Source organism: Nesoenas mayeri (assembly GCF_963082525.1).
Source record: "Nesoenas mayeri genome assembly, chromosome: 1".
Lineage (NCBI taxonomy): Eukaryota > Metazoa > Chordata > Aves > Columbiformes > Columbidae > Nesoenas > Nesoenas mayeri.
Window position 1 is genome coordinate 118,646,547 of NC_137541.1, and position 116,384 is coordinate 118,762,930.

At 43.8% G+C, this 116,384-nt stretch overlaps 3 protein-coding genes across 7 annotated transcripts; 1 reads left to right on the forward strand and 2 right to left on the reverse strand.

The window, feature by feature from the left end:
• Positions 1–11,175: 11,175 nt before the first annotated feature.
• NDUFV3 (NADH:ubiquinone oxidoreductase subunit V3) lies at positions 11,176–20,230 on the reverse strand. 2 transcript variants are annotated; one of them, XM_080340975.1, is made up of 4 exons: positions 20,079–20,230; positions 19,695–19,791; positions 15,389–16,351; positions 11,176–11,441 (listed from the first exon to the last, which is right to left on the reverse strand). In XM_080340975.1, exons 1-4 carry the CDS (start codon positions 20,124–20,126, stop codon positions 11,275–11,277), a joined length of 1,275 nt encoding a protein of 424 aa, XP_080197101.1. In that variant the 5' UTR covers positions 20,127–20,230; the 3' UTR covers positions 11,176–11,274. The 2 variants fall into 2 exon arrangements, with proteins under 2 accessions (XP_080197101.1, XP_080197102.1); XM_080340976.1 differs by lacking the exons at positions 19,695–19,791; positions 20,079–20,230 and adding an exon at positions 16,964–17,142.
• WDR4 (WDR4 tRNA N7-guanosine methyltransferase non-catalytic subunit) lies at positions 20,107–39,738 on the forward strand. Of its 4 annotated transcripts, none has more exons than XM_080341002.1 (11): positions 20,107–20,236; positions 22,185–22,247; positions 22,887–23,033; positions 24,640–24,796; positions 25,374–25,486; positions 25,832–25,892; positions 27,232–27,330; positions 34,107–34,171; positions 35,524–35,707; positions 36,569–36,638; positions 39,202–39,738. In XM_080341002.1, the coding sequence occupies exons 1-11, from the start codon at positions 20,160–20,162 to the stop codon at positions 39,378–39,380; spliced, it is 1,215 nt and encodes a 404-aa protein (XP_080197128.1). In that variant the 5' UTR covers positions 20,107–20,159; the 3' UTR covers positions 39,381–39,738. The 4 variants fall into 4 exon arrangements, with proteins under 4 accessions (XP_080197128.1, XP_080197127.1, XP_080197129.1 ...); XM_080341001.1 differs by lacking the exon at positions 20,107–20,236 and adding an exon at positions 21,400–21,540; XM_080341003.1 differs by lacking the exons at positions 20,107–20,236; positions 34,107–34,171 and adding an exon at positions 21,400–21,540 and having other exon boundaries at positions 35,549–35,707.
• Positions 39,739–60,215: 20,477 nt separating this feature from the next.
• Positions 60,216–109,326, reverse strand: PDE9A (phosphodiesterase 9A; the record flags this gene model as incomplete). Its single annotated transcript, XM_080350194.1, has 18 exons — positions 60,216–60,266; positions 61,777–61,872; positions 62,062–62,190; positions 62,589–62,693; positions 63,364–63,477; positions 64,616–64,772; positions 65,822–65,904; positions 66,982–67,086; positions 70,229–70,315; positions 73,393–73,467; positions 75,837–75,918; positions 79,901–79,985; positions 84,645–84,715; positions 85,550–85,604; positions 92,954–92,997; positions 93,935–94,012; positions 95,837–95,907; positions 109,258–109,326. 18 exons carry the CDS (start codon positions 109,324–109,326, stop codon positions 60,216–60,218), a joined length of 1,557 nt encoding a protein of 518 aa, XP_080206320.1.
• Positions 109,327–116,384: the final 7,058 nt, after the last annotated feature.

Sequence of the window (116,384 nt, forward strand, 5' to 3'; positions counted from 1 at the left end):
AAAGCTCCATACTTCACATCGTGCTCTTAGGAAGGATTTGAAACACAGCCCGAGGCAGGGTGAAGTGCGTAGTGTGCCCAACAGCCCACTGCTGTCACACACTGCTTGACACTGATGGGACCTTGAGAAAAAACTTGTTCTCAGTAAGGGTGACAGAGCACTGGAACCGGCTGCCCAGGGAGGTTGTGGAGTCTCCTTCTCTGGAGACATTCAAAACCCACCTGGACATGTTCCTGTGCGACCTCACCTGGGCGTTCCTGCTCCAGCAGGGGGATTGGACCAGATGATCTTTTGAGGTCCCTTCCAATCCCAAATATACTGTGATACTGTGAAAGTCCTCCAGCAGACTGCTGACTAAGATATGTCCAGACTAAAAGAGCAACCATGGTCTAGTGAGCAGCACACTTACCAGGGAGAGGGGAGACCTAGGTCCCAGCTCACAGGCTCAACCACCAGCCAATACAATCATTCTGGCTGGCTTTTTTCTCTTATCCATGGAATTTTGAGCCTCGGAGAAGGGAGCTATTAGCAACTCCTTCTCTTTTACTCATGTAAGGCATAAGGCACATCAGTAAGAGTTGGAATTTTTGTTTCTTAAATCTGATAAATGAAGTTCATATAGATTGCATCTCTTTTCTAATAATCAGTATATTTTGCTAGCTTTACTTTTATAAATATGGCATTGAACAGGGTCAGAGAGAACAGACTGGAATCACCAGAGGCTTTTCAAAAAGTGCCAGAAACAATAATGCTTATGGCTTGGTAACCGTTCATAGAAAGCAAGAGTCAGTGTAGCAGTCCATTTCATAACTAACTCATACACTCCATAAATAGTTTAAAGCATCAGAAAAGGCAGCAACAAAATCTGCTCTTCATTGAGAGGTGACTCTTAAAATGATCCTTCACCATTTCAGATATTTACAGTTCCGCTGTCTCCAGGGTTTGCTTCCCTCAGTCCTACTTTCTCTTACCACTGAACCTTGTCAAAATTGTACTATTGTTTTGCACTGCCTTCTCCAATTTTGCTCTAAAAATGATCATGCTTCTTCATTTCCAGTCACACAGGAATCAGAAAGTTGTATAAAACCCAGCATGTTTATCTTGGTATGACATCCCACATATAAAATATGTGCCTATTTCGGATGTCAATCTTCATTATTTTCTTCACTTTAATCAGACCTAGGAAAACAATCACAAAATGTGCAGGGGATTTTTTTTTTTAATTCCTTGGTACCGTTTCAGTGTACTGTATGCATCCATAGGGTGATGGCATTCCTTTGGCTGCTAAGCATGCATATCCCCTGCCTGCACAGTCTCCATAGGCAGCAAGTAGCTGAGCTCTCATGCTGCACAGTTTTTGCGACAGACTGCATTTGCACAGTGAGATTCAGTTCTATCTGCTTGTAGGGACTGTAGTTTGCTTTTTCTTTCTAGAAGCTGGGAGCAGAGTTTTACATTATCAAAGGTTTGGTGTTTCGTGTTTTTTCCCCAATTAGTATAACATAAGCTGCATGTAGCCAGAATCTGTGGTAACTCTAAATTCCAGCTGCTCTCCTGGTAGATCACGTAGTGATAGGACGCTATTGATATAGTTAAACATGAAAAAAGGAAAGCTTTCAGAACCCCCATTTCCCTGCCATACCTAGACCCAGCCTTGCCCCTTTCTCATACTCCAGTTCAGTTTTGTATCACCACCTCCACTGCTGACAAGACTTTTTTCAATGGGAATATCACAGCCGTAGCCACTGCCAGAATCTCTTGGCAAACGAGCTCCTTTCTGAGTCAGAGCCTAATGCCATTACAAGGTCTGCAACAGCTGCAGCAGTCATACATCTGCAAGTCATTTGAACATTTTATGATGAATAAAAACTATCCATTACATAGACCTATACATTATATATTAACCCTAATACTTATTCAGTTACACCAACAATAACCTTTTCCCTCTGCATGCTGTAAACTTCTTTGGCTATGGCATGTGTTAACAGAGATACTGAGAGCTCCAGTCCATGGTGGAGCAGTCCCTGTGTACATATTACCTAACCTATTCTACCTATTTAAACACAAAATGGGATGATGGAAAAAAAGAAAGAAAGTGAATGTAAAGCTATAAAAATTCATACCATGCATAAGGAAACAATTTTTATATAATTGCAAAAGACTGTGTATGCTCATACAAATAGGGTACAAAACAAAGAGAAATAAATGCAGAGGAAGAATGAAAACATGGATTCAAAACAGATAGTTAAGAGATTTGATCCTGATATGCACAGATCTCAAACTCATCCAGATGCCCCCAGCTGGCAAACTGATCCTCAATACCATAACTCAGATTTGAAATCTAAAAAGTCAGAATACCGAAGATGGGGTAGCAGGGCTTATGGAAAAAGAAACGGGAGTTGTGAGTAGTTAAAAACCTTTAAAATAATAATGAAAATAAAGAAACATAAATGTGGTTTCATGAAGGAAATATATACACAGCCACAAATTATGAAGTCAGCCCTTCAGGACATTATATTCCTCATGCAAGTTGCTGAGCCCGCTCAACGTAAATAGGTGTAAAATACACTCACCAGCTTAGTGACTTCAAGGGTAGAGTCCCATATGTGATTCCCTACCAATGAGTATTTTACATATGTATACTTTTACAACAGTAAATGAGAACTAGGCAAGACATACCTCCCTATGAGTTTCACCATAAGAGTTTTAAAGAGACAAGGCGAAAGTCTGGCATGACAAAAATCCATCATAATTTTTCTGTGAGAATCACCCACAGCCAGAATTTTACTAGCAACCCTATGCGCATGTGAATACTATTTCATGTTTGTTCATTATCTATAATTTGCAATCTCTTTTTAGATTTTCAGAAATACATCTCTGTTGCTTCCCATTCGCTTTTAATCTGTATTTCATGTATCAGCTTAGTGCCCGTCATAATATCAGTATTGCTTCGGAAGCAAAATGTCAATTAACTAGCACTTCCACACTCGGTGGATTAGTAAACTATGAAATAGTGTAGGTTTCAAATAAGAAGCATCTATCAGAATAGTCCTACAGTTAGAGAAGTGACTTTTAGGAAATGTTTTCTTGACTTGATCTGCTTCCTCTGTGCAGTCAGAGGCCAAACTGTTTATTTTACTGGCAATCCATCTTTATTGCTTGCGCTGGCTTTAATATTTCCATTCAAACAGTCTACATATTAAAAATGAAAAAGAAAATCCTGTTAAGGTTACAAACAGTTAATTTAAAGCGGATTCAAAAGGCGTCCAGCAGAGATCTTTCTTTTAAGGGTCAGAAAAACAGCACATTCTAGGGCTGAAAACCACCTTGCCACTGACGAATGGGATGTTTTACTCGACACGGCGGAATCCCCGCGGTCAATTTGTGAAGCACCTACCTCCAGCTTTAAAAAAAAAAGAAGAAAAAAAAAAACAGGAAGGGGGGAAATGCTGCTTCTTGTGATGGCAAAGATAACTTACCAAGCGTGACGTGACGCAATGATGTCTTCCAAAGTCAGCAGCCAGCCAGCTGCATCTTTGCTGCTGCTCCCGCTGTTCCCATGCTCCGGCGGAGCGGGGCTGAGCAGCCAGGCCAGTCGCACAGCCGCTCTCGAGTCAAAGGGCAGGAGCAAAGCTTGGAATAAACACGTTGTTTTCTCTCACTTGCTTGAAGTGCTGCCAAATCTCTTAACGTTAGCACATATAAATCGGTGAGGATCACGAAGCCCGAGGCCCGAGCAGCTGGAATCGTGTAGTTGTTACCTGAAATCTTAACATCCAAAAAAATAGCTTCCCCATTCCTCGAGGCTATGTGGAAAATCTCAAAAAACACAATCATAAAAGTACAACCAACATCAAAGAAAAGAACTCCCAATTATTTCTTTCTTTGGTTTTCTTTTTTTATAGTCATCTCAAATTTGCGGGGGTGGAGGGAGGGAATGGGGTGTCTTTCTCGACATTCTCAAACACGCCGGTTTCCCAAGACTGTGCAGAAGAAGGCGCTCACTGATTCTAGAGGTAAATCCTAAAGTTATTCAGAGAGAAAGAGGACTATGAAGACAAACAGCTCATGGCCCAGCAGTAAACAAAGGTAGAGCAGGAGCTAAGTAGCTGGAGGAAGGGTAGACGGGTCGATTTTTGTCTGACAACGGTGACCTTCAGGAGGCAGAAGTGGGCAGAGTTGTGATGTTCCTCTCCTGGACAACAGATTTGAAGTTGTTCTTCAGTAAGGACTTGAGAGAAAAAGCTCCTTTTCCATATCCAGCCGCCACAAGAAAAGGAGTTGAAAAACACTGAATCCTTATGGCTAATGGGAGGGTGATATAAAAGATGGAGTCCATTGACTGGTGTCCAGAGACAACAACCTGGTATGAATTCCAGCACCATTCCACTTCCCAGCAGCTGGATTTCTCACCAGGGTGGATTGCTGGTTTTGGACACCTCCCCATTTTTTCTCGTCTGTTAACAGTCTTCCACTAGTAAGTATTTGGAACAGTTGTAAAGCTTTTTTTGTATCTCAACAGCCTTGCCATTGCTGAATGCAATTTCAAAATTGCTGGCATTTCTGCGCAGACTATCTGAAGTGTATTTTTGTCATGCTGTTAATAAGCATTTAGTCCCTTGGGAGAACCTCAGCTAGCTCAAGAGTTTCTAAACTCTTTCCCATTTTTCACTATTTTTTATTCTGAATTGCTTGCTAAATAGATGTGATGTACAAAGAGAAAGTTGGGACCATTAACTCCTCATCTATAAAGTGAGGATGAGAATCCAAGAAATTATGCAACTTGCCAGTGGTTACGCAGGCAGCCAGGGGTCTCACAAATGATCCAGAGCCAGTCTAACACCCGAGTCATAGGGACCATCCTTGCTCTCAGTTTCTACATTATCCCTCTGTTTTCTATATTCTGAATTTCTTTCCAGCTCCCCTCACATTTCTCCCAGTCCTCAAACAATAGAATATAGCTCACTTGTAGGGATACCCCAGGAGAGTTTGGGAAACATCAATACAATTTACAGTGACCTAATCTGGCACGATTTTAAACTAAATTAAGCATAGGAGGTGCTTTTTTTTTTATATATAAAAAAAGGAGTGAATGAAAATGAGAAATGAAAGCGTGAAGGGGTGGTTCTTTCACATCCAAGCCTCCAGGGAAAAGTAACTATTGTCCCTTTCTTTGATACAAGACACTAGCACACAACACAAGGTGTGTTGTGTCTCTCGCATGTTTCTTCTCCAGTGCTAGACAGATGCTGTCACAGATTTTAGAAACCATATGTGTATCTCCACTGTGAAAACAGCCAAACGGGATACCAAGAACATCTCATAACCAGGAGGAGAGGTAAGATAGAAACAGAAAAAGAATCAAAAGCTGTCCTGATTTTGTTAAAAACAAGTTTCTCTTTCAGTGAATTTCGCCTGTCAGCTAAAGCCTTCATATTAGCTGCATTTTCCTGGAGAACCAGACACATGTTTTGGTAAACCTAGCAATGGAATGCAAACTTATTGATAAGCATGGATGGACATCTCGTGAGAGGGGCAAGGAGAAACCAGTGACCAAGAAACTGACCAACTGTGTATAACATTCCATTCATGTGAATACTTCATATAAAAGTGGGAGATCATGAGGATCTTGTCCCTTTTTCCCTTTTGCCTTTGCTTTTTTTTTCCCTTTCCTTATGGCCGACATTAGGAGAGGACCTTGCTGGTTGTCTCTGCGAACTGAGGCCTAGTGACAGACTGAATCCAGCTCCGGTTGGCTGCAGAGTCCAATCCAGGACTTTGGGTGCTGGCTCTGCAGTTGCTGAGACTTTCAAGATTGGTTTTGTATATTTTGTATTATTTTCTCTATTCTTATTAGTAGCATTAGTAAAACATTGTTAATTTTTCCAACTCTCTTCTCTCTGTCCTTCTTTTCTTCCCGATCGCCTGTCCTCAGTGGGAAGGGGGGACAGGGAGGGGCTGAAAGGGGGAAGTGGGGGGGAGAGGAGGTTAACAATACATCTGCCAGGGTTTTATTGTCACCCCACAATCTTAACCCTTGACAAAAGCTCAATCAACAACAACAAGGAAATAACAAGTAATCTTAATTAGCTCAATTTTTACATTACTGGATATTAACTACATTAAGAACTATCTATCCAGACTTGATAAAACACTCAGATTTGGAAAGAAGTACTGCCATTTGAACCACATGTCAGATTGGAGTAACAAAGATGACTACTGCCAAGAATTTTAGGCATTAATTTTAACTAAGACACATGACATGGGTTCTGTGAATACTAGAAATTAACATGCATATAGGCTGTATTCTCTGATGATACTACAGATTTACAGAACCATGTTCCTGTTGATATATTTTGCATTTAAAAGTTTGTTGAGAGTGCAGAGGAGACCAAAATAAAGTTTGAGAGCCGACCTACTGGCTCCATACACTGACTTAAAGTTTGTGGGTTACTTTAGTATCATAAATACACATGCTTAAACTTACGTCCCTAACTATGAATGAACACAGTCCTTTCTATCCCAAAGCTGCCACAGTTCATAAGACTTTCAGAGTTGGGTATGAATTTCCAAATGTAACTGAATGTGTATATGCCAAAAAAAAAAGTGAGCTCAAAAATATGTGCAGATGATACTGGGCATGGTATCATCCTGAGATGAACACTAAGGATAATATGTAAGCACCAAAAGCACAGAAAAGTTAAATAAGTATTTATACTTCCATGAAATAGAACCACATGAGAGGATAAGGATGATCTGGAAACTTGACAGAATATTTTAGAGTCCTACAAGTTTAATTAAAATCATCCCGAGTTTAGAGGAGTTTTTCTCAAATTAAAAGAAATAAACAAACAAAGCCACAATACAAGAACACCATGCTTGTAAAGTCAATCACTCAGACGTTCAAAGGACCTGTACTAAAGTGCCTATATTACCCTTATTGTGTTGGCTCTTTTGTATAAGTCACCACGCAAACAACAGCATATAATACAGAATAGCATAGGATGGCTGTAAATCATAGGCAGATATAGCAAGTACTTCGGCAAGAACAATGTCAAGATTTTTTTTGTTTTTGCAGCAGGATGCAATAGGGACCTGAACCTGCCCGGCACTACTGTCACTGTGTAGCATCTAGAGGAACAGGAGTCTCCCAGGTCCCTTCCTATTCACTATGCAAGAGCCCACACTAAATATCAGGCAAATTAACATTAAGCCCCTTCTAGCATGTTATACCTTGAAGCATAAGCTATGGGGAGGAGGACAGTCAGGGACCACTTAGGCAACATGGGTCGCTACAGAGCAGAGTAGGATGTGCCCACATGGGCCTACTGTGACCACATGAAGAGGCAAATGGTCCTGGAGTGTGTTGCACAAGGTGAACCTGAAGGAAAAGAGATTATCTGGTCTGAAGAGGAAAAAAAAGGAGACCTTATTACTACCTTCAACGGCCTCTTTAGGGTATAGAAAAGCCAAGCTTGTCAGAGGCACATAGTAAGGATCAGTGTCAGAAACCCAAAAATTCCAATTAGATATCTAACAGGTAAAGGTTTTGCTTGCTGGGTTGTTTGTTTTATAAATCATTAGGGTGTTCAAATGCTGGAGAAGGTGACCAGAAAGATTGTAGGATCTCCATCCTTGAAGATATTCAAAACTCAACTGGACAAGGTCTAGGATCCTGATCTCTTTACACCTGCTACAGAGCAGAAGACTCATCACCTCAGGACTTCCTTTCCAACCTCAATTTGCGTAATTTTAATCTTACGCTGATACAGGATACTGTGAGCATGCTTTCTACTTGCTCACTCGCTGCACAGTAGTCATCGATTGGATCCACCAGGAATGAAAACTCTCTCGAACAGAGAAGCAGCTGCTCTCACCAGCTTCTTCTGCTCTTCCTCCCAGATGCCACAGTCGCAAAATCTCACCAAAGCACATTATGAGCTGTGGGATTCTGATCAGCATGAAGCTGACAAGTCCTACTCTTCTATGGATCTTTAGCAGACTTGGACAGCCTGGTGTCTGTTCTCACCTCATGTTCTCATTACTGCGAGCAGCTGAAGGAAAAACAGCACATCACCTCAAGACAGTCTTAAAACTTATAATTTCTTCATCATGTTAAGAGCAGACTCTGCATAATTGTACAAGTAGCTTAGGTGGTGGCATTTCTTGTGGTGGGAGAAAAGATGAAGGGCAGATTTTTATGGCTTATGAGTTTACAGGAAACCAAAGTGAGATGCATTGAATGTGTTTTGATTGTTGGACGAAGGGGATATACTGTGGAAGATCTGTAAGTTCACCCAGTTAAAAGTCCCATTTCCCAAATTTAAAATAAATCTTGAAGACAGCTGTATAGATTGCAGTGCTTGTCAGGACTGGATGCCAGAGGAAGCACCAGGAGGACCAAAAGAAAACTTGACATTGTAATAACTAATGTGATCACCAGAAGCTCTGCTTGCATTACTACTGCTGGACCTTGGATAAGTGAGTTTTCAACTGCTGTCCAGAACATTCTGGGCTAGTAAGTCCCTTCTGAAGGATCTAAGTGGAAGGAAATTATGAAAAGTGATTTTACTGGCAGTTTGCTACACCAAGAAAAAAAAAATCTAAGGACCTGAAGTTTGAAAACCACTCCCTTTGAAAGTAGTTGCTTCATCTTTTTAATGAGAATTAATGAATTCCACTTTCCAGATTTTCATGCACTCCCACAGTAACACCCTATTTACACATTGAAAACTTCACTTCTGAAGTGCTGGTTCTGAAGAGCTGGTTTTCACAGAAACTAAGCTGAGACTTAATTTCCTTCCCATTTGAGGTTTTCCAGGAATTATGTTAATATCTTCTTTAAAACAAGGTCCCTGAGTGTATCTGACGAGTGCCTAGCACAGCAAGACAAAGATATTAACATTACAAAATTTGAGCATATTGTATCACATCCTGCTTGAAATTTAAATGTTAGCGTATGACTCAAACACAATAACATCTGATAATAGCCAAGTACAAAAAAAAATGAATCCTTTTTCACTGAAGTCCAGGAAAACCCAACAGTGGGAAAAAGTCTTGGTGCCCTTCCTCGCATTATCCGCCCTTCCCGGAGCAGGCTGGTTCACTGCACAGAACAAATGTGAGACATGTACCATATGTACCAGAAGAATTACAAAGTTATTTCACTTCCAGCTTGATTTTAGAGGTGCAAAGATCACCGGAAGACACCGAGACAGGATTATACAGATCAGAAGGGCATTCACCATTAATTTTTTGCTGTAATAGTGAAACAAGGGTAGCAAAACACCTAGCCCAAACATAGATTAGGATCTCCTTCGCTTGAAATGCAGCCAAGGAGAGTGTAGGAGTAGACTGATAGCAAGACACACTTCTGTTTCAACCCACTCCTCCTTCCCTGATTAACTCAGTGTTTACAACACCAACCCTCCTTAGAAATAAAAAGGGCACTACGTTAACAAGTCTTAACTCCAAACAGCTAACAGCCACAGCTACTGTGGGCAGATTTAGAGCATACATAAACATATGAATGGACTACCTCTAACTTTTACTGTTTAGATTCTATCCGACAATTTGCAGCCTCCTTCCGTAACCAAAAGACAAATGGTGACAAACACAGTTCAGCATCAATGCAGATTTATGCTACAGGGTTCAGATTACTACAAGGAGTCTCAGTTAATAACAAAATGCAGCAGCTTTACTGGGGCCCTCCAGTGGGCTCTTAATAAAGGAAGACCCTTTTCCTCATTCTTTCATGTTTTTAATGTTAACAGCAAATTTATTTCCCTTTTACAAGTCCAGCGTACATGGTACCACTGGTGTCTCAAAGTGACTTTCTGTTTTTTATTCCTAAGCATGTGGATTTATACATTTGCTGATTTTTAAATTTCATAGTTAGAGTCAGTAATATGCTTTTTAGTTTTTACAGGATAATAAAATTGCTTGCCAGAGGTCTCTGACTTAAAATTCTACACAGCAGATTGATGTAGGCCTCTTGATCCTTCCTACCACATTTTTGCCAAGTTAGAGTATAAAATATCTGTTCTGCTAATTGCACCCAGGGATTTGCGTCCAATACCCAGATAGACTCCTAAAGCCAACTCTGTTTTCCCTTTGATCTTGCATATTCTGTTGCTTGAAAGAATACAGACAGGTGATGGAAAATGCTGGAGCTATTGCAAGTACAACTGCTCAAAGACCAATTAACTCCAAAAACCCCAAAATGAACAAGAAGCCAAAATGGAACTAAACCCACAACAGCTGGTGATCATCAAGGCAGTTTTCCCAGAGGGCAGAAGACTGTTACTAATAGGATGGAAATACAGAATTTACTGAGACCAACTGTGACTGCTGATAACATATATTGAGAAATGCCTCATTTCTCACATTTTTTGAAGAGCAAGACTGAAGCTGGACAGCAATCTTTACTTTTACTGTGGAGGGGGAAAAAAAAAAAAAGTGGGAACTGAAACATAGTCCCACTGAACAATTAGTACCAGGAGCTGATTTTACCATAATGCTATTTTCATCACGTTTAAAAATTACATGCAAGTGATTCTACCCATAGAAATACATTCTTTCTCAGAGTTAAATCAATGTACGATAGTTCATTAGGAACTGCCCACTGAGATTCTCTTACATTTAAAGTTATTTCAATTACTGCAGAACCTGGACGCTAGAACCCCCAACAGAAAATCAAATAGTTATATGTTCTCCCTTTACAACAGCAGAGATTTTGAGATGTTTCAAACACATTAACATAAACTTACATTCCTCTACTAACACAAAACTCTTTCCACAGGAGACAAATACTTCTTAGGCTGTTTCCAGCCAATGATTTTAGCTTCAAATCCAGAGTATATGTAACCTCTTCAGAGCTGGGAACATGTTTGTGTGCAAGGAGAACAGTCTGCTGCACTGCAATGATAACAATACCTATTAAAATCATGCCACACATGAACAGGCACATGCACAAGGGCCATTATATTCTTTGACATGGTTCTGAAAGAATGCTCAGTTTCAAATTTTGGAGACACTTTTTTACACTATCACCAAATAATATACACTGAGAAGCAGAAAAGCTATTTTTACTCAATGCTGATTATTTTGCATCTCCTTCATAAAGGTCAAGAAGTAAGGGACTCTAAGAATAAGAAGTGTTCAAAAGCACAAACATAAGTTACCATGCATTTATTTATTATCTGATTTATAATACACTGCTAAAATAGAACAATTTATCTTTATGCCTGAGCATTTCTTTTAAATGTGGTTCTTTCAGTGCCTTGGTGACGGTCTTCCAGAGGATGGCTGAGGCTGCCTGAATTTTGAAAGACCCACAACAGAATCAGCAAAGGTATAAATGTTATATTCGTGATGCTGAAGGTTCTTGTAGGTAGAATTATCGAATTCTTCTGGAGCAGGCTCAGCAGCTGCTGGGGTCTCTGTGAAAACAAACAGTAACTGGTGACTATAAGGATGCCACACCAGAGGGCAATATTCTTAATTACTGAGTCAGCCTTCATATACTGCTAGATCCCTCATCCAGCCAACATTAATTAAAAAAAAAAAAAAAGCAGCTATAATACAAGGTTAGGTTTACTAAGTTCTGCTGGTACCTTGTCTGGTCCTAAAGCAGCACATTAGTATGCAGTAGGGGAACAGGAATCAGTACAAGTCATCTAATGTATCACAGGTTTTAAAATCCAAACTACCACCTAATTCTGGGGGTGGATAGGGCAGAACATTTCATTTGTATTTTGAAGACATATTCCTGTCTTTTTCACAGTTGCCTTGGTATTCACTGCAGCCAGAACAGTAGGTGACATTCTTAGCAAGCCAGGAGAGACAAAGAAGCTGTACAGATGATATATCTTCATGTCAGACCATGATATACAGCTATTAGAACTACTTTACAAATTGATATTTTTTTTTTCCATGGGGAGAACTGATGGAATTATTGAGTTGTCCACAGTTTAATTTCAAATGTGGTTATACTCAACAGTAATATATCAAGAGCCTTGATGTAAATTTCCTTTCTTCTAAATGTATAGTCTAAACTTTGTATCAGCTCTTCTTACTAAAAGAATAACCTTATAAAATTATTCAGAACTCCCTACTCCACATTAAAGCCAACATTAATTTGTACACTTTTAGAATATTATGCAAATTCAGGCAGTACCATTTACATAAAAGGCTCCTGCTACAGGCTGATTTTACAACCAAGGAAATTGCAAGAAATAAAAACTTTACTCCCGATATTAATTTATTATCATATACCCGGAGTTTTAATAATAAGACAGACATAAGCATAATCTAGTGAAAAGCTTCATCATATAAATGCATATGTAGTGTTTTAGGTTAGATTGTATTAAGCTTCTTTTTGTAATACAACCGTCTACAATAAAAATACAAGAACTCAAGCAACTGAACACCAGAATTTCCCTTTATTATGACATAATTATTGCAATGTAATGTTATCAGTTCAAGAGCATGTATCCATAACGTTTAGCAAGACTTGCTTATAAAGCACAATGCATTAAGCCGTGGTTTCAGCAAAACAACACACACAGCCTATGAAAGGAAATATCCCTGTGCCTACTGCTCAGTTCCCACTGAGACAGTGCATAGGAGATAACACTACAGATAGGAAAGCCAGATGATGCGGTCTTTGCTACAAATAGCCTGAAGAACAGGCAAGCGTAGGCAAGTGTACATTCAACCTGCAAGAGACAGTTGTTCTGAATTAAAATACAGATGCTCAGGAAGAAAAGCAGATGGAATCTCATTTTTCCTGCCTAAATACACTGTACTTGGCTTCTCAAAGGAAAAAAATTATCCCCAAGTTCATCCTCCCCATATTTCAGTCTTCACCTTTCTCTCTTAAAGAACAAGCATTTCACAGGATGTTCTTCCAAAATGAATCAGAGGTATATTTCTGAGTTACCGCATTACTATTTTGCTATTTACTTAGCAGTTATAGCAGTTTTTGCTGACTGCTTAGCATGCCTTCTCCACAAAGCGGATGACTTCACCTTAACATCCAGGTTTGTAACGGGAAAAATTGCTTTTACATCTTCAGAGCACCTGCTGCAGTTTGCAGATGAGCAACAGAACACAGGAACAAGACAGAATTACAGGTTACAGAAGGTATCATTAACTGTGAACATTAAACATGGAAAAGTAGTATCTGCTCTCAAACAAGGCCTCAAAAGAAAGAGAGAACAAAATGCACGTGGACATACCAGTGATGCCCTTGAACATGGTGCAGCCAGGCTTGACTCTGCTACCCCCTGGCACACAAAGACATTACACCAGCAGTAAAAAGGTATGAACTTGCCTGTACTAACCCCCACCTTTCCTACAGCCACTGCAGCAGAGTCCTCTAGCACATACCCAACAGCAACTTTCCCACTGTCATAGCCTTAACCACCTTCCCAGAATCAGAGAAGCTCAACAGCAGAAGTGTCATTTTTAGCTAAGCCAGGTCCTACCCACAAGGGGTTTGCTGGTGTGGTTATGATGGTGACGGGTCTGAGGCACAGTGGTATTATCGCCCCCATCAATACAGATCTGCAGGAAAAGTTTGTGTTGTGAGCTTAACTTTATCCTGAGTAGAGGCTACTTCATAGATCTTCAGTGTGTCATAATCCTTACCTTGAATCAGCACATTTTAAGACCAACTCATCCCTCTCATACTTGAAGTTAACTGAACTCATTTTTTGAGTCTTCCTATCATCTTCAATGTGGAAAAAAAATAATACTTAGGCATCTAGAGCTCCACTGTGGGTGAATGGAGAGAAAAGCATCATCTATCAATAAATACAGATAGCCTTTTTTTTTTTTTCTTTTTTTTTCCCTAAAGCAAGCTTCTGCTGATGACTATTAAGGAGGAACAAGCAAATGAAAATGTCACTTACAAACAGTGCTGCATTTTAGCATTTCAGTTGCAGTCAGGTAAGAAGGTAACCTTAGCCGCCAACTCTTAAAGCAGATCAAATTATGATCCAACTGACCCCTTAAAACAGAAGGCAGTACTGTATACTGGAAACCAATGTACAAAAGCAATTATGTGTCACTCAACTTGGTCAGACACTTCATAGAATCACAGAATGGTTGAGGTTAGAAGACACCTCTGGAGGTCATCTGGTTGAACCCCAAATACTCAAGCAGTGTCAACTACAGGACGCTTCCCACGATCGCGTCCACACAGCTTCTGAGTGTTTCCATGGATGGAGACTCCACCATCCCTCCAGGCAACCTGTGTCAAACCTCCATCACTCTCACAGTGAAGTGTTTCTCGATGTTCAGGAAAAACCCTGCGTTTCAGTTTGTACCCACTGCCTCTTGTCCTGTCACTGAGTACCACTGGAAAGAGTCTTATCTCTGTTGTTTTGGAACTCTCCCTTCAGGTATTTACATACATTGATGATATTCCCCGAAGCCTTCTCTTCTCTGGACTGAAAAGTCCCAGCTCTCTTAGACTTTCCTCACAGGAAAGACACTCCAGTCCCTTCATCATCTTTGTGGCCCTTTACTCAACCCTCTCCAGTAGCTCCATGTCTCTCTTGTACTGGGGAGCCCAGAACTGAAGACAGCACTCCAGATGCATCTCATCAGGGAAGGAACATCTCCCTCAGCCTGCTCTCAAACACTCCTAGTGCAGCCCAGGATACCACTGGTGGTCTTTGCCACAAGGGCACATTGCTGGTTCACGTTCAACTTGCTGTTCACCTGGACCCCCAGGGCCTTTCCTGCAAGGATATTGCCTGAAGGATGATATCCAAGCAGCTTTACAATTATACTGCTTTTACTTCCAAACAGGCAAGTTCTTGAATTCAAAGCAGCAACCAGAAGTGGGGCCTTAAGGATGGTATGCTGCCTAAGTTGAAAGGCAAGAATGGTAAGCCACCACAGATGAGGACAGAGGGGCATTTGCTACTGAAAGATACAGAATGAGATCAGTAGGGAAGTTAACAGGACTGGCAGTAAATAAGAGTATATTAGATATGGAAGTGTAGCTAGAGAGATGATTATATGAAGCACAATGCGATTTTCCTAAAACATATCACTGTTTCCTCCTCAACTCAGTATAAAAACTGAGTTATAAGATCAACTCTGTGCTACTTCAACATGACTCACAGCCTACCAATCTCAGAATCAATACCTGTTTCTGATTCCTTTCACAGCATAACTGGAAACTGAGTGTTACCGAGCGCTTATAACAATTAAGTAAGGAACAAGAATTTATGTTCCAGAAAGTGACTGCTACGCAGTCAGCTTCAGTATAAACATCAGAGAATCATGAACAGAAAAGATTTCAAAACCCTTTAAAAAAAGTTAAACCCTAGCCCAGATGAATCAATACAGTTCAAACAATTTAAAGTTGTACCCTCTATTGTGCTTCTTTCTCCAGTCTGGACTCCTGGTTCCTGAATGGTCTCCTCCTTTGCTGTTGTGCCCATCACCAATGTCGTGCTTGGAGAAGTCTCTTCTTCTAGTTTATGAGCAGTTACTTCTTCTGATTCCTGTGCCGCCTTCACCTTTTTTTCTCCTCCTCTGGATACGAGTTTTTGTTTTTTGTCTTTCTGAATCACTGATGAAGCTTTCAGCTGAATAGCTGCTACTTGGGTTCCAATGGACGTTTTATCCAAATAATCAGATTTATGAGTGACACTGCTCAGGTCTCGGCTTTCAACCACGTCTGGTTCTAAGACCAGCTTCTGCTGACTTGCCTTTTTTGGTGTCGATTTTACTTTGGGGTCTCTTGCTTCTGATTTTGACGTTTCATGGCTGACTGCTGTTTTAGAAAATGTGACCTGCTTGGTAGGAGACACATCAGTTTCTGTTTTACGCGGCTTCTTCTTAGTTATATATTCTTTGTGGGATTTCTGGGACAAGTTCTCTTTTGCTACCATAGATGCCTTTACTGCTATGTTTTCAGAAAAGATGGAATCTCGCCTAGGAAACTCAACTTTGGTTTTAATGGCAACTTCTGAACCATCATTTTCTTCCTCAGAATCTGAGCTAGAATCTGAACCTGAGCTAGAAGAAGATGAAGTTTCTTCCTCAACTAACTCTTTCCTCAGGCCTCCTTCTGTTGCAGCTGTAGTGAGATTTTCCTCCTCGACAGAAGAAACAACTACTCGCTGAGGAAATGCAACCACAGTTTTTCTTGACATGAACATCCTCATGTCTTCAGCAGAAGGTTTTGAAGCTTCCTTGAGGTTAGGACTAGATATGCTTTCACCTTTGTTTGCAGATACTAAGACAGAGCTAGAGGACAACATTTTAGGAAATTCAGCTGGTGCCTTGATGGCTAGCAGCTTGGTGCTTCCCTGTCGTTCCACTACATCTAGGAAATGGCATAAAGAGGATTATCATCATTATATCCAACACTGCTGTTAGTTAGTGATCTTAGTCATAAAATCTAACTTTCTGAGATAATATGGTACAAAAAGCAAACTGAAAGAAGTTATTATAGTAAATACAGGCATTGTGAAACAGAAAGTTTTAGGACATTTTAAGAAACTGGAGTTCTAGTTAGCACTTAACAGTTTTTGCTGCTGCGATCCTGAAACTCATGAGATAATGCTTTTTGCTCCTTGCTTGGCCAGACTCCTTGCAAAAGTTGTTTTTCTCTGCGCTTGAATTCTGCATCACTGAAAATGGTTTACAGACATTTTCCTATCTCAGATGAACATTAAGATAGCTTGTTAGCCGAGCTCTTCAAATATGCTGCAACAAAGACAATATTTGTCTATGAACAAGCCAGCGAAGCAGAAGACACAGTAAACAGACATAGCAATAGCCAGCCTCTTGCATTAGCTATCTCTAAAGCAGCAGAGAGGGAGGACTCCTAAGAGACAAAGTAGCAGAGTAAGAGATAGCTCAGGCCATACATGAAAAGTATGTGTCCATGTGACCTACCAACTGAACTGTCTAACACAGTTTAGCATTATCTTACCTCCTCCAGCATTCACTGTCTCCACTTCCTATTTTTGGTTTGAGACTTCTTTGCAAAAAAAAGTGTTAGAAGATCTCCTAATGCTTCATGTTAGCCTGCCTTTATTTCTTCTCCCCCCATGGATACTTTCATTAAGCTAAATTCTTCAGCAAGAAACGAAGAGAAAGCCGTAATCTTCAGGTTCTTTCAGAAAGCACCAAATACCCCTTGGATGCTTGTGCCAATGATATCTTCAAGAAGCTGATCAACAGTGAATGCTGTTGTGGTTAAAGAAAACAGGAGGACAAGGAGGACTGGAAGCACATTAAGAAGATACATTCTCAGTGAAATTTGCTACAGCAAAGCCAACTCCATTATGAGTTGCACTACTTCCAACCAGCAGTGTAATTCAACAGATTTCCACTCTACTGTGCAGATTTATCTGCACAGTTTGGAAACCCAGATCTACTTTACAAGAACATAAATTAGATGCAGTTTTCCCCCTTGATAATATTTTATGGTAATACTTTGTATGATCCAAGGAGTTACTATAATTAGTTATGAATAGAAGTAAGTCTTTAGCAATGTCCAAATGAAAACATCACAGAAGAGGTAGATACATAAAAAGCAAGGTATTTAAGAAAAAGATTCAGAATTTTTAACGTAAATACAAATGAAAAAAATATCATTTCAGTATACAGATAATACTTTTGAATAATTTCTGACACATACTTCTCTCTGCCAGAAGGTGCAGCATGGGGAGGGAGAGCAGGGGGAAGCAGAAGGATGAGCAGCCACCTCTGAAAGAAGCCTGACTCTCTGTACAGACTGACACAGCCAAACAGCAGCCTGTAGAAAGTAACCTGTGAGGAAACCTCACTCAGGGTTGAAAAGTTCTTCAAAGAAGTGTACAGGAAGGTCAAATTAACACAAGAATGACCAAAGGGATTACAGACAAGTGAAAGCTGAGCTACTGTTGAAGAAGTATTAATGCCAGGACATCATAAGAAACCAAGAAGGCAGGTAACATCCAACTTGACCATTTACAGTAGGTGTTACTGGAAAAATACTTTAAACAGTAATATTTGAATATATGAAAAGGTATGTGTTTCAGCTTTTAATCATAAAGCCTAATACAAGTAGTACAAACCCTTTAATTACGGTACTTCAAACTTTGTAACACTTAATCTGTATTTGCATCATTTTGCCAAAAAGAACACATCCAAATCAGTAACAAGAATATTATTGCCAGATGCATTCTTACTGATGCTTGTAACATCAGTACCATTATTGGAACATGTTTAAAACACGTCTGTGCTCCAAAAGGTAGCATGCAGAAATTACATGTCTATTCCCCATCATTGACTTCATAGGTAAAATGACCTTTTTATCAAAGCAAAGAAAATTGGCGCACCCTGTTCCAGCTAAAATCTGAAAAAGACAGAGCTGCATCCTATATACCTTACCTAACCATAACCATTTACAGGGGAAGCAGCTGGCTGAAAGAGGTGGCCTAATAAGTCTCCTGACACCTTCTGAAATCAGAGCTGCAGGACAATGAATCCAGAAAATGATGCTGAAGTACATCTCAAACACACTTAAAATAATGTGTAAAAAAATAATTAAAAGTGATTTGTTGTTCAATCAAGCTTGCAGAAAAGGCTTTCTTAAAGGAACAACAAGCTTTTAATTCTCTTGGCATTTAAGAAGCTAACATTAGAAGCCAGAACTACTCTTTCAGTGATCTTTTCCACAGCCGTCAACAAGTCTGATCGCTCCTACACATGGTCCCATGGAGCTTTGCTGCTTAACCATCTGTATCTCTAATCTGGGATGGGAATCCTACTCAGTGAATGAGTAAGGCCCCTTTTACAAACAGCATTTTGCACAAAATATCCCCTGTATTAATATTTTGACTTTGGTCAGCGCCAGAATCGGTTCAAATACTTCCAACTGTCAAATGCACTGCAGCATCTAAACCCAGGTCCATGTACCGCCTTGTTTGCAAACCTACAGGGCATTATAACTAAATTTAACACAGCAGGGCTGTGGTAATTTTTTTTGCAGCTTCTCAACACTGTTGTGTGGAGTAGATATTTGGATCTTGCAAGTCTGTCTTTCTACAAAATGGGATGCTTTTTGACCCTCATAATACAAACATTTCAAAAGGTAAGGTGGAACATCTGAAGTTCAAAACCAGATTTTGCACCTCATTAAAAAAGTAACTTGCTACATTAATATACACCAAATTTTGGGCAACTTGCAAAGCTGCTTTATATTGAGACAAATGTAATGATAGCTCTCCTTAAGCCTGGTCAAGCATCACACCAGCTAATACTCAGGTGAAGGTAAAAAGGAAAGAAGCATCAACCCTAGAGCATGGCCTATGAATATAAACTACCCATTTTAAAAAAATATAAAAAAATATAAAAGACCCATTCCTACCAGATTTTAGGGTTTTTTTCTTACTACACAGTAGGTTTGGACAGAAATCTCTGTCTACATGATGACCTTCAACTTTCTTGGCTTGCATACCAGCTGTTCAGAGATGTGGCCTTGAGCATTGCTAAGGTTTTCTTGCCTAAAGACAACGGGAGAGACCTTAAGTGCAGATGGGCACTCCCTAGTCCAATGGGCAGATAAACTTTCATGGTCTGGGCATTACCACGGGGCACAGAAACCTCTAGAGGCTGTAGAGTCTGAAACACCCGTTAATGTTTATTTACACCCCACGACGAAACAAACGTCTTACTCGTTGCCGGCGGCGCCGTCCCGGAGCCCACGGGTCTGGTGCAGAGCGCGGCCGACGGAGCCGCCCCTCGCAGCCCACGGGCCTCCAGCCGCAACACCTGCAAGGCACCGTGTAATAAAAAGTGAACGGAACGGGACAAAAGTGACGCAGGGAAGCCCGAGGGGAATCTATGCCCGCCTCCCATCCCCTTGCGGAGCACAAGACGCATGCGCACTTCCACCCCCGGGCCCGTTGCGCAGGTGCCCGCCGCCTCGCCTAAGGCGAGGCGGCGGGCACCTGCGCAACGGGCCCGGGGGAAAAGGAGGTGACCGGTGCCCCCGAGAGGAACCGAGCAACCGCGCGGGGGAAACGTGCACCCCAGAGGAGCTCCTGCCAGCCCCTTACCTTGCGGGTGGCCGCCCGGCCGCAGCCGAGCACCGTGGAAGCCGCCATCTTGACGTGAGCCCGAGGCGGTGCCGCGCGGAGATGGGGGCGGTGCCGGGACCTCCCGGTGGGTGGGGCCTAAGCCGCAAGGCTCCGCCCCTTTCAGGAAGCCGGGGCAGGTGTGTGTGTGTGTGTTTCGGGCACTCCTGGGAGCCAGCAGTGTGCCCAGGTGGCCGAGGAGGCCAACAGCATCCTGGCTTGTGTCAGCTATAGTGTGGCCAGCAGGACATGGGCAGTGATCGTCACCCTGTACTCAGCACTGGTGAGGCTGCACCTAGAATTCTGTGTTCAGTTTTGAGCCCCTCACTATAGGAAAGACATTGAGGTGCTGGGGAGAGTTCAGAGGAGGCAACGAAGCTGGTGAGGGGTCTGGAGCACAACTCTGATGAAGAGCAGCTGAAGGAACTGGGGCTGTTTGGCCTGGAGAAAAGGAGGCTGAGAGGAGGGAGACCTTATCACTCTCTACAACTACCTGAAAGGAGGTTGTAGCATGGAGGGTGTTGGTCTCTTCTCCCAGGTAACAAGTGGTAGGACAAGAGGAAATGGCCTCAAGTTGTACCAGAGAAGGTTTAGATTGGACACTACAGAATCACAGAATGTTGGGGATTAGAAGGGTCCTCAAAAGATTGTCTAGTCCAATCCCCCTGCTGGAGCAGGAACACCAAGATGAGGTTACACAGGAATGTGTTCAGGTGGGTTTTGAATGTCTCCAGAGAAGGAGACTCCACAACCTCCCTGGACAGCCTGTTCCAGTGCTCTGGCACCCTCACTGTGAAGAAGTTTCCTCTCTCATTCAAGTGGAAACTCGTGTGTTCCAGCTTGTACCCGTTACCCCTTGTCCTATCATTGGTTGTCACCGAGAAGAGCCTGGCTGCATCCTCCTGAAACTCACCCTTTATATATTTGTAAACATTAATGAGGTCACCCCTCAGTCTCCTCCAAGCTAAAGAGACCCAGCTCCCTCAGCCTTTCCTCATAAGGGAGAAATTTCTTCATGGGAAGGCTTGTTAGGCACTGGAACAGGCTGCCCAGGGAAGTGGTGGAGTCACCATCCCTGGAGGTGTTTAAAAGACACGTAGAAGATGTTCTTAGGGACATGGTTTAGTGCCGGTGTTTGTTAACGGTTGGACTTCACGATCTTCAGGATCTCTTCCAACCAAAATGACCCTATGGCAGGTCGCCCCCAGGACCTCCCCACGCCCGCTGCGCAGGCGTGCTACGGGCGCTACGTCATTGTTTCCTGGAGCTGACGTCTATACCCTGCGCCGGTCGTGGCGCGCACGTGGCGCCGTTGACGCATGGAGGGTGGCGGGGGCAGAGGGGGCCGCAGCCCCGGTCCCCGGCCGGCGCTGGCGCTCCGTGGGGCGCTGATGGCCGCCGGCGCCGGCAGCCGGTTCCTGGCGGCGCGGTACAGGGAGCTCGGGTCAGTGCGGGGTGCGGCCCGGCGAGCGGGGCCGCAGATCCGAGCGGCAGAGGCCGCCCCGCTGCCGGGGGCTGTACCAGGGTGGGAGGTCACCGCAGGTCCCCTGGGCCTCCTGCCGGGCAGCCAGGGGCGGTGGTGCGGGCTTGCGGGAGGCTCTGCCCGTGCCTGCCTTTCGGGGGGCGGGAGGGGGCTCTGCGTGGCCCAGCGCCGGCCTTTAGCGGCTCCGTGTGTGCGTTTACCCGTTACTGAGTGTCACTTTAAAGCTTTGAGCCTCAGCGGTTTTGTGGCACGATTATGCAGTATGAAGTGCACATCGCTGGTATATGAACAGCATGGTAAATGCTAGTGACAAATATGTTAATTCTGACAGAAGTGAAATAAATAATATCATGATTAGTTTGTCAACAGATTTTTTTTTTTTTTTTTTTTTTAATTATGTGTTCACAGTTCAAGGTTTTAAGCTTCTACCACATCTGTAGCACTTTGGGAGCCCCCATTTTGCGTGGGTGGTTCCTTGAGATAGGGGTCTGTTGCACAAATAACTGCAAAATAATGGCGTGTTACTAAAGAGTTGTCACTCTTCATAGTTAAGCTCGTGGCTGTTCTAGTTCCGGGGCTTTAATGTGTTGTTTTTATACTTGCAGTGACGATAGTTTCTTCGTGTACGATTGCATCAATGCGGAAAAGAACACCTTAGGAAATAAAGGGTGAGAAAATCTGCTTAGGCAATCTGCTCTTTTCCTAGACGGTGCATCTTCTCCTGAGGTTAAGTGGCAGTGAAAATAATAAAAGAAAGTCATAGGATGACTCGTTGGTTGAGTGATGGCCAGGTTGCTTTTGCTAATCTTGATGTCTTTATATGTATGTATTCTTTTGTTTCTGTTTCATCCCAGAGGGGAGTCTGTATGCCTTTTTCTATTTTAGAAAAACATCCGTACCATGATCAATTATTCTGTATGGCTCTTCTCAGTCAAGACATTTACGGAAAAATGTTGTTAGGAAAAAAAAAAGCAAACTAAACACAAACCAGTTACATAACTTCTCCTTCAGGACTATTCTGTATGTCATGAGATTTAAAAACCTGAAAAAGTCTTTTTCTTAGTTCACTCACTGGGTATTGTTTTACCTGGAGCAAATGTAACCGTTTTCCTCTAAATTTGTATCAAGATCTGCTAGCACATACCGTAGCTTTTCTTTTTTTTTTTTTTTTAAAGCAGATTTTGATACATGTGTAGACCTTACATTAGTTTCCTTTTTCTTTGCACTAATGTTCAAGTTGGCTCAACATTTTAAGCACAAATAACACGTTCAGTGTTATACTTTGTTGTTCCACTTCTCTCTATTAGGCAGGATGGAAAACAGACAGATAAAGGAAGTGATGACATCCTAGCTTTTGCCCTCTCCCCATCAGGAGAATATTTTGCCTTGACAGATGACAGCAAACGTCTGATTCTGTTCCGTACGACGCCTTCCTGGGAATGTGTTAGCGTCAGGTAAGGAAGCAGGATGGTGCATGTGACTTTGTTCTAGAGTTACGGCTGATTAGAGTTATAGAACAGTAGTACTTGGGATGTTGCTATTTGTTATCACTAAGCTGCTTCTTTTTTTTTTTTTAATTTAACCTTTTACTTGCTCAAACAAACTTCATGTTCAAGGGAATTCAAAGATATTTGTCAAGAAGTGGTGCGTGGTGTGCCCCACACCAAGAATGGGAATGCAGGTGTTTATATTATTGGCCAAGGAAAGGAATAATCTCGTTTCTGATTCCAAAATACAACATTTGCATCTTTAAAAACTAAAACTTTACCCAACTCTTAGTGAACATGTAAGGTTGGGCCTTTAAGAATGATATTGAGCAGTTTAGTGAGTGCACTGTCTATTTCTGTTGATTTGGAGGAGGTGATGTTTTGGGGAGTTTGTGGACTCTCTTAAAAGCATATCTGTAGAGATACTACCAACTGTTTCCCTTTTGTGGTACAGTCCTCTTGAGAAAACAGTCTGTAGCTGTCCACCAGAGGTCCTCTGGTTACAAGTTTTCTGCTGTTGCTTGTGACAATTGTCTGTGAAAAAGGGGACCAGCAGGGAGTTCTGAGGAAGTACCTGAGCATGTGGCATCTGTGCTTCTGTTGGTCTCTGACAAATGTGATGCCCTGGTTGCAAAAGGAAAAGGAATCTCTGTCAGCTTGGCTGTGTGTGTAGGGTACATGATGGACCTTTGGTAGCTTAACCAATGTTGTAGTGAGTAAGTAATCACCAGCAAAATGAGAAATGGCAAATTCTGCTCATTCTGCATTCCATCTTCCCTGCTGCCCTGCCCTGTATGCCTTGCCCCTAATATGGCATTGGATAATTGTTTGATATTTCAATTTTCTGCTAAAAGATCAACTAGGACCGCAGCTGTTTTTTGGGGGGAACATCACTACTTCCTATTATGAAACTCGGAATACAGGCAGAGGGGTCTCTGAATGAAAAAAAGAATGCCGAAGTTGAGCTATATATTTTGCATTGGTGTTTTGTGGCAAGCATATAAAAGGTTTCACTTGGTGCTGGATTTTGTAGTCAGCTCATTTCAGACAAGGGAAACTTCTGAATCTTTGTATTTAAGATCAAAATCAGTACAATGAACTTGGAGCAAGACTCTTGTGTTGGCAAGGTAACCTGTTTTGAAACTGTGCTGCCTGAGCCTTCATTGTGTTCATAGGCATTCTTATCGTATATGTTTTCCCATTGTTATGGTGTTCCCTTAAACAGTCACTAAAACATCTTGGAATTTCTGTCTTCTTATTGAAGTACAATATATTGTTCTTACCTAGGCAAGATGCTCAGTTGAGAAAGTACCTAAGCAAAATGCAGCCTTAAAGGTCTCTCCTTTTTTTTTCTCCCAGCCCCCAGGTGTTTGCTATTACATAGTTCAATCATTGAATAGGTCTCAAAAGTGCTATTTCAGCCTCACACCTTCCCTTAACATTATTCTCATTGCTGCCATTTCAAGAATGTTGCATCTGAGAGCTTTTCTCTTCATTGGTTTAACTGGATCTGAATCCAGACTTAGTGAAGCTGCCATCCAGAGCTGTTGAGACTCTGCCATTTTTCTTTCAGGTCTGTGAACAGGAGATGTACTTCCCTGATTATTACAGCTGCAGATGATAAGATTCTGGTTGCAGACAAGTCTGGTGATCTCTATTCTTACTCAATAGCAGAACCCCAAGCAGATGGAAAACTTGAGCTGGGTCACTTGTCTCTGCTCTTGGATGTGGTAAGTTAGTGTGCAAACCTACGTTCCTGCTTGTGTTTGAGTCTTGTGTTGTTGCTCTTGTTACCAATTTGGGAGGTCTTTTTTTATATAAATGGAGTACGTGGTCTTAAATTCTTCTTATTGGGTTTGTGTCCGCAGAGTTTGGTAAGGAAGCAAGCTTATCACAGGATTATCTATTTTGTGAGCGTGTGTGTTCAAAAAGTCTTAATGTTACAGTCACAGAAGACTTGGTGATAGAATGTATACAGGAATTCATCCAGTCTGTCTTGTCAGTTGAGCTCTTCAATGTGATAAGTTTCTTTCTTTGTAAGATGCAGTCAGACTTCTGCCTGTACTGTTGAAGCTCAGTGGCTTTCACTGGACTCAGTAGTCAGTGTTGCTTGTCTTAGCGAGAAAGTTGCTGTCATAAAGACTTACGCTTCCATTGTTGGTGGAAAAGTGTGGTTTAATGTTTGTACCTGCCATTCAGAGTTAGGAGAAAAAGTTTACTGCTTATCTTATTTTCCCCTGGTTAGGGAGAATTGCGTAAAAACAAGCATTAAACTACTGGGCATTAAAACGCTCCCTTTACCAACAGGCACTGAGTCCTGATGACCGGTATATTGTAACTGCAGACAGAGATGAGAAGATCAGAGTCAGCTTGGCAAAGGCTCCTTATTGTATTGTATCCTACTGTCTGGGACACGAAGAGTAAGTTTGTTGTGTGCACAAGTTACTGTGTGCAGTTCTTCACTGTGCCTCATTGGATAAATTATCATGTCCTCAAATCATGTTAAACAACAGCTAGGTCTGTGTTAGAATCATAGAATACTTTGGGTTGGAAGGGACATTTAAAGCTCATCTAGTCCAACCCCTCTGCAATGATCAGGGACGTTTTCAACTAGATCAGATTGCTCAGAGCCTTGTAATTAGCTTGATGTGGAGAATCTCTTTGTTTATTATAAGGTTCTATTTGAAATCAGTGTTTTCTATTTGTGTGTTGAAAGACCAGAGTCTCATGCAAGAGAGTTCAACTTTTCACTACTTTCCCATTAGGTTTGTGAGCAAAATACTTGTAATACCCAACTATCCTGATCTGCTGTTGTCAGCTTCTGGGGTATGTATTGCAATTTCTTAAAAAAAAATGTATTTTTTCTTGAAAATTTAGGATTTAAAACCACTGTTTTTTAACATGTGTTTCCCCTAAATTCCTTGGGATACTTCAAATAAACTCTCATGGTTTTCAACATACCCCCTCTCTCTCTTCTTTCCCCTGTTTCTCAGCTTTCTGTTCAGTGTTAAGCCATTCTATTGCTAGGTAGTACAAGCCATTTACTGTGTCTATAGCAAGACTAGCTTCTTATTAAGATTTTCGGAATGGAGAAATTGCAAAGACCTCAGGTGTTCTTCATCATTAACTCTTGCTTTGGAGCACAGACAAACTTTAATCATTGTACTATTTAAACAACTTTGAAGCAAATGGATATTACGTCAGCCTGCCATAATAGTGAGTGTCTTGATAATTAACAGCCTTAGGTTCAAAGATTTTTTTTTTAGAGCTTTTAGGATGAGAAAACTGATCCTTATTCACCTTCCCACTTGCTTTTCCCCTGTGAGACTTGTTCTGAATTACATCCTTGTCTGTATGTCCTCATAATACATCCAGTGCATGTTGTATAGAGATTGCAGTGCAGTGCTGCTCAGTGCTTAGATGAGGACTGAAGGAGTGTTCCCTCCTTTCCCTCCCCCCAGCCCTTTTCTTAAGTTAATGGGATTCTGCCAGACCTGTACAGACTGGGTAGATGGAGTCAGCCTAAAGAAAGGAAACTATATTCTTTGTTTCCCAGACTACCAAAGCTGCATAGGAAACAAATAATGTTTTCTGCGAAGATGTGAAAATTGTAGTAATTCTTAGCATTTGGTTTCAGCTGATGCTCATGCTTCCCCAAGGCTCTTGTCTCTTGTTCCTCTTATTCTTTAAGCAATTCTAGTGTTAGTGCTGTGTGTGGCTGTATTTAATTTTTAGCAAATGCTCTTTGATGACTCTGTTTTTCCAGAGAGGTGTTTAGCTTCTCTCCGGGAGGTTACTAAATCAAATGACAATTTGGGTGATAGCAAGAGTGGGGGCGGAGAAAGGCAACCTGAAAGAATTGCCATTAAAATGCTGAGCACATGGATTACTGTGCTGTTTGAGACAGACTTGAAATGCACTTCTCCAACTACCAGATTTCCACTTCAAAAGGAGAATTAAAATTAGCATGATTTAATAATTTAGGATGGAGGAGAAGAATATGTTACTGCTTTATCTGCAATTTGAGGTCTCAACTAAGTGACTATTTAGCAACTTCTGTGAGAAGCTCCTCAGGGAAACTGGATTTAGCTGACGGCCATGAGTCGTCTCTCTTTGCCTGAGGTGCTGTTAATAATAGCACTTGTTTCTGCTTCCATCTGTCCAGGACTCGACTCTGAGGCTTTGGAAGTACAAAAGTGGAGAAGAAGTGCACTGCTGTCATCTGAGTAGTATCTGTGGGCCAGAGACTACCAAAACTGACCAGGTACATCAATATATGTTAGTGCTTTTGCTATCCCTCTGACCCTTGTGACTCCAAAACATGTTGTTTGCATTTTGTTAGGGGTGCTTCCCTTATCTCAGCAGGTTTGGAAGTTATGTGAGACCTGGAAACTGTTACAATACTTTGGGATTTTGGGAATGGAAGAAAGTCTGTGGAATCCATTCCCATGTGCAGTTCTAGAAAGTGCCAAACAGTGACCAAAAGAAGCTCTTTGTGATTCTTCCTGAATAGAAGTTCAGCATGCTGGACAGAGCCTTCACTTGAATTTTTTCCAAAAACACACGTGCCTTTGTCTCTCAGCCAGAAAACATCTCGTAACACTTTAAAGATCTAAAAAATTACCCATTTTTAAAAAAACTTAAAATTTCAAGTGTTAAAGTTGCAATTTATCTGAGCAAAAAGAAGCTTTGTAACATGCAGGTGATCTCCTGTGCCCCACCGTAATGTTGTGAGAAGGGAGCACCACAAGATTGATTCTCTGTTCCTCAGGGTTAATGCTGCGCTGCTGCTTGTGCTCTCTAACATCTTAATCTTTGCCAGTATTAGGAGATTCTTGATATGAATTGGTCCTGTGAGGGAGCTTGGAGACAGGCTCCTGCGCCAAACCCTAGCCCTGCAGGGTGGGTGACAAGCTGGGCAGCCGCAGGGCACTTAGGCTTTTAGAGTAGCTAAGCGAGCTGTCTGCATCTTCTGGTGTTTCTTTCTGGTGATGCCATCTCTTGTCTTGCAGATCCTGACAGCTTTTAATTTCATAAAGTGTGAGGTGAGAAGAGCAGGATAACTTCCTCCTCTTCATTGCCATCAGTGTTCTGCTTTGGCTGTAGCAGCTCAGGTAGCATAGGAAAGCCACAAAGCGTTCCTGCACAATCCGAATTTCAGGTTATTGAGTTTACCCTGTTGCCCCTCTGGAAGTTTCAGGCTCACTGTGCTAATTTCCGTGACCTTGAATTCTCGAATGATTTATCTTTGCAAGTGAAGCTTTCCCAACAAGTTCCCAAAGGACCCCAGATTTATTCTTGCTGCCTTTTCCCTCCCAGCAGAGCTGAGGTTAAGACTTATTATTAGATAAGTCTCCATTCAGTTTTGTTTCCTGGAGCATGAGGTTGAGACAGTTTGATGTGCAACTTTCCAGCCTAAAGCTTTTGTCTTTACTGCTGCTTCGGTGTTTTGTGGAAAACATCGTATTAAAGCTATTTCTTTACATTTTTCAATGTCACAGGGGTGTTTGATCTTTTCCAAGGCGTGTCCATGTGCAGGCACCAAGTGGCTTTTCAGCCTCTTGTTATGTTCCAATGTGCCAGTGTGTCACAATCTTATCTAATAAGCACTTCACAAATGACTAGGATGCTAGTGTTCCAGTATTCAAAGGGTGGCTACAAAGAAGACTCCCTGTTTACAAGGAGTCACATGGAAAAGATGAGGGCTAATGGGTACAAGTTGTTCCTGGGGAAATTCCCGTTGGACACAAGAGGGAAATTTTCTATGATTAAAACAATCAGCCATTGGAATAATCTGCCCAGGGAAGTTGTGGGTTTCCCAACAGTGGACACTTTTAAGATTCAGCTGGGCAGGGTGCTGGGCCATCTTGTCTAGACTGTGCTTTTGCCAGCTAAGGTTGGACCAGATGATCCTTGTGGTTCCTTCCAACCTGGTGTTCTGTAGTTCTATGATCTGTAACCAATCACCTGCAATAGTACTGCCCTGGGGAGTCAAAACACTGGGCTTGTTCCTTTGGGTTGTTCTGAAGCTGGACAGTGTCCAAAATTAAGATGTAGGAGTCCTATGTGAAAACTGGATACCCTAGGATCTCTCCTTAACTTGAAGCCTGTACATCAGTGGTGTCTTACGTACATGTTTGGGGTGCTACCACGATTTGGGATGCTGATCTGATGTGAGCAGTGGTTCTGGTGGTACTTGATCTCTGGTTTTATTCTTCTTGTCAAGTGAATTGGCATATGACCTGTTAGCAGTGAAGCAGCACTCATTCTTGTGCCTGCTGTGCAGATTAGCGAGCTTCTAATCTGTTGGGTCATTAAGGAGTTGTCCATTTTACCACCCACCATGCTGAGTATGTTTTTTGTGTGAATATCTAAAAACTCATCTCTCTCTGAAGACCACAGCTGTCTCCCAGTTGTTAGGTGACTGCGAAGCTTGTAGCCGTGCACAGCTCTTGAGGCAAATCCACTGCGGAATTTGTATTCAGGCTGAAATTGAATTGAAAAGTTCTGTCTTTCCTCCATTGTGTTTTGTTGTGGTTTTGGTTAATTGAAGTGTGTTGTGCAGTCAGGAGCCATTCCTGTGGATCTCTGAGATTCTTTGCTGTCCGTGGAGGCCTGGCCTGATCTTGTTAGTGAGATTCCCAGTTACTGAACTGGAGCACAACCCATGGAAGGACCAAGCTCCTAGGGACAGACGTGACAATTCAAGGTTTTTTTCTGTACAGAAGACATCAGCAAGTTGTTCTTTGTGTTGGAGTAATAACATGCAACTTTCTGTCTGTACGTAAGCCCAGGAAGGCAACCACTTGCATCAGAGCATTCAAAGCTGAGATACTAGACATCTTGGTTTTGTCCTAGAGTTCTTGTCAGCAGGAATTCGGGGGTAGTATCTGTATTGACAATTTAACCTCCTTCTGAACTTTTATGTATACTTTCAAAAACACCTGTGCCGGAGACTTCTCATACACATTCAGAAGGTATCTGGTTCATTTCAGCTTGAGTTTAGTGCTTGAAATTTTTGCAGTAGCTATTACTGTTTTTTTGGTTGCGGTTTGTTTTTGTTTTGTTTTCTTTTTCCACAAATAAAAAATCAACTGTATCATATTAGGTGACAAGCCCATCTAGTTGGTATCCTCTTACATACAGTCTGGGTGCAGCAGGATTTGAGTGAGGAAGGGAGAATTAAGATTAAGGCAAACCTACAGAATTACTTCAGCAGATATAGCCTTCAGGAAATAAGTGGCTCTGGGATTTTCACAGTGAAACTGTTTTATCTTTGTGTTCAAAAATAGCAAATGAGAGTGTTTTGTTGAAACAACATAGTTTGATAGCCATCGAATCCATGTCTGCAGTAATGTTGCAAGGTGTTTCTTTTGGAGGGAAGAATGGTTTTATTTTAAAATACTTTGCCTTCTGGCTTTATTGGATCATTAAGGATGAGTAAGCAACCAGCTGTGAAGTGGGGAATCTTATTAATTTTAAAAATGCTACTTGTTGCTCAGACCGGCTTAGCATTTAGTAAGATAGCTTGCATGTAAATTAACAATGCTTGATTCCACACTGAATCCTAACTCCATTGCTTACAAACAAGTTTATTAAAAAAATAATCTTAAACTATATAATAAACCTTGGATGTAGCACTGGATAAACTAATAAATGTTAGAGGAAGAAAACTTGTTGCTTCAAGTAGGAACTTCTGTCCACTGCCATTGTTTCTCCTAATGGTGGTCTTGGAAACCTCAGGCTGGCCTGTTCCTTGAATCTGTGCAATTCTGCTTTCTGCCCACTCTCACAGGCATTTTAAAATCTGTCTTCAGTGACACTAAATTTGCACGATGCTTGAAGGGCACAAAAGACTTGGTTTCTTCCAGAACTTGTACATACTTGAACAGTGATCAGGCAGTGTCCCAGTGATTACAGACAGATAAATGACAGAATTAACCCTTAATGCGGTGCATTGCCACCTTTGTGCTGTATTGCTACACAGCTGTCAATATGTACTTTTTTCAGAACAATTATGTCTTGGTGGCCAGCAGGATCAAAGGGTAAAGGAGACGTGTGTTTTGCTGGCATCGTAGTGCTAGAAATGCCAGAGATGGTGTCTGGTGGTAATATTTAGTTGTGCTGTGTATCCAGGTGTATCAAAGATCATCTTCACAATCTAGTGTGATATTTATAGTCTGAATTTAAGAGAACAGTCTCTTGAGTCAGTGCTTTGTAGGTTGTAACTAGCACACTATCTGCAAATGACTCTGGCAACCAAAGATCAGGTGGAGATATAAGTGCTTTTTCTTTCGTGTTCTATTTCATTTTTACCATTGATAACCACTGTGAATGCGCTGAAGCTTGAAATGCGACTTGAAGCACAATGATAGTGGAATCATCAGTAATGGTGGGTCATGTGCACACATAAATGTGGCCTTATTTTGCTTGGCAGATGACGAATATGTGTCTGTTTGGGGAACGTAGGAGTGTTTCTGAGCAGTGTAGGATTGGTTTCAGCTGTTTGGTTGCAGATCCTCAGCTCGTTTTCCCACGAGAATGGGAGTCATTCTCTAATTTTGTAGTGCTATACAAATATTTTTCCTGCTTTGGAGCTTTCACCTCATCCGATCCTCTTGACAGAAGAAGCTTGTTTAAAGTCCAGAACATGAATTGCACAACACTACCCCGGGGCTCCAGCACATTAATTTTTTATAGGGTCACCTCTTCTCACAGATGACATCAAAAGTTAATTTTAAGGCGTTGGCAGGGTGATAACAGTGTCATATAAATGCTGAATAAGTTCAGAGAGTATCAAGTGAACATCTGTTTATTACAGACTGCTCTTGTAGCTCTTTAAGTTAACTGATTTCATAGCCTTGTCCTTGAACAAGATACTACTCTGGGGCTTGCACTCACCAGGCTTGCACTCACCTATCGACACATGGAAAGGAATGAGCTAGCAAAGAAGTTGCATTTTCTTGTCTCTGTCCAGCTGCGCATAACACTTGGTTCAAATGAAAAAAGCCTCCTCCTCCCTCCCCGCAGTGAGGGTCGGGGAGAGCTGCTGCATAGTTCAAGTTCACAGAACCCTTTGTCTCTCTGACTGAGCACTCAGCTGTGTAGGTGGGCACTTCCCATCACTGTTCTTGCCCTGCATGTTTGTCGTGAGACAGGCAGAGCTTTCTTATTAGAAATAAATATCGCAGTTGTTTATATACATATATATATATGTATATATATATAGGCTTGTTCCCTTAGATGTCTAAAGAACCCACTGGTGGTTTACAATAGGAACTGTCAGTTCTATTCTAACACTGTGGTGTAAATGACTCCATAGTGCAATAACTACATTTAGACTTATTAGCTACAGAGAACCTTTCTGATTCAGCACACTCATGCTACTTGGTATTTGGAACTGTAAGTATTTTTTATGTCCGTGTTAAACAGCAGTCCTGGGTCCCGATGCTAAATGTGGAGTAACAACTTAGTATTTCTGCAGAGTAGCAACATTAGTCCCATCTGCTCCCAAGAGCTCTGAAATATATCATCTTTTTGTTAATGTTTTCTATAAAGTGCTCCTCTTCTGTCCAAACAGGCAATTCAGTATGTAAGTGAGAAGTATCAGATATCAGATGCTCAGAGGCATGCCGTTGTTCTTGCTTCCCCCCCATGAGACTGTATCACACGATGGGTTTTTTGTCCCTCATGTGCTGGAGATGCACTGTGTAACCCTGGTTTTCAGCTATATTTATACCATTAATTAACTTTCTCGCAGTTGGTTTATCTTTTAGTAGTTGTATCATGTACTGTTGACAAAATAGCTTCTGGTGTTAAACCTGCTGACTTGATTGTTTGGAAGCTGTACAGCTTGTTTTGCTTTCCTACATTGATTACAAAATTCCAAAACAAGCACCCTGACAACACCTATACATCAGCTGGTAGCTCAAAGGGTAAAAATCTTGTGGTTACTCCCAAATTCAGCTTAACCTGGGTAACCAAAGGTTCTGTCTAGTGACCAGTGTCGTGTTAGGGAAAGAGTTGAAGGCTGGAAAGGAGATAAAAGGAAAGAGGACTTCAGGATGCATCTGAATTCGGCCATCAGAGTGTCAAGAAGATGTATTTTCCCTTCCCTTCCCTGTAGGGAATACCTCACTGCTTCTCTGTTAGGAAGGTTTTATTAATCAGAAGTGCTGGTGTTATCGTTACTTATAAAATATACTTGAGAACCAGGCTTTTGCCTTTGCAGTTTTGTCTTTTGCATTATATAACAGATACTTTTGAAAAAGTGCTCTGGGGCATCTTCTTGTGGTTTCTCTGCTCCTCCTAAGTTCTTACTTCCCACTCAAGGAGCCTCAAATCAGTTGTTACATATTTCAAGTACCGTGGTTTGTGCAGCAAAGGCATTTCTCTGATTCTCTTCCAGATAAAACTATATATCTTCTAAATTAGGAGTGTGGTGTGGGGTGTTTTTGTTTTGCTTTGTTTTTAATGAGGAAAATGGCCTCAGGCAGTCTTGCTGTGTTCTTCAGAAAACATTTTCTGTTAAGCTAGATGACTTCACTCAGACACAGGTTGAAAACAGACAGTGCAGCAAGGATGTTAGCCATGCTTCACTATCTTCTTTTTTTGTTTGTTTTTTAACACACATAGCAGCTAATGGCTTGTGTTAATAATCTCTAAGGTGCTAGTGTGATATCCTGGCAGAGCAGGCTTAATGTTGATATGTTTGCCATTAACATTGCAGGAGAGAATGTTTGAAGGTGGTGTACTTTTCCTTCACCTGTTGTCAGCTTGTCTATTAAGAATAGGTCACTGAAACCTTTTCATTTGATCTCTGGATGACTGTGACTGGAGAAGTGTGGAAAACTTAATAAAATAGCAAACACTGGTACAAAAATATACTTGACTGCAGTTTAAAGGTAGCTATGTTGCTTAACTTGCTGTAAATTAAGACATCTGCAAAATTTTAAAGGCTAGGACATGAAATGGAATGTGAATTTTCTGCCCATAAATGGTCTTAACGTACAAAGATGTTTCTTTTTCTTTTCCTAATAGAAATACCCTGTGTCAAGAATAACATACTGCTGTCAAGGTGGTTATGTTGCCATTCTATGTGATAGGTAAGAATCAATGGAATAATGACTAAAATCATCACAGCTCCTGCAAAGGCAAGAGCAGCTTTTGCTGTTGGCTGACCTAATATTCCCCAAGCCTGCAGTACTTGATTCTGCCCCTCTGCTCTGCACAGTGCTCAGGATGTTTCCCTAAACTGCTGTGCCTGACCCATGTGTTTTGGACCCCATTTTGTTCATGGTGCAGTGGCGATGGAGCAGCCAAACTTCTGTTACCGTATTCTGCTCCCATAAATGGGTTCTGTGTAAAACTGCCGAGAGGCTACGTGGACTTTTGGCTTCAAATGTACGTGTTTGCTTAAGGAGAGGGTGCCTGGGAGCTGAAGGGCCTAAGCACTGAGGAACCTTACAAGTCCAACTGGTGGGGAAATGTCTTGCAGGGATAGACAAGCCCTTTTCCCCTCTCTTTCCATATCATCTTAAGCCTGCCAGGAGAGCTGTTCTTCCTGACAAGAACTTGCCAACAGGAAAGGGAGAGGTTGCCAGAGCTGCCTATACAGTGAAATTGTCAATCTGTCCACTCAGTGGACTTGCCCTTCACCAGACTGAGGAACCTTAACTGCTCCCCATCACACCTTTTGCATGGGCATCCACACTGGTTCTGGAAGGGGAAGCCATGTCAGATGAGGGCTGTGTCAGTGTCACTTAGCCCAGGGGCTGCATTGTGTTCCGTATCAGTCTTTTATTTCCCACTTTACAGCCCGTTTTTTCTAAACAGAGCTGTCATGTGGAGCTGGTAGACTGCTTGGGAGGGAGCCCAGTGTCCTCCCTGGCACACTGGGGACTTGTCCGAGGGAGGTTAGGAAGCTCTGCATGTAGAGGCTGTGGCCATTAGAGGAGTGAGTGCTGAAGGAGAGGTGGAGCTGAGTGCAGTGCCAGAGTCCTCTTCTTCGGTTGTTTCAAGGTTTCCTGTCCTTCTCATTCCCTCCTCCCTTCCCTGGCATGTAATTCCTGTTTTATTTTGACTGGTGCTCAGCTATTTATTCCTTCAAGTGAAGGCCTGTAGGCCAGTGTGCCATGATGCAACACTCCTGATATAAGTCCTTAGTAATCTTTATTAAATTCCCTTTATTACCTTTTCTTTTGAAGAAAAGGCAACACTGACTGCTTTTTACTTTCATATAACACTTGAAAAGCCATTTGATGTATTAGGTATTTGCAACTTCTGTCTCAGATCATGTAAGCAAACTGCACTTGAAGTGCTAGAATATTTTTTGCAATTCCTAATGACTTTGCTTTGGCTCTTTTTGGAACTAGAGTGGGTGGTTGTAGTTCACTGTACAAGTGATGGCTGTAGGTGGATTTGGTAATAATGGTAATTAAGTTTTTCCTCTCAAAAGTATTTCCACAGTCTACATCTTTCAGCTTGATGCCATTGCCCAGCAGCTAGTTTACAGACAGCAAATCTCTTCAAAACGCAAAGTTTGGGACATTGCATTTGAGGAAACAGGAGATCTGTGGATTTTGCAGGAAGAGAAGGAAGCTCCTCTTCAATTGTACAGACCATGTGATGAACAGTGGAAGGTAGATACTTTTGTTGTGTTAACAGGATGAATATTTTGTGTTGTCTTGAGGCTGTAACAAAAATGGAGTAAACTACGTTCCATGAAAGCGAAATGGCACACTTCTCTATGTCTTGAGAAAAAGTCACTGACACACATCTCATTCTACTTCTCACCTGCATATCAATGCAAAGCTGCTGAGAGCTTGTTATGAATATCAATTTCTTCTCTGGTAAAGCTGACATCTGGCATAGCAGGATGAAGCAGAGCAGTTGTCAGCTGTTACGCTCAGTACTTTTTAAACCATTGCACGTGCTTTCTGTGTGCTACACTTGATTGTTTTAAAAACCCACATGACAACAAAATCCCTTTGTGGTTTGCTCAGGAATGCTTTCTACACAGCCTTCCCTGTGCCTGCCTCTGAGGGATCCTTTGGGGGACAAGGCATTCTGGGAGCGAACAGGGAGTTAAGTTTGAGGGATGTGCTATCAAGTTCTCTGTAACAGCCTATTAAACAATATCCGCTTGTTATCCTTGTAAATCCCCAGCTAATTATGGTATAGTTGTGAAATGGTTTTAAGTGAAATTTCTAAGGATGTTCTTTGACCTTTGCATGTTCCTTTTAATATTTCTTTTCCTCACACATTAGTAAGTGGGAATCCATTTTCTGTTCCCTCAAGCTGCAAGGCTTCCCCAGCAGAACATATGATCTCAGGCCAGGTTTCTGTAGCTGCCCTGGAAAAAAGGAGCCTAAGAGAGATCATGGAGGGCTTACACTTTCCTTTCACTGTAGTTGTCTGAGAGATGCTGCATTTTTCAGTGTGCTGTGAAACATGAGCTTGTTTATTCCCAAAATATCATGCACTGTTCCTTGTTTTCCCAGGAAGTAACTGATGACAAAGGATTACAGAAGATGTCAAAATATCTTCAAGACAACTGGACGGTGTTTGAAGGTGAGAAATTTGGCCTAAAGGCCCAGAAAATGCTGGTTTTACAGCTGAAGTATAAGATTTAGAAGCACGATTAGAGTTCAGTTTAGCTGGCTGTTGAAGTTACTTAATCTTTCTGTTTTCTCAGTTTCATCACTCCATCTGGTATGGAAGTTAATGTAGATTGTGAAGTGTGTTTAGGTTACTGTTATCACAAAATGATGTAGGTATTTAAATCTGAATTTATAGCATTATAACTGATTTACATAGACACCTTATCAAAGGGATATAGATATATCACCCTATGACAGATCTGCTGGAGCCTGTCTTGCTGCTGTGATATCGAATAGTGTTGTTTGTCATCTTGTCTCTTACCTGGGTGTGACACTTTATCAAAAGTACAGTGAAGATAGTAGGTATAGAATAGCCATGGGAGGAGCAGCTTCGCTGTAAAGATGGGCCATGCGGGTCCACACTGGCAAGGCAGATGATGTGGAGCTCGCTGTGGCTGGAGGGTGTGACTCTGGATGGTATCACAGATGAAATTGATAGGTGTCAGAGTTGGTTCATTTTGTTCTTGATTTCTGCCCTACCCCCAGTCTCTGGCAGAAAAAGCATACATGGTTTACTAGTTCAGAAGCACCCCATGTTTCCAGCATATTTTGTATTTAAACATCACCCAAATTCATTTAGAAGCTGAAGTTACAGCAGTGGTGGCTGCAGGGTAGAGAACTGTTGTGGCATGTGCTAGTGGATGTTTCATGCATTGAGAATTAATTGAAATTTCTCTCCTGTACATTGCTGGGAGACTGCAAACTTCACCTAAAAAAGCTGTTGCAGTCCCCACCAGCCTTTTGGTCAGTTCTTGGTGATCATAATGTTAAAGATGGAAGAGTTGCAGGAATGTGCCGTCTAACGTAAAGTCTCCTTGATATCTAGTATTGGGTGGTTTTGGTGGAGCTGTTGTTAAGTTGGTCGTTGTCGTTGTCATTAAGTTAGTTGCTAAGTTGTCATTAAGTTGGCACAGTCTTTGAAGTCTAAGAGGAAGGCAGGTACTCTTTTGGAAAAGAGAGTGTTTGCATATAGATTTTGCAAACTTGGTAGTTACAGCCAGGCAGATAATTAGAAGTGTGAGGTCTGAGTGAAAATGAGCAACAAAGAAGTAAAAAGAGCAGGCAGGGGAAGAGGTTCTGAGCATAATTAGCCAGTGTTAGCAAATTACTGTGGTACATGGTAGCCGGCTGCATCTGCAGCTGGGAAAGGAGGATTGCTTGGATGACAGGGTCTATTATTGTTAATTAGTAAGGGGAGGCTCACTTGATGAGCAGTTATTCCAGTGCATAATTAGTGCTTGAAAAGGTAGTTACTTCTTTTTAAAAAGGTAATAGTTTTATTGTTTAAACCCAGTCTTAATGCCTGCATATTGTCTTTTTACAAACTTCTTTCTACTGATCATTGATTCTGTAGCATTTAAGATGCGAAGGTCAACCTCAAAGTACATGTTAGAACAGTTAGATATTCTGTTATAATTTATCCCAGCAAAAGACAGAACCAGATTTAGTGCAGACTGATCAAGTGGAGAGTAGCACAGATCCTCAAACTGACAGCACACACTTTTTGCCAGGGCCAAATAAATTGGTTAGTTTGTCAGTACAAGGCCCTTGGAGCGTGCTCTTTGCTGAGTACCAGCAAGGGTAACTTGCTTTTTTCGTCTACCAAGAAACAAGGGGATACTGTATGTACACTATTGTGGAATAGCACACTGGCTTCAGGACTAAACCCTAGTAAATACCAGAATTCCTTGCATTTGCTCTTTGAGATCAAGAATTTTTGCAGGTGGTAAAAAGTAGGAATACAAAGAGAAGCAGAGGTAACTGGCTTGTCAGGTACCACTCTCAACAATTTTTAGAAACAAGAACCTGGCCAGCTAGTGTTGTTCTGTATTCTCTACAGAAACCATCTGAGTGCAGTTTTTTGAATAGTAGTTTGTTCCCTGTTGAACTTGTCTATGCTTACAGTCTTGGAGATGGTGTGATGAATATTATGCTGAATTCGCAGAAGGTGTAACAGAACTACCAGGGGAAATATTTAGAAATGTGTATGCGCTGTAGGTCATCACTGTTTGAAATCTACTTCTTTGTGCTCCTTTTAAGTTAATACTCTAGGACACAAGTCAGCTAAGAAGGGTTAGGTAGCATACATGCCTTGCAGTGCTTAGGTCTTGGGGAACTCCCTCAATGGCATGTCTAACAAGTAAGGGACAACAGCAGTCACGTTAAAAAGAGAAGCCTTGAAATCTGCAGCTGTCCAACATGTGAAGAGAACTGTGTGCTCTCTTTGATTCAATGTCAGGTGTGAATTTTTTAGCCTAAAAATGGAGGCTATGCTTGGCTGTGTAAATGCAGGACAGATGCTTATGAACACAAATCAGGCTTACACAATACAAATGCTGATATTTAATGAAGTGGGTAGGACCACAGTAAATGAGTTGAAATGCCACTGTCTAGAATTACAGTACAGGAAGTAACTGGTGAGACCCCTGAGGGAATTAAATCTTGTGTTGTGTTAATGCTTTGTCCAATTGCAGGTTTTGTTGGCACAGAGAGCCACTACAGCAGTCTCTACAAGGCTTCATTTGATAACGCAGCCACCTACCTAGAGAAGCAAGAGGAAAGGTTACAACAGCAGAAAAAGAAAAGGAAGGAACTTCAGCGTGGTTCGAATGGACAAACAAAAAAGATTAAGAGTGAAGAACCATCGCTATGACCCTGTTGTTAGCTTGTAACTTTTGCCTTGCTGAAAGGAACTGATCCAACTGCGGACTGGTTTTAAATATAAAATAAACTGTGGAAAAAGAGTGGTTTAAACTTTTATTCACATTCAACTTCTTGGGTAGCCTGGTATGGACAGTATCCCACTTGCAGCAGATAATGTATTTACAATATGCCGACGCTTCTAGCAGCATACAACTGTTAGCATTTCAGTCCTAGTAATCTCTAATGCATGATATATGAATATTGGAGATGGTATTTCCCTTGAAACAGGTTTTTCTCTTTTGCCTACTGTGTTCAGGCTTTCTTCTTCAGGTGGAAGTGTACTGATTAAAGTTGACGTTATTTCGTTTGTTTGTTTCTTTCTTTTGGTTTGTTTTTAACTCTTCAAAAGGCCTGTCAGTTAATGTAACTGAATACACCTGGCTATGGGAAAGGGAATGTAGCAAAATTCTTGTTGTATATGAAAGGTTTTAGCTGAGACTTCACCGTCTCTGTTTTTAGCCTTTACTTTCAGTTCCTACGGTAGGGATCCTGCCTAGCTTCCAGTCCATTGCTTCCTACTTGTGGCATATCTCTATAGGAAGAAGTTCAAAATAGATTTTTATACACTGGAAAGCAAAAGTAAAATGTGTCAGTCAATTTTGAGTTCTTGGAAGATCCTTCTGTGTGTCTGTGAGAATGATTTGAGAGGCCTATGAGCAAAACTTGGGGTGCATTGTGCTTATTTCAACAATAATTCTTTCATGTTGCAATTGGCCAAGAAATAGATCTTTTTAAAAAGTTGTCAGTAAGAGCCTTATGGGATCACTTGTTGCTTCGTCATGAGGCAGAAGACATGCATTCATCTACCAGATAGCATTGTGTCTATATGAATTTAATGTATTTCATAAAACCGAGCATAGAAATCTGTACGATCCATCAAAAGTATTCAGAATTAGCCTATGAACCATGAACAGCTCTCTAGGTCTCTCTATATAGCTGTCCTCTCTGGAGTATCTGGACACTTAAAACTTTTGCACTCAAGTTTTAGTTACACTAAGGTGTAAGACATTGAGATGTAGCTTGCTTTGAGGATGTCAGATATTCAGCAATGAAGCAGAACTTGCTGATTATGTCTGTTCAAAATTGCAGTCTTGTCCTTATTGTGTGTCCCAGAGGTCGTGAGTCTTGTACTGTAGGATGTTACGTGGATTTTCAGATTCCTTTTGTCTGGAAGTGCCTCCTTAATGACAAAGCACTGCACGTGTTAGCACAGGGCCAGTCCATCACCTCCAGGGTCTGATTTCTTTTGGTGATTTACATAAAGAAAGTTCTGCCTTAACAAAGGTCTCTGGACAAAAATCGTGAAGTGTTAAGAGTGGTATTGTCTGTCCTGGTTAAAGCCTGCATTCAAGCAGCCTTGGCATGAATAAATGTGAAGTAGGTTTCTACTACATGTACAGTTACATGACATAAGAGCACAGTGTAACATCCACAAATATGATGGTCTTGTGTAGCAATTCAGCTCCCTCTGTCCAATATCTGTATACCAGGGATCTGAAGCATCTTGTCTGGGTGTCACCAAATCAATTGTGTGCTCCTAGATTATGCTGGGTCTTGGACAAAGGAGAAGGTGGTAGGTGGGCATGCTTGGGTTTGAGGAGGAGCTTTACCCACTCTGGTACAATAACTCTTCTAATAGAGAGTTTGCTGAGATAAACAGACCTGATTTTACATAATCTGGAGCAAAGACTAGAGCTGATGCACTTTTCTGTCTTTCAAGAGAGTGAACCACCAGACAGACGGTCCTGTTGGAGTGGCTCGCTGGCTTTCATGGTGAAGAGCTGGCCTAGCTTGGACACCCAAGGAGGGGGTGATGTCTGAGCACCCTGAGTGCCTGAAAACTCTTGTGCTGCTTGGAGTCCTTGCCATTTCCTAGGAGTTGGCTTGTGTAGTTTCTTGATTTGTAGTGTTGACTGGTGAGGATCGCATTCTCATACACATGTTGCACTCCAGGAAGGTGAGGTCTGTCCTTATCTGTGCTGTGTTAGAAGCAATTACTTCTGCAGTGCATCATTGTATATGTGTACATACGTCATGTCATATAAATGGAGCAAATGCTTTCCTATATTTAGGTTGGAAATGCACTACAAGGCTTAAAGTTGGAGCTCAGATGCAGATGTGAGGCCCAGCTGCTTGGTTTGCTGACAATTTGTAGTTTCCCCTTCTCCAGCAGAACATGTTGAATGTCAGTAATGGGGCTTAACAGCAGGTAGGCAAATTTCCTCATATTTTGCCTACATCCCACATTGAATAGAAGCTAGGACACTGAAACACTGCAATTTCAGTCTTCTGAAGAACAGTTACATGTGTGACATGAAACTGACTGTATCTGGAGCAGTAAATATGTCAGTTCAACACTGGCAATGCACTTTTCTCTTGGTCCTCAAGAAAGGATGAGGAATTACCATCTGAGGTGCTTGATCTTATGGCTCTGAAATGTGACTTGAAGACAGAGATACCTGCTGTATGATGGTGCTGTTAAAACTTTGTAGTTCTTATACTCATCTAATTTATGGGGGGCTATAGGGAAAGTAGTTGGGAAAGCAGTTAAGGAAACCCCAGCTGCAGGGTGCAGCTTTGTGATTGTTCAGGTAAGGAGATTGGTCGTGCACAGATTCAGTGGCATGATCTTACCAAAATGAGGGCAATAGTCACACTGCTTGTAAACTGGACAGGATAGGAGGAAAAAGCTCCAACTGGCCTTTTTGCTGGCTGTTGTTGAAGAAATTATTCTTTACTGCTGATATATGTAGCAAATGGCAAGATTTTTGATTGAATTTGAATCTGTAGAAGGAGTCTATTTTGGATCATTTTTGCATGTCACACGGTAATAGCTGTTTCTGAAGTGATGGTGTGAACCAAAGGCAGGTCTTTTTTATGTCACCAAATGATTATTTCCAATTTTGGTCTTTTTTTACACTTCCAAAGGATAAGAGACTACCATGTTGGCAATTCCTATCCCTGAGGGATATTTTTCACCAGCTGCTTTCCCAGCGTAGGATAGACCTCAGCAGTGATCTTCACTGCCTGTGGGGTGCTCTTGTGATCCTCGCCCTGCCTGCTGTCCTGGATGAAACCCAAAATTTCTTCCGAAGTTTGAACTCATGACAGATCACAGCGTGTGGGAGTGACAGGAGATGTGATACCTGGCAGGCAATTCAGACCTCTTTGTTCTTTTTCCTGCAAATTTTCCTATTCCGTTTCATGTTTCTCTTTCTGCACGCAATAGTTCCTGAGCTTAAGTTGTGAGGCCATGCATGTCTGTGGACTTCTTTGAAGGGGCCTGTGAAAGGTGATCAGAGGAAGGAAACCTGCTGGAATGTCTAAATCCCCTGCAGTGTGCCTACACCTTGAATGGAAAATGGTTAGACACACACAAATCATTAAAAAGGAGTGAATCCCACTGCTACAAAGAGACAAAACTCCTCTCCCTGGTATTTGAACTATTTAGTGGTTAAACTTGTTTGTGTTTATTTTCTGAACTTGAACTGAAGCGTGTGTGTGTGCCTAGCAAAAAGGGGATGGGTCAGCTAGGGTGTAGTTTTAGAACAGAGCTGGGGGACCCTCAAACCATTGCAAGGGGCATTTGTAGGCCACGTAAGTTCACCCACACCGTGCTAGTCTTTTTTATGGGGATTGTGTGACTCCTCTGCTTCTCCCCTGAGCACTGACTATCCAAGGAGTCTTTAGAAATGCAGGTAAGAAAAACGTTGAAGCAATAGTGAGTTTCTTTTCACCAGCATTTTAAATCGAAACACATGCTTCCTATCTATTGCTGGGATTTCACTGAAACCCCTTCAACAATACGTTGTTGAGCAGAGTGGGAAGGAATCCTAATCAAACACAGCCCAGTAGCAGGCTTTAGAGCAATCCTCACATTTTTAATACAACTTCGAAAGCAAATTTACTCTATAAACAGAAACATCTGTAAACAAAAATGTTCCTTTATTTTTTTAGAAACAAATCCCCATACAATGCAGTTGCTTTACCCTTAGGCTAATAAAGTTGCTGCTAATTTTGATACACTCCGAAGTTTGCTCCAGCTTTCTTTGCTGAAATATTTTGTATCTGAAAAGGAGAAGCCCTGTGGGCTTAACTCTTACTGGTTGTCCCTGCTGCCGTCAGTCCTGGTGATGCGGTATGAAGGAGGCTGGGATGACTCAGCTGAGTGTGACAGCTCACAAATGAGAACAAACAAGCTGGACATGATTTGTCAATAGCTGTAGATTCAGAGGCTGGAAAGGAAAATGGGTAGGGAATTGAACGGCTTTAGAGGCCAACAGATCTAAATTTCCAATGTGCTTGTACAAGTTACCATGTACCTCTGGACTCCAGGCTTCTGGAAAGTCCTGTCAGAACTAGAAGTAAAGGGCCTTCCACTCCTGAAGAGTAGGTCATTCCTTGGTACTCCTCATCATCACTTTTTACCCAGTGACATGCACATCCCCTTCCCTCAATCAGGTTAGAAATTCTGTGGAAAAAAATAAAAAGCTCTTGGGGACTAACGTGACTCTGGAAGGAGAAGAGCAGGAGTAAAGCAAGGGCTGCAGGGATATGAAATATCCCTGCAGAATGCAGGGACCTGCACACAAAGGCCAGGCTGAGGGCACAGCTGCACGAACACGTGGGTAGCAAGTTCTCCCAGGTGGGTGCTGACTGATGGGGCAGGTGGCTGCTCTGAGCGGAGAAGCAGGGTGCAGAGCACAGCCCAGCAGGAGCCCACGATCGCACTGATCTCCACCCCCGACGCTCAAAACGAGAACACGCAGGCTTTTTGCTCTGCACTGTGATTGGTTTTGTCGTTGCTTTTCTCCCCAGCATCACCCTTCACTTCAGGCTGTGTCACCCACCTCAGCAGTGGCTGCGGCAGTGGTGGTTCTTCTCCTGGGCGCCTTTGAACACAAGCTACGTTTTGGTGCTGAGGTCCCCAAGCAGCAGTGTTGCAGCTTGTGGCCAGTGCTGGGGGCACCATGCCCAGCATGGGGACAAACGCACCTCACCACCAGTGGCGATGGTGCAAGTTTCACATGCGGGGTGTGATGCTTGACAAGCCCACAGTGTAACGCCACTGCATCCTGCAGGGATTAGCAGCTAAAATCTGTCAGAGCTCACCTCCAAATTGAGCTGCCCTGGCTATGGGTGCCTCAGAGGCTGGACCACAGCAGTGAGTAACCTTTACGCAGACGTGTTGTGTGACCTGATGCTTCGTGTTCAAGACCACCCACAGCACCACTAACATATTTCTTTTAATACTGTTTTCCCCCCCTTCCTTTTTTTGTTAATGGGGATAATGGATGTGTGTTTGTGCATGCGTAAGACAGGTGTTCCTGGGTGCATGACTTGAACATCTGCGAGCAGCTACCCCCCCATTTTCTAATCAGTACTTACAGCCTCGAGTCTCCATGATTTTCAATAAGAGTTTATTAAAATCAGTGAGACTGATGCTCATTGGACATGGAAGTTAGGTACTGTTGGTTGTTCAATTCAACTTTTAACTCAAACAGTGCACGATAGGTGGATGTATTAACTACAGAGAATCAGCATGAAGCAAACATGGGTATGAGCAAATATGACATAAAGGCAGTTGTGGAGCCCCCCTCTCCTATCAACAGCAAGGCTCTCAATAAAAAAGCCTTGTATGCTTGTTCACTTGTCTGAGATTGATCAGATTTATATCTACAAGCAGGATACAGTATTTCTGCATGTTTTCCATAGGGATGCAAAGAAGAATTTAAAGGTCTCATCTGGAATGGAAATTGTAATTTTGGACTAGCAGACCTAGTCACACATATATGAATACAACAACAAAAAATCCAAACCATTATCAGGAGACCCAAAGTGCTTTCTAACACAAAGCAAGGAGACCATACCTTGTATCTATCTCACTGTCATCCTTTTGACTTAAACTTAACTTGTACGTGGGAAGAGAAGAACACCCATTAAACAGCTTGTGACCTTGACCTCTGTTGGTCATGGTGGGAAGAGAAGGGGACAGCCTAAATCCTGCACAATGGCCAAGGAGCAGTATAGGCTGGCGCTATTGAGTTTTCTATGGCTGGTATTAAGAGTTCAGTGTAAGCAAGTAGCTGTTGCTGTTAATCCTTTCTAAATGTCTACTGAGGAGGGGCAGTTACGAAACACAGTACTCAATGTGAAAAACACTAATTAAAACATACATTTCGGCATTCCACCTGTGCAGATTTTTCAGCGGGTAGCTTGATTAACTACCTTTACAGCTGTGTTGTGACCCACCAGGGTTCGGTGCTTTTAAATAAGAACTGTGTTAACTATATTTTCTCATCAGTGTGTTGTCAAGATGGCAGCATCCAACATAAATTCTAGTTAGTTTTCTCCAATGCTGGGTGTCTTGGATTTCCCCCTGGAGTTTTCCCCTTTGTAATTGAATATTTCACATTGCAGTGCTTCCTTTGCTCTCTGATATTCCAAAGCTCAAGAAAGGTAAGATGAGACACACCAGCTATTTAAATAAAAAACAACATTGGTCTGATTTTTTTTTACCAGTTTCCTGGTCTATGCAATAATTAATATTATCTATCTACCATTTAGATTTACCTGAAATAATAATTTATTATCATATCTAAGGCCAACAATAGTCAGCACATAAAACAGCCATTAGAAAATGAAGGCTTATTATCTTCAAGGAAATAATAATTGTAATAATTAGTCACTACCTTAAGATTTGCATATACTGCATATCTGGAATACCTCACCAAGAAACTCTGTTTTGTAAACAAGACAGAACTGTTCCGTGTCAGGCAACGTCTACAAAGAACAAGAAAAAAATCAACCAGTAGTTCTTGGTTTTCCTGAAGTTTCTTTAGAAAGAAGAATAGGTTCTACCTGCTTGTTTTAATATAAAGACATCATAGGAACTTTCGTCATTATGTCATAAGGCTGGCTTTTCAGCCTCTTGCCACTGCCTGGAAACAAAAACCCCTCCCAAACCCAAAAAGTAGATATGAGGGGAAAAAATAATAAAAAGACAAAAACCAACTGACCACCCACCACCAAACAAACAAACAAAACCCCACACATAAATAAACAAAAAAAATGCCAAACAAAACTAAACAAAAACAAACAAAGAGAAAACACCAGTTCCACATTAGGCCAAAAGACCTCAGTGGTACCCCTCTGCTCAATGCAAAATGAAATACATGAGATTTCAAATTGTGTGTCAAAAATATTTACGTTAAATCAGGCTCTGTCCCTTCTCTATCCTCTGTGGTACAGCCAGGAGGAAGTTTCAGCCGTCTCTTTTTCATTTTGGTTTTGTGACCCAGCACAGGTAGGATCTACAGTAAAAAGAATTAAAAAGAGAAAAATCCTCCTGACTGTTTTGCCTTTGCAGTGATAGAGACTCCTCTGCACAAAAGAGTAATGGCTTAAAACTCAAAGCGCTTGCTGGTCAGATGCAGCAGCTTGGGCATAGCATCTCCAGTGTGGAAGAGCTGCTGCTGCATTTTTGCTTCCTTGTTAACAAGCGATGGGTATATTTAGGAAGGCACAGAAAGCAGGTTGGATAAATGAAAAAGCAAGAGGCTTTTGTACCCTATCTGCCTCTTTTTTTTTAGTGCTTACTGGGAAGCCCAACAGACTGCCACGTTATCTAGATAGCAGAGGGGAAATCCATGCATGAATTAATAGCAACTACTGTAATTCTCAGGAGGCTTCCAGTTCACTGTACTGGCAGTGCTGCTCCCGAGCTGGTCCACCCAGTTTGCAGCAGGGCGCTATCTAAAGCGGCACAGCCACTGCCCATCCCCAGCTTACCCTGGGCAGGCTCCCTGTTGGGACAGAGCAAACTCCTGTCCTCCTGTGAGGTGTCATGTAGGCTCAGCCCAGCCTGCTCTGGCTGAACGAGGTCCCTCAGGGCCTCACAACAAAGGGAGTTTGGTCCTAGCTGAGCACCGACCGCTTGTTTCTAGCCCTGGCAGGAGGAATGGCCGCTCCTTTTGGAAGAGGCGCAGCTGCACCACCCTTTAATGAGCCCTTACTCACCTGGGAGGTGGTAAAGTGTGTGTGTGACCCGGTCATGACATTTCTGCCCTGCTCCCCAGGCAGTAGCAGTCACTGATTTCCAGCTCATGTGCTTGTGGTTATTCAACTACACCCCCATTTACAGGAAAAGTCTTTCCTGGGGAGGGTAAAGGCATCCTGGTTTTTGCCCCCGTTTGTTTTGCCGTGTCCCCCTTGTGAGTTTAATGGGCTCTTGGCACTTAACTGAGCTGAGCACAGTGTTCCCAGCTCAGCTCAGCTCAGCTCATCCACTTACAATAAAATTACGTAATTCAGGAGGAAAGCATATCTAGATTATCCTTATTTGAAATAAACAAATAAGCTGAGCGTGCAGGAGTAAAGTGAGGCCCAGCCACATCTAGGGGTGGAAGGGAAAGTCTCTCTGAATCTGAGCTTTCAGCCAAGCTCATCTGAGAAGAAAATAGATCACCCCTAGATAACTATATATAGTTATAGACTATATATAGTTAGTTAGCAGGCTTCTGTCCAGGTGCATCAGCCCCTGCATGCTCTTCCATGCCTTGAACTGCTGCAATCAGCACATCTTTCCTGAACTACAGCAGAAGAAACATGCTGTGGCTGTCACTGCCGCAAGCCAAGCAAGAAACTTCAGCTGGATTTGCACTGGTGGCTTCATTATGGAGAAAAGTAATTAGTGTTTTACTGATTGGGTTCTTCATTGGACATGGCACTTGATGCCATGATCTAGTAAACAGACTAGAGTTGGACCAAGGGTTGGACTCGATGATCTCTGAGGTCTTTTCCAACCCAGTCGATTCTATGATTCTGTGATTCTGTGATCTCTATGACTTTCCTGACTTCCCTCTCAGATGTCTTGGTCACCAAAGATGGCACCAGCGCTGTGTTCGCACACTGGAGTTAATGAGTAGGACCTCCATGAGGAATGAGGGTGGGATTAGGAGTCTGTTGTTACTGCAGAACATTCAGCATCCTCAGAGCTCTGCTGTCATCTGCCCACTCATCCTAGGCAAAAAGCAAAAAGCTTTGCTCCTTTCTCTTACCATCTGAATTCATTTATGTCCAATTTCAGATTTTGCAGTCAACTCCTTGAGGTAGAAACCATGCTTCTCTTAAAATTTACAGACTGTCCAGCAATTTGGGGCTACCCAGGTATTAAGTCTTCTTCCAGCAGAAAGTAATATGTGGGATTAGAAGAAAAGAGAATTACTGATACCTACCCTACCCTAAGTTCTCCTAGGAAGAGGAGACACCCATTTCCATTTAATCCTTACAGATGTTTGTTTCCTGGTGGAACATGGTTGTCCCTGGAGAAAGCTGCATGAATTTTAAACTGAGGGATTTCTAATGACATGTTACTGTTTTACCTGCATGGATAACCAATGTCGAAGTGCCCTTATTAAAGCTAGGTTGAAGAAGTGGTGTTCAGATTTGATAGATAAAGTCTGAGATTTGAGGTCAGAGTTGCAACAGAGCCAAACCCATCTGGGAGACCCTCTAATCTGTGATTACTGTAAAATTGCCAGATGGTTTATCTCAACTTGATCTAGTGGAAGAAAATACTGGGAAAAATTCATGGTAGTCTCAGTGTTGAGAGGGTAAGCATCGGCTGTATCTTCAACTGCTCTGATTCTAGTGGCCTTGCAGCTTGCTTGTCTTTCTGGGGAGCTGCACCTGTGGTGCCACTCAAAACCGGAGCCTATGGGTGGCTGATGCACATTACTTATGGAATTGTATTCCTGGCAGATGTTTAAAGTGAACAGGGGGTTTTACAGACATATGATGGTTACAAAAGTTGTTTATTGCTAGCACCACATAGTCACTGATAACAGTGGTTATTATGCTCCCCACCCTGCTGACTCCTTAAGAATCAAATATGTAAAATTTTTTGCCTAATTTTCTTCTCTGATCCTCCCTTGGCCATTCTTTAATGCAGCATTTGTGTAGCTGGGAGTGAGGAAACTGAGGTTGGTGTCATCCAAGAGATTCTAATGTGTTTTGCAAAAGGATAATGAAATGGCCTGCTTGGTGCAGCACACTTCCAAAGATGGAGAGTCCTTCCAAGTGATTAGTCCCCTTCACCTGTGAATAGACAGACATCATTAATATTCTTCTAGCACATTTTAAACTTTAAGTACCAGCATGAAAACAAACGTCAGGCTCCTATATGTTTCCTTGTTATTATGCTGCTTTTCCGTATATGAGAATACATTTAGATGGGCTAAAAAGGGATTTTTAATGGAACAGAGTAGATAATAATATAATTCTGAAAAAATGCAAAACTGGAGAGGATAAAAGCTTTTAGATTCAAACAATGTGGGAAATGGATGGAGCTGATGCAACCTAATGAATCCATACTTGGGCAGAAAGGGTATAATCATGTCTGATGTAAACACTACAGCCAACACGTAGTATAAAATGATACACCTGTTAGGCCTGTGCATCTGCCATTCTCGCATGTACTGAATGCTTAATTGGAATTTTGTCTGATGAGGCTAGTGTGCAAATGTGTATGGAAATCTAATTGCCAAGCCTACTTTATTAAACACTGTATTACAACTTGAAAAACACACCAACAGCATCAGGTCGTTTAACTCTTGTTCCTGGGTGACCAGTGCTTCTTATTTTCTCTGTTGGTTACTTGACAGTAGTGTCCAGCACTTTGTTCCTTAGTCGGGGCCCGCACAGTCCCCAGTTTTGTCCTTTACGTGCAAAGCCCGGGTAAGGGGTGCCAGTGTCGTGCCGTTCTCTGGCTTTGCAGTGCCAGCTCTTACCTCTGCTGCCATGGGAGGTGCGTGTTGCATGGACCCCGTGCAACAGGAGGTCCTCAGCAAGGACTCCCCTGCCCTTCCCCAGCCTGATGCCCCCTGAGGGTCTCAGCAGCTTTGTCAGAGTAGATGTAGAATCACAGAATCATAGAATAGTTTGGGTTGGAAGGGACCTTCAGAAGTCATCTAGTCCAACCCCCCTGCCATGAGCAGGGACATCTTCAACTAGATCAGGTTGTTCAGAGCCCCGTCCAGCCTGGTCTGGAATGTCTCCAGGGACGGGGCATCTGCCACCTCTCTGGACAATGTGCAGCCTCAAACCTGGGACACTTTACCCCTCCAGGAATGCCTGAGGCAAAGCTGGGGCCATGGAATGTGGATTTTGGGGGTGCCATATTTGCTCTTCCTTTTGCTATAGCTGCATTCCTGCTGCAGGGCCTAACCCTACCCTGGCAGCTGCCAGCTTCCCTGTGTGTTAGTGCCTTGGTCGTTGCTGTGTCTGCTACCCAAAAAGGGGTGAGCTGCGCTACCGTGGTGCTTTAAAGAGGCTGGCCTTGCTGGGAGCACAGACTGGAGCATGAGCTCCCCTTCTTGCAGACCAAAATGCTTCTACTGTGTGTTGAGGGAAATGGTAAAAGGGTTTGGCTGCTGATCACCCTCTAATACCTACCGTGACACCTCCTCCTCCCCTGGGCAAGGAAGGAATGGGGAGCTCCATGGCACAGAGCATCCGTGGCTATGCTGCTGTGGTGATAAAAATACAGCAACAGTTGGAATAGTAGAGTAAGGGCAGAATGTGCACACATACCTGGGGTAATCCAGGTGCTTTTATCTGCTTTTCGTTACGTGGCTTGCTTACAGAGAAAAGGACTTCCCAGGCAACTACTTGGAGGCACCTGCCTGCAGCTTCAGGAAGACCACACTGTGTAAACATACTTTCAGAGGGTGAGTTCTGACATAGCTTCTGGTGGTGAAACTTAACTTTTTACTGAGCTCCAAACAAGGCAAGACTCAAAAAAACCCAAAACATGGAGGAAACCCCATCTGGGAGACAGGCTTTGATTTTGACCCCACTGTACAAAGAGAAAAATCTTCCTATGCAGCACAGAGCAGGATTCACCTATTTTTTGAAATAATGTTCCAGGCATTGTTATTATCTTTTACAGTCTGCAAACACCATTTTTGCTCTGCAGACATTGAGTTCCTCTTGTAAGTCACGCCACCAGTTCCCCCTCCATGTGTCTTTCAAGATGATTATTGTCTCACTAGTTAAATTTTAACAACTGGGATGAGAAAAGACCTTTATCCTAGAGATAAATTCAGAGGTGTTATAACGTTATTACATTGGAAATCTGTTTTGAAAAAAGTAAGCCTACTGATTTAACCTGCATAGTTGATGTTTAAAAGGAAGAGTCTACCATACTAATTGGTACAAACTTCCATATTAATCAGCTTGTAACCTTTTCAATTTAATGTATTTTCATGCAGAAGACACGTGGTGAGCCTTGATTCTGTAGAACACTTAAATGAAGCTATATGAATGCATGTAATTCAGTGCAGTTCAAAACTGTGGATGCCACGATCTGAGTGTTCACAATTTTCTCCTTAGTCAGGGTAGTTAAAGAAATACATAGATAAAATAAGATGTAGGCATAAGAATACATTTTTGCTGCCTTTTGAATGGACTTGCCGGGGGATGAATCTTGGTGACCTCTCAGCCTTGCCTTTTGTGAAGGTTCTTAGCACTGTTCAGGGATTGGGCAGCAGCTGATCCTTTCTGCATGGATGGAAATGACAACATGAAGCACAGGTCAATGAATAAATCACCAGACAGCCTGAATAAATGAAATGACTGGTAGCATAAAATGAAACCATACAAATATATGGGAGATTCCTGCACTTTTTGTCCAGTGAAGTCCTACAAACCGGGATATCCTTGGACTCTGGCTGCATTGCAGACTCCATATGGAGATGAAACTCCCTGCCCTTCTCTGGCAGAGCATGGCCAGCCTTTGTCAGCACCGGGTGACTCCACTTTGGCTCACCTTCCCTAAAGTGAGTGGCGTGTCCTCTGCAAACAAAGGAGCTTGGACGAGTCACCTCAGATGGAGATCTGCCCTTGGCAACACAGAGAGTAGCCAGCATGACGAGAAGGATCAAAGTCTTGAGTGACAGAAAATAAAAATACCGTCTGGAAGAAATGAAATTGTCATTTATGGCATGCACATCACCCCGGTGAACTTTCTGAAGTACACAATGTTTTAGAATTGTTACCCTGTAACCTTTGGGAACATATTTCTTCAGCTCTTCTCTAAGATAAGCAGCTGTCTCCCTGCAGGAAACCCTGCTGGTCAGCCCCAGCAGCACCCTGTGAGTCCTGGTGCCCTGGACGGTGCTGGGAAGCATTGGGGAAACAAGTGCCGGTGGGGAAGGAGGCACCAGACTCCTGATGCAAGTGGATTTTGGGGCCACCAGTACCTGCCCCAGACTCTTTGCTCCCTGAGGTGCACTGGCCTCCACCAGCGTGCAAGGCACTTACCCGCTGCTATCACAGCTCTTTCATCCTGATCTCCATCCTCTGTGCCCATCATCCTTCACAGTGCCTGAGGGCAGCAGAGGAGGGATCCCAGCGTGGTCTTGGCATCGCCTGTGGGTTGAAATCAAATTGGGCGTGTTGTTTCAAAACAGAGTGAAGAAACATGGTGGAAAAAAAAATCTAACGGGGTGTTGAGAGTTTGTTTGTTTCAAGGATGACTTTGCCTAAAATTATTAACATTATTTTGAAAGGAAATAATAGCTCAAGAAAAAAGCAGCACATAAACATTGCTCTGAATGGTCTTTTCACTTACCTGAGGATTTTTAAGTACAGAAAATGAAGGTGCAAGCTTTCAAGTTAGTGCAGGAGTTTTTGGGGTGGCAGAAGAGGAGGGGTTGGAGGAAGGGAGCAAAACCAGAAAATCTGTTATTCCTGTAACTTTTATTCCTGAAGCTGTGAGGCAGTCAGAGGCTTTTCCCCACTGCTCCCCTCCTTCTCTTCATTAATGAAACCTGGTGTCACGTCTGCAGGGGCAATTGTGGCTGAGGGGGAGGTTGGAGCCAGGAGCCCAGAAGCTCCCATGGCAGCCCAGAGGTGCTGTGCTCCCTCTTCCCCCACCACCCCATCCTGTGGGGGCTGCTGGGGTGCACTGATGCTGGCAGCAGCTCAGGGCCTCTACCAGAGCCCAGGGCTTGCTCCCTGCCACCTCCCGGGGGTTTTGAGGCCCATGGTAAGGCTGTGCTGCCATTGCCCCCGTGCTGTGGGGGCTGCTGCTAAGCTCCCCTGTATGGTGTGGGTACCAGCTCTGCCTCACCATGCACTTCTCAGAGCCACAGGCCCACTTGTAGGCTATGTTTAGAATTAAAGTACAAGAGGGGATTTCAGCCTCTAGTTCCATTCTACTGGTCTGACAAGGCAGGTTTTGTGTGACAGAAAGCCTGGCCGATCCCCGGGCACTGACTGGGACAGTAGGCAAACATGGCTGTTAGGTTTCTAGCACATCGGTTTGAAAAGCAGACGAAGTGCTGCAGGGCCAGATGAAAAAGTGCTTGACAAAAAGCCCCCATCCAGCCCCCAAAAGAAGTTCCCCTTCAAAAATGAACCTCAACCAGCTTCCCAGATATGAAGCTGCAAGGAGCAGAATGGCCTCAGAGCAAAAGTCCCGCTTGTGTGGCCTTCACTTTCCCAGTCATTTACCTTTGTGTGGAAGACCTTGCAGTCCTGGCTGCTGAGGATTGTCGTTCTTGGGCAGAAGAGTCACCGTGGTCAGAGCCGAATGTGTCTGTCACTAGCATTCCTTTGTGGGGGGACATTTTCACCTCTCAGATATGGGGAGCAGGGCAGCAGATGAACAGCTGGGGACACCATGCCAGGAGCAAGCTGTGCACAGCTAAACACTAAACCTAGCTGAGAAACCCTGAAAAAAAACTGATGCTGAAAAGTTATAAAGGGATGCTATGTCTCCATACCACATTGCCCATCTGCCCGACTCAGTGTACTCTTCTGTTTTAGGCTGGGAGAGGGACAGGTCTGGATCCGCCTTTCCACTGAAATGTGTGCTTATCTAATAGTTTATAGCTTGGTTGTCCATATAGAAGCCCAGTAGTTATGGGTGCTTTAGAACATGCCTGTATTCTGTGGGGTGGCTGCAGAGCCTGGCAGCTCTCTGGCGACATGAACGCTGTGGGATGAGGCATCTGGAGAGGCATCTGGCTTGCAGGTATTAACCAGGGAAGCTATTAACTCAGCATGCTGGAAGGCATGGCTTTGGTACACAGATTTGAGGAAGATTTGTATGTTTTCATGTTGATTTTCTTGTTGTATTTTTCAGTCTGGAGCATGTCCCAGCTGTCCTGAGCCCAAAACAGCATCAGTGAGCTGAGTGCAAGCTCTTCCAGAAAGAAACAGTTGCTCCAAGTCCCTGTCACCTTGGAGCTTCCTTTAGGGCAGAGAATCTGCTGGGTCTGTCAGTCAGGCAGCAAGTGTGCTTCCAAACACTTTGGAAAACAGAGATTTTTTCCTCAGAGCAATTATAGCAAATGTTGGCTATGGTAAGAACGGTTTACACTTTCCAAACCCTCCTGGTTCTAAGTTTGTCTTGCAACAGAGCCAAGAGCGATATTATAAAAATGTCTACAGATAGATAGTCATTTTGTGCGTGTGCATGTACCTAAGTACACCTGTAATTCCTAGCTATATGCCAAAATAGTCAGAAAGCTTTTTTTTGTGTGTGTGATAGTGAGAAGTCTGGCTTCTCACTAGCTAAGAGCCAGACCTACTTCAACACTATCACAAAGAAAGTGATGTTTGGCTTGTCTGTTACAGCTTCATAATTTATGAGAACATTTAATAAGTTTTTTGGCTAGATGTTTCTGTGAAATAGTATTTTCTGAAAATAGTAACTCTTAGTTCTTGCAGTGAGGAGCATTTTAGATCTGGATACCACAAGGTGCTTTACAGAGGTGAGTCTGTTTGAAGGGGAGGGAAGCTCTCACTTGGTGACTCACCCCAGGTGATATTTGGAGCCAGTGGCAGATCTGTGCTTATTATTAAGACTTACTAGATTCTTGCTCTGTCATGGTAGCCCCACATACACCAGGACTCCAGTGCATTGTTTTTTCAGAGTACAAACTTTATCTCTGCCTAGGCACTCCCCTGGAGAGCTGAGAGAAAGGAGAGATCACAGAATCACAGAATGGTTAGGGTTGGAAAGGACCTCTGGAGGTCATCTAGTCCAACTCACCTGCTAAAGCAGGTTCACCTGGAACAAGTTGCACAGGAATGTGTCCAGGAGGGTTTTGAATGTCTCCAGAGAAGGAGACTCCACAACCTCTCTGGGCAGCCTGTTCCAGTGCTCTGGCACCCTCAGAGTAAAGAAGTTTCTCCTCATGTTTAGATGGAACCTCCTATGCTTCAGCCTGTGCCCGTTGCCCCTCATCCCATTGCTGGGCACCACTGAAAGGAGTCTGGTCCCATCCTCTCGACATCACCCACTGCACTGCCATGTTGCCTAGAAAAGCAGCATCCAAGCAGTTTTAAACACACTTTAGAAAGTCTCTACTTCACTTTGCTGGTGCTGAACAGCCTTAATCGCAAGGGAGCTGCATGGCAGGGATTGTGCATACAGAGAGGTGGCTCAGCAGGGTAGGACCTGCCTGGTGTCCTCTGGACCACAGCCTGAAGCTGATATGTGCCTGATTACAGAGCAACCTCTTGGAAAGTTTTTGTTTGTTTGTTTGTTTGGTTGGTGGTGTTTTTCTTTGTTTGTTTTGTTTCGTTTGTTTGTTTGTTTGTTTGTTTTTTAACATTAAAAGTCAGACCAGCAACTGGCTGGCCCTATGAAAGAGCTGTCCTTTCACATAAATTTTTCCTGCAGGTTGGTGCTGAGTGCTTCTTGTCACTAACAGGCATGTTGCTCTGGTTTATACACCCTCGCCTTGCCACAGGGAAATCAAGGAGTTCATAGTGTGGGAAAGAGGTAAATAGGGTGAGATTTTACTTTAGTAGGGTAGGTGATTCGCCCCACTGTGCCTGTTCTCTCACAAAAACCTTCACAACAAAACAGAACAGTATGCTAGGAGGATAAAAAGAAGTGCATATGTACTTTTAATGCCGCAAACCAGACAGAAAGGTAAGACTTGCTCTTCAGATGTTTCCAGATAGAAGGGGTAGATTGCAGTAAAAGCCTGTTGTTTAAAGAGGAAAATTGAATGCTGCTTGACAGTGCTTCTCCTGCTGGCATCGTACTCTGCACCAGTACTCTGCTTCTCTCCCATATGGAACAGATGCTGCTGTTATTGCTGCTCAGAGGCAGCACTGAGATTAACAATTTCCGTGTACAGATACTACCTTGGCATTATATAACCTGTGTATTTAACACACACTAAATTTTCATTGCAAATTGGCTGCTGTGGGGGTATTCATATTTTAAAAATCTGTTTCTTTCCCAGGGCATGCAGTTACAGCCTTAGTTTCATCCAATGAAAGCCATACTAAAAACCAAAGAGAGTATAGGGCTGTGGGATCTCACAATTAAAAAAAAGAAAAAGAAAGAAAAAAGAAGTAAAATCCTAGGGCTCACTGTTAGTTTTCCAAGTTAAATGGCATGGAATAGTTATAACCTGTTTCATGTTCATCTTTGGTCACAAGTATAGGAGGAACAATGTAAGGCTGGGATGCATGTGGCACTGTTGTGATGCTGAAAAGATGTGTGCAATATATCAGAGAAAGTTCTTTGTAAGGCACCTACCGTAAGCTGAAACAACAACACTGATATATAATATTCACTCTTATTCATTGAATTAAGGAGAGAAAAGATTAAATCACACTTAAGACATCTGTCTGGCTGCCTCAAAAACCTTCGTTTTCATGCTAAATGTAGTTTTAAAATGTCATCCTGAAAATGCGTGACATTTTAATGGGCTGATTGCCAAGATTCTCAAATCTGTTAATTTGCATATGAATCACAGCATCAAATATTATGGAAAAAGCATAAGAAACTAGAATTATGAGAGAATGCCTTGCATTCCCCTTGGTTAAACATAGGTTGGGAGGATTGTGTCTTAGAAATCTAATATTACAACAGCAAACGAATTTAAAAAATGCTGTGGTATTCCCATTTATATGAATAGCTGGTTGTGATTGCTTGTGGTCTTTTTTACAGCTGTCTGTGAATAGCGGCCTGGATGTTTCCTGTTCTTTCAATGAGCTGCACAGCATGTTACAGCATCAGGACAGTCACTAGTGCAGCCCCGAGGACGGGTTGCGTTCCCTTCTCCTCCTTTCTGACGCAGATCCAGTAGAGTCAGCAGGATTTCTGATCATCTCACTACAGTAAACCATTTTCAGGTTACTCTTAAGAATGATGGAACCAAAACATGCACTGGGCACCATCAATTCTCAGACTCTCATGCACTTCTGCTAGAGAAAGCTAGGGAGCTTGTGCTGTGCAATTCGCTACTGTACGCCAGGGTCCATGACTAGGCTTGTGGGAGTTAAGCACATAAATAAATACTTGTTGGATTAGGGTTTATGGTTAGAGAAAATCCTTCCAGCTGAAACAGAACTTCCTATCAGGGTCTAATGCTTAAAAAGTTTTAGTGGGAAGAGGGTGCAGTCAAGTTCCTACAGCAGGTTTTCTCATCAAATGTAACTAGCTCAATGCAGGACTTGGCATATCCTAAGCAATTGTTTATAGCTCCTACACAGCACATCTGCTTTGGGAGCTGATTTGTGACAGAAGTCTGCTTGAATGGAAATGGTAAATTTGATTTACTTGCGAAAAATAAGTGAAGAATTCCATAGCAGAACATTCTTGGTCACAATGTACTTTGGATTATAAGATTTAGTACAGAAGAAAATGCCTGTGTAGCTTGGAGCTGACCTTCTGCCTGGATCATCACATCTCCCTTGAGATCCCCCAGGATTGTTCAAATCCAGGGATCAGACCCTTTTCCAGTTTGCAGCAGAAAGCCACAAACCACATACACAAAAAGCTTTTTAAAGGAGAAGGCAGCTTGAGCAGAAAGAGGCACCAGCAGAGAGAACTAGCTGTGTATTTGCTCTGGGTCTCTGGAACTGTGCAAGCAGGAATAGGATGCACGTTTCAAGGTAATAGCGATTTCCCTGAGAGGCTGGAGAGTAGCTGAAGTAAAACAGATTTGTACGAAAGAAAGAGAATAAACATGGGAAATGGTACTGGGGGAGAAAAAAAGACTTATGCTTGGGATTAACATGCAGAAACAAACAGGAAAATATGTCTGAATTTCCAGAGCAGGAGGCAAGGTTTGTTGTTCAGCAGTGAGCTTGGCTTCTAGACACCTGCTAGAAAGTCTGAGCTTCCTCAGGTGTTTCCTGGGTCATGGGGGGAAAGATTAGCCACCACCTGCTCATCTCTTTGTGAAAAACAAGCTAAGACAACACGCGTGGCTTTGGACTTCACAGCAGTGTAGCGCTGGTGTTACCCTTACTGCTAACACACGCAGCAAAGCTGATGGGGCAGCCTTGGGCGCTGAGCCAAGGAGGACCAGAACAACATGTGTGATGCTTCACTTGCTGCGTGCCTGTGGCTGCTGGTGGGGATGCCAGCAAGCCAGGGTGCATGCGAGTCGCTGGTCTCAGCAGCCGTGCTGTGATAGGAACTGATCCTGTCTGCTGACGCCCTGAGGGAGGGCAAGCTTTCCCTGGCAGGAGAAATCAGGAGTGGATGAGCAGCATGGCCATGAGTCACCTCTTGTGGGCACAAGAAAATGGGATTTCTTCCAGCTTTCCCTTTGGCGAGGTGCTGCACAGGAGCTGATCACAGTATTGCCTGCTGTCTGTTTACATGTCGGCAGCTCTGGGCAGAGCTTGGCTCCTAACCTTTACAAAGTCATCAAGGGAAGTGAAGCTCTTTCGTTATTGCGCTTATGATGCAAGTATGCTGCAAAAAGTGTTTCTAAAGTTTCCCCTCTTAAGGAGAACCGACCTTCCCCTCTTCTTTACAGCCCCTTGCCTTGTATTCATTATGAAAGCATTTGGCTTTAGGAACAGAGACAGTTCTCACGTGCACACATACACAAAAGAAAACAAGTACAACACCCATTTCTGTAGAAGAATATATTATTTAGCAGATCAGTTTAAAAGTTAAAAAAAAACCTGTACATCTTTGAAGGTTTTTCTTGTTGTTGCTTTTTGCATCCACGAGGATAAAAATATGCTTGCACAGTGGTTTCAGCTTTGTGCTCCCTTCTCTGTTCATGCTGAACGCTCCTGTGAACTCTAGCTGGAACAGGCCACAAAGCGAACCTGCAAACTCATTAAGGTTTCTTCTGATTTCTTCTAGTGTAGAAAACAAAAAAATTGCATCCACTATGCTGGGCTTCTGAATGTGCTGTGAACACTATAAAATTCAGAGAATAATACAGAGAAATGTGTCATTAGGGCCTCCTAGGCAAACAAAAATATATGCCAGGATCCCTGTCAGAATATAAGCATCTGTTAATCTATGCTGTAATTAGCATACTTCTGTACACATACATATATAGTACCTTGAATAAAACAAGTTTTTCTTTTGTTTTTGGATGCCAGTGGATCATTTTCCAGAAAAGACTCCTTAGCTAAATTCCGCTTTGTCTCTACAGAGTGTGGTAAGCGTGGTCACCGAAAAGGCAAATCTGCTGAAGATTTGGGCCGTGCTGCAACCTGTGTAACGTCTGCAGGGGAAGAAGTCCTGCTGGGGGGCTGCAATGGGCATGAGGGGAGCCTTCGGTGTCCCATGGAAGCAACACCTGTGTAAGCAGGCTGCAGGCTGTAGACAAGGTGCCCGGGCAGGCAGGTGTGCAGGCAGGGCTTCCCTTCCTGCCACCTCTCCGCATACATGGTCCCAGCTGGATTTTGATGTAGCCACCACATCTGTTTGGCAAATACAGCATTTCCAAAACCAGAATAAACTTAGGGCTTGTGTTTTGCTCAGAGACCTTTCGTCTCACTTTTCGGTACTGCTGGTGGTCAAACTTTCACTTTTCTTTTTCTGCAGCTGAAATGAAGAGCAAAGCAGCATTAATACCCCTGACTCACACAGTGCCGCTTTTCACCACTGCTGTGAGTCTAACACTCATCTCTGCACAAGGCACGCACAACATTTCTCGGGAAATAACAGGCAGCAGCTTGGTGTATCACAGGCAACTTTTTATCCAAACAGCTCTGGATGTATGACCTGAGTAAACAGCACTCAGTGTATCATCTGCTGTGCTGGGCTCTTGGATTATTAACCAGCTCCTCTTGTTTCAGGATATTTCTGAATTCAGGCATCTCCTATTTTCCTAAGACTTCTTGTGACATAATTAAAGCTACATCAGTTTGTAAGAAATTTCTGTTTTGACAGCTTCTGTAAACCAGAAGTGAAATCTCAGCTCAACTTGAAAGATGAATAGGACTCAGAAAGTCTGGCAGTCGTATTTGAGTTCTTCTTCCCTCCTCTGAGAAATGCTCCACTCTAAACTGAAGAATGCCTGAAAGACTTTCTTCTCTTTTGTAACTTAGTGCCCTCAAAGCATGTGCTCTTTGATTATCCAGCCCCAGAATTTCAGCTGCTGGGGGGGCTTTTCCTCTAAGGCACTTGAGAGGAGGTGGGACCTACACCAGAAAGCTACTATTCACCTCATCTATCCAGAGATGATCAAGTGAACGAACTTTCATTTACCACATAACAAACAATATCAGCACAACTAATGCTCCGGGGCACTTCCTAATATATTTTAATGACACAGTGACTAGTAGTGTCCTGTCTACAGGATCAATTTGTTAATGTGATGCCATTTCACAGAATCACAGAATGGTTGGGGTTGGAAGGGACCTCTGGAGGTCATCTAGTCCAACTCATCTGCTAAAGCAGGTTCACCTGGAACAGGTTGCACAGGAATGTGTCCAGGTGGGTTTTGAATGTCTCCAGAGAAGGAGACTCCACAACCTCTCTGGGCAGTCTGTTCCAGTGCTCTGGCACCCTCAAGTAAAGAAGTTTCTCCTCATATTCGGATGGAATCTTGTATGTTTTAGTCTGTGCCCACTGTCCATCATCCTATTGTTGGCCACCACTGGAAAGAATCTGGTCCCATTTGAGCAGGGTTTGTCATCTACCTTGGCAGGGAAAAGCAGCACTCAAAGAGGCGTGCAAGGAAGGTGTGCAAGGCCCAGTGTCACAGGGGGCTGTTGGGGGAGCTTGACCAGCACTCGGTTGCTGCACTGGGAATGTGGGGTATCTGCTCACAGGGCCTGGCCTCTGTCTCTGTCCTGTCAGGCAGTGCAGATGTGGCCAGAGAGAGAAAACATGGTACATGCATGGTGGATTCTGCAAGGGCACACTCTTGCACACACTTACTGCTTGTGGTGCATGCCTTTCTCCAGCCAGGTGTAATGAATGAGTTTCTCATTATAATGACTGTACCATAAGCATCTCTACTGTTTCGGAATTAAACTGCTAATAAATTATAATGTTTGATTTATTCAATCATAAGTTTTGCTTTATCAATAAGATATTTAGAGCTTACCTCTTTCATAGCATCATCTATCTGTTTTAATTCCTCATATCGGTCCCTGGATTCCCAAAGAGGCTGGAGCATCACCTCCTCCACTTCTGGAAATAGCTAGGTGAAAACAAGAGGGAGAATATCAACATTTTCTTTTGTGTTCGTTAACCTATACGTGCTAGAAATGGTCTGAAAGGCAGAATGTGAACCGTACATCCCCTTTCCTCTGGCTAGCTTAACACCTGTTGGAGCAAACACTGAAGTTCTGCAAATCCTCACTTCTGTTTCTGGCCTTGGGTGGCTTACCTTTGTTACTGTTTCAAACATGGGGATGAGAACAAACTTCAAGAAACCAATCTGTGCTGTTGCCTTGGTCACTTTATCACGGTCCATGAATGGTGCCACTGGAAGCCCCTCAGATTTTTCTCGGTCGCTCTGGAACACACGATCAAAATTATCTAAGCTAGCTCCAGTGTGATATTTGATATAATTTACTTGGCAACTTTCTCTTGTCACTGCTCTTGCCCTTTTGGCTCAAAAATAATTTATATGTCAAACGAATTTGCAAGGCAGCCACTTCACAGGGAAAAGCTTCAGTGTAATAGCATTAGGATTTCTAAGTTGCTATTGTCCTTCACCTGCAAATTACAGTCAATCACATTCACTTTCTTTCTGAACAGCTTTTCTTGCTGACATCCTCCTCCAACTTTCTGTGAAAGCAGCTTTCCCATGCTAGAGCTAGCCTGGGCTGTCAGACAGCAGGGCAACTGTAGCTGAGGTGGGATCCAGGAAGAGCAGCAATTTATGCAACCGCATCTCGCCGTCATTCTTACCTGCATAAAATATTCCTCTAGTAAGCAATCTACCCAGGGCTCTGCTATTTCCATCGGGCGGACTTCATTGGAGATATCACAGCATTTTATCAGTATCATCTTCAGCTGAAAGAAGATAATAATTTAATATTGCAGTGTTATTGCCAACCCTTTTCCCTCATCCAGAATCTGAGCCTTTACAATACACCAGGAGGCAATGCTTTCAAACAGAAAGGACAGTTTTAGGATTAAATCAGAGGTCTTAAATGATTTGGATTCTTCCCCACTCTCTCGGTTACCCTGTGTAAATAACTTATTCCCTCTCTGCCTCTGTTTCCCTGTCTGTAGCACTGGGATGTGTCACAGTGGGATGTGCACTTATCTGCTGCATAAAGAGATTCAGCTACAAATGACCACGAAGTTGTTTGTGGAACACTCAGAGGCGGCTGGGAGAGGCTTCCCTGGATGTCGAAGTTGACACGATTAGGAAGTAGAGGAGACTAGATTTCTACTCTTGTGGATACCTTTTGTCCCACAGAAATGGACAATAAGAATTTGTATCCTGACAGGGCAAATATATGTTTTCTCTTGATGGGTCTCCAAAATTTCTAAAGTTGGAACAATCTATTTTGTATAGAGCAGTTCCAAATTTTAATTCTTTTGGGTGGCGCAGAGGATGTAGAAAGGATTAATTTTTGATAGTGTATATTGAATCTTGTTTTTTGAAAAAACAGACATTAATCTACAAGCTTTCACACTATGCACAGAGAAATAATAATCTACAAAAGTTCCTTACACAGGTCATGTGTTCTTCATTTGAGTAATCAAAATTTTCCATTTTTTCCTTGAAAGAGTCCAGTATTTCTGCATGTCTCGCCATGTCTGTAGCCAGGATTAATGTAATTATTCCCTAGCAAAGAAAACATGTTCACATATTAACTCAACGTTCTTTACAAAGTCTATTATTGCAGAGCAAAGTAGGGTGTTTCTTACACACACAACACCTCCGATGAATTACATTGTTAACAATGAAGGGAGAAATTTCTGACTTAAAACTGGAAGAGATCTCTAAAGAGTTCATGGCATTGGAAGACCATGGTTGGATCAATCTGTAACACTGGTGGGATATTCCAGAGATATTGAGTTTTTTTCCTTTCTGATTGACTAATTGTGGAAAACCAAACTGTACAACAGAATGTTAAAAGCCATATTCTGCCAAGATGCACTTCTGTCTCCTCAGAAAGCACTACAGGTTTTGCTGCTAACTCTTAGTGGTCCTAGGAAGAGGCAAAGATCAGTAGATATGAATGTCCTCTGTGCTCATCGTCCTTGGATTAAGGGCTTTGAAATACCCAGATGCAGCCAATGTGTTAGGAGCTCTGTATCCTTCTGTTAGGCAGAGTTTATGATGGGAAAACCCGTGGTTAATTTAAAGTTGCGGGTTTTCATACATACTTGGGTCCATGCCTGCTTCTCATGCATTGGCATGCACCAGTAACTTTAACCAGACTGGTATCTGAGCTTACATTGGTCTGCTCTTTCATTTGGTGTGTAAGGAAGGTGTAATGTGGAAACTGAGACTGAATTTTGGTCTGTAGTGCACTGATTGGAATTGTAGCATTGTTCACTGTCTCAGAGATAACTGTGATGACTCCCAGTCCACCAGAGCCTCTTCCAACAGTACAAGTGCTCTGCTATTGTAAATATTTTCCCATTCTGAAGCCCCTCTTAAAATTAATAAAATGTTCTCTTAAAGCATAAACCTCTGCTGTGAGAGCTTAATTCTTTCCCAGTCAGAACTAATTGCCTTCTTCAATAATATAAATATCTACCCCCAAAATGTCATAGGCTTTCATAGCCAGGATATACTCATTATTTCTCAGCAAGACATTCCAGAGAGTGCTGCTGAGGAAATTTTCCAAGAATCCCTCTTGGATCCTTCCATTGTGAGGGGCTTTTTCAGTCCTACCCTCTAGGGAAAATGAGTCAGTGTGTGCTAACATCTTCAGGAACAGTTTGTACGACACAGATGGGAGCAGCATTCATACCTGTCTTATCTGCTTGAATTGGTCCTGGTCGACATTGGAGAAAATGTTGTATTCTGGCTGGGAAATGATCTGGAAAGCCACAGCACAGTGGTGGTTCTCCAGTGGGGAGATGTCATTGTAGCGTACTGCGAGCTCAGTTCGTGCATTTATCTGATAACTGATGTGAGGAAAAACAATGAGAACTCCTGCAGACACACACCAGCTGCTCTAAACCATGCTGCTTACTTTTGTTTACATTCTTTTTGATACTTATTCAATTAGCTGCAGTTTATTTTTTGATTGTTAATACCAAATCAGACTTTGGACTAGATAGATATTATTTAACATGGTCTCAGGCACTATTTCTCTGTAAGTTTTAAAAAAATTATTATTTACCAAGTCTCTGTAGCTTAAAATGACATAGAACAAACACAGAATCATTCAACCCCCCACCAATGCCAATAGAGAGATTCTCACTGATCCCAGTCAGAATTGGATTCTGCCCTTATTTAATAAATGGCTACAAATTGATTAGATTCTCTCTCTCTTTTTCACACACATACACACACACACATAGAACTGTCCAAGGGTCAGCAATTCTAATTTCCTGACATGCTAATAAATAGAATAATATGCACCACGTGATTTATAATTATGAAATAATGTGTAAGTTAAATCACCCTTTGCATTTTAGTATAATTATTCCATTTCAGTCAATGGAGCTATAATAATTGATGTCCTCTCTCTCAATTGTAACACATTTTACCTTGTTTTCTCGGGAGTGTGGGAAAACATTGGAACAGAAATCTGAAAAAGCATTTGCCTTATAGAGCCCAGGACAGCTGGCAACCCCAACCCAGACCTGAGTTTTCTGCATGAAGCTCTGCCTTGGCCCACGTGTGAGTGAACAGCAGGACCCTGGGGGAAGGTCATAGCCAGCTCAAGCTGTGAGAAGGAAAAGCTGATCTACCAAAAATGCCAGCTGGTATTGCTTTCCCAAAAAGGAAGGGAGGAAGAAAGAGAGAAAGAGAGAAAGAGAGAAGGAAGGAGGGAAGGGAAGGGAAGGGAAGGGAAGGGAAGGGAAGGGAAGGGAAGGGAAGGGAAGGGAAGGGAAGGGAAGGGAAGGGAAGGGAAGGGAAGGGAAGGGAAGGGAAGGGAGGAAAGGAAGGAGGAAAGGCAAGAAAGAAAGACAGAGAGAAGGGAAGGAAGGAAAAGAAAGAGACTTACGTGTTGTTATAGCCTGGATGGTCCAAGTCATGGCATACTGCTGCAGTCATGAGAATCAAGATGTCAATTTGGGAAAATTTCTCCTGTGATATGCAAAACATTAATGTAGTATTATGATTTGTACTTCCCCTATCCCCATAACTGAAAATAAGTGAAAAAACCACCCACATATACTTCAGTCAAGAAAGAGAATTCTGCCTTCCATTCCAGTAAAAATGACTCAGATTTGCCTTTGTCTCATTAAATAACAGCAGCTCAGAGGAGGCAAATTGCTTGAAACCTGCTATTACTGCAGAGATCATATAAAAGCACTGAGATATTAGTACAGTCTCTGACAAGTCATTTGAGCATCCTGATTAGTTAAGGAAGGGCTGGAAGACAGTTTAGTTGCCATTGCATTCTGCCTTAAATAAAGTCATGAAGAGTGAGGAAAATTAAGTGTTGTATTCCCACAGCTTTTGCATAGGATGACCTTCCATTGAAGCAAGTTTTTCTTCACACTCTTATTGGCAAGAAAATAGACTTGGGTTGGTAACTGAGATGTTTAACTATAGAGAAGAAAGGGCTTTTTTAACTGAATAAAATCTTGCTTGTACAGAAATGAAATGAATATATAAAGACAGGTTATTCAATCAATGAAAATAAATGATGCTTATAATTTTGGTCAGAGTCCAGGTTGACTGTGAATCTTGCATACAGTACTCATAGGGCATTATTTGCAGCAGCTCACCCAGATTCAAGCATGTATTTGGAGAAAACCTCTTCTGGGAACATTTTGTGTCACAGATGAAGACCATGTCCACAGACCAGGAGGCTGTGTGATCTGATTCATAGATATTTCACACTATCAGAGTGTCAGAAGATCTTCACTGTACAAATCTGGGATATCCAGGAGGTGAAGGTAGCTGCCCAGCAGCCTCAGAAAGCTGTGTGGGTGTTGGGGTCTGTGATGGGGTGGCTGAGTGGGCGGCCAGCAGTGAAAATGCAACCCTTCTCCTCTCCATGGGGACTGAGCAAGTGCAGCTGCTGCAAAGCTCGTTGCTTGCTAGCAAGCTGGTGGCCTGTTTTGCAAGAAAAGTGGCAAAGGTGTCGTGGTGCTCAGTGGATGAACATGTGCCCTGGGATGAAAATGGTGTGATGCTATCTAGATGGGGACATACCTGGAGGCTGCAGAGCGAGATCATGCTGTACATCATCTGGGTCACGCAGAAGCAGTGCCGGAAATTATGAAAGGGGTTGTTTCTGTAATTGTCATGAATACACAGCTGTGGAGAGAGGAATTGAAGCAGTCAGAGACAAGAGAGCTCTTTCTTTATAAAAGTATGACTAGATATGCCTCCCAGCCTCCCTGGAAGCACTGTATATCCCTACAGCAGTCCTATGGAGCCCAGTATTATTTTATGCTAGGACAGAGTGACAACAAAAGGCCCTCTGACACTCTCTGCCTCCCTGGGGGAGGGTGAGAGATTACTGCCTTTCATGAATTTGTCAGCAGGTAAAGCTCATAGCAGCTTCTCGCACCAGCTAGCAATGGGTAAACATCCCAGCACAGCTGCAAGCGCATCTCAGTCTTGAGAAAGGACTCTGTGGTCTCATCTTGAATTTGTATTTCAAACCATGTTGTGGTTAAACAGTGACTTTGGAGTGTGTGAAGAACTCAAAGTACATCCCCATTTCCCTCTCTTGCTGAATGCAAATAGCCACTTTGAAATCTTCAAGGCTGAAATGTAGTTGTTGATTTCATTGGCAAATGCTCAAATGCGGCACTTTGGGATGTGTTGCTTGGCAAAGTGAGGATGTGAAAGCACGTGCACTAACATACCTGTATGAATGTCCTGTGCTAGGCAGCATGGGAGAGATCTAGCCATATATAGGCACATGGGCCTGATTTTGTGGATTTTAATTTTCTACAGATCCTGGCTACATGCCCTCTTTACAAATGCAAGCTAAAGTTTGTCTTTCCATGTGTCCTCACTGCTGGCAGCTGGGCAAGCTGAGTGCAGCTGGCACAAATGGGTTAACACATGCCACAGACATTCTTCCAACGCACTGGATAGCCCTGGGTGTCCTGTCCTGCACAGAATAGCCATGCATCAGCAGTGCTGCTAGACCCCTTCTGCTGAATCCTCTGTAGCCTGGACCCTAGAGAGCCCTTATGCACATGCTTCAATTACTGAGAATAAACTGATGACGTGAATGAAAATTTTGTCCCCTTCTCCAGCTAAATAGCGAATTTACTTCAGGAGCCTTCAAGCCCCATCAGGATCAAACCCTTCAGTGTGGGACCTGACTTCTAGGAAGCCTCAAAGCTTTGGATGAGGTCAAGAGAGCTGTGGGCTTTCACTGCTTCTTCAATAGTTGGGGGCTTCATTGCAAAAGCTGTTCAGATTATTATGCAGCAAGGACTTTAGAAATATATTACATTATATTAAAATGAGTAACTAATGGCACATATAGTTGACAGCCAGGCTCACAGGTGGTGGGCAGCATCTCACAGCCTCCACGTGGAGACTGTGGTCATTCCCAGGCACTGTTCAGTACCTCATGGATAGAAAGTATACATCCAGCAGTGGAGCCCAGAGCATCCCAGGGGACTCCTGACTTGGTACGCTGAAAGGCTGGAGTGACTGGGTCATATTAGTCATTCTATCCCCCCCTTTCTGGAACATTTCTGTAGTCAGTGGATGTGGGATCCAGAAAAGAAGCATGTGCACGAGGTCGATTTTTCTCACCCACTTAAGTTCAAACTGATGCCCATACTCTGCCTGGGGAAGTATCACAGTTTGAAGCAGAGTCCATGGGGCTTTTTTTAATCATCTTGCTTTCTGCAAAGCTTGTGTCTAAAAAAGGAAATCTCACCCTGTCTTACCTTTGTAGAGAATACATTATAAACTCCCCTCATTGTTCAGAACAAGGCTGTCTTAAATGATGGTGGTAACAAATTACTTGGAGATACAAGCTAACAGGAAGCTGCCTTCAGTAATGTGTGTGGATGGCATGTTGATCTGTATTGACATAACACCTTGTTTCCCACATTTTCAGGCTGTGAGACAGGAGGAGGAAATTTTCTGTTTTAACTACTCTGTGCTAGCTTTGATTGTATTTGGTTTCATCCCACCCCTTGTAGTAATCTGCTTCCTAAGGTCAACAATACTGAGCTTTTCATCTGCCTTCTTCGGGGAGAGATTTCCTAGGTCTCGGTCATTTTTTTATGTCTCCTTTAATGTAGTCATCTTGTTTTCCTAAAGAGACCTGACCAGTCCTAGACATAGGATTCCAGGTAAGCCTCATGCCCTCTATGGAGACATGGTAAAACGAGTCCACTTTATCCCTTTTTCCACTGTCTGCTCAGCCTGATGCCTTGTTAGCTCCAGCAGCAGCAGCACCCCAAGCACTGACGGGCACAGCCCCATGCACGCTGGTGCCCATGTGCTTTATGCTCTTGCTACACTTTCTGAGATGATGAATCTGGTCTTTTGCTTTGTGTTTTTCTAGCCATGTTCTAAATCTGTGGAATTTGTTTCAGGCCTTTCTGGGAATTTACATCACTCCTGTAAAACAATTCCCTCTATTCTGTTCATACTCTTTAGTAAATTAGAAGAGATTAGCGAGATATAATTCTTTGCTACAGGAATCATATTAAACATCTGTATAATGAACTTCACATCATGATGTTTTTCATTACTGTTTCAACCAATTTGTCAGGCAGAGATGTAAGTTTTACTAACTATAATACCTCAGGCTGTCCCCAGATCCTTTTTAAACAATGGGTAAAATATTTACTGTTCCCCAGTTCTCTAGGAATGTGATGGGTTTTTCTGAGAAAGCCAATATATTCTTCAGCTTTTTGGCAAATTCTTTCTTGTGCTCTCTTTTGGACATGATAGCTTACTGATTTTGAAATACACCAGTGTTTCTTCTTTAGATATCTTGGTTTTGTTACAATCTCATCTTTATCATGTCTTGCATCTCTGCAACACGCTCAGCATTAAAAACCAAGGCAAAGGAAGTTACTTATCTACTCAGCAATTCCTTTTCATTCTTGCCTTGCTCTTTTACTCCCTGTGATTTAGCATATCTGATGATTATTGCACATCTTGGGGTTTTTTTGGCCATATCTGAAGACACTCGTTTCTATTTACATTAGGTATTGAGAGCATTGACTGGAAATGTACTAATTTCAGTAATAGAAAGCTCAGCAAACAAATGTAAAACAGTTAAAAAATGTCGTCTGTTAACACAAAAATGCAAACATTGGCTGAAGTGCTTAAATTTTAAGAATTTGTATAGATTGCCTGCTTTCAGTGGGATTACTCATGTGAGTCAAGTTAATTCCATGACTAAATGTTTTGTTTATGGATTTTTGAATTGGAGAAGTTGCGGATATCAGTAATTTGAAATACTTACCAACCACCTCTTTAACGTGATAGGATTGATGTTGAAGTCTTTTACCAACCCAAGATCATGGTACATATGTTCCAAACAGCTCAGCATCTGCAGCCAGGAACGGATAGGTTATTGGCTTGGTAAATACGACTTTTCTTTATGATACATTGCAGAGTGAATTTCCTCCTTGCAAGCATTGAATAATTGCAGAGCCCTCTTGTTAAGATGAAAGAAAGATGTTCAAAGATTGCATGATTAAAGACAGTGCAAGAGAGGAGACAGAGAGGTTCTGAAAGCTTTTTGAAGGAGACAGATTGCTGTTGACTTCATAGGTTTTCTGCAGGGCTTGCAATCACACCAACTCTCTTTAGTAATTGTGATTCATATGTATCACAGCAATTCCTTCTCATGAAAAGGTATTGCCATTTTTCTAATTCAGCTGGGATATGTTCTGATGCTCAATGAAATCAGTGGGAGTTTTTCCACTGACTCCCAAGGCCCTACCTGTACAGAAATAGATCAAATCCTAGCTGTATAGAAAATGGCATCAGAAAATAAGAAGTCCTTAAAGAAACATTTATTCCAGATATGTGTCAATATCTTCTTTCTTTATGGTTTTCCGTGAGCTACTAAATCCACCCTCTTAACTCAAATTTCTTGATTAACGAAAGATCTCCTACTATAAAACTGCAAAACTACAGCAGGTTTGTGGCCCTTCATTCCTATAAACTGAAACTATGAATCCCAAAAGCTGAAGTGCAAAGGCAGCCTTCTCTTCTGAGACAACATCTGCTCTGCGGTAGGAAGAGGGTTGCCAGTAGTTTAGCTCTACCACTCGTGGTCAATATTCTGGGTTTCAAAATATTGCAAAAGAAAGGTATTGTCAATCTTATGTGTCTGGGCACAAAACATCTGCCACCGGTTGGAAATGAATGGACTTCCAGAAGTTCCGGAATTTATGTATCTACATTCCCATTTCTGAAGGCAAAATCTGCAGGGGATGAAATGTAGCCATTATATTAGCAGATGCAGTTCTTAGGCTGTAGACTGATCCAGGAGTTTTAGCATGAGGAGTGTAATGTCACAAATATGACCTTGGAAACATTTTTAGTTAGGTTTCTGTTATTTAGGCTCTTAAAAACTCTCCAGAAAAGTGATTTCATCTAATGAAACTTTATGTTTATCCAGGGAATATACATAGTTCATGCAGTAACAAGGGGCTGGTTTTGAGTCATGCGAACAGGAAGAGAGAGACTTTCCTGCAAGGCTTGAGGGACAATGTCACAAGCTGAATTGTGCTCAGATCACAAGGCCAGCATTTTGCTTGCCTTGTTCCTAGTCTCTGAGGTAGAGTGTATGTTTCACAATAGTTTCAAAAAACACTTTCTGAGACAATAAACTTCACCCAGAATGGCTGAATTACCTTAAGAAATGCCTGTCTCCCTCCAGCTGCTGCCAAGAGAGCTTTGGGTGGGTGACAGGGTAATTCGGCATCCCATAGCTCCTAAGCACATGAGAATCTCAGTTTTCATTTTTAGCTTTCTTAGTCAACAGCAAAAGCTCACATATTGGACTCTTCTAAGGCTTGAAAGTGAGTGGGCATTTGAGAAAGAGAAGGCAATCTTGCTGTGTAGCTCCGTTTATTGTGATGCTGCAGGGCACGACATAATCACTTTGCTTACAGAAGACTATGGTTTACAACCTGCCTGTTGCACATTGAGCACATGGGCAAATGCTAAGCAAGCATTGACAGAATTGAAATATTCTCTGTAAACATAAAGCAGAGATAATAGAGTGAGATAAACCCATATGGTGCTCAGCTCACTGGAGTTTGTGCAGTATCTTATTTCTGTGTCCTTGCAGGGCACATCTAATCTCTGCACCCTCTTGTTAGCCTTGTTCATGCCACCTTATAGTGTTTCCTCGTACTCTGAATGACTTACTGTGCTAAAATACTATGGCTCAGCAGACAAGAATCCGTGGATAATGGTTTTTGTTTCTCCCTATTCTTTCTTAATAGTCAGAACAACAATGACCCAACGGTGTTATGGTCCACCTGGCAGGTCGTAATTCTCTCTTGCTGTAAAGACCTGACAGGCATTCAAAAGCTGGGGGTGAGCCATTTTTCCTGAGCAGTTGTATGGTCATCGTACAGAGAAAAGGGGCTGGAGAGAGAGCATTAACTACACAGCAGCAGCCTCAACTCTGCCAGCCTGTGTGAACGGGAGATGGACCTAAAGCCATCAGAAATTCCTTTTGTTACTCTACCAGCCAGATGAAATATCCTGAAGAAAGTATGCTGTTACTGTGGGTGGGGTAGGGGGTATTTTTCCTTGTCACATTGATCTTCAGGTGCTGAGCCAGAATGACTTGTACGCACAATATCTGATTCAGAAGGTAATGAAGGTGACTGCTGCTGGGGGTGCTACTAGAACCACCCAATCAATCCACTGGTAGAAATTCAACACTGGAATCCTGATTTGGGCCTGTTCTCAGCTATGTTTTCCCTAAGTGAGGTTTGCTTGTATTTGCTGGATCTAGTTTTAGATTATATTATAATCTGCCATTACAGAAACTTCAAGTTTCTACAGAGATTTACACATGGGTCTTCCAGAACCTGCTGCAACACGCAAGGCAAACAATGAATAATACTAATAGCAACGAGAAAAACAGCAATAGCAATAAGAAAAATAAGAAAATTAAGCAAGAAGAAAATTCTGATATACTGTGCATGCAGCTTTGCAGCCTCTTCAGAATACACCACAGAAAAAACCTTGTCTGTGAATCAATGTGTGCACCTCTGCCTGGCTTCACACAACAGCATCCTGCTTTATTGATTTGAACAGAGTTATTGATGATGTGCTTAAGCATATGCTTTGCTAGGGATCAATTTGTTCAGATAAATGGCATTAGAGAGCTCATGTGGCAGTAATGATAGTGCACTGGTTGTTGTGGGACACTATTAGGAAGAAATTAAAGGGAAAAAAAAGAGGAGTCAGGATAAGATAATCAGCATAATCTATCTGGCATCTGTTAGGAAAAAACATTGTATTCTGATGTGATATGAATATTAAAAAAGTACAGAGAGTAAGGGACAGAAAAGGGGAAAAACCCTGTAGACCATCTCCAAGCGCTCTTGTTGACTCTCAGAAAGGGTGCTAAACCAGGTAACATGGCATCCTCACCTCATTGGGCTCCCACAGCCAGACGTCAAAGGTAGGTTTCCGAAGGGCTTCAATGGTCTCCTGGGACAGCATGTACTGCAGACAGAAAGGCAGCCAGCATAAGTGAAGATCTCCCACCCTGGCATGGGACCTGTTATGGCACATTCTTGGGACTCCTGGGGTTCCATTTATGTGGGGTTTAACTATATTTCCCAAGGAGAAACCAACTGCTCTCTCCCTCTGCCTGCCCAACCCTCCTCACCCTCCCCACTGGCTGCTCATGGTCACACCAGAATGTCCACGGTACCAGCTGGCAGGACACTGATCGGTGGAGATCCTTAGAGAGCAGGGAGGTGGAGGGAGGGGAGAAAAGGGAGGGGAGCAGAGGCATCGTGGATGGGGTTGTGTGTAAATCCAGCATGGGGATATAAAGGGCACAGATCTGTCCCCAGCTGCACTGGTTCTGCTGCCTGCAGAGCATCAGTGAATTTGGATGCAGCCAGTTATGGCTGGATGATGTGAAGTGTCTGTGCTAAATTGTGTTAAATTAGCTGGTGGGTATGATATGTTTACTTTCAGATGATTTATGCTCTCATTCTGAGTGTTTTTTTAAGAACGCCCACATTTTCAAATTGGTTGTCAGCCTGCAAGATTCAAGTGATTTTTTAGCATTATGCTCAGAGGCTTAAAACAAAATCAAGCTCATTGGCCTGTTGCAATTTGTATACAAAATGAAAATAAGGAATATGTACCGATCCATCTTCTCAAGACTCTATTGATCAGAGTCTTTCTGGGACACAAAAGCCTTGTGGCTTCATTTGGCCCATTTACCACACCTGTCTCTAATTAGTTTGGTCTTACTGTATTGAGCAGGTGAATGAAATTTTCTAAGACATCAAATTGTTGATACTTAATCCAAGGAAGAATAACACTGAAAATTTATTTTCCTTCTTGAAAAAGCAATGATGTTTGCATTTGCATATATAATGTGCATTTAATATGATGTTCTGCAAGAAAACTGTGCATTAGCAGTACCGATTTGTTATTTGATAACACTGACATCTTCTTTCAGTGTACTCATCATTTCCTAGCCTTACTGACATTGGACTAATCCAGCACATGACAAATGATAAGAAATTTTGCAAATCTGTCAAACAGAACCCAGACTCCTAAAACCAAAACTCCCATGATCTTTGGTCTAAGGATAACAAAGAAATACAAACTACCAGTTTACTCTGCAGTCAGCCAGTACAACTCTTTGTAGCACTAGTTGTTAGTTCAAGATTCTAGTGCATCAAAATTTGATCTGACGTACATACTTATCAAGGGACAAAACCTGGTTTAGAACTGATATGTTTCATAAAAGCACGTCAGTGTCAGGAGCCCAAGCCTCTTGGTCCAAAGTTAATTAAAAGAAATCTAAGTCTCATGATGTCTTCTTCAGAGACCTAGAGGTTACTTTTGCTAGGCAGAGGAGAATAAAGAGCAAAACTTATAATTCGTTGCTCTGAAAGGCTCTCAGGATAAATATGCAAGAATGCATGTCCATATCATACACCTGCATCACATGGGACCTCATGAACTTCGGAGTGGCTGAGCCAGCTTTGATATGTGCAAGTGGATGTCCACTGTTAAACTGGTATGCACATATATGAGATGGTGTTTTGTCAAGGTCTGAGCTGGGCACTGAGCAGACATAATCCTGTGGCTTTAAATAATTCCTGTGAGCAAAGACTGCTGGTGCTAGGATCAAAAATCCTGCATGCTTCATGGTTTCAGCCTCATTCATCACTGTGAATTTGTACTTGTACTTGCCCGGTAGATATTTTTCTTCAAACATTACTGTTTTCTCTAGCAAATACACTAACTCATTTTCACATGGACAATGAATCATTCTGGAGAGCATCCAATGTCGCATTTTCTCTTTGTTTCCCTAGGTGAAGCATCTCCATAAATTACTTTTCAAATTAAAAAATAATCCATTAGGAGAAAACAAGCAGCAGCACTATTTTCAATTAGAGTACAACATTACAGCCTATTTTTGATTGTTTGCTATGAGCATGGAGAATAAACAAATGTAACTAGACAAAAGAGCGTTAAATGTTGACAAATGCAAAATGTTCATTAACATTTCAAACACTAATGAGTTTTCGTTTATTAAAGACTACTGAGGGTCCAGCTTTAAATCACTGGAGGTAACGACAGCTTTTTCCATTGGCTTCCAGGGATTTTGGATCAGGCCCTGCATTTAGAATAACAAGGAGGTAGATCGCTAGGGAGTCACGCACTGTGAACCAGCACTTGTTAGGATGGCAAGTGTGTGGTAGGATTCTGGGAATCATAGAATCACAGAATAGTTTGGGTTGGAAAGCACCTTCAAAGCTCATCTAGTTCAACCCCCCTGCAATGAGTAGGGACATCTTCAACTAGAACAGGTTGCTAGAAGAGCAAGCATTGCACGCTACCTTTGGGTAGGATGGTACATCCCGCCGGGGAGTCGGCCTCTTGTTTTCGTCCAGAAAGCTGTACTTGCAAGGACAGTTAGTCCTGAAATGAAATATTCAGCTCTTAACATCATGGGAGCAGAAACACAGTGCCTCGAAAAATGCTGGAAGTACTCTGGTCATTCAGTAGGCATCACTCAGAGAATTACCCCACTCCCCAGCCTCTCTCTTTCCAATGTCACGTTGCTCAAATGCTTTAAAAGTGTGATGCTATTTAGGATTTTCTCCCCTTGTGCAACACCGCCGTTGGCCCTTCTCGATCTATTTGAATTCAAGCAAGGAGTGTCTATCTTCATGCATGTATCCATGGATACCCAAGCATTTCTATTTTAAACCAAGTAACTTTCAGTGAGCAGCTTGCTGTCCATGGCAGGCATGGTTGTCTAAAGACCACAGAGCCCTGCCAGGGGCCACACTGGGCACAAACACTGCTATACCTGTCCTTATTTACTGGTGTAGGCACCCTCTGAGCCCATGGCTTATTGCAGCCCAGCTCCAGGCCTCATTAAAGCTCAGGTAAGACCATTCATTTTGATGGCATGATGACCTTGCCTGCTGCCCTCCAAGCAAGAAAAAAAGCAGTGGGGCACAGGCTCAACAGACACAGTCTGCTTCAATCCCTGGTCCTGGAGGAAGTGAGCCACTGCCAGCAATTACAGGTAATTAACACTTGTCTGGTTATTAACACCAGCACCTACTGCCAGTTATCTACTTTTCCTTCCTCTGCTTAGGGAAGAGCTCTACTGTCTCACCTGATCAGAGGACCATGATGATGGGACGTGCACACCAGCCTTGCAGCCTCTGCAGAACATTGAGGTTGTTGCACTGCACTGCACTGCACTGTGAGACCAGTTTCTTGCCTTACAGCCATGGGGGGCACAATAAAACAAAGAGCTCTGTGGTGTCACCCATGGCAATCATGGTACTTCAATTCAACATGTGTTTCCCAGGTAGCTGATCGCATGGATTTAATAACTGTCATGTGAGGTTGATCCACTTGCATTTTGTATTTATCCCTGTTGTCCTAACATTTGGATTATCCTTTCTCATTTTTCAAGCCTCCTGTCAAATGAAGCTAAAAGAAACTCCTCAAAAGAAGACGATTAAAGTATTCCATTAACTTTATTTATCCCTTTTAAAATTATTTTACATATTCTGCATTGCATCTGGTTTTAGTGCTTGTCTGTTGGGAACTGGTCTGAGTCTCTTTTATTTTCTCCTGATGTCTGCTGTCATTTCTGATGGTGTTGTCTGATTACTGCAAAAGTTACATCATCTTACAATTCATGGTGGTCAGCTGCCTTCAACCAGTGACCTTTTTCTGTCCTATTTAAGGAGATCCTCAGTTGGTGAAAAGCTGCCTTAATTGTTTCTAAAGCTGTTTCCTCAAAACTCCACTGTGAAGAGTATTAGTAGGATTAAAATAGTGAGATTTGGGCATTCCTTGCCCTAATTGGAGCTGGCTGTCAGGGTCAGCTGAGGGTCAGCCAACTATCTAATTTCCAGCTGCAGTAAGATATCAAAGCCTTCATCTTGCCATGCTGGGGAACACACCAGAGCCAGGATGCGTCAGACCTTTATAAATGTAAAACAGTATCTGCAAATGATCGTGATTTTAAATGACACTATAATGTTATTAGCATCTGCCAGTGGTGAGCACAAAAAGCAGACCAACAAAAAAGGCAGTTTGAAGGGATGCAAGCGGGGCTGCTTTGCTCTTCTAAAGAGGACAGATGCAGAATTCACCATGAGTGATGACTTTTATAAATCTCTCTCTGTACAAGAATACAACTGTGTGCTCTGTGGTGTTATTGAAGGAATATATGCACTCTCACGTACTTATGTACATTAATTAAATTTAGATGTGAGCCCTAATTGCAATTGTAATGCATTATCTAGCAAAGGAAGTTGCAGAAGGGATGACAAGTCTAAATAGGGGCAAAACCATTTCCACTGGGATGCCTCTGTTCCCCCCATAGCATGCATATATCTCACGCCAATGGAAGAGAGCTTGCTCAGCCACTTTGGGGTGAAGCACCCCCAGGCTGGGAGCATGGCTTCTGTGGAGCTGTGGTTGCCTGGGAACAGGGAACCGCAGCTCATCCCTTTTAATGGCCAGCCACCAAGGAGCATCCTCTCCCAACTCCTATAGCAAAAAAAAAGCGACTTGTAGCCACTCCTGGTTATACAGGGAACCAAGCCACATGCAGCTGCTTCTCTGAGATCTGAGCCCTTAGGGTAACAGCTGATCACAGGCAGAGTTTTGTGCAAGGTGGAGGAGCTTTTGTGCAGCTGGGAGGAGGAAGACTCAGCTCAAGGCAACCCAGAAGAGCTGTGACAGGTAGCTGTCACATTGATACGGCACAAAGCAGAGTAAGTAGAGTAAGTTAAGTTCCTGCTTCATTGAAAGCAGCTACAGAGTGTGAGGTTGGAGCAGGCTGGCTTGGGCAGGTGTGCCCAGCCCTGCCTGCTGCTGGGCACTGCACTGGTTTTTACCACAGCTTTCCAACATCATGCTCCGTGCTGGTCTCTGGCTTTTGGTGGCTGTCATACCTCACTACAAGCCCATGGTGAAGGCTACACCTCAGCTGGAGCTGGTTGCACCAGGCAGACATAGCACTCCCCATTCCTGATTTTCTTGCTAACAGGTTGCTGTTTATACTACAAAATATAGATTGTATGGTGACAAGATCTGGGATGGGAATGAGTCATTGCTGCTGTTGGGACAGTCTTGTACTTCCTGAAGTGTGTGTGGTGGCAACTGGGTGAACGTCCAGTTGCCACAACTTCTTTTTTTGTTTTAATTCCCTGTTTGCTTGTGCGTCACTATGCTCATAAATGCAGCTCTCCCAGCTCCCTACAACAGTTGAAGAAAAGTAAAGACCTGCACTTGGTAACACACATTATTCACATCACACCCAGCATGAATCAAAGTACATGTTTTTGCATTTGCTGCCGACCTGAGCTCTGAGTTTTCTAATGAAATTTCCTCACACACCTGAACAAGAAATGCTGCAGTCACAGGGCAAACTGCAGTCCATCCTACTGGTATAAATCTGGAGCAGATCTGAGGTTAATAATGTTACTCTGCATTTATGCTAGTATGACAGCTGAATTTGGCCTTAGACTTAATAGGAATATATTAACACCATGCTTCCTGACATATCTGCATAGCAAGATTTAAAAAAGTGAGTCATTGTAAAGCCTAATTCTTTGAGCAAATCTCTCATTGCCCTCAATAGGAAATAGCTTTGATTAAAGGTCAGAGAATTTGACCCCAAATGAAGAAAAAGAGAGAGGCTGTCAAGATAACATAGTTACATTTGCTGAGAAAATTCCCCTTCATCCACACTTTGAGCAACACACTACATCCCTCTTCAGCAACCTTCCCAGAAGTATTCATAATCTTGCAGTGATGATTTGTTTGTCCTAATGGGGTGTTTCAGTGACACAGGGGGCAGACTTTCCAGCTGAGACTGCATACCGTACAAAATGCATTTTTTTTCTGCTGTTGTTTTAATTACAGTGAAACCAAGCTTCACAATCACAGCAAGCCCTTGAATCAGAAAGTAAATTCCCAATTTCTTGTTGAGTTTGAAATGGATATTTTATAATAGCATGAGATCATAATTAGAAGAGCTGCTACATATTTATTTGTTATTTTCCCAGAATATATTGGAGCTGATTCGAGTGTTAGCCGGTTCCCAACCAAGCATCGCACTTTGCACAAGTTCTTTTCCCATTCCCTTTTTCCGAGTAAATCTGGATGAAGAATTCCCTTTCTTTATGCTGAAAAATTACTCTCTGTTACAAGACCTTTTTCTCTTTCTGTGGCCCAAGCTATTTTAACTGATGAATGGCTACAGATCTTCAAACATTAAATTAAAGCCCGTGTCCTTAATTGTTACTGGTTTCCTTGCTCCTTTACTTCTAAGCCAAGAAGGTAACATAATTCTGCAGAAACATTGCATTAGGGTTTGAAACCAGATGCTTATTTCTTTGCTTAGGTCCAAAGTAGAACTTACCTGCTGCTTCTTGCTGCCATTTCCTCCCTCATCTTTTTAATGTCGCTCTTGCATTTCTCAATCTCCACTACTTTCAGGCCTTCCACTGTCAACAAAGGAAAACAACATGGGTGTTACCATGGCGAAAGTCAAGGGATCTCGTTTCACAATTGTGCAAAATTTCAAAGGGCTTGAACAGTGGGGTTATCCAGTGAGCCAGCAAGCTCTTACAGTCTGCCCCGGTTCTCACACAGGCAGTTGCTGCCAAAGTGATATATTTTGAAAACCCATAGGACTTCTCCGCTGCCGATTTTAGGTAATAGCTACAGTATTTTAATTCACAGAATGGCTATAACCTCTCAGCTTTTCCACGGCTGTTAGCAGCAGTCCGCTCTTCTAGTGCCTTCACTCCTTTGCTGTGGAACACGAATGAAAGGAAATCCTGAGCAAATGAAAAAACCCTCCCGTGATGGGATGATAAGCGCAGCTAGGCAAACACGTCCCGGTAGGATTAGAATTCCCATTAAGATAAAAGATTTTAATTTGAAAGTTCATGCAGAGCATTAAAGAGCTCCGAGAGGCATTGCTAGATACAGAGAAACTAAAGTGAGATTGCAGGAGAGAGAAATAGCGAAAAGTTTTCCTCTAATGATTTATCTAGTTTTTTTTTTTCAGGTATTGATGATCTGCCACTTCTTTTTGCCACTCAATTTGTAATCAAGGGTTATTTCTGCATGCAGCACAAAAAATCCTATATTCCCCTTCTGTATGTAACTATGAGAGCCACAAGGCAAAAAGTTTGATTGCCTGTTTATGCAGCAGTACACTTCATTCCACGTAGCCGTGAGAACCTAACACACTGCAAGTATGAGAATATTCTCCCTTTTCTTTCCCTCTCGTTGAACTATTGGTGCGCTCAAGGACACTGTACAGCACCGTTTATTAAGTACATGTCATTCGCATGCAATCATTTCACAGCTCATTTATTTACTGAACTCATTGTTTGCATGGACAACCTGTGGTTCAGGGAAGTCAAGGGTATGTGCAATCGAACAATCAGTATTTGGTCACTTTCTTAGAATTATAATGGTCAAAATCACACTTATCTGGAGTGTAGCACGTAAGTGACAAAAAACTGCCTTGGAAGGGCACAACTCTGTAGATAACCAGAGACCCCAGTTTTGTTTTCTTTATGCTGGTAACAACAAAGAATGCTGTTGAAACTTGGAAAGACAGAGAGGTGTATTAACCAAGTCAAAACCACCACATTTTAGGAGAGGGAAAGGGTTTTGTTTTATGTTTGATAACAAGGACACCCTCCACTGAAAAATCCCATTTCCAAGTGAACTTTTTTTTGTCTAGCATTACTGCAAGCAATTTCTCTGAGTGATCACAATGTGATGATACAGGCAATGTGCTGTCCTGCTTATTCAATGTTTTCATTCTGAGTATGTGGCTGTGCTTTTTGGGTACTTGGTTCAACTGCTGATGACAAGCTGCAGTGGACCTGCAGGTCCTGTGCTGCTATGTACCACCCTGGAGCATTAATCTAGGAGAAGTTCATGGAACAGCCCATTTTCCAAGCTGTCTAAATACTAGCTGGTGCCTATCTGAAGCAGTAGGAGCAAAGCAGAGTTATCAGAGCAGCAGGGTAGCTGGGCAGGCAACTGCAGAGAGGAGTTATGGTGCAAAATGGCAGCCCTGAGCATTTTTTCTTATTGCGTCTTTTTATTTTTCTTCCAAAACCTCTCCAGGGAGGAGAGAATTTACATAATTATTTTCTTAAGGTAGATGTGAGGTGCTTACAAATCGTAAATAGTTTTTGCCAGCTTCTTTATTCATATGTAGGCTGCTGTGCAAACACTGGAGCAGAATGAGTCAAGCTGTGGGACATTGCCAGTGCTTGCCCTGCATGGACACATTTTCCAATGGGAAGTCACAAGCTTTAAGTGGGATTTAAAAATCAGTTAAAAGATTTGGCTGCTTGAAAACACATCTCTGTGATGCGGTCTCTAGGCAGTAACGGGAATGAATCTGAGAACATTTTATGTGAGGTGCAGATGTAGCGCTGTCATGAGCACTTATGCCCACACACATGTCCCCCCTGGGGAAGAAATCCCAGAGATCACATGTGGAAGTGGTGGAAAATGGATCTCCAAAGGAGGTAGGAGAAAAGGCAAAACAAAACCACAATTCTTTTCACATTTGGCTCGCAAATGATAAATGGCCTTTTCATGTGCACTGATTAAGGGCCCATTATATTATTCTGCAGCAAGAAATACTTTCTGAAAAGACCCTGTGCTGTCTAAAGAAATCCTTGGGCTGAATCCAGCTCTTAAAGCAACCCCTGGGAGCCCAGCTTGAGTATGGAGGCTGGACACTCCCCTTCTCTCACAGTTCTGCTTTTCAAAGATGAAAGCCCGAGATTATTTCAAAATGTTTCAGATTTGGCTCCGTCGCCAATTCTGGAAGTCCAATTTCAAGCAGATGGGTGCACTTGTAGACAGGCAACCCAGGGAGCTCCTTCCCACAGGCTGAGGCTGCCGGAGACAGGATCGCGAGCGCTCAGGCAGAATGGCAGCAGATTTGCTACATCTGCTGCTATTTCCATCAGCGGCGAGACCCACTTATGGAAATAAGCCTCCTCTGGGGACCGGTGAGTTCAGTTCACCTGCACGGCACAGCAGCTCTGGGTATGCTGCCTTCCCTAAGCCAGCAGCAGAGTGCTGAATAGTGCCAATGCACATTTCTACCCCGCTGGCAGCAGCATGAAAATCCTCGTTATCTCCCTCCACTGCCAAGGGCTGTCAATGCTGAAAGGCAGCGAGTGCACAAGGTGCAGCCAGGGATCCTAGGTCGTCTACAGGGAGAGCTAGTGGCCAAAAGCAGCCCCTTGCTGGCTAGGAGAGTTGTTTGCCAGGGCTGCCAATGGGATAAGAAGACCCACAGGAATGCTTGCCTCATTTGCTCTAGTCCGTGGCACATATCCCCGAGGCCTGGAGTTGGTCAGAAGTTTCACAGAAAATGCAGAGTGACTGAGCTAATTATTTTTCTTTCTTCTTTTTCTTTTGGACCAAAGAATAAATTAGTGGAGCCTCGGGTAAACAGCAGCCAAGCAGACAGGGAAGAATTGCTACCTGGGCTTGATGCAGAGGTCTATGCGAGGGGTATAGGCACGTCGTGGAGTGTCCCCTCTGGGGACATTGCCAGAGGGCTCCCACTGCACTGGAAGCCTGCGGCTGGGGTGGCCCCTGAGCGAGGTTCCCCTGCAGCTGCTCTTTGAGTACGGACATTTTTCCCTCTCTCTGCTGACAAAGGCAACATTCTCACTGAGCAGCTGCAGGGTCAAGGTAGCTTCTGGTTAGGGGAAATCTCAAGAAAACAGCTTCTTCCATGACCCAGAAACTTTTTTTTTCCCATCCAGCTCCAGTGAGAAAGTGCTTTCTGCAGCTGGAGTGTCAGGCAAGACTCTGCGGGATCCTGACTTAGCTCACGGAATCACAGACTGGCTGGGGTTCAAGGGACCTCTGGAGATCATCTAGTCCAACCCACCTGCTAAAGCAGGTACATCTAGAGTAGATGCTGCATATCAGCGAGGATCCGGTCTTTGATGTCAAGACAGTGCTGGGCAACATGGCCTTATTCATATCCCTTCCCTGCCTTTCTAGGACCTGTGTTCTGCATAATATACTGAAAAACAACAAGCCACAACAGAAAAGGAGCTCTTTGACCTGATGAACTTAACTCGATTGTTGCACAGTAACTGAATATTGTTGTGTTACTGCTAACACACTGAACAAGCAAGGAAATCGATGCTGCCTAGTAGTCTGCCAGGCAATATGGCCAGTGAAGGGTGAACCTCCATGTTTTCAGTCCAGAAATCACTGCCTCACGAGATGATGAGATGTCCCCTCTGGCTGTATTGCAGCACGTGCTATATTGCCCATTCATGGATGCTTCGGCATTTGTACTGTGTTTGTGCTGCATGTGTAGCACACACGTGTGCTGTGGGGACAGACCTCACCCCTTTTCGGGTCCTTTCCCAGCAGAGGGAGGAGTTTGACATGATACTTGACAGAAATATAGTCAGGTCTCAGTGCTGGCGCTGGGCTTCAGTCAGCAGTGAGGACTGACCCGACCATTTAACACACAGTAAATGCATTTCTGAAAGGAGAAAGTCTCTCTCCAAGACAACACATTTGACCTGTGCAAATATCCGACTTAAAGTAGAAGGAAGGCAGCTGCGTTTCCCTCCTTTAATTAATTACAAAATGCAGCAGCAAGCGCTGGGGCCCAGGTGTGTTGAGAAGGCGGTGTTTTGCAGGGAGTGCCTGTGCATGGGGTGTCACTGCTGGGTGCAGGGGAGGTGATGGGGGACTGGGGTATGGAGGGGTGCAGGAGGGCAGGTGGGGGGCCTAGAGGTGGGGAACGCGGAGGTGGGCAGTGGAAACCCTCTGCTACAGGGACATGGTAGCAGGAGGACGTGACCCCAGGCCCAAAGCTTGGTGGGGGGCTGGATGGCCCCTCAAAGGGGGCCCTCCCCAGCCTCGTCCTACTAGTCAATGCCACCACCCACTCCCACCTTCCCCTTGCCTCACCCCAGGCTGATCTGTGGCCTTGAGGCTCAATGCCGACCAAATTATGAGCCAGTGGAGAAAGCGAAGGGGCTGTGAGGAGCAGGACAGAGGGCAGTACAATGGGGCATTGAGGTGAAGGGGTTCTGAGGCACCAGTTCCCACCGCGATATGACGAAAGGGACACTCACATTCAACCTTTTTCTCCAGCATTGCCAAGTGATTAGCTACTTCGGTTTTCAGCTCATTGATTTTAAAAACCCTGCAAAGAAAACCCTCATGTATTAATGCTATACATTTAGTGCCATATCTACCCAAGGTACAAAGGACCATTTGCTAGAAATGTCTACACTTTTCAGAGGGCTGATCAGTCCAACTGCAGTTGCCATAAGGAAAAATAAAATATTCCATGGAAATGCTAAAATTTGGGATGAAAATACACCCAGGTTTAATTTTCAGAAAAATTAACAACAAATGATTTTGTTATGGCCCTGAGTATGTGCTGTGGCTCTGCAACACTTCATTACCCAGCCTCTCAGCAGTGACTTGTTATTTTACCCCCCAGGGAAGCAAAGTTAAATTGATAACGCTTCGCCTAACAGCAGCACCTTGGTGTCTGCACACTCTGAAGCCCTCCTCCTTTTGAGTTACTCTGGCGATTTGCTGAGTTGTGGTGGGATTGACTTGTCTTATTGAAAACAGCTGGAATAAAATAAGCAGCTGTGCAGATGTTCAGAAATCCTCTCGGTGGATAGACATGTTTGGTGATAAAGGGAAAAGTGATACAAATCAGTTGATTTGATTGTTCGATGAAGAAGCATTTCTTTTACTTCCTAAGAGGGCAAGAGTACAACAAGAATATTTGTATTTACTAGTTGATCTCATTTTTAGATCAAAAATAATTGCCAAAATTGCTTTTGGTTTAAACTACTGTATTGTTGTCAGCAGGAAATAACATGTGTACCAAGCCTAAATTTGGCAGGAAGAGTGGGATTTGAAAGAGATCTTAAAAGTTCCTCTGCTTCTTGTGAAAATTTCACTTCAGGCTGATACAAGAAATAGCATTTTAAATTAATAATGATGTTCAGCTTCTTACCTGGAGAACTGCTCAGCAATCTGTCCCAATAAATTTTGGAACAATTCTTCTTTCTCTGAAAAAAAAAATAAACAAAAAACAAAACCCAAGAGGAATACATAACATACAATGACAGAGGAAAGAAGACACCCTCAACCCATATGCAAAGTGATGTCCCCAGACTTCCAGCTCTGACGATGAGGCGTTTAGCCAAAAAGTCATTCTGATCCTTTGAACAGTGGCAGTGTTTGTGAATGAATCCTCATCTCACCTGTTATCCTCTGCCTGCAGATTATGGTCAAAGTTTCTCAGAAGGTTTTTTGGGGGTGCTGGGTCTCTGAGAAGCAGGAGACCCGTTTTGCATTTCGTGAGTGGGACACGCAGAATTGCTGTCTGCTTTTGAAAGGTCTGGCTCACAAGGACTGCCCCTACATCATCAGCACAGTATCACAATATCACAGTATGTTTGGGATTGGAAGGGACCTCAAAAGATCATCTAGTCCAATCCCCCTGCTGGAGCAGGAACGCCTAGGTGAGGTCGCACAGGAACATGTCCAGGTGGGTCTTGGAGCTGAGTCTCTTTAGTTTGGAGAAGAGGAGACTGAGGGGTGACCTTATTAATGTTTATAAATATATAAACGGTGAGTGCCATGAGGATGGAGCCAGGCTCTTCTCGTTGGCAAACAATGATAGGACAAGGGGTAATGGGATCAAGCTGGAACACAAGAGGTTCCACTTAAATTTGAGAAAAAACTTCTTCTCAGTAAGGGTGACAGAGCACTGGAACAGGCTGCCCAGGGGGGTTGTGGAGTCTCCTTTCCCATGCCCGAACACCCACAAACAACACAGCAGTGCTTATGAACACAAGTAAACCCAGTTTGCCTTTCAGATTTACACCAGAACATTATCCTGGAGACCGATTTTTTGGTGCAATTTCATAAGAATCCTACTGCCACGCATAAACTTCAGGAAATGTGAGACGTCAAAGTGATTATCCTTGCTAGATGAGGTCTGCCCTCCCCCGTGCATGGTGTGGATGCAGCGGTGCACAAGTTTCCCAACCCCTTTTCCCTTGAGAGCACAATTCAGACAGAGCTGCAGCAGCTGTGCTGGGAGCGCTCGTGCCAGCAGCTCCCCACCTCCCACTGCCACCTCCAGTGCTTGGGCACTTCAGCCTGCTCGGGAAAATCAGCTTGGGGAAGCCCCAGCCCCTTCCCGAGAATATCAGAAGATTGCAATCAGTAGCACAGGAAAAGCAAGAGAGTCCTTAAAATAAGACCCTAGATTTCGAGGGAAAGTGCGCTTTAGGAGGGAAGAAGTACGATACCAGTGTTTTCTCATCTTTCAGTCTGCCCACACTGTATTCACACAAGCAGGGGAAGCATAAATCACTTTGCTGAGCTGTGAGCTGCTGTTTCTAGGCTGCTCCCACTTCCCCCCACCAGCCAATTTAAACTGCACTCTGCTGCAGTCGTTCTTGTGCCTGCAATGTGGAGGTTCTCTTGGTTTCTCATGGTCAAGGAGCAGAAATATTGCATGCTCTCACATACCTGCTGCAGATTACAGAACACCCATCTATACGTAGAAATACCCCAATGGTATTTCTGAAGCTGCTTCTTGCACTTGCCTGAGGGAGCACGATACCTCACGAGTGGAATCACCCAGGCAAAACAAACCAGACAAAAGTACAACCCGGCTTTTATAATTTATTTCTAAATAATAGTTCTTATATCTGTTGAAAGGATTTGCAATTGCTCAGGCATAAGAGATATCAAAAATACTTGTCAAGAGCATTCACTTTTCTGGCCAAAACAATCTGGCTGTTACCCCCATGTCTCTAAACTGGAGCAAGCACTCTGAGCGCTGCAAATCTCAGATCTAATTCCCTCTTTTTTTTTTTTTTTCCCAGCGACCCGACTCCCAGTGGAGTGGCTAGCAGAGAAAATGAACAGATTAATTCTTTTCACAGAGACCCATTTTTCAGTTTTCTCACAAAACCCAAGCGCTGAAACAAAGCAAACGCTGCATCCTATTTAAGACAGGAGGAAAGCTTACCGTCTGCAGCACCTGGGATGGTACCCAAATCCAACAGTGAGAAAAAGCAGAGAAACCCGTGTCCTCTCACTTCAGTGCCGCTCAGCTCTCTGACAGTGGCTGTAGCATGCCAGAGACTGACAAGTTCCCTATAAACACGGTTCCGGTAAAAAAAGCCCCACAATCTTACTTTCACTCCCTCCCCTTGTCAAAACTCACTCGGAGTACTAGGACATTCTCATCCAGGGAACAGTCAGTTGCAATCTGATGTTTATGGATGTAATAAAAGACTTTCAAAATGAAGATGTATGTTTTTATAACCCTAGGGTGCAGTAAAGATATATGACTAAGAGTGGCAGTTCATCTCATCTTAAAGAGACAAAGATCCATTTCTTTGCCCTGTTGCTTTCCAAGGGGAAGACCTTTGCTAACTTCTGCTTCTGAAGAAAATGAGACATTGTGCCAATGTCATTTAGTCTTGCTTGTCCACTCCTTTGTGAAACAGGAAGGCTAGGTGTCCTTTTACTGCCTTCATTACCCTCTGTCTTCTTTTTTTATACCTTTGGGCAGGGCACATACCCAAGGTGCACGCAGCTACCTTTTCCCTCAGTTGCTTCTTTTGTTCTGCTGCAATTACCTCAGGGAAAAGGAAATCCTACCACGCATAGCTGCAGTCTGTGCACCTTGCTGAGGGTGGCCAGCTCCCATCTGCAGTAACCCAAAAGCCAACAGCAACCCTCTTCTCAGCTCACCTCCAGCCAGCACCGTGAATGTGCAATGTGTGCAAGTGTGGATGTTCAGCAAGTCAGATTTTTGCACAATACACAGGGTATTTTAGAGCTGACAAATGAAAAGTAGAAAAAACCAAAAATAACAACAACCCTCCAGAAGGTGCTGCAACAGCGTAATGCCAGGCAGGGGACAGGCCAGCCCAGGCCTTCCCGGGCTTCCCATGGCTCATTCCTGCCCCTGCTGCTGGCACAGGGACTTTGGCTCCTGGCCGAAGCTCAGCAGGGAGCTTGGCTGGGGCATCGCAGAGCAAGGAACCATTTTGCCCTCCCTCCCTCTCTCTCAGCAGCCCTGTCTCCAGCAGGTCTGCATGGAAAGCAGGCAAGGGGGAATGTGGCAGGAGCACTTTTTCCTGCAGCCCTCGCAGTGGCTGGATCGGAGGGCTGGCAGCAAGCACACACCTTCCCTGCCAGACAGAGACACGCTAGGGCAGCTCAGGTTATGTACCCACTGACACAGATGGTTTATAACCACCTCACATGCACCCTCTGCTTCACACCACCCTTGCTGGGCATCAACTCCTCCTCTCCCATCTTACCCACCAGGATCATGTCTGGGGAGCCACCTCCATCCTCCCATCCTCCCCAGCTCCTGTCACCACCCTGCCAGCCTCACCGGGGTGTGAATGGGGAGGGCAGAGGGTCGTGGCAGTGGTTTCCCTCATCTTTTCTGCTGTAGCCAAGCGAGGCGGGGAGGACGTGGGAGTCTGCCTTTCCCTGCCAGCATCAGGCTAGTGAATTCCTGCCACACGGTCTCTTTTCTCATGTGTGCCTGTGCCTCTGGCTCGGGTTCCTGTCTGTATTTCCCTTTCTGCAGTTTGTTTGGATCTGTGCAGTCAGAGGAATTTAGAAAAAAACAAACAGCCAGGTGGACGAAAGTCTCGGAAAGGGGTGTGCTTAAAGCCCAAGTCCACGACCGTGAATCACATCATACTGAGCACCGAATTCACTTGACAGCCCAGCCCAGCAGCCCAGGCTGCTGCATGTAAGTCCCTGCTTGTGTGAGTAATCCTGAAGCAGCTGAGCTGTTGCCCTCACCCTGCTGCACGCATTCATGTGGGATGTGTGTAGGGAGCAGCAGGCAGGAGGGTTTTTTTCTCTCACACTCTCTGCCTTTTCCTTCTTGCCTGAGCTGCAAGAGTGAATATGCCTCCAAAAGGCAAAGAAATGCCACAATAAGAAGATTTAGGCTCAGTGACAAGCTTCTGTCGCTTTAACAATAGCAATCTGCACAAGATTTTGTGTATTTAATCATTCAGGGGAAAAAAGCAGTCCCCGGAGACCTCTGGTTCAGCTGTACACACCGTCAGCGGGCTCAGTGGTGGGCAAGGCAGGGCTAGCACCAATCCAAATGTGGGCTTCCTAGCAGGCAGCTACACAGGTTTGGTGGAGCTACCTCTCCTTCTGCAAGCCAATATCCCTGGGGAGAGACCGTGTGTTTTCCTCCTTGCAAGTATGAGGTGACTTGAGAGAGAGCTGGGGCTAAAATTGGCACATCTCATGCTCTCTCAGATCACATCCCTGGTGTGATCTCGAAAGGGTCATTCTTTGGGCTTCGCTGCCCTAACTTTGGAGAGGTAGGAGAAGCCCTGTGTGTGTTTCCCCCCATTTAGGACCGTGGTGGGTCAGGCTAACTTGAGCTCCACGATAGCTTTTGTGCACTATCAGAAACGTGACAGACTTCAATTTTATTTCTTGAAAGTGTGCTGCCAGTAGGATTTGTTCATTTAATTGGTATTTCCAGCAATATCACAGACTGCCTGAACACTACTAATTACAGCTGCAACAAAGCTATTGGTTTGTGAGTTTTGAGCCTGTTTCACCATGAGGACGCAGACCAGAGCCTTTCTGCTGTCAGAAGAGAGAAAGATGCCCATTCTATAGGCTTGGGAGTTTAAACCTCCTGGAGAGAAGGAAGGGTTTTGGACCGGGGATTTGATGGTCTTCTGGGACAGCCACATGCCTTCTGGTCCGGGGCCATGGGATGGTGGACGGCACGTGATGCAGTGGCCCCACAGGCTCAGAGCCGACCAGCTGGGCCCCCCTTTGCCTTGCAGCCAGCTGACCCTGCTGTGATACGGCAATCGTTGCTGCATCCAATGGACGCTCAGTGGAATAATATTTTTTTTTAATTCCAACCCTGTCCCAGGACTATGGCCAGGAAATTAAGAACGGTTTCTTAGCAGGACTCCGGTGGATATCTCCTCTGCTGGACAAAAGCCACAGCTTGTATTTTCCTCCCAAAGGATCGTATTTTCCAGTTCCACCTTTTACAGACTTTGCTCCACTGAGGCAAGCATTAGTCTTTTCCAGATGCCTGGGACACTGCTGAAAAGAGGTGTGTTACCTCCCACTGCTGTGAAAATCAGGGTGACCCCTTTTTTGGCATACGTCTGTACGAATTGCTTCAGGAAGCAGAATCACACAGGCAGAGTTGTTTAAGAAGTGAAGACTAGAACAGAGCTGTTTTTTTTTCTTTTAATGAAGAGGAACAACTTCCCACTCTGTTTATTCTTCCTACTCTCAGCAAAATGTCAGGAATGCTTAAGATTAATGACAACCCATGTAAAAGAGAAACAGATACCAAGGAACATTAGTTCCATCACACTCAGTTCAACTTTCCTCCTCTTTCCATAGCAGACTTATGCTTTGGCAACCTACGGCTAGAATTTTTCTTGCCCTTTTCAGCTTAGATTTTTGGAAATCCTTGTTTTATAAAGTGCAGGGAGGGAAGAGAGACCTTGCTGACACAGTGGGCTGTGTTCTGCACAAAATAGAGCCATATGCTGTCAGCTGGGCTGAAAAATGAGGGCCCTGGGAGAGAGCAAAAAGTCATACATGGTCTTATAAAAATATACAGTTAGTTTCATGTTAGGGGGAAAAAAAAAAGGTAGATTTTCTAGAAAGTCCTTCGACCAGCTTTCCAGCTGGTATAGCACAGTGGCATTCCCCGGCAGAGCCCTACTGGCCCCGTTCGCAGGTCTTTCTCCGACTTGGGGCACATGGCTGCTGGTTACCCATGCCAGCTGGTACATTGAGACACATGCTCCTGTTAAGACCCCACTTTTTCTGATCTGATAATGCAAATAGTCTGCTCCTGGATCAGAAGAGTGGTGCCGTTCCAGCAGAGTTTGTTACAATAAGGAAATAGTTTAGGAGACTGCTTCCCTTAGCAGTCACATCCCTCAGCTTTGACTACCGCCTTCTGGCAACAATGGCAATCACTGACATGAGACCTGTTTATGGCTTATAACTAATCTTACTGTGATAAAGTTCTTCCTTGTTTCCTTGCTTCTTTGTTCTTTTTGCTCTCTCTTTGCCTTTGTTCTCTGCATGCAGAAGCTCCCCGCTGTTGCTTCTTGGTCCACCCCAACATCCTCCTATGCTGCCTTGTTGTGCCCTTCTCCTACAGATGTTTTTGCTGCAGTGGACATGGCTACCTCAAACAATGGCTTTGGTTCCCTGCACCTCCCTATCTAATAAAAGACAGCGCTGTGAGACACTATGTTTTCTTGTGTAACACAGGAGACTAAGTAAGAACAAGAGGTGGGACCTGCAATTAGCATTAGCAAAAAGATGAGGTGGAACCAGCAAAACTGCCTTGCCCTTGTCCCAAGAGCCTCACCCATTCCTGCAAACTACTTTTTTTCAGCCCCAGACTTCCTGGCTCCCTCCTGTCTGCGCACTCTATGTTTCCAAGATAATGTTAATGTTTTGGCCCTTTTCTGTCCTATCTTCTCATTTTACTGCTTCAAAATGTGTCCCCAGCTGACACCTCCCATCATTCCGCAGCCCCTGTCTTGGCAGCAGCCTCTCCCTGCACTTCCATGATGTACAGGGCTCTTGCTCAAGCTACCTTGGAGTGAGAGGCAGGAGATACAGCAGTTGCACGGAAGAGAGAGACCGTGAGCCAGATGCTCTACAGGAATTGCCTCAAACAAGTGCTCCGCTCCAGTGCCTGAAAGCTTTTGGCCTGAGCATGACACTGGTAGGCAAAGAGAAATGGTAGAAGTGCCACTTCAGTCCTGCCTGTGGAGTACAACAGTGTGGTGAGCTGGGGAATGTGTTCCAGATGTGTTATTTCATCCAGGCCTTCTTTAATCTTGTCAGGTGTATTTATGTATTTATTATGCTTGGAGCTACCATGCCCACAACAGAAATTAGGCTCGTTCTTCAGCCGTTTGGAAATAACATGGGATTCACATGTTGTGCTCAGCTTTCCACCAGAGCTTTGCTGAGCAGTGAACAAGTTTAACAAAACACTGCAGGACGGGCTTTCAAACATCATCTGCATTGCCTGAAAATAACCCACTGCTCCATGTGACACTTTCCCCAGGACACCAGTGGTGCTGAGTCGGACCAGAGGTAAGCACTGTGAAGCCCCCTAAACCCCAGCCATTCCACCCCACTCTCAAATACTTTGAAATCTGAAGAGGTTTTTTTAACTTTCCTCCAGAACACTGTGATCAAACACTTCTTATTCTGCCATAGCTACAACCATGACACTGTCATATTTCTTTCCTGCATCATAGCCATGTAATTTCCATGCACAAATGTTTGCAAATTCAGTGTTAGTAAATTCAGTTGAAAAGGGTCATTTTACCTGAGAGCTGCCCCGTGGCAACAGGTATCACTTTGTATGGAGACCTGGAAGAGTCAGGGAGGGTTGATGTTAGCAAGACTCAGAAAGCAGGTTGTACTTCACATCCATACTCCCTGAGAAGTAGGAAGGAAGCACCTGCATGTATTTTGAGCTCTCTTAAAACCTGTCTGTTTGCATATGCAATGGGCATGACCCTTCAATTTACTACTGAACTGAATACAAAGGTCCTTCTTGTATTGTACAGTCACACAATGAACATGGTAAAAATCCCTCCTCTTTGGTAAGCCTTGATAGCCTGTGGACTGAGATGGTGAGGAAATTTTGTACGTCAGAAGGGAGATCCTGTGGTGGGGAACATCTTTTTGCTCTGTGTTCATTCACTGTCCTGTGCAGTAGAACTCTCCCAGCTGTTGGGGCTGTGAGACAAAGTGTCAGTGAGAGTAATGCCAGTGATAAGTAATGATGAAATACACAATAGCGGAAGGAGTAACTGCGAGCAGCCAGGGTGAAACTAGAAGTGCCAGGCTGAACAAGCAACAAGAAGCCAAGAAGAAGAAGAGAAAGGGACTTGGAGGTGGGAAGGGCCAAAGCCAGCATGGAAGAGGCCTAACCTCATCAAAGACTTTGACTTTGCTTTGCAAGTAATGTCATGATTGTGTCCTAACAAAGCAATAAAGGAGTGGGGGAACAAAGGATCTGGGAGACTTGACAGCAAACAGGATGGAATGGGAACAGATGTTCTACATGAAATACTTTAAAATGGTATTTTTTCCTTGGACAATTACTCCTACTTTAATGACAACTAAAAAGCTTCAAAACCAGCAGGCATTAGAGTTATAAGCCAGCATGCAATTCTTACTGTCATCTCCTTCCAGGGAGCTGCTCAGTCCCCACTACACACAAAAGGCATCTGCAGGCAACCACCCTCACTTCCCTTGGGCTTGATCCCATTTTTGAAGAGCCAGTTGCAGCAAGGCTTACCTCTCTGAGTTTGCAGGCATGGTTGGATCAATGGATACCATGCAATTGTCTGCCGTCAAAAGCGAGATTGTTGTGTTCCTGAAAAGCATGTTTGAAAGAGGTTTATTAGACCTAGAAATGCTGGCTGAAATCCTTTGCTGCTGCATATGGTGCATAGGCAACTTCTCTCCTGCAGTGCGCCTGGCCTGGCCTGGCACTGTCTTGGACCCGCTCTACCTTGGTTCAGAAAGGGTAAAAGCACAGGATGGGGATAGTCTTGATGTTTCACTCATATCAATTACCAGACCAGTTTCCAGAAGAATGTTGAGTGTGATCATCCTTATCTCAGAGCAGATTTTTCTCACTGCTAACTCATGTATTCTGATGAGTCATCAACTAATAGTTTCTATTAAAAAGCTATGTTTTGTGAAACATTGACTTGGCTATGTATTGACTCACACTATACAAATGACTACCGGTGCTCTGAATGTCTTGGAATTGTCTAGTTACTCTTTTAGCAAAACGAAAACAAAACAAATATCTTGCTGAATATGGGACCTTTATTTAGAATATTGTGCTAGGTGTGATCTCATAGACTCAGATGTAAGCCTTGGAGGTTTACTATGGCTTCAGGAGCCAGAAATGAAAGTGGTTGAAATCAACATTCTTTAAAAGTCTTCTGTTGAAAATGAAATGACAAATATGCAGTGAACACTCTGTTCATGAATGACTAAAACTGCTAAACGAAGTTTCCGGGTGATGGAGTGGAAGTATTTGATATCACGGGCAAATGAGAGTTATAAACCTCTCTAATGACAAATGGGAGGAAATAGCCAGGATAAACAGTAAACATCATTAATTCTGTCCAGCAGTTCATACAAATTCTGAGTCAATACAGATAATTTTATTTTTCAGCCCCCGGAGCTGGAGTCAAGCAATGACCCATAATTGAACGATTGGCTTGGGTTTTATTTCTGTGCTTTTCCTGTATTGTAAACCTGTATGTACAAAGGTAAGGACTATGGCTTATTGCACTCTGCTGTGCATCTGGCCTGCACTGCTCAAGGTCCCTATGCAGATGGCAGATGTCCCCTTCTAGATGTGACTAAGGGGCTTCCCCCCTGCACCCGCACCACTGCTCTGGGGAGGTGGTACAGAAGCATCTGGGTGCTACATCAAGCCACCATCCACCATGTACCAGCCTCTCCCACCCCAGCATACACATAAACCTGATCCTGGATCTCTCTCAACACAGAGATTTAAGTTGGACGCTGCTCTCTGGGTTGAAGGTAAGAGAAACAAACACAACAAGCAATTACAGCAGGAGGGATGACTGGACTTTGCAGGATGACATAAATTAGGAAACACTTGGCCTGGGCAATGGATTTGGGGATATTTGTGTTCTATGAAATGGTTCTGCTGGAGTACTTTATGTTTGACCATCCCATACACAGGATTAAGTTGTACTGTATGTAAACAGAAAGTTTATCACCTAGTGGCAATGATTCATTGTTCCCGTTTTTTTTCCTAAAAATCAGGTTCTAAACATATGGTTACATTTCAGTCTGTATGGGCAAAATGTAGTGCTGAGGTACAACTGGTAGGTGCACACAACCTGTGTTCACTCAGGGCTGGGCTTCTACACTTAGTTATATTTTTAGACTATATCTCTTCCATTCTACTCTATTCCACTCTGTTCCTCAGGCACAGCCGGCACTGAAGTGGCTCAATGCCTGTAAGAGCTTTATCCACTTTTCCAGATGGTGCTCTCTGGATTGCTCCAATTTCTTCTTCCAGTAGACTGGAACAAGAGAGAAGCCTGAATGACATATAAAGGAATCACTTGAGACCTGTCTTTAAGTTGTCCCCAGAAGCAGAGGAATGAAAGTGAACAGAATGTCATGAATGAAAAGAGAAACTTACCTTGGTAACCCTGTTGCAATGCAGAAGAGGTCCATGATATCTTTGGAGTTGCAATATTTACTGAAGATCACCTTCCAAATTGAACGTCATCAGGGAAAAAAAAAAAGCAGAAAACAAAAAAGAGAAAGAACAATTAGTTCGCAGTGAGATATGAACGCTATTCAGGTGAGAACTGGGCTGATTTTAAGGCTCATCCTGCCACTTCAATTATCTGATTTGACTTGTGAGCTGGAATATTTCTCTATTCCTATTTAATACCTGTGCTTTTTTTGATAAAGTAAGCAAGCCCTGAAGACCTGGTTGCGCTGTTCAGAAGTAGAGCAATAATGTATGTGAACCAAGAGCAAAAGGTATCTCATAATGTAGTATTGCTGCAGCATGATGACAACTGCAAAATTAACAGTGTAAGAGCCCAGAATTAGGAAGAAAACATTCCAGATTTGCAGAAGCCCTTGGATGGTATAAAAGGGCACTGCATTTTGGACTACACCAGCTTAAGGCAGCTTTCAACAGAAGAGAATGTTTTTTCCCCCCACAGGTTGTGCCAAATTTCCTGACAACTATTAGGTTGTGCCAAATTTCCTGACAACTATCAGGCTCTATCATTCCTGCTGTTAGGTCAGAGCTTGGACCTTCAATTACAAGATTTGCCACTGTTACCTTCCCACACCCCCAAACACCTCTTCATCGCCTTGCCCTTCCATACACACCAGGCAGACCCTGTGTGCAGAAGACTATTGGAGCAGTGGGTCTGGGAACACAGCATCCCCTTGATCCCCTTGTGATACAGCCTTTGATAACATGATCCCATGCCACAATTTTCCCCAAGACTCCTGCATCCATCAGGACACATGGGCAATGGTGCTCCCTGGTTGAGAAGCTCTTCTGCAGCTGGGGTAGTGGGGGTAGAAAGCCTCTCTTTGTGCCTTTGATTGACTGCAGTGGAGGCTTTGAATCTGCTGTGGAAATAAAATGCTTCATTGCAATCAAGTTTGGCTTGTCTTCTCAAACATGCACAACAGCGAATGGCAGGGCTGATTTGTCCTGGGTTGCAGGTGTTAACTGCATGGTTGCAGGTGTTAACTGCATGGTTGCAGGCTGTGGGGGCCAGTGGTGGTGTGGAGTGGGGCAGCTTCCCTGGCCAGGGCTGGAAATCAGCTCTCTCACACCCCTGAAGAAGTAGCAGCAACTGGGCTTGGGATGCAGCAGCTCAGAGGAACTTGTGAAGACCTAATGGCAAAACTCAGGAGGAGTGAGAAAGTGATCCTTTTCAGATGAGGTCTGAGGCACAGGGAGATCAAGGTCAAAAGTCTCCTCTCCTTGCAGGTGCCTCACCAGAAACGTTATTTTCCGACCCCCGTGGCCACCCGTAACATCTCATATTCTCAGGCGCAGTTCCCATTGCCATCCACCACAGGGGATGTGCATGCTCACAGATTATCTTGGAGGCTGGTGACCCAGAAAATGAGGAACATGTCACCTGGGATGGCTTTTCAATGGTTTGTTTTTGCTGCCTTGCCTCATGCTGCCGGGAGGAGGCAGAGGCTGAGGGCAATAGGGGCCGCTACCACCCTCCCTGGGTCTGATCAGTCGGATAGGTCCCATATGTCCTGCAAGGTGAGGACCACAATGGAAAAATAGCATGTCATCATCTAATTAAACTTTTCTGAAAGGCGTAGGTGCCAGGAGTTAATTAAGCCTGCAGCCTCACTCCAACAGTCTTGGCCTCTGAGTGCTTTAATTCCTAAATCGTAATAGTGTTGCAGTAACATGGTTCCCATGTGCCTTTTCTAAGGTGCCTTTCAGACACCAAGGGAAATCCCTCACCTGGAGATGTCGGTGCTGTCGACCCAAATCTCTGCTGCTAGCAATGGCAAGGCTGTGGGAGGGCCTGCAGGATGCTCTGCCAGCAAGGAGCTGCTGATGCCTGCTGACAGCTTGGGACATCACCAGCCTGGTGTATTGGGAGAGTCAGGGCAATGCTGCAAGATCTGGCCAGCCTGGTTAAGTCCTCTTGTGCCTGGGATGCAATGCACTAACACTCAAGCTGATACTGAAGGAAGGTGAAGGCTTTGGAGGGGAAGCTCTATGAGGAGCGGCTAAAGTCACTGGGTTTGTTCAGCCTGGAGAAGAGGAGACTGAGGGGAGACCTCATGGGGAGGTCTACAGCTTCCTCACAAGGGGAGGAGGAGCGGCAGGCACTGATCTCTTCTCTCTGGTGACCAGTGACAGAACCCGAGGGAATGTCAGGAAGATGTGCCAGGGGAGGTTCAGGTTGGACATGAGGAAAAGGTTCTTCCCCCAGAGGGTGGTGGAGCACTGGAACAGGCTCCCCAGGGAGGTGTCACGGCCCCAAGCCTGACAGTGTTCAAGAAGAGACTGGACAACACCCTCAGACACACGGTGTGAACTGTGGGGTTGTCCTGTGCAGGGACAGGAGTTGTACTCGATGATTCTTGTGGGTCCCTTCCAACTCAAGACGTTCTGTGATTCTATGATTCTAAGGCATCAGACGTCAGTTTTCAGTGGTGATGGTGACTCTTCTTACTCTTGAGTGGAGTATCAGGGATTTTGTGGTAGAGAACGATATTGGTCACCTCAAAGAGGTGACTGTGACTGATACGTGCACGCACACCTGCCTTCCCTGTTTGCTAACCCAGACGAGATTATATTAGGCAATATTTTTATTTATAGAACATCAAAGCACTTAATTGCTGAAGTAGTTAGTAATTGCCTGCCAGGCAAGTGGGTGGGATTAATGCCTGTCTGTGTTTTAAAGACCTATTTTGCCCAGTGATTGACCCTTGTTTATTAAAATACAGCAGCAATCAAAGCAATCAAACATAACCAGTCAAGTTCAGATAGGACTGAAACCCTGCTACTAGCAAAAACACAGTGTCCTAGTGGTGCGATTGCTGTGAAAATGGGCTGATAGAGTATTCGAGGGTACAGCAACCAGTACGTGCAGTAAATGAGCAGCTCATGGTAATTGCAGCTGAACAGACAGTAAAGGCTTGTGATATGGCAGGAGTGCTATTCCAGGTATTCAGGTTTCTTATTCTGGAAATAAATTTTTATTGACTAGGACAGATAAGAGAGGAAAAGATGGAAAAATAAATAAATAAATAAATTTAAAAACATAAAAGGTAAGAAAGTTGTCCTGACTCATAGAAAGCAGCAGAAGCTTTCAATGCACTGAGGATAAATGTTAATGCTTCCTTTTACTCCACGTAATAGTGGAAGTGTGGGAAGCAAAACAAAGACTGTAGATACTAGATCATGAGCTGTCTCCATGCGTGATTTTAGCTTTCCATACTTGGCATTTTTACTTAAGTTTGCTAAAAGTGGATTTGTGAATCACCCACCGCACTTTGCTACTCATCTCAGGATGGTTGTCCTCAGCTGTTTGCATTTTTTTTCTTTTAAATCAAAGAGCGTATGCTACTAAAGCTTTCTTCTATTGCAGCCTACTGAGCTTTTCTGACCAAATTCTTTCTGTTCTAGAACAAAGCAGGCAGCCTCAGACATTTCCCAACAATATGCAATTGTTCCTGTTACTGCCTTCAGGTTTATGTTCCCGATTAGGTTGATGTCAGCTGTACTGATGGAATACGATTGGAATGTATTTTGTAGAGATGGGAGAACAGTACTGTGTACTATTGATGGGTCCAGCACAGTATAGGAAACCTATTTGCCTGAAGTCCACTATCACTGCAGGGACATTAGCAACATGAGGGCAAATATAGTGACGCTGGTCTTGCAGCTACACTTCAGCCACTGGGGACACAGGGTTTCTCCCATGACCAGGAAGACCTTTGACCTGCAGCTTTGTTGACAGGTAGCCCTGTTGACACCAGCTGCAGAAGTGAGCATCTTACCCAGTTCTGTGAATATGTCCTTGCTTGGACAGATGGCCTGAAAGCATTGCTGTTTAGCCTGGGTCTCCATGATGATACTTTTCTGGCAATGCTTGTGGAACTGATCCAGACTCACAGTCAGCACGGAGGGACTTCACCTCCCTTCAGACCTGTCTCATCTGTCTCTGACCCACAGTCGTCCTCTTGCTTACGTCTCTCTTTCTACACCTGGGTGGCCAGCCACTGCTACGGTGTGTCTCACAGCACCTTACTCCCTGCATTAACGCCTGGTGCTGGGAGAATCACTGCTTAAGACAGGACTGTGACCAAGCTATGGAGCCTAACAGAGGCCAAGGAGAGGAGACCACAGTTTCTACAGCCTACCAGTGTCATTTCTGAAAGCAAAGGCAGAGCCAAAATCATGTGTAAGCAGAGTCGAAGTAGTGATAACACTGCATGAGAAAGGGAAACAGAGGCCTCTCCCTCAGCCTGCAGATTGGTGACTAAACGCCATGAAGAAAATCAGCTACATATAAACCCTGTTAATTACATTTCCCTTGGATTTGTGCCAGGAGGAGAAGAATGTATTCCTCAAAACTGATCTGTGAACAATTCCTTTCCCCTATTAGAGTGTTAACATTATTTCATAGAACTGTCCTTGTTACTGTTAGTAAAACTTCTACCATGTGTAGAAAAAGTGACAGGAAAACTAATCTTCTCTGAACACTCAGTTTGATTGTTTCGGTGGGTCTCCATCAAGACCAAGAAGCAACCATTTGGTTTAAGTGAGGAATGGTGTCCGTCTGCCTTGAAAAGTAACAAGAAGCAAAGATGGGAAATGCAGAATGAGTTATAACCGAGGCTTCTTCAAATGGAAACTAAATTTTGATGTAGCATACAGTGAGTGCAAAGTAGGACAGTGAGACTCTGTGGGAATGCCTGGTTCCCGATTCCAGAGCTCATTTCTGTGGGACTAGTTTCTTTCCTGGATACAGTTCTGCATTTTTTGAAACATCTTCCTCTGAAATAAGGGGCCATTGTCTCTTAATCCATAGTATCCACCTCTGGTTGAGGACAAGGATTTAAAAACACCTCTCAGAAAGAGCAGAGATTGAGAGCCCTGTCACTCTGACTGGCTCTCCTACTCAGAGGAGCAGTTCAATATTAAGGACTGTGATGGAGATATTACTAGGGGTCCATTGTGCATATACTCTGTAACCTACCTATTTACAACTAATCACATTATATTTTGCTTTCAGATAGGATGGGTAAAAACACAGTTTACAAATCCAATTTCTGTTCTATATTTCATCCTCAGAACAGCTAATCCTCTCTGTAAACTGCAAACCCTGTCCCAAATGTTATCCTGTTCTGATCTGCTGTTGGTAATTGGGTTTTCTTCCAAGAATTTGAATTGTCTCTTTTGTTTTTTTTTTCTTCCCCTACTAAAATTCCTAAATAAATAATGCAGAAATATTTTCAAAGCCAGTGTACCCTTAGTTTCCAGTCCTACTTCCTTTTGCTCAGCTCAACCTGCTGTGTTCCAGATTTTTAGCATGTGGTGATGTTTCTCATTCAGGTCAGTGAGCAATGTTTGGAGTCAGGGCTGAAAGTGTCAAGTTGAAACAACCTAAAATGATAATCATTCGCTAATGAGATCAGAAGAGGGTGTGTTAGAAAACAGTCTGGTAAAACTCAGTTATGTATCTTGCATGGATGGTGAAAAATGTTGCTGCTTCTGTAACAGCAGCTTTTACAGAGCATTTCTGAATTGCTAAGGCAGAAGGCTGATGTGAAATTTTTCATTGTGATTTCCCCTGTCCCTCCAGTGGTCTTTGTTATCCATATCCAAAGTAAACAGGATCCAGAACTTTTAGATACGACTCTGTAGAAATCACTGAAAAGAATTCATATGTCTAAACATGTAAGCAAATAGGTCTTCTTCAAAAAATAGCAATAAATTACACATCATAGTCATAGTTTCCAATATCCAACAGAAGCTTTACCTGAAGTCCCATATCTAAACATCTTCCAGGTTTCTTGTTCTTTGAATTCAGACACAAGCATAGCGTGAGCTCAACTATATCCAAACTACCTGTCTGTTTTTCATTTCTTGCACTAATTAACAGTCGATATTTGGAAAACCACTCAGTTTATCTGAGCTTCAAATGTTAGGCAGTATTAAAAATAATATGCCATCTGTTTGATGCAGTAGGAGGTCCTCTAAGAGAAGAACAGAAAATAAGTGTGTGTGTGCTTGTGTGGGGAAGAAAACATGAGAGCCCTCAGCTGAGAGTCTGAGCAAAAATGGAAGCACCTCCGAGATCTTCAAATGCCGTTCCTGTCAGAGGGTGAGGAGCGTGGTAGAGGTTTTACTTCCACCAGCCGGAGCTCCACAGCCCTGCTGATTCACACGCACCTTCGGGCAGTGATGCGGCTTGGCAACGTTCATGTCAACACGACACTTAAGTGAAATCTACGGGTGGAATTTGTCTGATGTAACTTTAGCCATCTACAGGTTTGGCATCTCATGGATGTTGCTCTGCTAGACTCTCTCTCTTGCCAGCAGAGAAAGAGGACAACTTCCAAAGGGCAAATCAGCCCACATGTCTCCAAAACACAGTTTAACATGGGATGAATCATCCTCTGGAGATACCATCCGCCTCCCCAGCAAATACGGGGGAGCCTGTATGACTAGCTTGGAGCAGTCATCACTAACTTTTAGGTGGCTATGGTTAACGGTTAAGTGGGGTAAATCCTGTTAACTTCCTAATTATATACTTTACCTTAAAATGAGACACAGGAGCAACCAGAGCTGATATATCAGGATCCTGAGGCACGCAGCAATATGGTAAGTTGCAATTCCCATCCTTAAAACATCCCTGAACAGAGCGCTATAGGAAAAGAGATTTTTTTTCTCTTTTCAGAAAAGAGAAACTGTCTATGGTACACTGATACGTGTGACCCTCGGGGCAACCTTGGATGTCCATTGAGAGGGACAGCATGACAGGGGTTGGCTCGGTCACTATGAGCAAAGAAGGATCTCATTGCTTTTTAAAGTCACTGGGGCTTGTAGGGGAAGCCAGGTTACATTGAAGAGAGCCTTGTGCAACCTCCTGACTACACTAAGGGACATATTGCTACTATTTGGTCTTTCAGTGTTGGTGATTAATGGCAGAATTTAATCAGGAACCAACACGGCTGCTTCTGAGAGGCTGAGCTAAAAGTTTCTTATTTTCTGCAACACACATAAAAGTGTTTCAGCTTTTGACAAATAACAGAAATGTCTATGCCCTGGCTTTACTTACTTAAAACAGAAACGGCACACAGTTGCTGCTAGTGTGGTGCTAAGTACAATTAGCCCTGTAGCACATTAATGCGTTAAGCTTAAAATGTTTCATAAATGAGATAATAAGGATGCTTTAGCACTAAATGTCCTCACCACATGTGAGTGAAGCCAGGCTGCTTCTTTCAAAACTACTCACAAAATTAATGTTTGACATTACAACACAGTTGATAGTATATTAATAGGACTGTCAGAAGAGTGACGTTAGTTAACGCAGTAAAGAAAAACAGGTATGGTGGGAGGCAAATGAAAGGCCAATTTGCAGCTGTAGAAGTAAATTCACTAGAAATGTGACAGAAACAAAATGGTTTTGCCTTGTTTGTATTAAAGCCAGAGAAGTCTGTATGTGAGTAGTATAAGTCACTGCAGTTGACTTGTCTGAATCCATCAGTAAAGCCAGTAGCAGAGTGTTAGACTTACGCTTTGTCTTGGCTAACGTGAGCATAAACTCTAATAACTATAACAGACTGCATATGACTTCAGGAACACAAACAGCAGTAAACAAGCTGCTTTGAGTGGTGGGTACAGAATAATTATGGAGCTATGCTGGAATTACGGAGCTGTGCTAGAATTATGGTTTGGCTTTCTAAATGCTCTGAGGAGCCCTCCCTGGGGAGGGAAAAGAAGGTGGAGTAATAATGAGAGAGGCCTCAATGGTGACATTTTCTCTCACTTTTTTAAAAGCCTGTTTTTTAAGACATTTTTACTCTATAAAATGTTTATGTGCTGTAATGTGGTGGAGTGTTAGGAACCTGCTCTTCATTTCTTGCTGCTTTATAACAAGACCATCCAGCAGCCACCAAAAATCACTGGGGCCAGCTAAAATCAGAAAGCCAAGGTGAGCCAAGACCCCTGGCCAGACTCAGACTGTGCTACCTTACACCTTCCCTCACACACAGAGCTTTGCCAGCACTAAGAAAATGGCCTTGATCCCACAAAGACAAACTTATGCCTCACCATGCTAAAGAGGGTTTGGCATCACTTTGTCCATGTACGGAAAGAACCTACAAACACCAGCCAGGCAGAGCAGCTCCTGGAGGTGTCCATGTCCTGACCGCCTGTGAACCCCCTGCCCGTGCACCCCTCTGATGGCTGGCAGATGAAAGCGTATTGCCCCAAACATGTGGGAACTGGGTCCATGGGCACCGCAGAGCATGCTCATCTGGCTGTGCCGAGAGACTCACTGGGATGTAAAAATATTTAATCGCCTTGAACTCATCATCACGCCGTTATTTTTCTGCTGTGTTTTGGTTTTAATCTGAATCTAGTTTGGCATGTTAAAAATAGCACTGCAAGCTTTGGAAAAATCTGTTGGGTTTGTTGGAGTCTAGGCATCTATACCGCAGTTGCTCTTGCTTTAATTAAAAAGAAAAGCTTGCATGACAGAAACGATTCCTATGTGCTGATGTTTCAGTGCAATAACCACAGCACCAAAATGCAGTCTTAGTTTTGTCCTGTTCATTGTGGACCTCAGGCCAAAGGAACGATGGGTGTGGATGGACCCATGTCCTGCTCCACAGGCCAGTACAGTAGACACTCAGAAAGGTTGAACTCAATGCATTTGTTTGAGAAAAAAAAAAAAAAAAGGTAATTTCTCTGTTTGGCATCCAGAATGACTCACTCAACCAGAAAAATGGCTCCAAAATTCTTTACTTGCTTTTTGAAGATGAAGAAAATACCACCCTAAGAGATTTCCTTGAATCCTTGACAAAGGTGGCAGTCTTTTCTTTTTTTCCAGTTAGCTCAGGCTCTGTACCCCTCTAATTTTCCATCCTTGTTACAAATGTGATGCTGATTAAGACACTGGAAACAGAAACCCTCTTGAATTAAACATTTTTGTCAAAGGAACTCCTTACAACTCAGTAAGCAAAGACCTGTGACATTTGAAAACAAGAGCCACGAAGCATCCATCTGGGAATATGGTCACTGGCTGGTTTGGCTCTGCTACCATTTGAATCTTGAAGGTCAGAAGAAAATGTTCCCCCATAGTTTCTCCATGGAAAAAATTTGGGCATGGGCTAGGGAACATTTTCTTTCTGGTGGATTTTTAATTTGAAACAGACTCAGTAGGAATTTTTCCTAAAAACACACCCAAAGGGTTAATAAAATTATGAAGGAAAATAAGACTACAGATCTGGCTTAGTTTTGGTAGAGCAAACCGGTGCTCTGCTGGCAGGTTGAGGGTTTAGGTGCTTGATCCCATCCATTGGCACTCCAGGAACAAGAAATCCCCATCCATAGTGGTGCTGCAAGATCACCTTATCCTGTATGAAACACGACCATGGCTTTGCCACATCCTGCTGTCTTCTCCTTTGCCTGGCAGCAGGCCAGGCTGTGTCAGAGGTGGGACAGGGAGGTGTTTCACAGGTGTGCTAAGCCCCAGGCATGCATGCGAAGTGCAGAGGGAGTTTGTGTCCAGGCAAGTGGGTAATGAACTGCTGGGTGTTTCTGGGTGAGAGAATCCTTTAAACATAAATAAATCAAGCAGAACATGTTTCCCCTGGGCATGTATCCCCTTTACATAGGCACTGGATAGGAAGTGCATTATGCTGTAACTTCATTTTTGAGTGAGCTCCGAGAACAAGTGACCTCTTTGAATCTGGTTTGCACAGAGTCCCTGGTTTGGCACAGGGTTGTAATGCTACAAAGCCTTTGATCTTACCTCTCCAGCAGCCCTGGCATGGCTGTCCCCTTTGCTTCCTGCTTCACTTTCAGCTCTACCTCCACCAGCTTGACAGGTGGTCACCCCATGGGAGACCTCCATCCCCTGCCCCATGGCTGGGACACAGATAACACCAGCTTGAAGCCTTACCCTGGTGGGCACAAAAGCCATCCCTTTGGGGATTCTGAACTCAGGTGCCTGTGGGGAGTTCCACGGCTGGTGTCTGCTGGGACAGGGTAGGTCATCTTGTGTCCCTCCGAAAGCAGAGCTTTTGGTTCCCCAGTGTGGGGAGATAGTCAGCTCTGTCCATGGGAAGAGAACCTGCCCTTGCGGTCAGTTTTGGTGAAGAATATTTGGTGCCTTCCCATGCCTCTGAAAGGTCAGTTTATCAGACTGTGACAAGTGACCGGGAGCCTCTGTGGGCACAGGCAGGATGGGGCCAAGGGGAAAGGGCAGGAGCCGAGGCAGTTACTGAGGCGAGGGCCAGGCTTCCCCAGTGTGATACAGGAGTAATGCACAGTAGCACTGGGCTGGGCTCCCCTCTGCTGTCAGCCTCCCACCGCCCTCCCACAGGAGGCCACTGGACTCCTGGGTGCCCATGGTGCTGGCAGTTGTGGGTCTCAGCCCTTCCCCTGCGACATGCTGGCCTCAGCCTCAGCCCTGCTGATGATCACATGCATCAAGAATGGTGTGGTCAGCAGGACTAGGGAAGTGATCATCCCCTTGTACTCGACACTGGTGAGGCTGCACCTCAGATCCTGTGTTCAATTTTGGGTCCCTCACTACAAGACAGATACTGAGGTGCTGGAGAGAGTTCAGAGGAGGCAATGAAGCTGGTGAGGGGTCTGGAGCACAAGTCTGATGAGGAGCAGCTGAGGGAACTGGGGCTGTTTAGCCTGGAGAAAAGGAGGCTGAGGGGAGACCTTATCACTCTCTACAACTACCTGAAAGGAGGTCGTAGCATGGAGGGTGTTGGTCTCTTCTCCCAAGTAACAGGTGAGAGGAAATGGCCTCGAGTTGCACCAAGAGAGGTTTAGATTGGATATTAGAAAAAATTTCTTCATTGAAAGGGTTATGAAGCAGTGGAACAGGCTGCCCAGGCAAGTGGTGGAGTCACCACCCCTGAAGGTGTTTAAAAGATGTGTAGATTAGGTTCTTAGGAACATGGTTTAGTGCTAGACTTAGGTTATAGTTGAACTCTATGATCCTGAGGGCCTCTTCCAACCAAAATGATTCTATGATTCTATGATTCTATGATGCTGTCTTTATTTCAGCAGCCACTGAGGATGGTTTCAAAGCCAGCAAACCCTCCTCCAGCAACCATCATGTCCCTTTGCTTTCCCCACTGTGTCCCTCTGGACCTGCTGACACACAAACCTACTTAGCTTAATTCAGTGGTCCTGTTGCAGAGCATTTCCAAGTGCTCCTCTGCAATGCGCAGGTTCCCAGGGGAGGTGGTGTGCAGGTCTCTGAGCCTGGTGTGTCCCTTCATCCACCTCAGCACTGTGGCAAAACAACTTCTCTCAAAGTCAGTAGAATGCCCTGTGGCTGCAGTGGCAGAAAATCAGGATGGAAACACAGGATTACCTGAATATTTGCCAGCACAGCTAGCACTATTGCAGGATGCCTGGTTGCAATGTCCAGCAAGCCAGTTGCAAGTTGGAACTGAGCCCTTTCAAACTTAACAAGCGCAGTTATAATGGAGCTCATACCTCATTACTGGGTTGATGAGCAGCTTAGCATTGATTTAATGAGTTCCCTTTAGAAGCCTCCAATACTGCATTCCTTGGAAGATTAAGGGTAGCTTTTTTTTACTTTCTAATGATGTTGTTACTGAGGAGGCATGAGAATCTGAGATATGCCCTGCTTACCCCTGGGTGAACCCCATTTACATGGCATTTTTACTGCAGGAATCCTTCCAAACATTGCACAGATGGAATTTTACATCTGACAGAAGAAACAGATAATGTTTATCAGGCAAAAAACCCCTTAATACTGCCTGAGTTTGCATTTGCTTGCTCATGCGATTGTGCCTCCTCTGTGTTTTTAGTGTCAAAAGTACTCTCCAGAGACTGGTTCTGAGAAATGCTATTTCTTTTCTCTTTTTTTTTTTTTTTTTTAAACCAGCATAAATGACAGACAATGTGCTTTACCAGCATCTATGGAAACACTTGCCACCCTTTCAAAATACTGAAACATTTTCGTATTGAACTGTAAAGGTGCCAGGGAGCTTGGCAGAAGCGTTGCTTCTGGGGCTGCCAGGCGACAAACTCATTAAGCTCCAGCAAAAGAGAAGAGGCACCTTCAGCTCAGCAGAGCCGGCACGCTCCCGCCCACCCATACGGAGGAGACCACAGTGGCAGAGGGACCACCATCACGTCTAAGACCTCAAGATGGATGAAGAGAAGCAGCCTGCTCTGGGGAACATGGTGCAGATTTGGATTCTCTGAGGTCTTGTTCCTGAGGACAAGACTCTGGCAGCCGTGCTGGGTCTCCAGGAAAGTGGCAGGGAGGACCACAGGCAATGGAGATGTGTGCGGCGGGACAGGACTGTGAGTATCAGCTCTCCCTTTACCTCGTTTCTGCAGTCACTCATACAGAGGAGGGAATGGAAAGGGTATCTTTGCTGTTCCTTTTTAAAGGAGAAACAAAAGGCAAGGCTGGGCGAAAAGAAGATTTAGAGCAGGAAGACGAGAGAGATATATTTGAATTTTGCAAGATAGAGTTTACTTGCTCTTGAGCCTCATGGCCCCTCTCACTCTATCACAAAAAAGGCACTTGGTTTATGGCCAAAGAACTGCTGACAAAAAGAAGAAAAAGCTGACTTACAAAGACACGGCGGCATTGTTTCTGTTTAAAAGCAGTGGGCTGTCAGCTTGACAGCGTGCGAGCTCTCTCTTTCAGCCAGAATACATTTCTCCTGCAGTTTCCCCTGTGCTGTGAACTGTGGTTAAGCAAACAAGGCAGGCTAATGGAAGTGAAAGTTTTCATTAATGTCTGTCGCCATTGACGAACAACTTGGTAAAGGTGGGGGGGACCCCTCAGCCCCCCGGCGATGCAGAAGCAGCACACCCCATCACACAACAGCCGGGCACCTGCCTGCCCTTCAGCGTGGCGAGAGGAAGATGCCCATCGCTAACCCCACCGGCAGGCAATCTCTAAATAACTCATCACGCCGTGCTTTCCAGCTCCCGCTGCTTGGGTGAAAAACCTCTCCGCAGGCAAAACTTTGTAAACACGTCGCGATGCTGCTCCGAGAGGGGAAGCCTGCATGGCTGTGGAGCCAAGGGTCCCCGCACTGGCAGCGAGAACTGGCAGCGCCCAGCCCTCCCTTGCTGCCAGCCTCCCCTTCCCCTTTAAATAAACATCTGTGCGCAAAGCAGAAGCCACTCAAGATCTCCCCCTCTCCCCTTAAAAAAAAGGATTTGTAGCCCACAATGGCACTGAATGCAAACACGCGTCTAACTCACATTACAAAAATAGGTCGTGCAGCAAACACAGCCCGTAGCCTCTGCTGCCTCCGGAGACGCTACTTGGTGAAAAACAGCAAAAGTACCTTTTGAATTCTTCCATCAATATCCAAATAAATACACTTGGGCCGGTAAGTTGAGGAGGCAGATCCCATCTTGATACAGCTGGGTTTTCACTGGACTTTTTTTCCAGTGTCAAACAGAGCAGAAAATAAGGTTTATCCTACTAAGCCAAGCCACCGCTGCCTGACAGTTTGGTGTCCCCGCTCTTCTGTATCCCACTGTACTCTCATTCTGCGAAGGTCCCTCCTCTAACATGCATGCATTTTGCTGTGCCTCTGTCTCTCTCTGTCACCTCCTTTTAGTTTTGCCTCTTTCCAAATCCAGCTGCCTTGGACAGGGAAAGGCACAGGCTCCAGATGCTGTCTGCAAGTGCCCTCTCCATTCCCATAGCAACAACCCCTCTTAGCTTTAGGGCTGAGAGCTGCTGGGCATTCACATTGTAGCTCTGACCCTGGGGCTGACCAGCCCCTGATACACACAAGACCAAATGGCACTTATCCCCTGGGGAGCTGGGGAGGGGAAAAATTCTCCATCATCAGGGTGGTGAAAGATGCCATTCATTTTTATGCTGAAATAGGACCGTAATTACTAATTAGTACCAACCCTTCTGGTGAGCTGCCTGCACCCTGCAAGCGGTGTGACAGGCTCCCAGCTGTCCCTTGCGCTGGGAGTCTCCTTTCGGACACCTGACACAGCCAGGGCTCGCACCATCTCAGCCCAAACTCAGCAGCTTAATTTCCACATCCCTCCTGTTATTACAAGGATAGAAAGAAAAAGCAGCAGGCAAAGAAAGTGTAAAACCCATGCTCTCACCCAGCACCCTGTGCATACCACCCCCGGAGTGAAGGAATTTGTTACTTAAGGGAACGTGAAGTATCCTGGCACAGGCATCTCCCATGGGAAGGCGCAGCTGAAAACCAGGAGGGAGCAAAGCACCCGACAGCCGATTCCCTGAGCAGATGCCGAATGCCATCTGCTGTGTGTCTGTGCTGTGCTGCAGTGCCGGCGCCCGTGGGAGGCTGAAGCAGCGGTGGTGGGTGATGCTCGGTCACAGAGGGGAGAGAGCTTTGGAGACAGCAGCTCCTCCATCCTTGCTGGGGAGAGGCTGTCTGATGGGCTGCAAGCATGCACAGAGGCTGGAAACAGCCTGTCCTGTGAGCATTAGTTCTCTGTGTTTTCTAAGGCTTCTGATGGAGCAGCTGCAAAAACATTTCCTGGGCTCTTTGGCGCTACAGTCTGGGAGAATTGGGCTTGTGGCAATGGGGCCGGTGCTGCCTTCCCTGCCCACCCCCAGGCCTTTGCTGCAACACGAGCGAGGCACAACTTAACTGCAGAGCCAGGCTGGCCTTTGAGACTGAAGCCAGTGACACTCCTAATGCTCTCAGAGCCAGAAGCAAGGTGACTCTTTTGGGAGGTACAAGCCTTTGCTTCACAGAATCCCAGAATGGTTGGGGTTGGTAGGGGCATCTGGAGATCATCTAATCCAACCCACCTGTTAAAGTTGGTTCACTCAGAGTAGATTTCACAGGAGTGTGTCCAGGAGGGCTTTGAATGTCTCCAGAGAAGGAGACTCCACAACCTCTGGGCAGCCTGTTCCAGTGCTCTGGGACCCTCAAAGTAAAGTTTTGCCTCATATTCAGATGGAACCTCACCTCTTGTGCTTCAGTCTGTGTCTGTTGCTCCTCATCCTATTGGACCACTAAAAAGAGTTTGGTCCCACTCTTGGGATATTTATAAATGTAAATGAGATCCCCTCTCGGTCTCCTCTTCTCCAGGCTGAACAGATCCAGCTCTCTCAGTCTTTCCTCAAGAAAAACACTTTCACATCCTTCCTCTGCCAGCTTGGAGCAGGCACTTGAAGTCTCCCAGGAGAGAGCCCTTGCCACTCTAGGGCTATCTCATGGGCAACCCTGTAAGCTATCCTTTAAGCTATGTTACGCTTTATCCCCTAAGCTGTCCTGGAGGCTACCCGCTAGGTTATTTTCCAGTCTATCCCATAGGCTATCCTGTAAGCTATCCTGAAGGCTAATCCCCTAGACTGTGCTGTAGGCTGTGCCCATGGCTATTCTGAGGTGGACCTCTCCCACTGCAACAGCCTTTCCACATCAACCTCACTGCTTTTGTACATCAGTCAGGGCTTCTGTGACTGATCATTTCATACCCTGCTCTGCTACGCATTGTCTTAACCCCATTTTACCATGATTCACTCCTAGGTGATTTGATTGACCTTGACAAGCAGTGTATACCTGAGCGAGGCAGCCATGATGACAAAAATGCAGTCATTTAGAAAGAGGCAGCAAGAGCATTCACACTAGGAAATGTATGTCGGGTGTTTGATCTTGTAGAGAAGGCTCCTGAGACCTGTTTCCATGATGACATATTCCAAGAGTGGTCAGACAAGGTCACCGGTGCACTGCAGGATTTGATTGCACATTGTTGAGACATCTAAAGACCAGAATGTCACACTAGTGAGCATCCACCTTTTGATTTCCACTTAAAAAAGCAACCAGCTTCTTCAGCCAGCAAAAAGACAGGCTCTGAAATCCAGGTGATGATCCTGTTTCTGCCTCTCCACCCTTCTTGCCATATCTGTTGTCCCTGCGCATTTAAATTGTGTTTCTTAAGCTCCAGCACACATCCCACCTGTGCTTAGTTACACTGATACTTGTTGGAAAAATTGCTTTGCTGTAAAATTGCTGATACTGCATTTTTCAAGTACTTTTCATGTAGAAGTGAACCTACAAATGCTGAGTTCTCAGAAATTACAGTAGCTCAGGCCCATGTCTGAAAGGTGGCAAAAGACAGTGTTCATCAAAGAGGATGTGCAGCTCTGTGAGATAATTGCCTCCCTTTAGATGGTTTAACCCTCCCAAATCCCCTTATCTCATTACATGCTGTGCAATGCAGGTCAAAAATTACTTGGAAGAATTATTCTATCTTATCAAACCCTTCAACGGTCCATCAGCTGGGCCAAATCCTGGCAATACAGCACCAGAAAATGTTTCTCTGTCATTTGCCCTGAAGGAGCATTTTGACCAGCTGTGTGCAGCATGAAGCTATTGTGCCCCAGATCACAGGCGGCACCTCAAGTGTGGCAGAGCTCTGCTTTGTTTTCTCTGCTAAGCTGTTTGCTGAGGCCAACACACAGTGCTTGGTACACCCATCGCTTAGAAGTAGGTGATGCTTCCAGAGGGCTCTGGGACTTGAGCCTGTGGCTTGACAATTTAGCAATGCCCCAGCCAGATGTCACTTACCCTGGTGGGTGCTACCAAGGAGTAAAAAACGTGCCTCTGTCTCCCAGTCCCAGCGTCTGCTCCACATCTGTGTTTCAGAGGCAGCTTTTTAGGGTTTCCAAGGTGTAACTGTAGGATATTCAGATCACACATGGTTTGCACTTGGACTCACTTCTGTCAAGGCACAAAACATCCATGCTGTCTTTACATAGGTCAAGATCTACCCCATGCTGCAAACCCTACTTAAAGGGTGAGTGTAAAGCTTTAGGGATGAAGAGAGCTGCCTGGCCACTCTCCAGGCAGGGATGGCATGAGATGGCATCGCACCATCCCCATCCACGCTGTCACCCCTGCCCATGGCTGCAACCACATGGAAGCGACCGAGGCGGGGAATTGTCAAGGACAAGGCAGGGACGGCATGTCCACTGCCTCTGCTCACATTCCCCATGGACCACTGGCCTGGGCGGCCCCTCTAGGGAGCTGCCCCTGTCAGATACGTCTTGAGGTGGCAACGCCCTTTGCAATTGTCTCCCCAAATATGTCCTTTCTCTGAAGCATCCCCATTAATCCCAGTCACCTATTTACAGCCATGGGATGGGGCTTCCGGAGTTCACTTCTTCAGTCTTGAAGTCGCTGTGCTCACATGATGGCACCCACTGCAGACTATGATCCCCAGCATCTCTAAACCCTAGTTTTCCTGCAGCACTCAAGAAACTGAGTGACCCTTGCAACCTGCTGCAAGCAGCTGCACATCCAAATTGTGGGAGTGCAGGGTGGTAATCCTCAAAGAGATTTAGACAGATTAAAAAAAAAGCCATATAAGTTAAACCTTTCAGTGAAAGATCTCCTGTTCGTTTTTTCTCAGAGGAACACCTTTACATGAGTCACTGCTGAACCCTCTTTTCTCCCTCCCTGGTGCCCTTTGAGTCTCCTTGCTCTCCATGATGGAGTGAGACCTCCCGGTGCCCTGCCTGTGGTGCTTGCCCCTGCCTGCACCCTGCCACAGGGGCTGTGTGGGGCTGCACCCAACACCAAATAGGTCAGCCCACCTGAAGGGCAGGAAGAGATGCCTGTGGTCAAGAATGGAGAAGGAAAACCTTGAGGTTTTGCGCAAAGCATGGGGAGTATCTGGATGCCCTCAGAAGGGGCTGATGAGGGTCTAAGGTTGTATTTGGAAATGCCTCGTGGGTCATTGGGACTGGGAAGGTGTAGCTTGGCCTTGAGAAGATGATGGGCAGCTGGACCATGACTCGAGCCAAGTATTTTAAGGACAGTGATATATTTTGAACAAAGTTTGCCCAGAAGAAACGAATAATGATTTTCAAAAATAATTTCTTTCCTCACCTAGTCTGTGTCTAAGCCTCTCAGCTGCTTCCTCTGCCCACTAATCCTTTCCCTTGCAGGTCCCCTCCCTCAGCTGTAGGTCTCCTGCATGTGTCTGTCTGTCTCCACTTTCCACAGGACCTCATTTCACTGCTTTACCTCTCTGCATTATTTCCCTCAAACCTACCAAAACATCTGCTTGCCCCTGGAGCTGGAAAGGTTTCCCATTCACTCTTCCAGCTCCTTCCCCCCTCCCTATTTCGCTGAAACTTCTCTCCCTCCTTTCACTACCTTGGGTGTTCTGCTACTCCTGCTTCAAGATTTTTCTCCCCCACAAACCCGTGAGTCAGGGTTGAGTCTGTGCAGGAATTAACTTTCCATGGCGGTTATGCTGTTAGCAGCTACACTGATGGCTCCTCCACCACGCTTGTTGCAGAGCATGACGAACTTTTTCAGTCCAGCCCTCGCTCCTTTCCATAAGCCTATGAGAAGCATATGGCTTGCTGTATACAGAAATTTTAGCTCGCTTCTTTGCACATTTCTTCTATACACTGCCAGCTTTCCACAGAACCAGTCCTGGAAATTATCATATTTTACTCTAATTACAGAGTGACTGATTATTAATGTTGGGACATTTTAATGATTTGTCTGTACGGGCTCTCGTTTGGCCCTTCACCATGCGGCAGTGCAGCTCTCCACCTCACTCTTGGTTCTAGCCCCATTTCTGGGTCTGTTGCTCACTCCAGCCCCAGACCCAACCCACATGGTGCAAGCATAATCACCTGCATCCTGGTTTCCATGGCAAACCCCCAGTAATGTGGGCTGGAAGGGAGCTGCTGCATCTCCTGATGTGGCTGGTCTGGGGCACCAGGGTGCAGATATAGAGCCCTGTGGGCTGGACTCAGGAACCAGCCTTGCTCTTTAATCTGACAATGCTGGCCACCTCGGTGATGATACTGACTTTATTCTGTTCATAACTGTTAAAATTCTGGTACCATTAGTTCTCACCTGTGTCTCAAGACTCACATGTACCAGTTAATAGGCTCAAATCTTTGGAAGGTGAAAACAGGAAATGTTAACTAAAAAACACTTGTGTCTGTGTCCAATAGTGGCTTGAAGAAGAAGAGTAGTCTCAAGCCATGGGCAATCCTTCCATTTTATGAAAGCATGTGTCCATTACAGCATCTGGCATTTCTTTACTTTCCTCTTTTATCCACTGAGGAAAAAACCTTATTTCCCCAGTTCTACGTTAGCAATTTTTTTTAGTAATCTGTTTTTCAAAGCACTTGCAATACCTGGCAGGTGCCCAGGTTGATTTCCTCAAGGTGTCCCAGGGGTGCAAACCCATGGCCTTTCCCTGCTTCCAGCTGGGTGTAGGGGAAGCTCAGCCTTCACAAGCATTTCTTTTCATTGCAGTGCTGCCATCATGTCCTTGGCACAGGCCCTGCAGTGCTGCAGTGTGAACAGCTCTATGTGTTGGTTTTGCTAAAAGCGCTTTGCACCGCCTCCTCAAGTGACCCCTTCTCCCTGCCAGTGGTGAGCAGGACCTCAGGCATCACCATGCCCCATGCCATGGTACAGTGTGCTGCGAGCTCTCTAGGGGGAGCCTTGGCTGCACCCTCTTCCATTGCATCCTTGCTGCTTGATTTTCAGGCTCGCTTCCCTCTCTATGCTTTTCCATTTTCCACTTCTTCCCTTCATTTCTCACTCCTCTCCCATATCTGCAATCCAGCTACCTGTTCCTAGGCATGGGCCTGTTGGAGGGGGGCCAGAGGATGCCACAAAAATGATCAGAGGGCTGGAACAGCTCTGCTGTGAGGACAGGCTGAGAGAGTTGGGGCTCTTAAGCCCGGAGAAGAGAAGGCTCCAGGGAGGCCTTATTGCAGCCTTTCAGTACTTAAAAGGGGCCTATGAGAAAGATGGGGACAGACTTTTTAGCAGGGCCTGTTACAAGAGGATAAGAGGAAATGGTGTTAAACTAGAAGAGAGGAGATTCAGGCTAGACACGAGGAAGAAATTCTTTACAATGAGGGTGGTGAAATACTGGCCCAGGTTGCCCAGAGAGGTGGTAGATGCCCCATCCCTGGAGACATTCCAGGCCAGGCTGGACGGGGCTCTGAGCAACCTGATCTAGTTGAAGATGTCCCTGCTCATGGCAGGAGGGTTGGACTAGATGACCTTTGAAGGTCCCTTCTAACCCAAACTGTTCTGTGATTCTATGATTTAGAGTATCAGCATGGAGCCAAGAGTATGCGAGTGACTTGCAAACTTTCCCTAGGCACTGCTGTATACAATATGAAGTACACAATACATACTTACGTACACACATGGACTCTAACTAGCTGCTAATGACACAGGCAATCAGCGTGACTGGATCCCTGGTATAGAGCATCTGGGAAAGCCCAGCTATAAAAGCTGTCTTTTCATAAGGTTATGGAAGAAATTAGCAGACACAACTGGAACTTTCACGAGCTGATGAGAAAAAAATAAATGAAATTAACTGTGTCTGGAGTCACCCGCTAGATCATTCAGAGGGATGATAGCCAAGAAGCAGAAAAGTCAATTCCCTCTGTTGGACAAGGCTGGCTCACGCT

Coding starts and splice junctions, on each gene's coding strand:
- NDUFV3 (XM_080340975.1), bottom strand. CDS start 20,126: ATGGCGGCTTCCACGGTGCTCGGCTGCGGCCGGGCGGCCACCCGCAAG. Junction 16,352..19,694: donor GACGGCGCCGCCGGCAACGA/GTAAGACGTTTG, acceptor GCCATTTCCTAG/ATGTAGTGGAACGACAGGGA. Junction 11,442..15,388: donor AGAAAGAAGCACAATAGAGG/GTACAACTTTAA, acceptor TTGTTTTCACAG/AGACCCCAGCAGCTGCTGAG.
- WDR4 (XM_080341001.1), top strand. CDS start 21,416: ATGGAGGGTGGCGGGGGCAGAGGGGGCCGCAGCCCCGGTCCCCGGCCG. Junction 34,172..35,523: donor GTTGCCATTCTATGTGATAG/GTAAGAATCAAT, acceptor TCCTCTCAAAAG/TATTTCCACAGTCTACATCT. Junction 35,708..36,568: donor CATGTGATGAACAGTGGAAG/GTAGATACTTTT, acceptor TTGTTTTCCCAG/GAAGTAACTGATGACAAAGG.